The following is a 144,179-nucleotide window of genomic DNA, read 5'->3' on the forward strand; positions in this document are numbered from 1 at the left end:
TCTCCCTCTGAGAATGAGACACAATACATTTAATTTTCCGACATTATCTGGCAGGCTGTTCCTCCCAAAACACATGTATGTGTTCATGTCATTTTCATTCTCATTTGAATCCAATCAACGCATTCTTTTATATTTTATTTAATCTTTTATTATTTGTTAAGATGTGTTTCCTCACATTGCCAATAGAGTGAAAAGAGAGAGTGTACCTTTTTGTAATATCGTGATATAAACTGCAGGACATATCGCCCTGAGATCATTCCCATAAGAACAGAAATGTTTCATCACAGTATAAAAGGTGATCACTCAGAAGAACAGCATTGATTGGCAGTGACTTTTTTCCCCCTTTGGGACCCAAACTACATATTTCTCCACTTATTTGTAAAGGTTTTTCCTTTAATTTGTCTTTAATTAATTCACGTTCTCAAGTGCCTCGTCTCAGTGTGTCTCAACGCTCTGCTAACAGAGAGAGTCGACACACACACACACACACACACACAGCATCTACAGTACTGTCAAATTAAGTCTCAGTCTACACTGTACATGCACATGTGTAGCTGGGCTGGGCTGGGCTGGGTTTCCTGTAGTTTATTTGCCCATTTGCTAGCTGAGAGAGAGCTTATTAATTTCTTATATAGTTCCTTTATATAGCATCAAAGCCGGTCTCCTCTGTGTGACCATCATATAGGTTTCTCTCATTTGATGATTATGCTGCTTCAGATGTGGGAGAAAAAAAATAAAATATCCAGGTGCACAAGTCCTATTAGTGTCTCCATCTCACCCTTGATTAGTTGTCATTGCTTTGAAAAATAATGCCGACTTGTGCAAAGAGGAATGTGTGAAAATAGGTATTTCTGCAGCACCTTCAATAAACCAAACCGCATTGATTTCATCATCCAGATTACTGTAAACAAGACATAAGTACAAATATTGAGTCATGAAACTTTTATCTGTTTAGACTGCATTCGGCTCGGGTCATATAGATCTCAGGCGGCTGAGGAGAGAGCAAATAATACGATAACATAAGCAAACAACATTAGACTGCAGTAAACTCAACGATTCCTTTAATATTCCAACACCACAATGCAGTAATAAGAGGTTGCCTGTTTAATGGCTTGAATACAAGATTTTCTTTCACACTCTCTGGTGTGGATGAAAGGTGTGAAGACTGAAATGAGTCAAGGTTTTCCAATATTCTAATATTGATAGAGGTGACTCAAAAACATCCAAATATTGCGTACTGCAGCACACACACCAGCTGTTTCTGGGCGCTCTCGTATCCCTCCCCGCTGCTCAGGATCTCCGCCCCGGCCACTGCGAAAATGAGTTCATTCTTTTCAAGGAGGTCAATATGAAGACAATTTTAGCCAATGATATATCCTCAGCGGTGTAGCCCGGCATTTCTCAACTGTCATGACCAACCCGGCTCAATAACTTTGAGAGATTGTCCCGGACAAGGTCAGTCCTCAGTCACCGTGTCCCAGTAGTTTCTAGCCGATTTTACCGCAATCACGGGGAGCGGGAAGGAGCTAAGGAGGCTAAAATGATCTAACACGCTCAGCATTTTGTTGTAGAAGGCAAACTAGATCTGGATAAACAGAACAGTTCCCTGCAGCGTGTGGAGCGACAAAGACAAAGAGGAGGAAGAATAAGCAGAAGACAACGCGAGACATCTTGATATATTAGAATATGTTTTTTTAAAACCAACATTATTAATATGAAAAGTACATTAATACGACCATGTGGTGTTTTGTATTTTGATGTGACAAATAAGCTTTGAGGAAGAATATAAAACCACACCGACGATGTGCGGATTTCATTTCCCCTCTCCCTAAAAACATTATCTTTTCAAAGCCGTGTTTGTACGAGATGACAGGAAACTGCCAGCAAAGCACCTGAAATCTGGGATGTGTCCTTGAATAAATGTCCTGATAAATCCCAAACCGAAAAGAGTGATTCATGCTGGGGTTACATGCAGGAAACCCCACTGAGTTTCTGTTCTGAGCTGCGCTACTGTAACTCGGAGACGCTGTCAACAGTCTGATGTTTCAAAAGAGGGAAAATCTAAGTGACTACAGCAAACATTACCTAACTTCAGGCCTGTCATTTACTGGATGAGATCACTGCTCCAGAGGTCACTGAAGTGTAGCAGTGCAGCATTACAAACAAAACTCAAGAGAATATACTGGCAACTTTGCAAATCTCAACCATGCTGTGAAAGGTCTTGATGCGTTAAATACACGTTGTGTGGATGCGTCTGTGTGCTGAACCCAATTAAAACTAAAAGACAAAACATATTTAGATATTGTGCATTTTCTTCTTCTTTTCTTCATTCTTTTATATTTTGTCTTTTATATGTGGCAACTCTTAGTTGGTGGTGTTGCATGTAGAAATGAAACAAAGAGCCTGCAGTCATGTGGAGGTACTGGCAGGAAAATGCCTAAAAAACAGCCCTAAACCAAATAATATTAAACAGAAAAATTCTATATATATTTGCCTCTTTAGTGGATGATGAAACTGAAATATACATGTTTATACCACCTCTAAAGTCCCAAATGAAATATTACAAACTGAAGATGTATAGAGGGGTTCAGTTAAAGGTACAATATGTAAGAATGTTAGTTAAATTATAAACAGAATGTGAATAACAGTTCTGAGGTTATAACATCTGTGTATTATGTTGCAGAGATGTCGACTGACGCTAACCAGCTAGCCCAGCCCTGTCCTCGGTCCAAAACTAGCGTGCTAGCAGTGTAAACACCAACACTTCACTGCTAGCTACACGGCTAAGTGAGCTTAACAGCGAATGGCAGCTACATTTAGCAGCAGTTTGCGGGTACACTTGTGATATGCTGCCCCCCCATTCGTTTAAAATGGGGGGGGCAGCAAGGAAATCTCAACAGGGCCTAAACAGACTAGAGTTTCTACCTGACAATCTAATAAGATGAGGTCTGCAGTGTGTCGAGGGGAGAATGAGAATGAGACTGACCTGGGTGCCATTCCCCACCTCTCTTAAGCCCTCACAAAGGCCGTCGTCACACCCTGATTGGCTGTGAGGGGAATGCCCCGAGCTGCTCTCACTCATTAATTAGGAGCCAGTTGTCGAAAAAAGTCGAAATGTGAAATGTGCACCATCCATTGTATTTTCAGTTGCTGACCAATTCGGAAGCTGATTCGCCTTAGATGTAAAGTGAAATAGTTCATCCTGACATGGTTCTAGAGGAAAAGTCAGACAAGAACCAAAGACAAGTTAAGACAATCATCTGGGGACCATGAACGTCTATACAGAATTTCATGGCAATCCATCTGAAAGATCTTGAGATATTTCACTCTGTACCAGAGTGACACTGACATGGCTCTCTCTCTCTGAAGCTACGCTGCTAGCATGGCTAAAGGGACCATCATTTCTGCTTGCATCCCATTGGTGTGTTTTTCTTTGTATTTTCAGAAAACATCTTCTAAGAAAATCAGCCGATATGTTTTTCATTTTGGTTTGAATTGCCACAGTAACAGATGGTGAAAATGCCCTTCACACTGAAAAACAATTTCCACCACTGAGCCTCAAACACCTCAGGTACATGCCCTTGTCAACAAAGGTTTGAAGCTCAATTGCCAACATTCTCTTTTTTTTTCTTCCCTAAACAATATTAAAATCATTTACATTTTAAAAGACCATTGTGACAAAGTAGAGTAGAAATACCAGAGCACAGCATGAAAGAAGCACAAGGAAATGAGCTATTGTCGTCCATTATCGGGGGAATTTATTTTAATCCTACAGCGAAACACAAAACAGGCCTGTCAGTCCACTCTGATGTTCAAACATCGATTAGCTACAGCACAAAAGCAGGAAATGCACGGATTGAAAAAAAAATACACTTTTCATGACTGTGATTAAATCATTAGGACTTTAAACATGAATAGCACTCTATGCCTCCAGTACAAAGCAAAACCCTCAATTTGTCAGCCGTGGTTTGACATGACCGGTGTGCAGCGGTGACTGTGCTCAGGGCCAATAATGCTGCCTTTCACACTAACAGACAGAACAAAGGTCTGATACAGTGATTTTCTTCTGTATGGTCTGATTATATGCTGCAGATTATGTTTCAAAATGGTCATAGTCGGCCACAAACAGTCCTCAACTTCCCATAATTGCTGCAGCCGTACTGAAATAAACATGCGTTACCAATCCTGGTACTTGAATTATTGCTATTTGATCATTAATTGTTTTCATGCTGCGCCACAAGAACAGTGTTCAGACTGTATTGTAATTCATAAAATTCTAAAACATTTTGAGTTTGTGTTGTAGGTTAGCTTTAGAAATCAAATAAAATGTTTTCTTTTCCAACATACAGACCCGGAAGCACGTACGTACATGCACATGCCCTCTGAATACATCCTTCACTGAACCTTCTTCTTGTGATAAGGAATGCAGGCCTGTGATATTACACACCATTGTTGGGGTATTATTAGAAAAGACTTGTAAAGACGCCTGAGCACAGACATTTGAAGGAATGTTTCTAGCAAACATATGGTGCATTTAAAGTAGGTAAACTATAACTGTCCCCTGGCTAAACTGTCCATTGTTAAGTGATGGTAAACTTATAAAAGGATGAGTGAACTCATACTTGTCAACCCTCAGGATTTTCCAGGGAGACTCACATCTTTCATTGCCCTCTCCCTTTTTCCTTCCTGGGTCACAAATCTTGTGCATTTCACCTGATTTATGACACATTTTCACACCCTTTTCTCCTTTCAGCTAACCCGTTTGTGGCAGTGTGCAGCGTGAAGTCTACTGTATAGTTACGCCTCATCCCCCTCAGTGTGTGAGAGGAGCTCAGGGAAACAGAGAAGAGAAAGAAATACTCAGGTGAATTTAAGACGTCCTGGACAGAAGAATTCCCGTTTGTAACTTAAAGTTTTAAAGGAGACGTGCATGCGATTTGTAAACTCTGCGGCATCGATCACAGGGGTCGTACCGATGTCAAATTATCATTGAGAGGCTGACAGACAGGGTGGTGGTGTGCACAGACTCTAAAGGAGAGGGGCAAAAAATGGATGAGTGAATTAAAACTGATGATCTTTCCTGAGTTAAAACTAGAATTAGATATATTGTATATAAAAAAAGCTGTTGCATTTTGCTTATTATTGTGCGTTATCATTGTTTAAACCACCAGCCGTTGGAAACAACGTCTCTGAAACTCACACTTTTCTGGGAGAGGACTCCCAGACTCCTGCTTTGGTTTTAAAATCCAGGTTTTGCAAATATGAGTAAACCCTATGTTTTCCAGCCCAGTCGCCAGGATATAATGCTAGCAGTTAACTTGTCTGATAATCACAGACACACCAGAGAATATTTGTAAGGACACCTGGGGATATTTCCAACAGTTTATGTGGCCAAAACAGGTACTTTAAGCCAAACCATGATGTTTTCCTTACCCTAACCAAGTAGTTTTTTGTCCCCTAACCTAAGATTGTTACACACAAATAAACATGCAGGTTGACACAAGCTTTACTATTATCTTTCTATTTCCTTTCAGGGCCGAAAATATAGAATAACATTAAAAAAAAAGAAAAAAAAGTGTGGTACCAAATTACCATATTGTAGATCTCCCCTTACATTTCTGATTCGAGGCTTTCTGGGGAGCTCGTGCGTCTTTCAGAGGAGACGAGCTCTCCTGTAAGTCAAACCCTGAAAACATCAAGAGGAATGGCTGAGAAAATCCACAGAACGTGGCCTACTACATCACCGGTTTCTCAATGGACGTATAAGAAAGAGAAATGATCATTAGATATGAAATATGTGGAGTGTAAACCAGAGGAAATCCTTCATACAATGTGTGATTTAACGCTGCGTAATAAAACAAACCAAGCTTTATTTTGACTAATGTATTCGTCAGATTGTTATGAAAGATCTAAGAATTATTTTTCTACTATTAGTAGTAAAACCAGGGTGTATGATTACGTTAGACATGAGAGCAGTGATGTATGGATTTAAGGCTTCTATTAAGTCCAGTGACCTGGGTGTCCAGAGGACGTTAAACTGGACATGTTTGTCAATATACTTTTACTGTATTGTTCCAGCGTTTATTGCTGTGGGTGCGCCGCTGCGCGAGGTCTGGTCACCCTTTTGCAATCTATTCATCAATACTTAAAAGCTGCAATACAGAAATGGATTTTTTAAGCAGAAAAATGTTTACTAGACCAATACATCATTACAAATAACAGTGGTGTAGCGGCGCGATGAAAAATGCTGTTTTGACCGACAACTGCCCAGCTTGAATGTTAAACACAAACTGGTCGCCGCTCTATAAAGCACGAGCCTCCCTCCAGCGTATTGCCAGTCGTTTTTTTCCCCTGACATTGTGGGTAAAATGCAGGTGCATTCATTATCCCGTAATTACCCTGCTGTTAGTCTTCTGGTATATTATTCATTACATGCATTCTCCACACAGCGTTGTGACAGGAAAGGTAAAATGAATGAGCGCCATAGATAGGATCAACTACAGCAGCCTGCACTGCCATCATTAATACTGCTGCAGCCAGGAAGGAACCTGCTCTCAAGGCCACCGCTAAGTGACCGCTCTCTCTCTCACACACACACACACTCAGTAAACCTTGGCAATCTAATACTGGAGGCACATGAATGCTTGTCTAATATTGGTCTGTGATAAAAACAAATCTCTAAAATCTTTTCTTCACGTCACGCAGAGAAGATAAGATTTTGGTATATTACGGCGGGTACAGGTGGCACTCCATTCCTGGAAGTTGTCCATTCTGGTGCAGGAAAAAGCGCCAACAGCTGGAAAATGTAATGTTTCCGTAAATGATGCTCGGCGCTCGATGGTGAACGCGATGCCTGCAGACTGATAACGTTGAGAGGGGACCATCTTATAGAAGGATTTGAGAGGATGTAGGAGAAAGAGATGGGACAGTGAATCACTCTGTAGGGATCACTGCACAAGAGGAGCAGCTCACCTAAATGCAAGCAAAGCTGGGCAGGCGAGATCCCTGCGAGTGAGGCGAGCGTATACATCCACATCGTATCGATCCACTGGTGATCCCCGCGGTGAAACAAGCACCAAGAGAAGTCTCATGGAGGAGCGACACAACATTCTGCAGAAGAGGGGGAAAGGCAGATTAAGGGTCCAATTGGAAAGTGTGAAGAACCAGAGAGAATGTGATGTACAGCACATGTTACAACTGTTCTGTTCATATACATAGGCTATGTGTAATTAAGCGATAATAAACAGTGATTCTCATGAACCAGTCCTGATCAATAACAGAGTGTTGTGAAATCCAGATTTCAAAATCAAGTGAATAAAGATAGATGTAATCATTTCATTACTGTATTCTGCCTCAGTCCAGTCTTGTTGGTGTTTAGCTATTCAAAAAAACAGCTTTTTCACTGAGGTCACAGAACTGTCTGCTCTCCGGCTGGCTGCACACGGAGGCAAGTGCACACCTGCATTAACAGGACGGTCTAACAGCAATCTGACAGCAGCACTGTACATTATATCACTCAAAGGAAGCTGATTTAATCAAAAATAAGTCTAATTGGTTTAATCCGATGAATCATTTTATATACGTATGTTGGAAAATTCTTGCGAATGCAGTGTTGAAGTTCAAGTTTTCCGAAAATTGATTTATTCTCTAAATGTTACTTTAGCAGCTGGAAGGAATAGCCTAACAGGAGGTCAACGTCTACAGGCCAGCTGTGGTCCCTGATTTATTTTCATGAATAAAAGCGTCTCATTAAATGTAATTGTTAGCAGGATCTTACTGTAAGTAAACTTCACCAAGTGTTAAAGTTTCCTTGCCTGAATCCTTCATTCATTGATTCTTGTGCTGTAAACAACAGGGTAGGTAACAGTTTGGATTCATTACTACCAAACTACTGTATTTCTCATTAACTCATTGTTATTAATGCAGCTTTAATAATAATTAATTTGCCATCGCCACAATTTGTCCCAACCCAGCCCAGTCAGCCTGCCAGAATAAAATGCTGGCATTGCTTTTACAAATATGTAAAGTAATAAGTTGAATTTATACATTCCATGTATGTATCATATCAGCATTTTTACAATACGTGTAACATCAGACTCATGTGCATGAGTCCACTTTCATGTCAGAGGAGGGAGAGGCTGGTGACGATGTGACAGCTAGACAAGATGGCTTCCAAGTGAGCGTCTGTGTGAAGTGTGAAACCACAGCATGTCTTTAACAACATGTCAAAACATTTTCCAGTCGTATCGGTGGCGACAGAACCAGGTAAACAAAAACATGACCTTCTCCGAACCTTAAACGAGGTGCCTGAACCTAACACTGAGAATTACACATAAAGCTGCAACATAAGAAAAACCCATACAGTTTCAACATACCTGTGGTTTGCAGAAGCATACTTTGTCTGGTGATTGGGTTGCTTGAACATTAGAATATGTAATCCCAGGTTTTACAGAATCATCCGATGTCAAGGTTTCTGACGGGTGATAGAAATAGTACAATGTGAGAAAAGTAGTATTCTCAAAACCCTTGAGAAGCACAGACCACGGTGTCTTTCTTGTTCCTAGACTTAAGTGTTTTGATATCGTCTTTGTCAGGCGTGTGACCTTCTTTCATGGTTAGACTACACCAGCTACAACATTGAGTGGACCACTTTCCATGGCATGTCTTTGGTCTGACAAAGCAATCTTCTTTTTTCAATTTTCCAAACTTCACTAGTAATCTTTCCCCTAATTTAAGAGACTGTTATAATTAACAAGATCAAAGTTTTGGGTGTAAGCGCCTGTAGACAGCGGTCCACACAGAGAGCCTGTTTGCCCAGACAACATGTGCTCAGACTGCTCATCAGCAGCAGTAACAAAAATGATTACAACACATTTCAAATCATTCCTACGAAGTACTGCTGTGACTTTAATATCTCACTGGTGCATGTTGTTATCACTTACTCGGAATCTTTCGCATTTAAACATAATCCGAATGAGAAAAAATGTTTCACATAATGGCCAATTAAATGGCCGGCATTGTTTATCTGTTCCCCGTGTGTCTCGGGATGACATTCAAAATTGATTTCGCTGCAGGTGATCCAGAACTGTCCGAAGGAGTCCTCCGCCGTACGCTTTTCCTCCAGCCTTTAGTCCCACTTGAGATTTGGTTCTGGCCCTTGCCTTGTGCCTCGGTCTAGCAGAGTTTCTGCAACACAGCAACATTCATATTTCAACGGCTGAATATGAATTATGCACAATAAGCAGTGAGAAGGAATTTAATGATGCCTCGCTGGTACAGTCTGCCTCAACAAACGAAGAGTGATTCCTCCTGTCTTAGCTGCGGGGATGGAGGTGCTGATTTGAACAAATCTTTGACCTCATCCTTCTTGTTGCTTCAGGTTTGCAGTCAATGCACAGGTTTGGAGAGGGAGACGGGAAGAGGGTACCTCACCCTGTCAGAATATTGATCCCCGCTGACATCTAATGTAATGATTCTTTGTCAGTAAAGAAATGACTGGACAGGCTGAATTTGGGTCGTATCACCAGTGACTTTTAATTAAGACTCCCCTGCCATCTCCTTTTGACCTCGTCATCTACATTGCACCGCAGCCAATGAGAGTTGATTTTTTTTGTCATCCAAGCAGCGATCCCTTCTTCCACAGAAATTGGATGCGTTATCCTCTGTCGCTCAGGATAACCTTGTTTTGTGAGGCAGATAAATTCTCAAGCCTCGAAATCAAATATTATTTTGCAGCAGTATAAACACGTTCTAGTATGCGCGGGGCGTTTCGTCGGAGTCTTGAAACGCTCCGCACTTTACATCTCTGAGCCTCATAAACAACAGACGGGCTGTTTGAGCTTCCTGCACAAACATTTGATTTAAGCTGCAGGATAGATTTAAACATTTAAACCTCCACGTATGCTGACGCACACCTCCACCAGCAACATTTATCAAAGACACAGAGATGTTGTGCTTAAACAGATAAAACGATATCAAAGATACATCGTTGACGTATATATTTTATAATCAGATTAGTGAAGACAATATATAATATCTTTCCTTTTCTATTCCTCAGCTGTATTCCTTAATCAAAGTTTATTGTAAAAAAATAATTTAACATTTTGTATCAGTCCTCTGAAACCAGATGGGACTTTTCATTTTCATAGATGTACATTTATATTTGATTTAACATAGAATGTAATGGCTGCTCAGTCTCTCGGCTGTATGTGAGAGCATTTACTTTCCATCTATTAACAGTTTGACCCCTGTAACTCTCTGGCCAATATTTGTATGTATTACTGTGCGTTGGCAATACTTCAAGTACATTTTCTACATCTATCTCTCAAGAGTTGATTTGAGCCAAGACAGTCTGGTCACAAGTACACAAGCAATTCATTTACACATATTAAAAAAAATCAATATGAAATGTTATGTTGGAAAGAACAGCTGCCAGTAGCTGCTCAACAAGATCCAACCTCTAGTATTGAAATGTAACTAAGTACATTTACTTCAGTATGATTTTAAGGTACTAATGTTTTAAAGTGCTCCGCAGCCTTTTTCTTCACTTTACATAATGTTTCTCAACATAATGACTTATGAGACACACGAGGATAATTCACTGTAATTCTCCAAAATAAATTCTTTGAACGTTTTGAACATATTGGGTTTTCACTGGACAGCGTCAGTTTGTTGTGTAAACGGTCGGTCTGAGCCTCAGGTTTTGGCACCGCTGCAGATTATTTTCTCCACATTTATCAGATGAATATTTTTTAGACTGCATTTTTGGAATTCCTGAACCTTCATCAGCATAAAAAAATGATTTCTTCCATTCAGCTTGAAGAGAGGCCAAAAAACCACATCATGTATTCTCAGCTCATTTCTCTTCTTTAAGAATATTATTTAACATCAGTGAAAAACCTGTTTTTAACAACCAGATGATGGACTTCTACAAGTATACAGTACACTGAGATACACGCCTCGTTTTCATTTGAGTTATTGAATGTTACTATGTACAATTACTCAGGTACTGTACAATTCTGAGGTATTTCAAGTATTCCCAATTTCCTTCCACATTTTAGAGACAGAAATTGTACATTTTAATCCACTAAATTTTTTTGATAACTTTAGTTTAATTATTTTATCAGCAGTCACATTTTTTAAAAAACATACCTAGTATGTCCAGTGAGACGAAAATTTCTAAAGATCTGAATCCACTGGCCAGGCCATGTATACTGTACATGTGTGTGCATGATTTATTATTATTATTTTTTTTATTTTAATTGCCAGGAAGTTGATTCTTACTTTTAATATCATATATTTTAAGACTTTCCCTGAAGTATTGTTCGTATTTACCAAACTACTGTTATTTATTAACATGATATCTTTAATTACTCAAGTATGGCATTGGGTACTATTACAACACTGCCAACTTCACAAAGATATTTTATGTCAATAAGGCATGAAATGTCAAACAGTGTCAAAGTGCATTTATGAATCGATACATCGGGTAAACAGACCATTTATCGAACTGTGGCTGTTCACAGGTCAAATTATTTCTTCTTCTACTATTTGCTGATTTTTTCTCTGCTTATTCCTGAAGAGAAGTGAAGTGTTTCCTGCTGTGATGTGGGAATATGCAGTAACCCCCTGAGAGACTTCTTATGTTTGATTCGGGCTCTGCTGCCAACGCTGACAGTAAATCACACATTGATTAAACAAACTTCTCCTTATCAGTCATCAATTCGAGGTTAAGAGAAGGTGAGTTCAGCTGCTCAGAGGTGAACACGAGATCATTTCTGCACCAGCGGTTGTTGATATATAATTATGAACTCTGATGACTTGGACGAAAATATTTCGGAGCCGACGGCAGGAAGTGGCTGTCTGAAGGAGGATTCCCGGAGTTTGATTCTGAGCCAAATCAAACGCGTTTAAAATTAGACGCTGCTGCCGGGGAGTCTGTCCTGAAATAGAAAGGTGAAAGGCTGCATGTTGGCCTGGTGTCGTGTTTGGGGAGATGTGTTTGCTAACCTGTGGTGCCACACTGATACTGGTTATGTTCTGTATCATAACACACAGAGCTGTACTTATAATTATTACGCCCTACAGGGTGAATAAATTCATACACACTGATGTGTTTTCTCATTGATTTCTTTGTGTATGCACACATGACGTGACCTACAGAACACCACCGTCCCTCGTGTCGCTAGCCGCAGCCATCAAGCCGTTTTGTTTTGCTCAAATAGGCTGGAAAATAAAATGCATCTGAAGGTGTGATGTTGAGGGGTTCTTCATATTTTAGGAGCGGAAAATGGTTTTGGGAATGTTTTAGTTTGTGTGCGCGTGGCCTCGGGCTTCCATTTGATTCAAGTCACAACGCTGTGAATGCCTTTGGACGTTCGGTCATAGTGGCGAGCTATATTCAGCTCACTGCAGACTCACTTCCTCACAATGAATTTTGTCTCAATTTAGGGCCACATCCTCGGTGCTGTATGTCTGGTTTGCATATCACTGAAACAACTCTTTATGCTCAGAATGAGAATTTTTTAGTCTGGTAGCCTACGCATAGAAAATCTCTCCTCCTGAAACAGATCAATGACTCAGACACTGAAAGCTGTGCATCTAATTATGATCGGGAGGTATGCGTGCTGTAGTACTACTGTGAAAACACTCTGGCCGGTCTTTTCGAATATTTCTGTAACAAATGAATCTGCCTCAGTGGAGTTTCCACCAGCTATGGATCAAACAAACGTATTCCTCCACAATAAATCCTCACCTGCTCTGTCTTTCTATTAGACCTCCATGGGATGCAGTTATTTTGCTTTCTGCCTTACTATCTACTGTGATTCCATATGCTGTCAATTTCCCCTTCAATTAAATGATAAGCCTCCTTTTTTTTCACTATTCAAATGAAGGTAGAGTGTCGGAGCAATTTTCAGGAAGAGAGGTTATTCTACTACAATTTAAGGTCTTTTGTTCAAAAATATTTACCTTTGAACTCCAGAAGTTTCTCAGTCGCTCTCACCTGTAAAAGACTTCATGTCTGCTCTCTCAAGAAAAAGTATAATCAATATGTTTTGCAGAGTCTGTGTGCACCTCTGGTAATATGAATCCACTTCTTCTTTCCCGTTTGCAAACTAGGTCTTTGAGAGCTGGGTTTCTGCTCCACAAATTGGCATTTCCAGCAGACGGGAGATTGCCTTATTTGTTGGAGACATTAACATATCGCTTGTTGTTTGACAGCACGGACAGCAGGCTGGGAATACCTGCATACAGCAGTGTAATCCCAGGAAGGTTCATTACACTAAACCTGCTCAAACCTTATTCCCAAGAGGACTCGTCTAAGAAAAACACACATACACGCACGCACACACAGCTGCTCGATATCTGAAGCTGTATCGTCTTTATATTTCTTTTGTTTATAGGAGTTTTTTCTTTGTGTGAGTGTCTCTCTCTCACCTAACATCTGAACTGCAACATATAATGCTAAATAATAGAAATAATACCTTTAATATAAGCCACAATGTGTTTCAGAGACGTAGGAGTCCCAGTTGAGACTAATGATGTTTTCATCCACTGACCGTATTTTTCACTTTAGCACTGGTCGGCACTGTTTTGCTCAGGAGTTGGATCGCTTGAGGCGAAAGCCGGACATGGCTTTGAGTCCTGCATCATTTATGCATTGTCAGCATCAGGATGCAATGGTTGCAACAGACTCAGTCCAGTGAACAAACATATTGACGTGTTGCCACCCTCTAAAAGATTAAATCAGTGCAATTGTGTGTGCTCTGTATTGTTCCAATGAAAACAAATCTCATTTTTACTTAAAGCGCATTTCACACTGAAGTCTGTCTGAACTGAAAACAAAGAAATTAATTAAACGGGGAGAGGGTAGTGTTGTTAAAAAGGGCGGATGGAGGTAGAAGAAGGAACAGAAAAACAAATGCCAACTGCAAAAATAGATGCAAAAAATAAATGTTTGGGAACATTACGTCCTGCATAATGTGGAGTCGTACTTGTATGTTTGTGAGCGACAATTTGAGCTGCAGGCATCAAGATGAGAACTTTACTTTGTAAAGTGGAGTGATTATGGCAGGTACTTACTACTTCAAGAGGCTTTTCTGGGGTTGGGGCATCGGTTAGGGGTTGAGGATAGAATTGGAGTTTGGGAAAGGATTAAGTTAAAGGTTAGGCATGTAGTGCTGATTTTAAGTGCTTGAACTGTAATCCCCCTCTTCAATTTCCCCTGAAGTGACAGGAAAGTTTGCGAAACCATTTTCCACACTGTCACATTGTATTATCTTTATTTGGTTGGCTCTGGTGCTTTAGTTTTAGGAGTGTATACAGAAGGAAATTAATCATTAAAGGGCAACTCCACCAATTTTACACTTTAAAGTGTGCTTACAGGTCTTACTGTTTCACATGTGACAAAAAGTAGTATAAAGCCTTTTGTGGCTCCAGTGGAAGCTGCTTTCAATCTGATAAATTGCCTCCAGTGATGTCACTCACTAGCGAAGATGCATTGTGGGTAATGTAGGCAGCAGGTTTTGAGGAGCAGTCCATTGTTGTAGTATTACAACACATGATAAAAATCAAAACAGCAGAACCAGAGATCACCTTTTCCATTCTATGCATTCTTCTTCCCTTTCAAAAACCCGGAGCCTACATTACCCACAATGCAACTTATCCACTTAGTGACACCACTGGAGGCAATTCATCAGATTACATGCAGCTTCCTGTGGAGCCACAAAAGGCTTTATACTGCTTCTTCCACATATGCAGTAGTACTCCCCGAGGCCTGTAAACACACTTTAATGTGTAAAATTGGTGGAGTTACTCAAAGTTTAATGGAGTGAAACATTTGTTGTGGCTGAACCATTACATCAAATAGGAAACTGTTAAATGTGGCCTCATTTTACACAAATTAACTTGTAATTTAGCGCCTCCTCCTGCATTTGGTGTCTCTGAAAAACCTCCGAATATTGTCAAGAATTTAAATTAACGCTCTGTCTGTTTGCACAATACTTAGCCATTTATAATAATGAGTGAGTTCTCGATCAATGATTCGCCCTTATAGGAAACAGAAGAACAGTGATGTTTCTGTGCGTGTCACTTGAAGCTATGAGAGCTTTCCTTCATTTGTGAATTGTGCAGAATTAACTAAAGCCTTCACAAATGAAACTGTGAAAGAAGAGCAGTCGGAGGAAAAATTGGTAAGTACTGTAAGATGTCTAAATCTTAAACCAACAGACGAGAGCAGGTTTTTACTGTAGTCTTTGTGCATGCTATTTTTGTGAAACAACAGGACCCATACACAACAGATAATGTGGAAGAAACATCCTTGATCCTTTTGATGATCAAGTTAGCAAAATGGGGGGGAAAAAAAGGTTCAAGGAGTCTTTTGACTGACCTCTAACAAACTTAATATTTCAGACCAGAGAGCAGAATATTAGGTTTGGGTTGAACAAGCAGTTTAAATAATAGAAGGTGCAACCTAGTTTAAGACAGAGGAATACATTCAGTCTCAGGTCATCACTGCAACCGTCGGGTGTGAAGAATACTGCACATCAGATGTGCAGTTTATGCATCTCTCGCGGCCTAAAATCACGATCCGGGTCGTATTTGCATTCAGGTCCACAACGCTTTTCATCATCTGAAGATTTATGCCTGCCACATGTCGGGTCAAGTGTACTCCTTCAAACTTTATCTCCGGGCTGACAGAGGCAGTGCTGGTGCAGGAGGGGATAGTTTATCATTTAGTAACATTTAGGGGGAGAAATTTATGTTGATAGGAAATGTAAACCGTTGTCATGACCAGCCGGAAGAGTCGGCAATCAAACATGATGAAAAGATGCAGCTGTCAGCATTCCTGAGCAGCTTTGACTGAAGTTAGATTTAATACAGGGGAAATAATAAGAAGGCATATTTCATTCAAGTATTTACACAACTGTACTGTAGGCTGCTTTGTTTTGTACCCTGTACCTCGTCGTGTTATGTAACATAAGCAATATTGTTTTAAATAATGTCAGAGCACATGATGCCCTATAAAAACTATATCAAGATTCAGTCATACATTACCTTTATTTTAAGATAAAACTTAAAACTGGCCTCTGACAACTGACATTTTCCTGAATCCACACTTAATTCTCATAATGAACGACACTGCAGATGGAGACACAACGTTTTTTACACAAGGGAAGGAAAAACTTTATGCATAACAGTTGCCGAATTTACGAGACGGCTGAAATAATGAAGAATTTGTCATTTAAAGCATTTTTATAAGTTTGTTAGGTTTCTCCTCACTCAGCAACCCGCAAAACTGAACAATTTCATAAGGGAGTCTGGGGAATTTCTCGCACTTTTTATCTCTTGACTGTGTAGTTGCTGTGTTCAAGTTTGCTGTCTGCTGTTGTGCAAAACTTGTTTATTTTTTAAGAATAACTATTAGATAAAAGTTATCCGGGCTTATTAGATTAGTAGAAACAAAACTCGAATGTCACACATAATTTACGATGACATCATTGTAGAGACTAACCCCTGAGCACCCCTCACTGTAACTGACTTCCAGCGTACAAGTACCAAGTCTTTTCTCAAATATTTCATCTTTTACATTCCTGCATGTTTTAATGACAAAAGCTCAGTTTGGATAAAAGAACACGTAGACTTTTGACACTCTTCCCCCACACTTAATACCCTCATTAGTGCCAGACAATGGGCCACAGGGTGTTGATTCCCTGAAGTGTGAAACTTTCTGCCTGCCTTTAGTATTGCTGTAAAGCAACACGTTCATTTTCTTTCCTCTACCTACGCAAAGTATTCAGCCTCTTGAACACTGTCATCTGGTTCCTTTGAGCTATAAACTTAATTTTGAGACATACAGCAGCTTTCATCTCCGCAGAGCCTCCTGCAGGTTTTAAGCACAAAGATGACACTTATTATTTGGTGAAAAAACCCAGTTGCATGTAAAGATATGAAATTCACATGTGAAAAATGTACATTTTCCTAATTAATTAATTAATTTAGTAACATCTAATGATAACTATCATTAAAATATGGTGAATTTATAGTTGATTAAAAGTAAATAGTTATTCGACTGTTAATGACGACGTGCTTTAGTAATCATTTATCTGTTTTAAAGTTGCAACTGATGTTTATAAACCTTTACAATTCATTAACAAATGGTTAATAAAGCATTTCATTGTTAAAGGTGAACTAAAGTTTGATTAACAATACAATTAGCATTTTTATTGATGGTTATTACAAAGTGTTACTTTGCAGAATTGCAGGTAAAAATGTGTAATTTACATGTGAAGACGCACATTTCATGTGGCTTTATTGGCCATGATCTGATCCAAATGCGAAATAAAGCCAATCATAATGAATATAGTGTATGTAACTCACTTGTGAAAATGTAAATTTCACATGTGGACAAAGTCAATAACTTGTGAAAATGTCCACATTCATATCGTCTCACACCTTAACATTTGAGTTCACGTATGAAAACATAATATACAGTAAATATTCAATTCATATGTGAAAATTGTGAAATTGTGATTTTTACGTGTTATTTTCATAAGTGGACCGTAATCTTCCAGCATGTTGAATCCACCGGTGCTCACTAAACTTGACTGCAGCACATCAGGCCTCACCATTCTGAGCACATACACTTTATGTTCCTTTTTTCCAGTCGTCTTGTTCCTGTAAAACTCCCTGTTTGCTGGAGGATTTACTGGACTCCCGTTGTTGGTGTCTTTCAGAGCAGTCAGTAAAAATGAATGAGTGTGACACTCTGGTGTGGAAGCCTATAAAGTGAAGTGAGGCTCGTGTGAGGAGTGCTGAAACCAAAAACAGTGGATGTAAATCACAACATTATTGTGGTGTATCAGCCAAAAATTCAAAAGCAGGCTCAGGATACAAGGAACGATACACAGTACAAGACTGTGTTTACTTTGCCAAGAACATCTGAACATTAAAGAGTGAACTGAGTTGTCAGGGAGAGACTCGAGGAGCCGATGTGGACAGGAGAGTCACTTTAGTGACTCTGGCAACTGTAATTACTATCACTTTAAAAGTCAGTTGCAAGCTGGGCAGTGTGCTTATACAGACGTAGTGACAGGAAGTGCCAGTAATGGTGCAGTTTGACAGAACCTTGAATGTGGTTTTAAGAGTAAAGGATTCTTTATAGGATTACTGCTGGTGGTGACTTCTCACGGAAACACAAACTTTGATGTGACGTTTTTTTAAGTGTTGAAAGTGAGAGCTCGGTTAGTGATCGATGGGCCTCTAAAAAAAAATCCTTATCCCCCTTTAAAACTTCCTCTATGGCAGTTTCAGAAGATGACACAAGTGTTTGAAGGAGGTCCGAACAATGATTCTGATGGGGGAGAAAGGAATAATGCGGGAAGATAAAAGGAAATCATCATTAAGAAGCACAAAGCCGTTACTCTATACAGACCATATACACATATAGAAAATTCCTTAAAATATATGACAACCAATTAAGGGGAGACACTACAAGTGAAAAAGGACAAAAATCACCAACGGATATCACCATGAAACGTATGCAGTTGGTTACTTCCATCAAAAATATTGCTTTTTTTGTCTCAAAGCTTTGCTGAAGTGGAGATTTATGAGAAAAAAACCCTTCGACAGCCTTTAAAGATACAATATGGAGGAACCGGCCATGTGTCAAAATCAAATAAATAGGGGGGCAGCAGAAACCTCTACTTGCTGCTAGCTTTAGCTGCCCATAGCTAGTTAGCACAGCTAGTTATGCAGCTACCGTTTAGGACTGCGGGACCGAGGTAGTGTTAGTTTTAAACCGCTGGCACAGGAGCTTTAAACTAGGCCGAGTGCTTGCTGGTTAGCACGCTCACTTCAGAAGATCTCTACAATACAAAGACATCATAATGTCAAAACTGTTATCTGTTTATTTTAATACATTTTTTAACACATATCACCATGAAACTTCGCCAATTAAGACAATTATTTTTAGTAACTGAAATACATAAATATCTACTAATAAACTGAACTGTTTGAACACCTAAATTTGTTTTTAAGATGTTTTCTTTCCACTCGTCAGAAAGAAGACACACAGTAATATGGATTTTATTTAATAAAACTAGAAACAGTAGAGCGCATACCTTCACCCAAGGCCCAACAGTCCCCTTTTGTACTCACTCAAAGATAGCAGCCACCAAAAATATGCCTGATTTTTTTTTTTTTTTTATCAAGATCCATACGTTATTCCCTGAGAAATTCACAAAAATGTCAAAAACATCCTGTCCCACACTGTTAAAGAAAGTGAGAAAAACATTGCTGGATAAGTCCTTTCATCCGGATCCACACCAAAAGTTAATGGGGTCTATTCTGGGCCAAGACCCGTCCTCCGTCCAAGTTTCATGGAACTCCGTCAAGTAGTTTTTGTGTAATCCTGCTGACAAACCAACCAACCAGCCAACAAACACACACGGGCAAAGACATAACCTCCATGGTGGAGGTGAAATGCAACATAGCCAAAAATCTCAAAACTGACCAGTGCTTGAAAGTTTTTTTCCTTGTTTTTACTTGAAGTGTCTCCTCTTAAAACTTTGTAACCTTCAAACGATCAATACTAGTGTCAGTGCCGTTAGTGTCAGTAGATTTAGCCTGAGGCAGACTGGGAAACTGTGACCAGGTGCTGCTGTACAGTAAACCCTGATTGCCTGCCTCCAAAGTTATGAGTATTCAGAGCATGATAATTGTCCTTGTAATACATGCATGACTACACAAAACAACACAAATAATCTCTCGTGTCACTTCTGGGGCAAAACACACCTTGTGTGAGGTGAGGGATTAGAGCGGTTCCAGGGGTGTTGCTGGTTGTTTGGGGGGAGTGGATCAATTAATCGATCATCTGAGTGTAAGAAGTCAGCTGGACATCATGAAGGACCTCGAACGTCTGGAGCCTATTAATTGTTTTGTTTATGTAGCTCCAATCACAACATACCACACCTCTCCCACAGAAAATTAATGATTACTGGCAAAAGGTTAATATCCACTCAGCTGAAAATGAATCAACAGTGAATTAATGAGATCATTACCTGCATGGATTGATAACGAAATTAGTCTTCTTTCAAAGCAGGAACTTTGTGGGATGTGGAGGTATTGATTTGAAAAATAATGCATCTGTTGGCGAAGCCCTTGACCAGATGGCCTGTGCTGTGCGGTCCTGACTGTTGGAGGTTGCAGCCACTGAACGAACTGTTGGAGTGGGAGTGAAATGTCTTTTATACTTGGAAATTCTTGTCTGTTTTTAAGGTCTAATGCTCAATCCCATTTCCAATTTTTACCCCTTACCATTGTTGTCGAGTGCCCCTTCAAGACCCTCACACGTCATCCGTTAATGGCATTTAAATTTTGTTACGTTTTTTCGTTCAATTTAAATTCGTTGAGTCTCATTTCAAGGTCGTCAAACACTGACACACTGGGTTAGACTCGCGGGGCTGAATACCAACCCAAAGCATCGGCATTTGACGACCTGGGAATGACACTCAATAATCAGCTGCCTCTCTCCAGACTTGCCTTCTCTACCTTAAAGTCAACAGACGTGACCTGACATTTATAATATGGCTGGATGCTCACAATTGGTTCACAACTTCACGCTATCAATCAAGTCATCAAATAAAAAAGAAGTCTGCTTTATTACCTGGCCACTAGCTGCTCTATAGGCCACTAGGTGCTCTATAGGCTAACAATAGCAACCCTTGCTCCTACCCTGCCACTCTGCTCTGATATTAGAGGAGCGGAACCGGGTGCAGCAACTTCTCTGTTGGGCTTTAGTCCAATTTTCGGTGTCATGTCGCCCTGCCCCTTCGTCTCAACAGGAATCAGGACACCCTCCCGCTATCGGCATGAACATGTGAGTGGTAATGGGGGCAAGGGGCGTGTTGAGATTGATCTTAAGTTTCAGAAAAATGTTAAGAAATGGCTCTTTCTCCTAACAATGTAAAAGTCAGTCAACTATCAGACCGGCTTCAGAGACTCAAGGTTTTTCTTACACCGCCGTGTTTTTGCAGTCTCGAGGAGTGAAACTATCAGCAGGTCCCCACAGTGATTTCAAGAGTGATTCATACACATGAAATATGTCTCTGCAGAAAATTGTGCTGGGTTATTAATTGGCAGGGAGTCAGACAGTACTTAGAGAGGGCTCTAGAGATGGGTTGATTCATGTATCAATTCTTCATTTGAACAGCACTTCAAAGTTAACCAGTCAAACTGAATCTGCAGCAGAACTGGAATTTCAAATTAGCGCCGGCCTGTTAGCTGGAGTGTGCTGTGCAGTTCTTCACAAGAGTATAAACACAAACCAAATGTTTGCAAGAAAGAGAGAGCTTTCGTTTTCCCATTTTCCACCAACACCAAAATCACAAATGTCCAATTGGTCTGTCCTTTTTTAAATTTTGTAGGAATTTGTTTTTTGTTTGCAACCAGAATTCGTGTTAGTTACATTTAACAGTTTAAAATGTATAAAATAAAAGAGAAAAGTACGGTCAGCAGGGTGGTTTCATTATTAGACACACATTTGCTGAATTATTGATTATAAAAGGACAGGCTGCACGGGCTTTGGGTAACAGAATACCTGTGCATGTAAAGCTGCTAAAAATAGGTGTTCGACCTATATTCAATAAATTCAAAATACATTTAAGTTGTACGAGCTAAAAAGCTTTAACAACTTAAAATTATGAGTCTACATTACTTGGTCATTTTGAAGTAATCAGCTAACTCAAGTTTTTTTCACGTAAAGTCACTCTGTCAGATTTCACAGTGCTACTTGATGAGGTTATTAAATCATTTTTTGTATTTTGTGTATTGTAATATATTTTTAAAGTGAACACATCAGACAGCAGGACGACTGGTTGTGCTGAAGGCAAGCACAGGTCTACACTCCCCTCCGCCCGCTGCATCTCATCCCATTGTGTGCATTTATGTAAATGATGTAACAGCGCCGGCGGAGCAGCAGCTGAGCTGCGCCGACGCTTTGAGATGAGGAGCACACAGAGAGGAGTGAGGTGTGATGTGATCATAACAAAAAGCTTCCAAAGAAAGAAAAGCTAATGTGTTAAAAGGTGCCTCCATTTTGACAAAGTTCAGAACAAGGTTCTGCTTTCAAAAGCTGGAAACAGAGAAAAGGTGAAACCGAGGTTTGTTAAAGCTGCAGTGTGCGATTCAGACACTTTTTCATTTAGCTTGTTATTTTTTTTTTTTTAGTTGAACTGATCTCAAAACTGGATTATAGATATTTAAAAAATTACTGTTTTTGTAACACAAATTGCAGTCTAACTTTGTTGCATGAATCACCTACTATTTAAATATTTATCAGTTCCTACTCGTACTTAAATGTAGGTAAGGTGGAACATTAGGGGAAGAACAAGAGAGTAACAATTATTAGAGGAAAGGGGGAATAAACTATTTTTGTGCCTGGTGCCTGTAGGGTTCAGTAGAGTGAAACAAAACTGATGTTTGGGGAAAACGGTGTTATCAACACTGATGTTTTGTATTACATAACTGCCATTAGCAGAGGGAAAAGGCATTTGTTTGTACAGTAGTCAATACAAATACTATGAACTGGTTGGCTAAATGGTTAGTGTACCCCAGCATTGGTGATGATTTTGGGAATGTAACCCACATGTTTAATATGCTCTTCATCAACATATACGTTTGGAGAGATTTTACAAAAGCCCCTGTTGTCACCTCTCTGTACCCACATTATAATATTATAATGCTTTACTCCATAATTACTGAACAGGTTCTGCATAACATCAGCGTTGTTAACATCTTTTCTTTCACCAATACTTCTTTCCCAGTGCTTTATTGGTAGCTGATTCAAAGATGATAAAATAAACTGACACTGTAAATGTATTTTTAGCTATAAACAGCTTGTTGTATCTCTTTTGTTTTAGCCTATCCCATAATGCTGTATTTCTTCACTGTCTTAAGATACAATAAACAACCACTATACATTTATGTTTCTACACACATGCATATAAAAAAGCATTTTTAGTTGCACAATCATAATTAAAAGCTTTTGTTCCCCGTATACTTTTGTCCTGGATAAATTGTTTCTACAATTGCTTTGTGCCGTAGAAGCTCTAATCTTTGTCTGACACCCACATCTGGTTCAATTGAGGATTTATTTTGTTTCTCTTCACAACTCTGAATGATTCCATGAGCAATAATATCCAAGACATTTGGGCGACTAATCCTGTCCGAAAAGGGCTCAAAGGTTCACAAAGAACATGAAACAAACAAAAACAGCACGTATTAAATTCTCCGCGGCCGTCTGGTGCCAACAAGTTCACCAGAGTTTCTGCAGCGTGCTCGTCTTTTCTTGAAGACCTTGAAAAACTAGACTACTATGCTTGTGCTTCTCCTTCGCCTCAACTCAAGGTGACAGAGGACCACCTTGGAGGAGCTTTTTCTGCCAGTCGAGTGCTGAGCTTCATGTTTTGGCCTGCAGCCTAGACACTGAATTCTGCTCCTCGAGGGTTCATGTCCTTCAGGTTTTTGATCCTCCTTCTTGATAGTTATTGTGCCACACTTTGTGCCAAGTAGATTCAGATCCAGGTATGGCTTGTTAACTGTCAGGGTGGATCAAACATCTGCAGGACACTGGTCCCAGAGGATCAGATACATTTCTTTCTCTGCATGTCACTTAATCTCATTTGCTCTCCTTATTTTTATTCTTCCTCATGTATAGGGTGTAAAAGGTGTCCTATATGGTGACTGAAGAACTGATCATCTTGCCAGACGTGTGGTTTTCTTAAATTGTTAAAGAAAACTTCATGTGGTTTGATGAGGCCCTTCAAGGAAAATGTGTAACCTTCATCCGAACTAAGAAATGATATCAATACATAGACTTTTCCCCTCAAGTAATGTTGAAGACTTTTAATAACGTTTGATTTGATTAAAATATTTTTTTTTTATATTCAGAAGAAAGTTCTATGCCCTTGTTTGCAGTTTTATGTTATACTCAGAGTTTGATCATTTTATGCCTTCAATGAGACTGAAAATGTCCTTGGTGTTCACCTTATTTGAAGTTTTTAGTTGTAAATTATGCACCAAATTTGTTTTCAGGGGAAAGAAATTTTTAGATCAAACTGCAACTCACTGTTCTTAAAAGAACGATCGGCGCTGCCCCGGCACCTTACTGTGCAGCTGATGACCTGGATTTGTGTCGTCTCACAGCTGTTCAAGTCACATTTTTAACTTAATAGTTGAAATAAATGCAATAAATACGTTTTATTGTCTCACAGTCACTAGTAGTATTATAAACAAACAAGCAAACCAAAGACTGCACTGATCTGATTTGTATTCTTAAAGCGTTCCCACTGTTCAACCAGGAGGCTTTTTCATTTTTCACCAGGCTTCTTTATTAGAAACAGGCAGCAATAGTATATCTTTTGCGACACTAAATTTTGTACCTCGGTGCAATTTCTTTTTTTTTTTTACCATATTCTACATTCATATACTATGACTAAAGATTATACTTCCCATTACTGAGAAGTACAAACCAAGCCTAAAACTGGACTATTTGAACAATCTGTTACCGTGTGCACAATGTGATGTGGTTACATCAGTGTCTGCATAGTTTTCTGAAGAAGTACAAAGTACTTTTTAAAGCTGATCTTAAAGCCACCCCCTCCAGTTAAAAAATGTGTTTGTCTTCTTGTTTCTGGTTGAATGTTTGAGCTTCATTGTGTAGAATGATGTCTGTGCAGATTTTGACATTTCAAGGCTGTTTGAAAGATTTACTGCTGAAAGTGTAAATTTTCTCTGTATATTTACAAAAATAACATTTGCATCTTCATGAATTTTTATGAGGGAGAAGGAGTAGGTGCCATTAAATTGGTAATTATACTTATCTGAGACATCAACTCCATTGCCAGGATAAATGTTGGCAGTTTCTGCAAAACACAAATATTTGTGCAAACAACACAAACTTTACATGACTTTATGTTCAGTTTTATGTTCCGACAATGTTGTGCTTATGGCCTGGTTAGGTATAGGCCCAAAAAACACTTGATTAGAGTTATAGGAATGTTTTGTCGCCACAATCACAGCTGGAAACTGCCCTGAGGTGTCCCTAAAAATATCCAGTGGTGAACACTTACAAATGTTGAAACTGCAGTTACTGGCTTGGTAGCCTTGTCACCTCAACTGTATCTCCACCACCTTTTCCTCCACCTCCTGAAATTGGAGTCTGGTCATAAAACTGTAATGTGAACCTAACTATTGTAGAGATGTCAATATGGCAGCCTACGTATGACATGTACACATGTGAATGAATCAGTGGTTTGCAGAAATGTTTACTGCCAACATTTTATCCGGGGCAGCAGATGCACTTTAGTGAATGTTTTGTATGCCTTAACACACGTGTGTTACTATATCAGACTGACTGTGCTATATACTTGCGAGTGACTAGTGGGTCCATCACTCTGGTTGTTAAAAACAGGTTTTTCAGCGCTGTTACAAAATGTTTGTCAGAAGATAAACGAGCTAACGATGCATCATGTGTTTTTCCTTCATACGTTGTCGTCCCATAATTCCAGCTGAATGAAAGAAATCTCAGACTGACCTTTTTTTAAACACAAGAAGCAGATACTTACCAGAGAAAATCCAACATGTTCAAATTGGTAAAAGAATTGAATGTAAAAATCACCACAGTGTCACATTCAGCACATTCAGGGATCTACACTGAAATATCTTTGTGTCTCTGATCAGTCATTACGTTGAGAAACATTGTGTAAAGTCGAGGAAAAAGGCTGCAGAGCTCCTCAAATCTTTCATGTTCTCTTTTTCCTGGATGGGGAATGAAGACTGATTTCTTGGGGGAACATTTCAGGAGAAAAAGAGTATTGAAACCCTGCTTGTTGAGGCAGAATATAACACTCAGAGATTTCCAACCAACCATCTAGTTAACTGCAGTCACCTGGCTCTCTCTGATTAGGACAAAAACCAGCTGGGTCCTTCAGACAGGGCCTGAGTGTGGGAGCTTTAACCAGTCATGCAAGAGAATTGTCTAAAAGGCTGACTTACATCTTAAACTGAAAGCAGCTGAATCCCTTCCTGTGTTGTTGTTGTTGTTGTTGTTGTTGTGAACATTAATAAAGGAGGAGGGGTGCGGGGAGACTATACTGGGTTAATACTATTCAGTCGCAACTGGATTACTGCATAATATCATAGCACAGTTTGAGCAGCCAAAGTGATTTTCTGCTGATTTCATTAAACATACATTAATTATGTATGCCTAATTTATTGGTCTACATTATCAACAGGTTTATCTTTCAGTGATTACTGTTTAATTGGTGATTAGGTGATAGCTGTGAGCACCGCTGCTGAGTGGCATTTTTATTTTTTTTTGCTTTTGAAGTCATCATTGCTCGAGCGGACCTTTAAACATCCCACAATACCTGCGCTGAACGCACGGCGCCTCATTAATTAACAGGAGAGTGAAAACTGAATTAATAGTAAACAACACAAGGAGGGTAAAAATAGCACGGTAACAAATACTGAGTGTGCTGGACTCTTTCCATATCAGCTGCGATAAGGAGTTGACCTGTATTTTTGCAATCAAACTGACGCTTTGGTCATTTTTGAACAGCTTCTCTTCGTGTCTAACATCAACTCTAATTCAGAGAGGTATTTTAAAGCCTTCAGGCCATGGTAAGGCATTTGCAAGAAACACACAAGATTAAATTACATTTTTTGTCCCTGTGAAGGATTCATGCAGGCCTGTGTGTAGGCAGGCATCAGAGAGGATGGAGGGGGGGCTGCAGCACAGAGAGGTTTTCAGTCAAGATTTATAAGAGGATGGTTCTCCTCTCCTGAGGTGGTTGGAGAGGAAGTTCATGATTCAGGAAGCAGCAGCAGCAGATGTAATGAGAACTCCTGGTGCCGACTGTGGTCTGTGGACAGCGCAATCACCAGAATAAATGCTGGCAGGCTACATTTCTGCGAAACCAAGGATACATTGAAACTTTATATTCCTTAATGTTCACTTTTAAATTTTATTTAAAAGGTCCACTTGTAAGAGACTTGATATTTCAGAACAAACACGGCTGGAAATTGTCGGATTTGCATTTTAAATACCCACTTGTTCAAATTGTTTCGAGGTCTCGTGGTCTCTTGCAGCCATCTCACCCTTCTGTATGAATGTTGAATATTAAATATGTAAGAATTCTGCATTAAAATGTCTAAAAATAACAAGTCCTTTGATATATATATTTGTTGAGTTGTTTACTTGATCCCAAATAATTCCAACAATATTTGAACCCAGAGAAATCCTAAAGTTTACTCATGGCGCGTTTCATTTGATCGCCTGTCGCTACCTCAGGATAAGGAAGTTGGCGAAGGAGACTAAACCTAACATAAATAATAGTTTAAAACATTACCTCGGCTGTGAGTTTTTGTTCCTGAGTCACGTTAGATAGATTTTTTATCGGCAATAGTGTTGTATCATCGGCATATAGCCAAAATTTAGGTCGACTCTCACTCAATTCAGCACTCAGCAGATTCTCCGGTTCTCTCTGTTCTTGTTCCCCTCTCCTCCAGAGCTAGCCGGCTCTGAATAACAGCGGTGGCTATGCTCCACACTCCACCCCGCCCTCCCCGCACAACACTCTGCAAACATTTTTTTTGTATTTTGCTTTTGATAGAGAGCCCCCTAGCAGCAGGAATGACATATTGTGCATTTAACATATCTGTCTGCAGAAACTAACAATGCCATTGTTTTATTCTCGTGACTACACTGCTGTGGAAATGGCAGGATTTATAGATCTGAGGATATTGCGATGTAACTTAAGATATTTAAAAAAATATCTTTTGGACCATTTTATATCGTTTTTTTTGGTCTCCGTGTCAGCATTAGTTTCAGCTTGGAAATGGGGCAGAATATCATTCATACAAAGAGCAGGGCAGCACTTAAACACATTTAAGATTCATGGAACATTTTAGAGAATGTGTAAATGAGGAGTGTTGCTGAAGAAACAGAGGAGATGCATGTTTTATGTTTAGGCTGTGAATCTCAATATGTTCAGCCACCAATGTTCAGGTTGTCATTGGCAACCAGTGGATGCATTGTCCTCGTTTTTCTGACACGCCGTCACCCCTCCACACACCTGAAGACAAAGATATTGAAAAACAGAGAAACAAAGATGAGTCTAGAGAGTGACGCCGGGATTTTGCTTAATCCTTAATTTGGTGATCAATAGGATTCTGGTGCATGGGTAGCAGCTAAATTCAATGAATGACTAAGCCACCTTGGGAACATTTCCATGCAGATACAATTGCAGTATGGATAAATGAATGAATTTGTTTGGGGATAAAAAAAGATGAGCGCGTTGGGAGCGTGTATAGTTGCATCTCATTTTCAGCTTATTTATTTTTTGTGGATGTTTGTTTTGCAGTTATTCACAGCTGTTGAACAAACCTTCTCCGTATGCTAACGTTTGACAAATACACATTGTTTTCCTTATGGGATTTCAAACCTTTGCTACAACTGCACTTTATGCATTTGTCTTACTAGGAATTTGGATGTCATTAAAGGGACAGTTCACCACAAATTCAAAAGTACTTACTTGTCCTCTTTTCTGTAGTGGTATCTATCCATTTTTGGAGATACTGGCTCTATAAAAGTGTTTGCGTACTCTCAAATATAATGGAACTTGATGGCACTCGAAGCACCCAATTAATTCATTTGAAGAACTCAAATGCAACGTCTCTTTCCACAAATCATGACCCGGTTACTGAAGATAATCCACACACCGTGTTGTGAGCAGTTTGATATAGGCCTTATTTTCCTTTCCTATCACTATGCATTTACACACATCCTAGCTAACGTTACAGCCGAGGAGGACACAATTCATGTTTACATCCCACACAGTCAAGAGCACAAATCTCTCATCCATGAGTCGACACATGTTTCCTATTGCGCTGTGATACGGTGTTGTTTGGTTAAAAAGATTATCCCGAGTAACCGGGTCATGATTTCTGGAAAAAAGACGTTGCTGTTCCTTCTTTAAGCACCACAAGCCGAGTGCTGTCTAGTTCCACTTCATCTCCAGAGGCAAAATATATCAAAAACTCAGCAACTCACATCAAAACAATTGAGATGGATAAATAGCTCTACAGGTAGAGGGGAAAAAACAATGTACAGTCTTCTTGATTTTGGATGACCTGTCCCTTTAAACGAAAGACATTTAGAGAGGATCAGTGCAAAGTTAGTTCAGACACCATTGTGCCTTTTTGAGCAGATAGTAATCATTCACTCAAATGAAGTGAAAATCCAATTAGTTGGTAGTAATGGAGACTTCACTGAAGTTTTTTTTTTGCAAACATTCATTTCTCTACAGCACAAACTATTCACAGTGCTTTGTTTCAAACTGAGCCTGCAGTAAACCTTCATTATGCCCCTCAGCAGTAAAGCATATAATTATAGATCATAAAACAAAAAACTTTAAAGCACCTCTCATACACAGATTATAGCCCTTCAACCAAACATAAACACACAAGCAGAAAAACTGCAAATCACTTCATGCAGGTAGCTTTTTCACGCCACGAATTACCGTTTCAGCTCTCGCCAAATTGTCAGTAGTGACTGACAAATATGAATTTGTGCTTCATTTTGAAGTGACTGCACTTAAGCGGTGACAGTTTGATGAGCGGGCGACGCTCACTCATCGTAACAGTCTTCTTTAGTCGACGCTGGAAACGCCGATGAACCACGCAACGAGGATGACCCCCGCTGGGAGGAACACATGAAGGACATCTTAGCATGTCTTTCATGCGTCTTAATCCTCGCAGGATGTATCACAGTACTCTGCCTGTACCTGAGACAAGCAGGAGGTACAAGAGAAAAAGGTGTGCGTGTGTTTTGGTTAATGAGAGGTTGGATCCGAGTTTTGAGCTTTGGAGAGGAATTCCCTCATGCGTGTGATCCTGGAAATGCAAATGACAGCACACAAGTGCATATTCATAGATGGAAAATGGAGTCCTCATCTGTCCTGGTAACACTGTAGGGTGCCTTCTGTGGGTTTCTTTGAGCATCTCTACCCTGTGTAGGAGGGACTGTCTGGTTGGGAAGGTGGATTTTACGTGCTCCGGAGCTCGGGGGCAAAAACGTGAATTAATAAATAATGATAAAGGCTTTTTCTTAAATGTATGATTAGCATGTCTTGCTTGCAGTTATCTTTATCCAGAGCGCTGCACCTTTGTGAAACAGCTTCCTACAACAGCACATCAGCTCAGAGGAGTGTGAGGAGAGGAAGAGGGGAAGAGAGGGGAAGGTAAAAGTGCAGAGAGACAGAGAGAGATTGTCAAGAAAACACCGAGGGATGGCTGCACAGAAAAGCCTCAAAGTGGAAGTTGTGACTCTGGGATAGCGAGACTCAGGGGTAAGTGTTCAGGCTTGGCGCTACAAAGGGCAGTATAGTGCTTACTTTGATTGAATCAATTGCTCTGTGTAAGTAGCTGCTGGTGCCGGCCTCCCCAGGGTGACAGAGAGGTCTGCAGAGAGTGAACCAATCCAGCCATCCATGGCCGGAGAACAGGGAGGATTAACAGAGCAATGCATCATAGCTGTAGCAACCAGTGATGTGTAGCAGACTGTATTTATTGACTCATTGACTGTATTGATTGTCTCAATTGATGAAAAGTCCAGAGACAACAGACAGACGCACAGCGAGTTATGCAAAATAAAAAATAAAATAATGGAAGAAAAGATGATGGGTCATGTAAAGGAGCATTTCACAGCAAAAACCCTGTTATGTTCAACACAAGCATCCGCCTGGTTAGTCCTGCTGATCACAAGTGTTTGGTAGTAAACCTCTGGTTACAGCACATTTCCCTGGCACACATCATCACATTCAAGTTCAGCACACACAGTAATGGCTTGGTAATTTACCTGGGCATGTATGTAGCCTTTCCTTGACAGCAAATTCTCTCTGACATTGACATTGTTCCAGCGGCAGCGGTTTATTTAACACGCCATTAATCTCCAACGACAGAAGACCGCGCCGCAGCAGATGTTTGTTAACAAACTTCTGCTCCGGTCCTTCCGCTGTTGTTCTTCACCCTCATTGACATGTATTACTGTGACAAGAGGAGGGTCACGAGGAAGAAAAGAAAAAACAGGCCTGCTCTGCAAGAGTTAACTGATATATTTTTGGGTGCGTTTTGGCAACAGGAAATGTTTTTTTGTCAAGATGCAGAATAGTTTGATCCACGGCTCACCTCTGATATTTGTACTACACAGATTCATTAGTCAAATTATGCCAAAACCACTGATACTGCACCACATCTGAGTGTCTGGTCATCAGTATGCTAATGTTCAACTATGCAGTGAAACAATCCAATTATTGAATGATGGCCACTGTACATCAGCTCTCTTATTGAATGCGTGTGCAATTAATGAGTGCAGAGCAACTAGAATACTGACACTGAGTAAATGAACACTTTGGTAAACTTAGACTGACAAAAAAAAAAAGGATTGTCTCCACTCAGAATATGGACAACTGAAAGGATGAGCACATGTCAAAGGATTACTCTACTATACTGCATGTCTATCAGTTCATTTTCTCTTTTTGTCTCTCTTCTAAAGCAGCAGGACAGTGTGAAAAGACATAATACAGAGCACTGCATGGCCTCAGCCATTGAAATAGAATATCTTTTTGTTCTGGATGCTGGTGAGTGGGAGTGAGGGCAACAAACGGCAGGAAAGTAAAGGGAGAAGAAACAGGCAGAGTTTACCCTTAGGGCTCATGAGGTAAGGACACTTAACTCATCGCATGCATTGCCATAGTCAACATGATTTTATATCAGCTCTATGCTTTAAAAACAAAATGAATAAATCATCTCCTTTTCACAAATATAAATATATTTTATGTTTAGTATATACAATAATGATTTGCCATCATCAACAACATTAGTATTGAAGGGAGAGAAAAAGCATGTCAGTAAACTCTTGCTAATGGATACAGACACTGCAAAGACAGCCATGATTGATTGGCGTGCTCAAGCACTCTCTCTGAAGACGAAGCGGAGACAATAGTATTTTCATTGAGAAGGCTGGTGGTGTGGCTGCGCCGTGCCATGCCGCAGTCTTACTAGTCCTGAGAGCTACGAGTTACACTGTCCTCCTCCAGCTCCCATTCAAAGTTCTGGCCGGTCATTTGGTAGAACATCATGTTAAAGGGTTTGTAGAACTTGTGCAGCCGCCGAATCACGTCCGGGTCTATTTTAGGGTGAGTTCTCCCTTTAGACTTGCCGAGGCATCTGGGAGTGCTGCTGTCCTCGGGCTTCTTCAGACACGGAAATCCTTTAGTTTTGTTGAAGTAAAAGTGTTTGTCTGTGACGATCCGTTTGAGCCCCAAGAAGTCCTGCACTTTGGCCATCTCGCCCGCGGGATCCACGATGAGCCTCTCCCCACTGACAAAGTGCATTTGAGAAAGGGGGAAATACTGCATCCAGCTCTCCAGGTGGAGCGCATATATTCCGATACGCAACGCGCTCCACGAGGCGTCTATGAGCCCCAGCGTCCGGTTCTTAAAAGCCAGAACCTCAAAGGTGGGGATCTCAGGTTTCTTAGATAAAGTCTGTGTGTAGTCTGAAATGGCTCTGGTGACAGGATTACGCACCACAATAATAAGCTTGATGTCCCTGGCCATGGAGTGGATGCGCTTTGGGGCATGGTTAGTCACAAAGTAGCTGGGCGTCTTCTCCATGGTGATCTGCCCCTCCAGCGTCGAAGGCATCAGGTCTCTGGGAACACAAACAGGAGGGGAGAAAAAAAAAGCGGCTTAGCTCGGTATTATCCTCAACACCTCTCGCAGTGCAAATGAAATACCCAAGGACGCGGTGCAAGCAAATTTGGTACATTTATTAAGCAGTACATTATTTGAAATTACAAGTGAAAATAACTGTTATTATCACTGGACATTATGTTGCGAGGAGAAACATACAGCTAATTACATCCATGGAGTAATATGCGAGAGATAAAAGAAAGGAGATGAAACGGCAGGCAAGCAAGTATGCTCATTGCTTAATTGACTCCATCTGTGTTACTCCAGGAGCTGTTTTGGAACTTTAATAATGAGTTCGCTGCATATCATTAATACTGGGGTGCCTGGGGTATTGTTTTGTCATACATTTATTATGCATGCAAGGCTCACACTCTGTGCAGGCAGTTTTATTTCTGAGGCACATGCACTTCCAGTGCGATGGGCGCGGGCAGCTCTTTTCTTCTCCTCTCTGTATGTTTAAGGTTAGGGGGCCGTTCATTGAAGGCAGCAGTGATTAATTATGAGATTCAAGGTGATAATTTGTAGTACAATAGAAATGTCCCCGACTTGAGAAATTTATCCCGAGAATAGCGGGAAGCCATTTGCCACTGCCATGAATATTATGTTCAACTTGGTGTGTGAGAATGAGTTGTGGGATGTGACAGTGCCGAGGCAAGTACATCATACGCACAGGAGCGAGTCTTGTTTCTACGGTTGCTATTTTTGTATCAATAATAAAGCATAGCATTCGCCTCAAGCAAATCCTTATCAAATGTTTACACTGATGTTCACTCCAATCCGTGCTGTTTTCTTTGTTTGTAGGCTATGTGATTCAGTGCTAAATTGGTACATTAAATCCTCTGTGAGACACGCCGTTTATTTAACTACTAACAAATACGAGCACAGCAGCCCCACAATATGAGGCAGAATCCAAGCATGCACGCTGTTTTTGCCTCCCCAAATTAAGCAATATTTACTTGGAAATTAATGTATAAACAGCCCGACCCAAAATCCAGCTGATTCCAACCGGAGACTGGGGGAGTTAGTGCAGACAGATTCTCCATACATTCTGGGATAAAAGCCATTTCCTCCTCCCTGCAAGATTTTTTTTTTTTTTTTCCATTAGGCTGCCCTGCACCCCCCAAACCTACAGTTGTAACGATATAGTCACATCAATCATTTGCATCTTGGACATATTCTAAATTAACTGTTCTCCTGCAAAGAATCCAATTTACTCTGCAAAACATAAGAGCTGTTATGCACATATCGACCAGCCTCACACACACATGCACCCATGGATACTGGGCTGAAAGTCTCACAAGTGGCCTGGTAATTGCATCTCAGTAACAGTATTGCCTTCCTGATGGGTAATTTCCCTCCGGATTATGTTTGTCTCTTGACAGTATAGAACTGTGGTTACTTCTGGGCCTGTAATGGGATATTAAACATATCTTCAGATAGCATGGTGACGAGACAGAGTATTAGTTTTCATTATTTTCCATCACTTTTCCACACTTCCTCCCTTACAGTAATGAATGGCTAAAGATTTTTGTAACCTTTCAAGGACTTCAGCGCTGTCTGCCATTTAACTCAACTCCAAAGTGCGGTAGGTGGTCTGAGGGTGCGGCATCAACCACGTACGGCGCTCAGATATACCACAAAAAATCACCTTGAAACATCCGGCATCCTACTGTATAGACACGAGCTCCGGTGTCTCACCGGTAATGTGCTGTGCATCTTTGGAGCATGTCCAATTGACAGGACAGATGTGCAGCGTCCAAGGTTACCTTTTTGAAGGTGTGCACATAACAGGCTATTGTCCTCATCGGGCTCAACGCTAATCATCATACATTTAATTATAAAACAATGAAAACTGCACAAGCCAAATACTTTACTGTGTTACCGCCGCTCCGTTTTGATTGGGAATCAGTCATGGATCATGTAGCCTACGTCTAAAATGTCAGCGGGACGGCGAGGCGGGACGGAAATCAAAATGCTGATAAACAAGCTAATTTCTCTGTGCATGGCAAATGACTCCTCTGGCCTTGCAATCTAGTGGAACCAGAGTAAACATGAGCAAACTGTTAACTCTTTCTTTCTTTCTTTCTTTCTTTCTTTCTTTCTTTCTTTCTTTCTTTCTTTCTTTCTTTCTCTCTCCACATCAGCTGCATAGCTCAGTGCAGGTCATTCAGGTGGGTAGGTAAATAAAATCCATAGCGCTAAAGAGGCCCTGCCAACCATCTGCTGTTTACTTCCTCACACTGAGGACATACCACATAACATTCACTTATTTCCTCGCTTTTTTCAGCACATGTCCACAAAAGAAAGCAGAAGCGTGCCTCGCACTTGGAGCACGGAATAACTTTGAATGATTCCTGCTATGAGAGGAAAGTTTCCGCATGCCTACAGGAGTGTTACCTTTGTTCCAATGAGAGTGTAAATAATACAGACGGATTAATAGCAGCTCGAGCAGAATGTGACTCTGTGATACTTCATTGAGCAGAAACTAGTTGAGGTCCATTAAATGTCCCTAGAAAAAACGTCTGAACGCAGCCTCATTACTGTTCTGTAATTCGGAAAAATGCTGACAGAATCCCCTCGCAAGCAGATCCGCTAAATGTCGCTAAAACAATATCAAAGTCAGGCGAATAAATGATAAAGCAGAAAATCAACATTTCAAAACGACATTTCTCCAGTTTTATTGAGGTCGTGTTCTATAACTTTGGGAGGAAAATCCATTTCACGCCAACTCCACATGAAATTCCAGCTCCGGAGCTTGTCCAGACGTCTCATCATTCAGTACGCGCAGTATACAGAATCACATCAAAAGCGTTGTGTTGTCAAGACACAAAGTAATCTTCGCAGATAATCACAACTCTTCATGCCTAAACGCCCACCGCGGAGGTGCTCTGGAACATGCCCAAGCGTTTCATTACGTTCTGTCAAATTAGTGCACGGGGAATATTTTGAGGCGTGATGAGGTGAGGGATCGCGCTAATTTACATTCCCAGTTACTAATAGTTCCAAGCTGTTTCTGGAGCAAAACGCTTTCTCCGGAGAAGCTAAGTCGTTCCTAATAAAGTCTGGCAGAGGAATAAAAGCTCCCACACACTCTCATTTGGATTGATCACGGCCCCGCTGCGGAGTATCAATCCACCGAGCTTCCTCCATGTCATGTCAAATACAATCAATTATTCTAAAGGAGTCCACTCATAATAAGCTCCCGAGTCCTCGGAAGGCACATTCTGGAGACGGTGGCGACGATGTGGGCGGACTACTGTAATCCTCAAAATAATACCTAAAAAAAAGAATATGATTATACCGAGGTAGAAATATAGAATGAAAAGAAAGTAATTTAAATGTCAATTTTGGGGGGTTTTCTGTCATAATAGGCCACCAGACTAATCCTGTAAGGAAGGTGTAGGAAGGAGCATATTTTATTTTGAGCCAAGTCACCAGAATAAAATGTCAGTTTATCTATCGGCAAACCAAGAATATGTTCAAATATGTATGTGTCACACGTAGCATACTGACATTTCTACAATATGTGCTATGTTCACATCACCTGTATGTACATGGGCCGTTGCGTTTCATGTTAAGAGCTGGAGTGGCTGGTGGTAGCATTTAAGCTAGCCGAGACAGCTGCCAAGCCAGAGACCACTGTTCGAGACTGCGTTTCAACATTCAGTATTTCAATTACATTTTCCATCTTATTCTGTTACACAAGCTCCACGTAAGGTTTCACGTTTAATGTAGTTTTTCTATCATGTTGTGTCAATGTGTATTCATTTAAAAACGTAGTCTGATTTAATCGAATTGATGCAGAATTATAGTAAACGTTATGTGTTTAATGAATTATTAAGGTTAAGGAGAACTTCTACATAAACATAATGTGGTTTACAAGTGTCTATTACTAAGTTATTAATAATATAATTTGATGTCAACTCATATTATTCTGTCTCCTGTGATAAATCCAATACTTTCTATCAGAAAGTTCTCTTAAGGAATGAAAATCCAGATGAGCCGAAACATGATGTTTTCCGAACCATCCAAGGGCTTCCTGTATACCTAAAACACAAATAAATGTAAAGTCGCAACATAAAGACGTCAAGTGTCAACATATTCATGGTCTGCAGATCGGTACATTGCCAATATTTATTCTGGAGATGGGGTTGTTGATTTATTTTAAGTGTGAGGCATTTTCTGGCCTCAACTGTCAGTGCAGACAGACAATAGAAAAAGTAAAACAAAAGGTAATTGTACGGCGGTGCAACTCTGAGTCCGATCGCAAATATCAATCGAGGGTGTGAGCGGCTATTCATCAACAACAGTCAGTCAGGACATTTGAAGTGAGAGATACTGCGGTCAGTTTGCAATGAATAATCCCATTATTACACCCCGAGTGACATGTTTGTGATTACAGCAGCACAAAGAACAAACGCACTGGTTTACTGAGAATAGGAGAGAAAGAGAGCGAGAAAAAAAAACAAAAAACCTTTGGTCAAATGAGTCATTCCTCACTCTGCCCTCAACAAGTGGATGCGTACATGTTTGGCACACATAGAAAACAAGCCCACAGGCCACAGCAAAGGGTCTTAGCGGGTCTGTTATGGAGTGGGAGGTATTGTTTTGTCACGGTTAAGGTGCAACTTTCAGGAGGAAAACAAATAGAGAGGATGCTGCCATTCTCAGTGATCAGATCAGGCTCAGTAATGGTGGAGGGTTTCTTTTGTTTTTGTTTTTCTCAACCTGGAGTCTGACCTCCACAACCGAGCACACAGAGCGCTTTGCTTTGATGCTATACCGGATCTAATTATGTAACATACACAGACTTATTCTCCATTAAATTATGATTTTTTTGGACTTTTTCTAATGTGTAATGTGTAACTTTAAAGGCGACGCTGCAGCAGCACTTCTGTCCTCACAATCTCATATTTATACGTCGCACCTGTAACGAAGCTCTAGCGGAAATCCATCCATAAAGGCCACCTCACCCTGACACTTCTCACTCAGACTTCTCCAATTAGTTTACTTCACATTCATCACACATTTATTCCCAAACCAGTCAGTCCATTTCTTTGCTTTCCGTGCTTCCTGCTGAATTATTTATCCACTATTTCCTCCACAGTCCTCTAAACTAAATGGCAAAATACTTTCTGCTGCCAGTTTATTAGACACACATACTGTATAGCTGAAACTAGTGCAGCCTGGTAGTTCAGTTTTTGTTGAAACCTGTCCAGATGGATCAGTGTTAGGGTACTTTTGACAGTTCTGTTGCATCATGCTGAGGTGTTTCTGATATTTTGTCCACAACAGCAATCACAGTTTTTCCATATGTATATAATCATATTGATGTGATCATAATCATAAACTATCTTAACAGATTGTCCGTTTTACTGCGGTTCTGTGTGTGGTTTGTCCAAGTGGTGTTGCCATACCTAACTGTCTAAAATGGCCAACCCATTGACACATGCTGGGCGGCTCAGATCGGGTAGTAACAAGGTTTATTGACAGTGGGCAGGTGTTCTTGTTTCCGGGTCGAGACTTCTATTTAGCCCTGTGGATAGCCTGTACCAGCAACCTTTGGCAAAACTATGCTGTACGGATTTCCTTGTTTGTCTGTTGAGGACGCTTTTAACTTACATGTCCTTTCCATCATATGTGCTCATCACTGCTGTCCCTCTGTGTACCTACAGGTGTCTTGGACCTTTGTCAATCACTGACTTCACATCGCAGAGTCGTCCCACCTACTCACACTAACCTACAGATCTGTCATCAGTAAAATACAACATGTCTGAGCCTGATGAAGGGTTTTATTCCATCCTGTCATAAATAATGTCAGTAATCAACATTATTATTTTTGGTCTCTGCTGAGTACATTTAGTTTCAGTGACAGGTAAATCACGTCTGTTGAATGCAAAAAGCACAACACAGTGAGACTAATTAAACCATAACACAGCCTCCTCACTTTAAATCAGCCCATTATTACGTGTACTTCTGCAGGACTGTGGGCTTCAACAGAATAGTTGAGGACAGAAGTGACAGCTGGTCCTGATCAAAACCTTATTCCCCGCTCTCTTCCCGCGATCCCCTGAAGACCATCCCACTTCCAACAGTGGGCGAGCCAGGTACTTCTCTCCCCACATCGCCAGACTGCAGCGCTGAGATCTGAAGCTGTGTTCAGATGCCCTTTGGACATAAAACATCATGAAATAAAGCGTGGCGATGAGGGAAACTATGAGGATGTTTGGAATCCTGCATCATTAGTCCACAACAGTGCATATAAGCCGGGAAATTAGTCTATTTTTAACTGGTTTAAAGTCCGGGGAGAATATGGAGGCAATCTTATCTCAAATCAGAGACTCAAAGGAGGATATTGCTTTTTTCAACTTCAGTGTCTCGTTTTAACTTTACTGGCTATAAAAAGGCACTGATTTCTCTTCACAAACCTGGAAATAAATATATAGTACAAACCTTAGAACCCAAAATAAAAGTCTTACATAATGGCTCATCTGTGATTCAATAGAAAACAACAGCAGTCTGCCACTCCTCTGAAAGATGATTTTATTCTCTTATTGTTCTTTTCTTGTTTGTTTATTTGCCTTTCGATGAGCTGATGAGAGCACTTCAGGCCACACTCATTCAATTTGATCACAATTGCCCTCAATATTCTGTCACTGATGTTGCCACAACAAACACAAGCAGCAGTCGTGATGTGCTGGTCCCCGCCACGAAGCAGCAGCGAACACATCATCGAAAGAATGAGCCCTCAACGATGTTAGTGTCAGCTATTGACTCAAACAGAAAGTACGTACATGACACGGCAGGCGAGAGGCAAACCCCTGTGAAGCTAAATATCATGTCAGCTGTGAGTTAAAGGTTCAACTTTAGTCTATGTTGAACAAAATATGATTATGCAGTCTTATCTGCGTTGAAGTCAATCAGCAATTATTACATGATCAAATGTTATTTTCAAAATAAGAGCATTCCTGGCATCTGGCAAAAATGGAAAATCACATTTTGAATATTTTCACATGTAAACACAAATTTTATCATGTGAAGAGAAAATGATGCCACATTTGAACACGTAATTGGCATTTTTGAATTAAATTGTCCTCATGTGAAGTTATGATTTTCACATGTCTGCTACATTCATTCATACGTGATTTTCTTCTTTTCACATGTGGACTCGACTTTCAACATGTGGACACAAAACATGGCACATTGAATCATGTGAACTTTGCTTCGTCACGTGTGAATTCCACATTTTCACATGTAATTTGGCTACTTTCAATCGTGAATTGATATTTTAACATGTGGAACTAAAATAATGTCACATGTGAACTGGACATTTTCACAAGCGATTGGCTAGTTTGACATGTGAGTGAAAATTCGTCATGCGAAATTGACATTTTCACATGCGTATCCATATGGTATCGGCTTCTTTCACACATGTGGATAAAAATTTCCACATTTGTAAAAAAAATGACACTTGAAATCAAGTGAACTTTGCTCCTCCACATGTGAATCTCACATTTTCACATTTGATTGCCAATTGTCACATGTGAATTGAAATTTTAACATGTGAAAATGGAATAATGTCACATGCGAACTGACAATAAGTTATTAACTTTTCACATGTGAATGAAATTACCACATGTAAAGTCATATTTCCACATGTGAATGACACGTGTCCACATGTGATTGGATGCCTTTGTGTATAGAGTTCCCACATATGGACACATGGAGCTAAAACACTCTCAGAATGTGCATTAGCTCAAAGTAAAGCACAAAAACCGCTAGCTGTAATTGGAAGTCACACCTGAATACGTCAGAGTCAAAGGCTAAAATTTACATCCTGGTAATGTTGCAGATCTGGCTCAGTTAAGCAGAACCAATTAACATGACAGTCTGAACATGATAGATTTCCTTGCCTGAGAAAAATGGCCGACACTTCAGGATCTCACTGAAGTTCGTCACAGACAGAACTCGGCACCGTCCGACCACAACACATGGAGCGACTTTTCACATGAGTTCTCCGTCAGCGGTCATTCACGCTCATTCGTTACATGACATATTCATGATAAAGCATTCAAGAGGTCATATGAGGCAGCTGAAGTCAGACAGTATTTTTTAAAATGATCAGATGTAATCTCCAAAATGAGAGCATTTTTCTGGCATCTGGCATTTTTTGATTTGCAAGGACACACTGTGCACCAAGCCTGCAGTGATACAGCATCTGACAAGATGACAAGATTGAAGGGCATAAACAAGAGGCTACAGAAGATATAAACTGTTTTCCATCAGAGCAAAGCCATATGGCTGAAACCATCATCAGAAACAAATGGAATAAAACCGGTCATTAAAGACACCAAATTAAGCAGCATCTGTGTCTGATTTCATTCTCTGCAACAGAGTGCAACAATTGTTTACTTTGAATATGAGCTGTAACAATACCTGCCTCTTCCTCTGCGTTGCCTCGGGGTATGTTGATTTTCCTGGACAGAAATCTTACAGGAAAAAGACCTGACTGTCTTTTTCTTATATCCACGAGGTTATTTTCTGGCAGCACTATCAGTTAAACACCTGAACATGAACCTTTCAAGGAAATTACCTATCACAGTCACTTTTTCCTCCATTTTTTCCAATTCATTATGAAGCTGTAGGTCAGTGTGACACCACAGAGGAGGAGGCTGCACAAACTCTTTCCACTCTCCGTGCGAGACATTAGTGCAGTAATATGGACAGAAACTTGATTCAGAGAAATTCACCCTTTGTAGAAATTTAAGGTAACTCACAAAATGTCAGGATGAATATCAGGGCAAAATTACGGCCGGTAAATGTGCTATATGCTTTTGCCATTTGTCATATCGCGAAAAAATTGGTAATATATGTCATAAAACTATTGGGAAATGTCAGCGTCAGACTCTGTCTGCACAGAGAACAGGAATGCTACTGCTGGGTCTACATATTTTATCAACCTTTAGCACTTTATATCAGGGTATTTGTTCCTTGAATAGATTTGTTAGCATACTAACAATATTTAAAGCTGTGTTAAGAGAAATACATACACATTAACAATGTAAAATGTAGCCGCAAGCTCCTGTAAACACACCATCCCTGTGAATTTCCACTATATGTGACACGGATATAAAACTATACCAAAAAGCCATAAAATGGTCCACAGCCAGTTTTGGATAACGCAAGATGCTTTGGGGGAGTTTATTAGCAAAATGATAACAGGGAGTTCAAGTCTAGTTCATCCTCAGTTTGCTGTCGACTCAAGTTTGTCTCAATGCTGCCATCAGAAGCTAAACAGTGTTGTACAGTGCGTGGAAGAGCATGAACCTCCATCGTCTGTTGGCAAAACAAGGCTCCACACAGAGCAAACCACTTTCCTCAAACTGCACACTGAACTTGAAAAATCAGCGCAAATTATTTGGTAATAAGCTGTTTTTATTCTAATGCAAGACGACTGTCGTGAAAGCAACACATGGTGACTTATAAAAGGCCAGCTTTTTAGTCTGAGAGTCAAAGCGAAGAGATTTATCATGTTTAACAAAACCAACGAGTCAAATTTGATTGTTAAAAAATAGAGTTTTTGCCGCATTTTGCTCTCTATCACAGGCAATTTCCAAGCTCAGCTGGAATTTCACAGGGATAAATGGTGTGTGTCTCATTCTTTTGTAATGAATGAAAATCAGAAAGAAAATGAAGATGACAAAGAATAAGTTTGGATTCCAACTAATATGTAATACATTATTATTCAGGAGTGTCTGTCTGAATGCAGCTTTCGTTTTAAAATACCTCAGTGGACTATGGACTGTAACGCTCTTTATTCCTGGGGCAGTGACAGTGGCACTCCCAAAGGGGGGGCCAGCGGGACCAAAAAAATTGTTGGCCACCCCACTCACAAGTGTATTTATATACTGTTAATCAATAGTGGAATTAAGATGAAAATAAGAAATGTATAGCCAGCCAGTCACTTTGGATCGGTGGCCACCCCAAGATTTTTAGTGGCCCCCTCTGGCCCCCCCATGACAAAATTCTTAGGGCGCCCCTGGGCAGTAACAAAGAGGTCAGATCCGTTTGGATCAGATGCAGCAACTTGGCAGATTCTTTAATGACGTGTGTGTTACCACGTTGTTATGCATCCATTAGGATAATTAACACTGCAGGCTCATATCTGCCGCGTCTCTTCCTGCTCTTTTCCGATGCCAAGATGTTCCATTTTTTCTATTATAATTATTTTTAAATTGAATTTCTAAATTGAATCATTGGGGTGATTTAATGAAGAACAGTAGTGGAGTAATAACTGAATGAAAATGTAATTGAATTGAAATCCCTCTGAATGTCCGCTGCAGTATCGCCTCCATCACCAGGAGCGCTACAAAACGCCTTGTGACTCCTGTTTGACCCCTCGTTGTAATGGCCGTGTGTGCAGCAGCACACTGACAAAGGAATATTGGTGGAAACGCGTATTGATCCTGCTATTTAAAAAAAGCTAAATGTTTGCTCAGCAATTTACAGTTGCATCTGGTCAGCAACTAAATGTGACAAGCGGAGATGACTTTCTTCTTGTCTCTATTCTAGTAGGAACCTGCTGGTGTGTGTGATTTCAGACGATCCACCATCATATTTATGATCCTGTACTTCATGTTGAACACGGTGTGATGTCAGTGTACAGCATGTTGAAACTGTCAGTAAATTATCAGACTGTTATTCCTGCTAATATCCTCACTGAGCACTGCAGGTATGTGCTAATCCATTTAATTATTATTGAAGCTCCAGGTAATTTAAATATAGCTCTAGACTACCAGGGATATGTATGCTTGGGAATGTGTTTGGTCTTTGCATTTGGAAAACCTCCAAGACAGACAAAAGGGGGGAGGGAGGGTGGAGATACATCTATTACATTTTGCATGAGGGATTTATTCTTCACCAAAAGATCTCTGACGGATGTTTAATACACACTACATGCACAATGGTGTGCGGCGTGCTGCAAAGGCACCTTAAATACCAATCAAACTCTGTGGCACAAGTTAAATTCTTTTCAGCTGCTGTGGCAGGTCATCTGGGCAGGTTGGCCCAGCCCGGTGCTCACTGTAAAATATTAATGTGGTCTGTAGCCAAAGAGGAGAGAAAAGGATGGAAATGGCTCCTCGGTAGGGATGAGGAAAAGCTGAAACGTGGTGAATCTGACATCGGCAGGAACATAGATATAGATCTACGTCTAATTTTAGAAATCCCCAGGAGCTTCTTGAATTCAGGATCAGTGAATGTTTCTAAACACCGCGACGGATCATCTGATCATTTGGTTTATTTTATTTTTGTTGTGTTTTGTTAAATTAGTTTGACATGAAACTCATCTGAGACAACATTAAATATTTAAGCGTTTAAGCTTCAGACAGTGATGAACCTCTTTCCCGAGGTTTGAAAATAACAAGTCGAAACTAAAATAGTTACTGAGCCGTACTGATCAGATTGATATTCAGTTTGATTCCAAAGTCATTCTGAAAATGAAGTATGTCACCCTCAGAAAAAAGAAATTGGGACCTTCATCAGACACCCTATAAAATGTATTCCTTATATGGTCTAATGGTGATAACACTTAATGTATAATGGCACCAGAACTGAAGAAACCTCCATAAATCAGACACCACAGGCAGATAGCGTGGCCCCCACCTTTTACAAAACAACAGTAACAAAAGTCTTTGTTTCAAAAACTGCAAAGAAATGAGAAAGATACAGATGATCCTGATTAGCTCCTGCAGGATAACCCAGCGTTCCGAGTCCCAAAAAAGTACATTGTGCATCCGACAGCACGATATTTATCTCATTGCTTCCTCGATGTTGTGCATTCATAAAGCTGTGGGCTGCCCTGCAGCTATCTGCTGGAGAAGTGTTGCTGCCTGCGTGAGCCGCTCATAAACTTTCTCTTTAATGTTTGAAACTTGTAAATATAATGTGTTTGTTAAAGCACTTTTCAGTAATAAATGAACTCAGAAACAAAAAGTTGGTTGATTCATTTGCTAATGTGAAGAGGAGGCATTGATGAAAATACCTTATAGTAGACATTTTCATTTTGTGATAACTTCTGCTTTAATAGCGATAGGTAAAGATAAATATAAGTAACACTTCTGCATTAAAATGTCTGAAAAAAGACTAGAATGTTATTATGTTTTGTTGAGTTGTGTACTTACATTATCCTAAATGTTTCCAATAATGTTCAAACCCAGAGAAATCTGTAACTTTGTACAAGGTAACTGTGTTTCATTTGCTCGTCTGTCACTATGACATCTAGGGGAGAGTCAGATAGTGAAGGGGGAAGTCGTCAGTGTGATTAAATGTAACATAAAAGGTGCTGTGAGTTCAAATAAGTGTTAAATATCTATAAATTCTTCTCCACCTGCTCATGCCAAGACAGAGAACTCCTTAAAGAGGCGGTCCTGTCTGCTCGTGAACGTGCAGAGAGCAGGATCCTCCTGTGGCGATTACCGCTCTGCGTTCATGTGTTGGCGTAGAGAGGAGGGAGGCGATCGCTAACTGCAGAATGGACAGGAAGTTATCGAAACATTAACCTGTCCGTAAACATTTCTGCTTGAGTCAAGAAGACATGTTTAACAATGAAGACATCTCCCATGATTCCACACTGCCTGAGTCAGTTGTTTTGTTTTGATGAAGAGACCCCTTGTGGCAGAAATTGACTTAGTGTGTGTTTAAAGGTCCAGTTTGTAGGATTTAGAGGTACGTATCTGTGGGTAGAAACAGAATATAATACTGAAACTATGTTAACAACAGTGTAGAATTACCTATTACTAAGAATCATTGTGTTTTTGTTACCTGTGAATGAGCATTCAGTCCGCCATGTTGCACCGCCATGTTCTATGGTAGCCCAGAACAGACAAACCAAACACTGGCTTTAAAGAGAGTCAGATTTCTTAATGTTTTTATTGGCCACCACAGGGAGGATGAGACTCGGGGTATTCTCTCAGTTGCACTGAACCACACTGTTACGCTGCTAAATCCTGCACACTGGACCTTTACAGTGTCTTCAGTTAGGAGATAAAACATGCGATGATGAGAAAAGGCCGGGAGACCTCTCAAGCCAGACTGCACTTTGACAATGACTGTACCACACATGGTGCGCATTCACACTGTCATTTGCAAGAAAAAAAAAACAATTGATTTTTCTGGTAATCTCCTTTTCAACTCATTTCCATCATTGACAACACCACTTATGAACCGTTAAAACCTTTAACCTCGTCTTGGCCTGTTGTACCTGCTCATTGATTGTGCTGAGAAAGCTGCTGAGAATCACTACGTATTATTATTAACAATACACCCTTGAATCCTCAGCGTAGGTGAGTGCACTGAGGTTTAAACACACACACACACACACACACACACACACACACACACACACACACACCAGTATCTGCGAGCTGAGGGACAATTCACTTTAGCATCACAGTGTTTCATCACAACAGCTGGAGAAGTCTACAGGGAGCTCTAATTTAAAGCGCAGCCACAAAGTGAACAGTTGGAAATAAATTACAAGGGAAAATATATTTATAATCAAGAATTTATGGCAATTTAAAAGCAACGTGTGTACAAAATGACTGAACTGCTAAATATCAATTAAGTGAGAGAGATTTTTCATGCCAGAAGTGTCACAGCTGAAAAGTGTATTTAAAGCAGCTAAAGTGTTGACAAAGCCGACATTGCGATGCTTTGATTCCCGCAGAACAGAAGAAACGGCAAAAGCATGTCCGAGATAATAACTTTTACGATAAATTAAACGTGGAAAATGAATGAGAAATGACTGTTGAAGTCTTTTACAGCTACAGAAGATGATTTAGACATTTTTTGGAAACTGCAGCACAGCTCCAATTAGGTAACTTGTCAAAACGGTGTCTTATACGCCGGGATATTTTTAATGTGCATCATTTTGTGTCCCTGTGATCTATATTTTGCACCGGGCTTAAAAGCGAGGCAGAGATGTGTGTACTGTAACATCTGGATGCATCGAAATAGGCTGCAAAGAATGTTATAATCATGCAGACAAGGCCTAAGCTGCTCCATTACGGGCTAAGCTGACCTATCAGTGGGGCTTTTGCTAATCCAAATTGTGCTTTAGCTGGCAGAGATTGCTCAATTCAGACAGTCTGCTGGGAGGGAGAGAGAAAAAAATAGTTCACCTGCCATGTGAGCTGCTATCATTTATAAGATATTTATCACTCTGGTATCATATGTGCGGAAAAGCTGAGCTATTTTTACATTTAGAAAAGCTCATATTCATGCTGGATATTCTATTTGCTTACCATATAAATGCCAGATATGACCAGTTCCGAGTGCCTTAAGCACGCTTTTATTTGACACGGGCTTAATAGCCTCGGCTGCCATACTCGCATCACGCTCAGACGTGCTGAGTGACAGTTATATTTACGACTGCAGACAGCAGAATGCACAGAAAAGGTTTTTTCATGTGAGATTTACATGGAAGCACATATGAATGTTTCTCTTGTAGGGTGGTTCTGTTTTTTCGGGGAATGCTCACACAAAGTTTGGCATCTTTTAATTCTTGTTTGTATTTTTAATGTGACTTCTGTACGGAGGCCAGCCACCGGGCTTGCTGTTTTATTTTTCCAAAGCTGCTACGACGGCAGCTAATATCAGCAGCTCACAGTTGGCTCCACAGATCCACTGTGTAAGCCAGGCTGACATGACACTGGGGAAATTAATTTGCTACAGTCATATAATGGTTGGTTATTTAATCACTGTTAGATTTAATCTAACACCTTAATCTCAATGGGTTGCTCCTCCTCTTGGAGATTCATACCTGTAAAAGACTGAAGGGATTAAAGACAGAGTCCAGTGAAGAGGACCTAACTGTGCAGTGTGAGGGCTGCCACAGAGCAAATGGCATTAAAGATCTTTTTTCCCATTTAATAATTATTAGGATGAAAGACGTTTCGTCTTTCACTCACAATATCGGGCGAGCACCAGAAAGCCTCTGCAGGACCTCCAGCCTGTTTTATTAAGGCTGTTCCGCATTATGTCTGCTGGTTACAGCCCCAAACCAACAGGGAGATATTCTTTATCGTCGAGAACATGGACAGACAAACACCTCGGCTGTGAAATGGCTGTTGCAAGTCATTGAACATCTCGCTGGTTTTCAATACTCAAGATGGGAGATATGAGGATGTAATCCTTGAATGGATCTTGGTATAGCCCTCAGCCGTTTGAGCAGCTTGTTTGAGGACTTCCAGTAAACCCCTGTACACACCCTTAATCTCCCCGGCAGAGGTAGTTTGACACAGTGAGTGAATCTGCCATAAACACGCATCGCAAATGCAGGATAATGTTTTAGAGATAACTTGTGTAATCCAGGCTGCCAAAGGCAGAGCTTAAAGAGAAATGTGTCAAATGTTTATAGATAGAATAAAACCAAATATTAAACCTTAATCTCCAAAGGCTTTTTTCTATTGTTGTCCTCACATGTTCTGCTCTATTCTGAGAGTATAGGGAACATCAGTTACAATTCAATTACATAGCAATGATGTAAGTAACCTAAATAAAGCATTCTTTAAACCAAATCATGGTTTTGGGAATATTCCAGTTTAAATCAGCACACGAGACAAAATACTTCTTTGAATAAATGTCAACGATTAAAGAAAATCCAGGGACTAAAACAAAATGTGAATAATGTGAAGTCATCTACATCCAAATGGCTTCCCAAGTAATTTCAGGGAATGACTGAGTGCCTTCGTGTCACACAGCAATTTGCAATTAATTTAGAAGACAAGGGTGTTAAAGAAAAAAAAAAAAAAAGATGTCCGCTGGCCTAAACATAAACAGGAGTTAGTCTGTTGGGAGATGTGCAGCCACTTTAAATATCCTCTGATGTTGTTTTTATTATAAGTGGAAAACAATGTCCGTTATTTAAATGTTTAATGTGCATTTCTGGGATTCAGCATTCATAATAACACGCTTTTATGAGTACAAGGCTTGATGCTTTGGTATTCTGCATAGGCCATTTGGGAGAGAGCAAAATAAAGCAAATGATTAACTCCTTAGCCGGAGCAGTCACACTTGATCGCTCCCACAAACTGCTTTGAGCGTCACGAGGTCACATTTTGTCTGACAGCAAGTCAGAGAAATGAAAGTGAGGCAGCGCTGTGTTTCTTGTGCTGTTTTTGTCTGAATGATAGCTGAGAACAGACACAATTCTGGTCCAAATGATAACAGTTACTTTGTGCCACACGATGGCTTAGAAGTGACATGGCTTAACACTTTAGAGCCATCAGTACCTTTTATAGTCAAAGTGAGGGCTGGACAATTTATCGATATCAGTGTAAGTGTTGTCTTTTCCTGGATTTACAGGCTGCATTACAGTAAATTGATGTCATTTTCTGAACTTATTCTACTTGTTCTACTACTTACCTTAACCCTCTTTATAACCACTATACTGATGATATTTATCAAACATCTCATTGTGTTAATATTTTGTGAAAGTACTAATAATCATGCCATCATATCAATTATGAGCTATTTATTTAAATATATTGTGACATCTGATTTTGTCGACCAGTCTTAGTCTTTATGAAGAACAAAAAAAAATACTGAGATATATATTGTATTGCCTAAACCCAGCAATAAAGCCTTAGTCAGAGGCATTGGACAGCATCAAAGCAGGCAGCCCAGATAAGAACTAACAGCTGAGGGCCGTACAGTATATGGTGTGTGGCTACAGCACCAGGGGACCCATTTGCTTTAAGGTAACATATGGTTGATGCTTTGGAAGCCATGCAGCCTGCAGCAGCAGCACCACTCACACCTGAGGGAGGTGAGTGTGTAGCCAGAGCCTCCATCCTGTACCTCAACCTGCTTGCTCAACAATGCGACTGGATGCTGACCAGTTTCCTCCGGTTAGAAGATGAAATGTAATTCTGAAGAAAGCCACATCAGACCGTTTCGGGAGTTATTCGCTACAGGTGTTGCAGGTTCGACTGCGAACGTGGCGTCATTCCCCATCAAATGGATGCTGCGAGCTTGGCTGTTTATTTTGCCTACATCTCTGCCAAAGAAAACTTGCTGACTGGATAATGCACTAAGAGACACGCTGTGTACCACACTGTCCCCATGCACATACTTGTTAACTGATAGATTCATATGGTAACACTTCATTATACAGGTCCGCACATTTCATGGTAAGTAGGTGGTAAGTACCAGGCTACATATTTTGAAATTTACTTGGAATTACCCTCAAATAACCACAATAAGGACCTCATTGAAAGCAGTTAAAAATAGCTTGTCATTTCTTTAATGCATTATCAGGAAACGTATGACTGTTTTCTGCTTAACTTCTGCTGATCACGCCACTTTAATTTCAATTTCTGTTTAACGTCCCCTCAGCAGGCCAATAAACTGCAGAGAGTAGTTGCAGCCTATTTTCCAACAAGTCTCCGACCGGACCTGAACTTTTTTTTTATTTATTTTTTTTTTTTTACCATTTACATTCTCACCAGTTTCTTCTCCAGCAGGTCAGAGCGACTTTGAACAATTTTCTTAAACTTTCCTTACTTGATTCTTTATTATATAAAAAAAAGACCACTATGAGAAAAGATTGTTCCAAAGTCAGACTGACCTGCTGGAATAGAAAAATGGTGGAATGTACTTCAATTTCCTGACCTGCAGACACTAGTTAGAGATTAAAAATGGCATGGTCAGCAGACATTAAGCTTGTTGGAAGTTTCCTGAATATGTTTTAAAGAAGTTAGCCACTTATTTCCTACTTGGAATAGCAGAGTATTATTATTCAATCATGTTTTTCATTAAATTTTGGGGTCATTTTTGTGGTAACTGTGGGAGGAGCTATACATTTTTATCATTCATACTTGCATAGCAATGTGTGGACTGCAGTTATGTTGTCCTTGTACCATGTTTGCAATTATCTACTGTGTTAAAAATGTAAATTACTTAAATTCCTTCTGCACGTCTGCTACCAAACACATTCCTGTACGTCGACTGTACATGTGAATTTTTCTTTCAGCCAGAGGCGGGTGTCTCTGATTAAATTTTCTGATTGATCCCGAAGTCTCCCTGATTAAAAATCTGCTAAGTTATGAAGCTGAATAATAACTTCATTAGAGTTCTATATGTTGACAGGTGTGCGTTCGTTTTCAGAGATGCAAACATATTGCTGACCACGAAAATCCCTTATCAATAAACCAACGCTTAAATCAGGTACACTTCCAGCACATAAATGAGTTAAAGCAAATTATCCATATGGGCCGAGTAGCATGCTTTAATTACTTGTGAAACCTGCTCTGCTATCTCGAGCTGTCTGCATTTCACATCAGTATTCAATTAAGCACTGTGATCAGATGATTTGGCAGAACAAAACTGCATTGCGGCTTTTTGGTGCTGTAACGCGAGAGATTCCTGCACCGAAGGTATATTACAAAGACGGCGTTTTCTCTAATGGATACGGTCGTTGTGTGGATACTTGTCTGTCATTCTCACACACAACACACAGCGCATTTGGAGTTTGCTGTTAGTCACTTTAATTCCCGTTCTACCTTTAAACTGTTGTCTCTGCTAAGTGTCCAAGGGTCCCTTCAGTCAGGCAGTGAGCTGTGTGTGACTGTACATCATTAACCACTGTAGCTCTTTACTGATTTATAATCCGCTGTGTGTACCCCAGTGAAGCCAACGACTTCTTGAACTCTACATGTTCCGCTGCAGTGAATGCCGACCCTCCCCTTATATGAAAGAAATGCCCCGGCCGTTTGAAGAATATGAATTTAATATCAATCCACTCCTCTCGTAAATTGAATTGGACACTGGGGTGTGTTAAGTTATACAATAAATTAATTGCCTAATGAGTCTTGCACATACAAGCAATATATCCTCATGATAGCAGTGATAGAATAGAGGGCTTCTGAAAGGCTTATGCTTCAGTCGAGAGCTTACAAAGGCAACGAACGAGAGCTTGTTGCGGCCTCCTTTTTTGCAGACGCGCCTCGTAATCTTGTAATGGTATTTCAGATATCGTTCGCAACACAATGCGAGTGCATGTTTTCGGCAATAAGGCTCTGTTTAGGGGATAGATGCGGAAGGGGAAACTCAAAAACAACTTTGCCAATCAGCTCATTCGGATAAATGTTAAAGGAAAACAGCATGCCTCTCGCAGTGATGTATGATTATCTCCACCAGTCAGATATTTTGTTGAAAATGAGGCTCCGGAGTGAAGTAGAAGAATATTAAGCTGCCGTTTCACTAAAGTGTAAAGTGTTCAAACTAGTTTGTCTCAGAAAACTGTTAGGGAGGGAGTTGTTTTGATTTATGTTTCAGAATTTTAAGAAAAGTGGAACTTTATTTGTAGACTTTCATGGTTTTGGCCATTTTGCTCCAATTACCAGAAATTGTGACACCACAGCATATAATTGCATTTTATTGTTATTAACATTAATATGGTTGGTTTACCCTAAATTAAAAGCTTCGGTCAAAAATAAAGGTCTTTAAATTTAGACCTTTTTTAATACCAAAGGATGCTGTTCTAAGATCAGAGAGGAGGCCTCACCAGATTTCTTGAAAGAAATATAAGAAACATTAAGAAGAAAGGCGGTGGAAGACCTATGATGAAATGAATGAAATGAAAGGCAGTGATGTTGTAAGGGATCAGGGCTTCCCGCCAACTTCACAATTCCCTCATGCACACCAGGACCATCACGATGTCTTCTCTATGTTTTGGTGAGCCAGAACACCTCCTGGATGATCCCCTTGTCGCCCAACATCATGCTCTGGTGGCTGATTGGAAGCAAGCCAGCTTTGTTTGTTTGTTTTTTTACGTGACATCGGTACAATCTGCAGTCAAAAAGTGGGTGTTTCTGAGGCGTCAGGACAATTTAAACCTGTTTGTGGCAACAGAACTAAGTTAAGATTTGTGGAGGCTGTTATAATAGCAGAACAAATGGGTGTAATGTCCATGTGTCCACATACTTTTGGCCTTGTATCCTTAAAATATAAGCAATACTTGGACCGTGTATCATTATGCAGAACATGATGTGGTTGTTTTTTTGCTCCGTTTTAGGCGGACTGGATTCACGGTGCATTCATTTCTGTCAGTTCCTGCAGTTTCTGCGAGCAGATGTTGTTGTAATTAATATTACACACCACAGTCATCGCTCACACAACCAGGATTTATGCTTCATGCTTTAAACTGGAACTGTTTGGAAACCGTTGGCCTCTCCCACCACTTGTGTCTTAAAGAAATTATGAAACTGAGAGCTGTTTGAACGGGGATAATCTCAGATGAAGTGAAATGTGTACGGAGTTATTAATGCCTTTAATGGACAGTTTTTATATCGGAGCACAGCAGTTAAAAGCCTGTCGGAAAGAATTTTCCCCTCAATTAATCCTCTGCTTAGTTGTTCACATGATCACATTTCAAATGTACGTTTTCAAGTCAACAGGCACTACTAATCTTTACAAGCCCGGCTGAACGTCGTGTGCAGAACCTTCGGCAATTTGCATGACTCGTGTTAATATTCACACGGTGTAGAAGACACGTCATGTGTTGCCGGGTCTGTCCAGTTGTTACAAGCTCAGGACGAGTTCTGCCGCTCGTCGGGAGGGGAAGGGGTTTGAGAGCCAGGAGAATTTCAGGGCATATTATGAGAAACAATATTATCACGAGGTCCACCTGATGATTGGCTCATTATAAATGGTCTGCACATTGACTTTTACCTCAGCAAGACAGAAGGCTATTAAAAGATGCTTTATTCTCCTTCTGGATATTCATTATTTCTCACAGCTGAGGACGCTGACATCTCAAACAAAAACCCTGAAGTGACCAGCCACAGGCCTGTCAGAGGGAGTTGAGATAAGCCTCATATGTATGCAGTTTTTTTCCTCCTGTTAATATTTTGTTTACATGACCAAGAATGATGAGGTACCATCATGATAACGACAGTTTTGCATATTTCTTTTACCCACTGCATTTTTTAAAACGGATCTGTGTCCAACCTGGGAGCAAAGAAGAGGAAACGATTGTCTCTGTATGCCCGCTGAAGACATTTCTGGGACAGAGTGATGAAGTCTGAGAGAAAGACTTATATTATTGAAAAAGATACGGTACAAGTCCCGTTTGGACAGCTCTGTATTCATGATGACTTAATGTGCAGCCTGTGACAAGCACAGCCAATCTCATGACCGCGTTGTCAGACGTTCCCAGTAAAGCCTGTAATTATTCATGTTGCTTAAGTGCTCAAAGCTGAAAAAGTGTTGGGTTGGACTTACTTTACTAACAGAGGAAGCTTGCTGGAAAGAAGCTTGTTTTCTGGCTCACGCAGCTGGAAACCCAAGAGTTCTTTAAAGGGACGAGGTGTTGACGTGGAGCAACTTCCGGTTTACGACACCATCTAATTGCTCCCAGCTAATTAAAATGTCAAACAAGTGTGGTTGCATACCTTAAAGGTTAATTTTGTTATCTAGACTGTGCCTTTTGATGTCCCTGACATACCGGTAATCAAATCAGACACTTATTATGTTGATTTGATTAGTATTTAGCAACACAGTGCACCCATGATATTTGGCTGTTATTCTCAGAACAGATGTTCAGCGCAACGTGATGGAGCACCGCAGGCATGTAAAAAAAGAAAAGCTGTTAAAACAAATATTAAGGGGCTATTACATATACGCTGCATATGTACTGATTGAATATTCAGATACGTTGAGTATGATTAAAATAAATGAGCTCAAAAAGAGCTAATCTAAATAAAGAGGCAGACTAATTGCCGTAATAGCCCTTTCTCTATGTGCAGTGTGCTTAATTACAATTTCATCCCAACACATACAGTAGAAGACAACATGATATTTAGTGTATCCCTGTAAAATTAAAGCTGTAAGTATCCTACACAACTGACCATTAACAGCCCCCCTTATTCCAAAGCTTGTGTATTACAACAGCTGGTGTTTTTTAGGTTTTCTTAATTTTTACAAGACAAATGTATATGAGGATGAGGAACAGCTGATGAGTTTGACAGATGTAAAAATAAAGGCAGAGCTGCTATTATTAGGCTTCTCTGAACTCTGATATTGTTGCATAGTGCATCGATCGCGGATGGTATCGTTCTCTCGGACAGATACATAAAAAAGTAGCTTATAAAATGCTAAAATGGGTTGAAAAATACTTAGGCGGCAGTTAATGTACCTGGGCGGACTGCCCAAGTAAGATATATGTGTGGGAAACACTGCGTATCACAATGTTAACCGTGTGACAACGAAGGTCCGGTATGCCTGTTGCTGGTACTCCTCAATATTCATATATGTCACTTTGGTAGTATTAACAAACACTATTCTGACCCTTCCTTAACCCTCGAGCTGTCTTAACTAACTTTAATCCATCATTTCACACAAGGCACTCCATCAAAGTTAGATGTTTCAAGGCTTCTTTGAAAACATCACTTTCGCTTGCAGCGAGAGTGGTTTGTGATGTTTTGACGATATGACACTCTCTCGTCGTGTTTTCAAATGCGTGTTTCTTGGCCCCAGACTACCCTCCACCTCCGCTGCGAGCTGAGTGACGGAGGGTCCCGTCTGGCTGTCATCCGGCCTGACCAGAAACACGTGGCTTTGGGTTGCATACGCGCTCCGAATCTGCCTATGACACTGACACTCTGTCTCAGCTGGAATGAGCCGTGTTCAGACCCCGAAAGCCAATGTTACAGTCTGTAATAGAGGAAAGTTTGAGGACGCTCTGAATACCTGTCAAGACACATCATTGTTGTTCCTTTTGGCAATTTTAACTTAAGCAGCAACAAAAGAAACACAATGGAAGCTCACACAGCCCAGGGAGGACCCTCTGCCCCACAGCTGACAGACTCATCAGCTGGTTGTTTGGTGGATTTTGTCATGCAGGAGCAGCAATCATCCTCCATCCAATATATTCATATCTCCATGGTAGAGTATAATCCCCAATATCCTACAATGTCGCCAATTCTCTGATAATTAAACTTGCTTTATTTTACATTAAACTTAAATTCAATCATCTTCCACTGGACTTCAGTGTAAGAACAAACCAGTGTTTGCTAACTGCATGTTAACATTAATGAAATTGTTCTCGTGACCTCTGAATTTGAATTCAATACATCTTTTGCCAAAGCACTCACCACACCGTTTTTGGCAGTAAAGTAGAACCGAGTTAGTCGTCGCTGTTTTGTTTCAATTAACATGCGCTGTTCTAAATATGCTGAACACTGGTCTTCTTCAATACCACCCCAGGGGCAATGCCTTAGAGAGCAAAATAATTAACAGCTGTGCTGACACTTAAATCTGTGGTGTTTTACTGTTTTCATTATGTGTGTCAGAATCATTTAGCTGTGTCATCTCCGCCGAGAACAAACAGGAAATTGTCGAGCCATTTTGAAATGGCATACGTTGACTTCAAAGGGTTTATACTCGATACCAAGTGAGCTGAACAATGACATCGCAGCATGATCATATGGTCGGACATGGGCAGAAAAGAAAATACCCTCAACACCCATGGGGACACATGAGATGACACAATGCAGTCGTTCTGTGGCAACATCTGTCACAAACAATAAACCCAGATGGTTAAATTGTGCAACAACAGTTCAACATTTCAGGAAACACGCTGATTATTTTTCTTGTGGAGAGGCTGATGAGGAGCTGTGATGAGAGTCTTATCAGTCCTTTCATCTAAATTTGGGCAATAAATCAAATATTTCAACAACTGAGGACTAATAAAGTTCACAAAAGATGGCTCACAAAACAAAAACTGATAAATCCTCTGGAAACATTTACAATCCTTTTACTGAAGAGACATACTGGATTTTAGTTCAGCCTTTATCCTGAGTCATGTGTGATAAGAAACCTAAAGTTTGAACTTATCTTTAGTTTTGCAGAAACAACATTGCTAACGTATTCTGGCCATTGTTTGAGCCCCTCATCACTAGAAAACTACCATCAACTGATCTGGGAGGGGCCCCGGCTCATAAGGAGTTAGAAAATCTTTAATGAGGCCTGGTCATGTAAATCATTGACTGTCAACATATGAAATTAAAAATCTATCAAGAGAAAACCAATACCAGGGAGGCCATGATCGAGTTTTCTTGAACCGGTTATGATCCTGGCAGCAGCATTTTGAACAAGTTGAAGATGATGGAGGGAAGCCTGCATAACACCAGTGTGGAGGGCATTACAGAAATCAACATGAGAAAAATAGAAGCATGGATAACCCTGTGAAAGTCCTCAAAAGGATTTTAGGATCTAATTTTTTAAATGAACTTAACACTGTGTCCTAATCACATGCGACACTAGCGAGTGTCAGCCACAGAAATCAGCTCGATTTCATTGTTTTTGCCATTTTGAGCCAGACGCCCTGTTTCGGTTTCCGTTTCTGTCGAAAAGCACGACATGGACTAGGAACGATGGGCCCATAAAGTTAAAATGAATCAATACAATACACTTTTTACATGACGTAACAGAACGCATATTCAACGGATTCAGTGTGGACAGCGAGGGTCCCGCATTACGTTGCACTGGACGCCCGATGCAGTCAGGACTGGAAATATGACCGAATGGAATAAAGCTCACACATTTCTTGCAGTCGGCTAAATATTTTGTGATAGGTCTCCCAGATCGCAGAGGAATCCACCAACTAATCAAGACTAATCTGACCACACTAATAACCGGACTGAGATGACTAAATCAACCAACGGCCTCTCACAGAGTTATTCTTCTCTCGTAGGTGAAGCTCGCTGTGCCAAAGCTAAAAATTGTGCAAATTGCCTTTCTTCCTACACCTAGTTATTTCAGTGGATTGATGTCAAGAGTCTCATCGTCATTAGAACAATAGTCAGCAGAAACTGATTAACAGCAGGGTTTCTATAGGGAATAGCACTCCTTCACATAAAGAGACGAAACAGCCTTTTTTTGTCTGCATTACTGTACAATCACACATCCGAGAGTATTTTTAAATCTGTCAAAGCGCGGCGAGAAAGAAAAGATCATTGCTTTTGTCTCTTAAATGTATTGTCACTCTGCGTCTCTCGTACATGTGATTGCCGCAGAGGAAATAAATCTGACTTTTCTGTCTTTATTTTCTCGAAGGTTACCCTGCGTTTCCGCTCTTCCCTCCACATGCATGAACCACTTGTTGTGCTTTAACCTTAGAATAAATCTTGTCTAAATGGCTGTCATTCCTACACAGTAGAGCTATTTCAAAGGTTACACAAAGGAGATGGCGAGGCTATTACCGGCAGAGGCATGAGTGTTTTGATAGCTGTCTTGATAGGACGGTCTCGTGAAATCTTGTGAATAAAAAGTATGAAGAAAATGTCAGTCAAAGCAGTTAAATGTCATTTAAAATACAGCGCGGATCAGGGCCTAAAAACTTCATCGCAGCCAATTAAAGATAAATATGCCACTGACTGATACAAGAGACGTTAGGTTATCAGGTCACTTCCATTTCATAGCAATTAGGCTGCTGTAGAGTCAAAGTTCTTGTGAAGGCTGAGCTGCTCAGCGCGGTGCGAGTAGCTCTGCAGACCCGGCACATGACATCAGTTAGCTCGAATCAAAGTCTCTGACCTTTGCTGCCTCAAACATTGTCGAGTTTGCTACGTTTGTAGCGTGTGCGTATCACGGCGAGGGCAGATCCCATAACCTCTCGGCCACTTTTTACCCCTCGCTTTGTTGATGCACACAACACATGGCCTTCATAATGCAGAAAAATAAAGAAAAACCTTTGATGACCTTTTTGAAACTTTTACCACTACTAAAATTGGCCTGTGCTTCCAATTATTTGGCTCCCTTGTCTTCGATTGTCTTCACAATCAACTGCAGAAAAACAAACAGTTTAAGGCCATGAGTATAACATAATATTAATTTTGTCAATTACTGCATAATAGCAGCAGCATCATTAGCACAGTGGTTGATTCACTGACCTCTTAATACACTGTTTCTTTGACTTGAGCAGAAATATGATGTGTTGTTGTCAAAGATCAACATGCAGGCCAGGCAGGTCGTTCTGTTTCACCGCGCGCTAGTTCTGTCCTCTGCGCTCCATTAACCTTTGCTCAGGTTAAAAAGCAATCCTAAAATTGCTAAAATAGACACAGCAATGGTGACTGAAATCTGCACAGTTGTGTGTCGAGGCCTTTGCAGCATGTACCCTCTGTTCTTCTCCTGTGCCGCTCTGAAATAATGAGTGCCACAGAAGTGATCACATTTAGACTTCTGTGACATTATTACATTAGTGGCAAAGAGTCTTTGCTAATTTCATCAGGAGGGACTAATTGGAAGAAGCTTTATTGAATAAAACCATTTGAAACTTGGGCTTCGACGGCGCTCGAAGCTTTCGGGGAGAAGAGCGAAAAGCAGCGACCGGAGTGAGGGCGACAAACAGCTGATGGAAATAAAAATCGGTTTGTCATTAATTCCCCCGGCAGTGGTGAAAGGAGCCAAACCGACTGGATGCTGCCTTGTTGAGATTGAAACTGATTTGATAACGAGTAGCAAAAGCATGGTAAGAGGCGTTAAAGAAGAAAACCTTGATTGATTGCGTGGGAGGGGATGTGTATTTAAATGAAGTGTTCTTATTGATTGGATTCATTTGACAGTTCTGCTGAAATGCACTAACACACGCACTGTATCTGTGCCTGATTGCTTTGCTATCTTAGCATTATTGTAGTAAATTATAAATGCTGGGAACGCCTGAATATTTTGCACTTGACGGTGTTTGTATTGACTCCAGATCCTCCAGAGGCTGTTTTGTCATAAACCCTGTGCAATATCAGAGTTTATGTAGTGTAGTAGCTATGGCTAAACAAACAATGCAACATTAATCTCCAGCCTGTAGCGTTCAGCACAGCGGATACTGAATTATTGATGCCTTTTGTTAGTGTTGTGGGGCAGTCAAACCACTCTGCCTGGAGTTTAACAGGTTAATCACTCAGCCAACGATGACGATTTTCAAAGATTGACGAAACAGTTTAGTTTGGATGATCTGACGCTGTACATACAACACACGAGCAAGGATAGAGAAAAAAAGAGAAAGAAACAATATCATTAAATATGGATGTTTGTCTTGTCTTGGAAAACAGCGCATTTGACCAAGTAATGGATTGTTCACATAGCGATTGAGACACAGACATAGGCTATTCAAGCAAAACAATCGGGCCCTTTGAGAGGATATGATCGCTGTAAAAAAAAATATCTTAAACATTGCGGTGGAGCAGTGGGAGGATGCTGTAGTGAGAAACTGCACACACACTCGCAGGGCTTTGCTCGTCTACAGCTGTTAGATTTTAACTTGTGATGAAAACTGATTTCTTTGATGTCGTATTCTGACGTCCGATCCTCATCCAAGTCTGCTGAAATCATCTTTTAAAGTTCTCGAGCTGCACTCCATTAGGTGCCTGAAGGGCCTCCTCCATTTCCCTCTTCTTCCACTAATTGGTGTGAGTGGGTAATCCAATGCACCAATGACACTAATAGACGTGAAGTTATCGATTTCTCAGTTACTGCGATGACAGCCAAAGGTGCGGATGTCTGCAGCAGATCTGCTGACTTGATTGAAAAGCAAAAATGACAACATATTGAATATGTGCCTCTAATTAATCAGGTTTCCTTTGCATCGGTGTCACAACTGAGCCGTCCTTCAGTTCACTTAAGGCGAGCGCTTTAGAGTGTGAGAGCAACAGGGTCAAAGGTCAGTGACCTCAATATAGATTTATCTACCATCAGTTACTGCCACCATCTTTCTTGTTTATGAGATGTGTTATTTGTCCTCCATGTTGCAATTTAATGTATGTTAACAATTCAGCTGTCAAGATTATCTACAAATATTCTTACTCTTATATCATCACTTATCATTAGAGGAAGAAAACATCCTGGGACCTATATTTATATTTTTTGGTAAGTAAATGATTCATACTTACTAAAAAATGTTTCGTATCTGTCCGGTAGATCAGGCTGCAATGGCTGCAATGGCTGCAATGGCGGCAATGTAACCCTTTGGGGCAACTCCAAAGTCGCGTCTGCTAAAAGTGCTTGTTTTTGCAGCTGGCAGGCTGAGGTTGTTATCAAGTTTAATTTAAATTTCAGTTTTCAGTTTCAGTATCAGTCAACAAAAAGGTCTCTCTCTGTAGGGATTGTTTCTGTAATGTTGTCAGGCACTTACAATAACAACCTCAGCCTGCAGTGTACATACTTTGTTTAGTTTCTGTTGTTGCCTGTCTTTTTTTGGACTTCTGCTTGCTTTGTTGTCTTGCATTTGGGTCCTTTTTGACAGTCAGTGGCAAAAACAAGCACTGAAAGTAACTTTTACAGTCAAAGTTGCCCCAAAGGATCACATCGCAGCCAATACAACCACAGCTGCAGCAGTGGTGATGTACTGGACTGATTCTAAAACGTTGTAATAACGTGTAATTACAGGGCTCAGGTTTAAAGATACTTTATTTTCATGAGCAATAATGGAGGTTTTAGGTAATATTTCTCTGCAGATATATAACCAGAAGATGTAACCTCTGGTCAGTTTTACTTTGAGTCTCCATCTGGAGTGTGTGAAGCCACAAAGCTTATTTGCTTCCCCTTGTCCATCATCCATGTGTCAAAGGCACTTTTAAACTCTTATCCCGCCATCTATGGACGGAGAAATTAAATGGCGTGGCGAAATGAAAAATGCACATAACAATGGCGGCCATGATAAAAGGCATGTGAAGGCAGAGACATGTCTACTGACAAGGGTGACCGTGTTATAAGAACGACGGCAATATATGTACATATCCGGTGTGTATATATAAGCCTGTTCCAGTCTCATATCCACAAAGACCGGGGCGAGGGATAAGTTTGCACCTGCACGGCGTGGTTACCGTGGTAACAATAAGAAAGGATCATACCAGGGCCATCTGTTTATTGAAGAAGAAAAAAATATGAAGAGAGGGAAAGAAACCAAAAAAAACAAACAGATTTAAATATACCTGCGTGTGTGTTTATGGCTGTGAACGTAAGGCCAAAACTGATTTCAAAATAAAATGTGTTAAAATAAAATACATGCTTAAATAATGAATAATTTAAATATTAGACCTTCTATTAATTTTGCATCTATGATATGCAGTAATTAATTTTTCAATAGTAGTGGTGCCCTCATTATAAAGTGTACCTGTACCTTGCATCATATGTAGATATGTCTTATTAAGTACACATATACGAGCCTGAACAGGAATTTTCAGTCAGCTTTTTGTCTCATGAGACTGTCAGCTGAGGCCGACCTTCATATTGAGATACGGTGTATGAAATAACCTCCAATGGGATCATGAGGTGGTGTTAAAACGTGACCCTCAACAGTAAAAAGTGCACACCCTTGAGCTAGCTTTCCTGTCACGAACTCAGCTGTAGTGCACACAGATTTTACTGGAGCATGTGTCTCTTTTCAATCGTTCCTTTCTCAGTTTGGAGCCTCAACACAGAACAAATGCAAATCAGAGAGAAAAACAGTGATTTAATTACTGATACACATACACAACAAATTAGCCCAGTGAAATGAGAGAATATTACAGCTGTTTTGGGAAAAGAGCTGCTGTTTCATATGCTGTAATAGAGATGGCAGTAATGACCCACCGCACCTGAGCAACAGCAGACAGTAATAATTCACAAAACTATTAAATTCAGGGAGGAAACGATGCCTCTTCTCTCGGTTATCTAAGTCAACAGACTTCTGGAACTAGTTTGATGCACACAATACTTCAAACTTGCAGTTATTTCTGTTATTAAGAAGCTCTGATCAATATGATCGATTGTTTATGTAGATAGCAGCACAAACAAAGAATATCCATTGATTGGACTCACGCCACATATCATAGCATTTATGCCTGAGGCTAATTTGCAGTGCCTGTCCCGACATTGCCCTTAATTGCTAACTGCTGCTTAAATGCTAACACTATGAATTTTTCAGCAGCCATTAATGAGCAACAGCTTAGAGAAGGCATTTAATGGATCATCGCTGAATTATAAACCTTCATGAGTTTATGTATGAGTGTGGCTGTGATGGGTATAAAGTACATCGAGTATTATATGAAATGTATTTACATTTTCTCAGGGAGTGGTTTTATTGTGACGGCCAAAAGGGAAACACTATCATTTCCCTCTAAACTCAAATTATTATGGAAGTAATCTTGAATATGTCATCCAGCTGAGTCATGCAATGATGGCTGACCCTTTAAGGCCAAAATCACCGCTTACTGTGAGTGTTATGTGTTATTTTTTGTCCAGAAAGATAGCAGAAGACATTACAAACACTGACTCTTCTCGACTGCTTTACAACACGGTTTGTTCGACAGTTACTTGTTATATTTTCAAAACACTGCTGAACATGTTTTTGGGAGTTTTAATGCACAACCTGAATGGATTAACAGACATTCAAAAAATGGCTACAGCTTTAAAAAAAAGGGCTTGTAAATATCAATCATTACAAAATCTGGAAATTTTGGAGCAGCACTGAGCTGTGTGCTCGCTGGTAATCCTTTAAAACCCAACAAATTCAGGGAGTTTGGGAAACTAATGCCATGCTTGACCGCTCGGATGTGCCTATGCTGCTTTAGCACAGCAGTGTGTAGTGAGCCTAGCCGGTTTTGACATCTAAATCACAGTTTGTCAGCACACGTGTGGGGAGACAGTTATAATGTGCAGCTACAGCAGCCCGTTGGAAAAAATTAGAGGAGATCGGATGCGATCGTCGGTTTGTGCCGCGTAAGCCGTAATTGTTTGATTTGAGAATGAAGCAGACAATAATCATTATTAAAATGAATGACAGCAAAAACAGACAAACTAATTGAGCGTGTTAAGTGTCCTCAAACCAAATGAGGTATGACTAAATGCATCCTCGGAAATATGAAGCTGCATTAGGTTCTGGAAAACAAAGAGTCACTGCATTCCTTACCAAACCCGGCAGCGTGCAGAGGCATATGGTTTCGTGCCAGACACATAAAATCCGCAATCAGCAGAAACGTGCGTGCCAAACAACAACCCCATGATTTCTAAATGTGCTGTGACTATGATGGAAATCCTAAATAAGCTGTGTGCTATGTCGGCCTGTCTCTTCCATTAAACTGTGATGTGCTGTCTGTTGAGCTTCAAACCAGCGCTGAAGGCAGCAAGACAGGAAAAAAACAGATGAAAATACGATCACTAATTTACAGCGCTGATGTCAAACATCCAAGATAAGCCCGAGATACTTTTTTTTTTTTCCTCCGGATTTCCATACTGCAAAATACTGGTCTCTTTATGTGTTCTATTAGTTTTACGTCTTGGTGACAATGAAAGACTGTAAAAATAGACGCACTGATCAAAGGCACACGTGGGACCGGTGAGAAGAAAAAGAATTCATCAGCAGCGAGTGGCAGTCAGAAAGTGGGTCTCCTGCTCACGTCTGTCTAAAAGCAAACCGCGGAGAGGCGCCGTGTGCAACGTCTCCTCTGAGAGCCAGGTGCTCAAACTCACCTGAGGTCAACCGACGCTCCTCCCACGTGGGGCCTCCGCGCCCTCAGCAGCCGCTATCAATGTTTAAAAGCTTTATAAGCGGCGAGAGTGAGAGGCAGCAGAGGGGTTTGTCATATAAAGCTATAAAAGCAAGAGAAAAACTGTTCGAGAGAGAGAGGATCAAGGGAAGAAAAGAAAAGCTCTGGGAATAGTGAAGAGGTCGTCATTTTTGTTCACTTTTCCACCTACAGCATGTCTTTAAAACCAGTTATTCCTGAAACCATAGGCGTAAATTCCAGGGGGGCCGGGGGGACATGGCCCCTGCATGATGAAGTTAAAGGGGCAGAAGCAAACCCAGAATTTTCATATTTACAGTTGTTGAGGTAATTATACAAACTCAAAAACATTTATTTTTCCCATGACTGAATAAACAAGAGGAAAATAAGGTCCCCAGAACACCGTTTGAAGCTAGAAAGGTGGCAGGGTCCGCCAAAAAGTAAGACAGTATGAGATTGTGTTGCCGTCTAAGGTCAGTTTGTTTATTCAGTTTATTCAGATGTGAAAACAAAACAAGTTTGTTTCTTTGGTTTGTTTAGACATTAAAAAAAAATCAGTCCATGAAGATCTTTTGATTAAAGATGTCTTCCCCTTTAAAACAAAAGATGTGTCTTTACTTCCCCCACGGAATACAAGAAAACACATTTATTATTGTCACAAATCTTCAATCTTCAACTGCACTGAATTACAGAAAAAAAGTATCTGCTAAACACGGTCCAATCATTGTATTTAAACATCTATTTAGCCAAAAGGAACAGTGCCTCTCGATGTACAGGTGATTTCAGTAAATACTCACTTCATATGCAGCAGGTTTAAATGCTCCCCAAAGCTATGAGAGCAACTCGTGTTATGTTTGGGTGATGTAGCACTTTTGAGCATGACGCTCAAGCTTTGTTACCGGGCACAGTCACCAAGTAACACAGTGCAGTGTTATGTGCGTGCTTCATACAGAGTCACTTTTAGCAGAACTGAGATCCAAAAAACCTGCGGCGTAAATTACAACCACCACGGCCGTCAGGTAGAAACTGGTTGGGTGAGAAAGCCATTACTGGAGATGCTACAATCCATTACTAAGTGCCAGGGTATTCTTGGTAGTGAGCAGCATGTGTGTAAATAAGTGCTTCTGATTTGGAAAAGCAACATGGAGACATGTGATGAGAGGGCTGGAGCTCGCTCTGCGCTTTTTTATTTATTTTTTTTGACAGAGTGTGAATCACGGCTTTGCTTCCACAAATAGAGTTTGATACACTGAGAAGACCTTTTTACCTCTGATGTCCATTCCTCAGATGTAAGTGTCAAGGAAATACTTGACAATATTTTGATCCGGCCTGAAGTCGGAATATCAAACAGTCGCTGAGATTCGGAGCTGATGAACTTTTGTCCCGACGTGTGACATTACAGAACACTCCCCAGACACACTTGACATGGCATCCAGCATCACTGAACACTGTGTCGAGTGTTGTTTGATATTCTTCAAGGACAGCTGCCCTCCTCGACCCTCTGTTTGACTTTAAGGGAGGGTCTGAGAGTTTTCCCTCCACCCAAAGCCAGGGTGAAGTACCTCAATGTGAACTGCTCTCATAAAAGTCTTCTTTTAGCCCGGCATCGACCAGATTGATTCGGTCATTTTTGATTTTCAAAGGGCGCAGAGCAAAAATATCTGATGCAGTTTGACAGATGTGTGACGTAGTGCTGAGCGACACGTGCGAGTTGGAGCAGTGCTTTGTCTATGTGGGAAAGACCCTATAAAGAAGGCCTCGGCAAACCAGGGCCAACGCTACGGTGGATGAGGAAGACAATAGACAAGATAAGATAATAAATAAATTGAAAATATTATTAAAGGAAGCAATTTTATCAACTATGAAGCAAAGAAATAATGACGACTCTAGTTTGCTTGTTTGAGCCCCAACTAGATTGGCACAATCTTAAAGAAAGTGATAATAAAATCCTGGATCTGTCCCTTTATCTGTATCCTCACCACATGGTAATTGGGTCCTTTCTAGGCCGAGATCTATCCTCCATTCGAGTTTCATGAAAATCTGTCTGGTAGTTTTTGTGTAATTATGCTGACAAACAACCAACAAGCAGACAGTGGGAGAATAGATGCAAATAAAAGGTGGCTTAGAGAAACTATGTTAGCCTAACTACTAAACTTATACATATTGATATTGTAAGCTATTTTATTGAGTGGTCCATTTGTAAAATGGTCTGAGTGAATTTAAGTTCCTCCCTGATAAGCAGTTAAGCAGCGTGTACTGATATGTCTAGGACTCTTATTGTGAAAGGTAGAAAAACAGAAGGAATCTGTCTGCATGCACCGAGCAGAACAAAGTTTGCCGTCTTGGTTCAGAACTACGGGGACTCTTGTAGTTGTTGTCTATTCAGTGAACATATTTGGGATTTCAACTTCCTTCACGCTCGTGCTGCGGCTGCATCTGGACATACTTGATCTGTTTGGAGCAAAATCTAAAAATAACAGTGCTGACATCCACGCTGCTGTAGGTTTAGCTCTGAAAGCTGCGTGTTGAGAAGCTCGTAAGCTTCATCATTTCTGTACCAGCTCTCTGCATATTGTATGAACTGCATGTGGACATTAAATTGTGCGTCATCAAACTCTGCCTCATCAACAGCAGCATCATTAGGCTGAGAGCTTTGGGAGCAGGACTCAGCCGTGTGACAACATTGTCAGAAATGTGAGGTGCGACCGCGATTAGTGAAAAAAAAAAAAAAAAATCTGCATCTCAAAACGAATGTTTCTCTGGCAGGCAGGATGGAACGCCGGCTCTCGCTGCGTTTTATGTACATTTCAAGTTGTCAGTGTTACCCACGTCACATTACTGGCCATTGCACTGTGAAAGAAACCCGCTGTGCTGTAAACGAGATGAGATGAGTCCTGTTGAGAGGTGGCTGCACAATCTGTCTCTTTTTGTGTGCCTCTGACCTTCTAATGATCGAGTCGTGGGCACGGGATGGCAACCTTGTCTGAAACTGCAACTCAAGCCAGAGTCTGAGGAGGGAGATATGAGCGGTTAAGACTATGGCGCGCAGAGACTCATTTCATAGCACCTCGCAAAGCTGATAACGAAAATCCCTCTGACATTAGGGAGGTAGCTGCCCTCTTATTTTAATTACCTGGGAAACTGCAAGCCAAACAGTGTTACCATAGCCTGCAGATTGTTTGATGGCATTTGTCATTTTAGAGAGATAGGAAAAAACTGTCAAGTAGGGCTAACCCCTCTCCAAACTGGCGCATAGATTTCCAGCTAATCCGGGTGGGAGAGGGAGACTGAATGGATAAACACTGAATAGAACTGAGCAAGCAAACAATTTTAGCTGAAAGCGTATCTTAAAGTAAGCGCCCCCGTCAAAGAAACGTTCCTAAATTGTCATACCTCGAAACAGTGGATGTACTACAGGGTTTTTACTTCCAACTGGGGGGTAAACTGCAAACCAGTCTTGGCTTTATTTATTTATTGCGCTGCTTTAGTTCAGGGAACATTTTTACAGAAGACTCTTCTTCTCAGAGCGGCTGAAAATATCCCTTGAATAAGAGCCGGACTGAAAAAACAGAAATAGTGTGTTCTGACATTGTGAGCAACATGCCCGGGGTGAAAAGGCGCTAAAAGCTGAGGTCTGTTCAGAACTCCTGTCTGATCCAGAGTATGCTTAATGGCATGAAAACACTTAAGGTCAGGACTGGTGTTTCTTTATGTTTGTCTTGTTAATGGCGGAGCATCTCTACTTATATGTGCCTGAGTAATTAATGAGGTCATCGGATCAAAGTGCTTTTACAGGTTTTCAGATTTCAAAATAAAGGGAAATGGTGTCTTCTTACATCATACAGCACCACATGTCTTCAGACTGTTTATGGGTCCAAATATGTTCAAAAGCTGGCAAAATCCTGGCAACTATCTATATTTGGCTTTTTTTAAATAATCCCCTACATATAATATTGGAAAAACATGACTGCATAAAAATATTGATTTAAAAAAAATAATACCAGACACCTACTTAATCCTGTTTTTTGTTTTTTTTCATCAAGAATTTTCCCTGAGAAATTAACGATAATGTCGAAAAAGCGCAATGTTCTGTGATCCATCCCTTTACTGGTATCTGCACCAAAAGTTACAGGGGTCTATTCTAGGCACAGACAAATCCTCCACCCATGTTTTGAGGAGATAAGTTCAGTAGTTTTTGTGAAATCCTGCTGACAAACCAACAAGCAAACTAGCGGACACATGGGTGGAAATCTGACCTTCTTGGTGAAGCTAATTAAATAACAAGCTTTTATCTAATATAATACACGTTTTGATATAATTCCTTGGAAGGTCCCCTCCACACGATGAATAAAGGCATACATAAAAATTCTCTTAAATGCATCTGACAACAACGAGAACATTACACATTCACTGAAAATGAAACCTTCCTTCTAGTGTCATAGTTCTGCACATACGTCATTCTACACAGAGGAGCTCGAACAGTCAACCGCAGGATCAAGAACAAAAACATATTGTTGCCTGGAGGTCGACTTTGAGCTTTATTGTTAGGTTCAGACTTTACAGCACTGTCTGGGATGCACACAACAGCTGAAATGAAACAAATTATGGATACAAAACATTTTTGACAATTTGTATTTGGCTGATTATATTTTTGGTGTTTTCTTATTCATTTTCAATAAGTAAGACTTCATTCGTGACAAGATTCAATCCAAAGGTCATCATCTTGTCAGTTAAATGCCTGACGATGAACAATAGCAAACGATATTTTGTTGTTTTCTGAGGAATTTCATCTCAGCAAGCTGACATTGTGGCTTTATTCTTGTTTTTATTTGAAAGACACAGCAAAGACACAGACAGACAACAGGGGATGTGGGTGTAGGACATGCAACGAAGGTGTGAGGACGCTCTGTGATACTGGATTGTTAGCGGAAGAGCAGCCTCTTTGCACAAAATGCAGTAAGTGTCTTTTATTAATTCTGATTACTTCAGACTTCACTGTGCTTTACTGGAGAAATTAGAGAGATTTGAAGATGGATAAAATCATTTAATTATTCTGGTTTCGTAGAGGAAACACTGGTATTCATTTCCTTTATGGCCGTCTGCACTTTAAGTAGCACAGCGAGGTGATGATGAATAACTCTGAAGGAGGATCCTATTTTTCTCCTTGATCAATGTTATCTCTCCCTTTTCCTGCGATGTTTTCGGCACTCCGTTCTTGTCCACTTGCAGTAAGTCTCACTTGAGATAGTGTCAGAGGAAGGGTATGCTGAGCACTTTAACATCCCCTCTGTTCTTGAGACACTCTTTGTCTCTCATCAAGTACTCAACCAGACACGGACAAGCACGCTCAAAGGTTATCTTTGGACATCACGTTAACGATAACACCCCGCGCACACTGCCACGATTTGAACATCGCTAGCTGGGCGACAGGCCGGTGCTTTCACCAAATACAAAGCAAAAATATAAACCCATCTCGTCGCAAAATGCAGCTTAAAAAGTGTGTCTTTGTTTCACAACAGATTTCCACCCAAGCCGTGTTTTCTACTGGAGTAAACAACACCCTCAAACCCTGACTAAACTGTGTGATTTTCAGAAAACTGAAACAAAATATGTCTCAGGAGAGGAGAGAAAGAGAAGTGTGCTCATTTGATTTACTGCAGAGACTGCAGAGAGGCAAACTTGAAAGACACAGGTTTACTAGAGTGAAGCAAGGCTTCCCCCGGCACACACCAAATTATCTTTTTCACTTTGAAAGTTAGAAGCAGAACTAGAACTAGGAAAACAGCCTTTGGGGGAAAAGATGGACATCTGTTAAGAGTGATATATTTCTGGTAGAAGAAAAGTGTGTGTGTCTACATGTGGAATAGTCCTTGGGTTTTACTTTGTACTGTATGTCTGTCAAATTCCTACAAAAAAATAGGCTCTAACTTTTAATTTTTGACATAAACACCGTCTTCAGCTGTTGATCTCGCTATTTTTTATTCATGCGCTTATGTCGAAAATGTTTCTCAAGATTTGGGACTATATTTCACATGGACTGCTGCACTTTTTTAGTGACATTTTGGGAGTTCAAAAAGCTCAGTGCTATTTTCCACAGGCCTGCCATTACATCCAGCGAGAAACACTCGAGTAAAGGCTCTGTGACTAAATTGTGCACTGAGCGGTGCCATTTGTGCTCAAATGCTAGCACTTACAATTTACTTGTAGAGTATTTAAACCTCCTGGTTACCAATTTGAACAGCACAAATACAGAACACAGTGAGTGACATTGATGACATTGAACATTTTATCTACTCCGAGAGACAAGAAGATTTATATTCTCCCTACATTTCTAGTTACGAAGTACCAGTGCTTTAATACCCCTTCAGTGGCTGATAAAGAGGTGAAAGGGCTTTTCCTGCGATGAATTAAGATTCCTCTCTCCGCTCCCGACATGTGGTGATGTGGCAAACCTTCTCTACGTTTAGCACTTTACACGGACTGTGGTCTCCAATAGGTTCAGCTAGGAGTAAGAGGCATTTAAAATAAGGAGCGAGAAAAAGGAAAACCAGCCAAGCATTTGCCATGTAGAGCAAATGTCTTTATCCCTCACGACAGCAGCGAATGTATGTATGTAGAGAGTGACAGGATAAGTCAGTGAAGGCTTCGTTTTGTTCCATCTCAGACTGATTCAAACTGAATTTATCCTTCAAAAGGAGACTAATATGGTAAGTTTTAATCTTAATTAGTTTTATCTGTCACAGAGCAGCTCTATATCCTCGCTGCGTCGATCAGCTGGTCCAAAAAAAGGTCCCCGCCCTTTCGTTGCCACAGTTTTTAGCCACGGGTATCATTATCTTGTGACCCAATAGCAACCCCAAATTTTATCTACATGGCTGAAACACTGAAGCCTATGGCAGAAATAAATTCATCAGCACTGGAGAAGAAAGTTCAGGTTTTGGATTAAAAGCAGCAAACTTTGAGACAACTGCTGCCCGCAACATCTTCCAGCCATCTAACCTATCCAGCTGGACCGCCGAGGGACGGAGTAGAGGAAGAGAGCCGAGCTATGAGCCATGCTAGAAGAAAATGGGACTAAGGCTGGCCAAACAACGGGATATCTGTTGTGCCTGCATCTTTACAGAGACCTGTCTCCAACACAACATCTTGGATCGAGCCGTTGCATTAGACGGATGGACCGTATTCCAAGCCGAAACAGCACATCAGGAGAAGAGGTGGACTCTGTGTTTACATGATTGATGGTTTGTGCGTACACGCAGACAAAGTGGGTGGACAGTGTTTCGGTTAGAAATAGAGTACTTATTAATCCACAGTATATCTGACAGCTGAGTAAGACAGGGTTAAATATTAAATCAGTAGTTCCCACCATTTTGACCTGAGACCTCTTATAACAAAGTGTTACATTTGAAGTTCCTTCAAAAATGTCATAAAAACAAGTTTCATAAAGTTACATTCGATTAATTGCTTGAAAAAAGTAAAATTATCAAGTATTTTGCACAAAACACAGATAAGAAAAAATAATATAAATGTTGATTTTTATTCTTTCCTCTCCCGTTAATCATCTCACGACCCCCCACATTTATCTTGCGACCCTTTGTATGGGCCTCGATCCCGATGTAACAGCTGTAGCAGCTGTAAAACGCTGCTTACAAACTGATGTATCAATTAATAATCAGTCACAGTGGACAATTAACTGCAGAAGTACTCTTACTTTTTATAGTTTACATGTATTTTTCTGATAATACTTTAACCGGGATTTCACACGCAGGACTGGTTTTGGTAGTTTAACTCAAAAAGTAAAAGACGTTGGTACTTCTTCCATCACTGCTGCTCTCCAGACTTTTCCAATGTGCTCGTTGATTTAATGAGCAGCATGCGCATATAATTACTAATTGATAAGATGTTTTGACAAGATTTAATTGGATGCAATTCAACATAAATATTCAGTAAATGTTAATGTGCCTCCACAAACTAATTAAATGACTGCAGTGGGTTCTACTGGGTACAAATTGGGGTTCACTGCCCAGACTGTAAAAATAGAGCCCACACAGATAATGAACAAGGATGCTGAGGAGAAAATCAATTCTCAGGGTCCATTTTTATAAAGTAGTTGTCTTTTGACCAGCAAAGAAAAGGAGAATCACATCAGCTGATGTTGTTTGCTGTAATTATGGTCGGCTAAGAGCAAGCGAGGCTCCAAAGAACAATGATCCTGAGCAGCGGCCTACTTCTCCTATCGGACGCTTTAGTGGTTTTTTAAGGCTCTTGGTCATTCGGAGGAGAAAGCAGAGCTGGTTAATTTTTAACATATCTCTTCATTTATTTATTTTCTGCATGCACGGTCCCTTTGTGCCGTCCATCCCGGCTTGAAAGGGGCTCTCTTGGGCACCGCAATAGGGAGCCAGTCATGCAGTGTAATGTCAGAGCATGCAGCGAGTGCAGGCTCTTGTGACACAATAACATGTTCAGGAATAAGATACTACACTGTGTCCTCGCTGAGACACAGGACATCTGGTTTAACAAATGTAAGTTTTTATGTAAAGCAGAATAAGACTTTTTAATGTCAACCTTTACTAAATGGTAGTTATGGTTAAATTATCTTTACTTAAGGGTTTTCTCACTGAATAAGCAATGAAATTCTTGATAAACCATTTATCAAGCAAGTGTTTATTGTAAAGTTGCAACTGATGTTCATTAACCTTTTCATTTCTTATTCTAGATAGTTTTGCACCAATTATACAAATGTAACCATCATTTGTTGTTTGGGATCCTTTGGATCTGGATCATAATTCAAAATAAGCACATAAGCTGAGGAGGCTGATAAATGATTCACAAGGCATTGCATCATTGTTGACAGTGAAATAACCATGAACTAAAGTTTAATTATCTATAAATTTAGTTAGTTATTATAAAGTGTTTCCATGCTTTGAACAGTATGTAAGTTGGTGCTGTATGTGTTTATGGTATATGCAGCAGGTGAGGCACATCCCTTCTTGTTAGCAAAAAGACCAAAATGCGTCCTCCTTGTTAACCTGCCATCCCTCTCAATCCCCCTGACATCACTAACAGGTGGTCTGCTGTCCAGGTCCGGGCCCAGATGTTACCCCGTACGGACCTTGACCCATAACTGTCAAAATGTAATAAGTTTCAATAATTAATAAGAGCGTTTCAATTGAAACATTCACAGCTTTCCTGGCCTTTTACGGGACCAGTGGTCCAGGAAACTCACAAATCAATTGCATGCGTTATAAACCCCTCACGTCAAGTCAGACCCACACACACACACAGAGGAGGGAAACAACAGCAACAGAAAAAGACAGCAAAAACAGAGCTCTTATCAAGAATGGTCTCTTAAATGTTCATTCTTCCCACGGGCAGTTCAAAATTAGCATGACTCATGTCTGAATCCATAACAATTATTCTAAGCGGCAATGTGAAGTGGCCCTATTAGACAGAGCACAGAGCATGTTCTGAGCAAATCCAAACTGAAGGCAGAGGAAATGAAATATTTCATATCACGCAAGTTAGAAATTGTGAGGTTCTGAATCTCCGCTGGAGGAAATTTTTGGGTAATTTGACCTGAATTTGAGTCGCATGCCCCCCGTTAAAATTTGACAACTGGGTATACATGTATGTGTGTATACTGTATGTGTCTGTATACACATGGATGTTTCTGTCTGTAAGCACTTTTTTTGCTGTTATTTAGTCTTTATACAAACCACTTTTTACTGCTGTTGTATGAAATGGTGATATGCAAATACAATTTGAATTTGACATTATCTACTTTATTTTTTTTCACCACACAACAGATGCCCATAACTTAAACTATTAGTTAAATCAGGCTAAGAGCCCATGTTCAGCCCCGGATCCTACATATTTTACGGATGTGAAGAATCCATCTCAATGACTGTAACTGCATTTGAAAAGAGCCTGTCAGGGAGGTAAAAGGATGATAATTGTTAATAATTCTCGCAACTTGACACATCATAATGAAGAGATAATACTAATAAGCGCAAGCTAATTGTGAGCTACAGAAATGAGTAGTCTCGTGTCACCACGCCATCACAACTTGATGTTTATTTGTCTTTAGTTAATCACCTCTTCATTTGACGTTTTATCTAATACGTCTGCAGACGTCGTGTCATTCTAGGCCGCAGAAACTGCAGCATTAGTGCGGCCATTCAAAACAGGAAAAGCGTGAGAGGGAGAGAGAGGACGTGCAAACGGCATAAAAATGCATCGAAAACAGCTCATCTTGCTGTTATGAGGCAATATATTAGGCTGCATGCTGTGTACGGCTGTAATGAATTGTCACAGAATACCAACTTGTGTGCCTTCGACACAGGAAGAGAACAGAAGACAAAGGGATAACAGAGCTAGTTGTCTCCGATATTGGATATTACACACCATGCCCGCAGAATCGCTAATGAACTTCATCCAGTTTCATGCTAATGGTTATCAGGGTGATTTCATTCCCTCGGCCTTTGTGTGTAATTATTGATTGTCCCAAGAAAGGTGGGTCGTACAAAGCCCAGTAAACAGCAGGTGATTAGTATTTTAGACCTTTGGCAGGATAATGTCCCGCGTTTCTATTATTTGCATGCATGAAAGCAGAGAATGTAAGAATTCCTTTCACACACAAGCTCACAAGCTGCTGCTGCCTGGAGATTCATTGTATCTATTCCTCTAAACATGTTAACAATTAGAAACTAGTATTGGAAAAAAATCAAGTTTTCATTGAGCGGCAGTAAGATTAATAATCTGCTAAGAATCAGAGTTCTCCCTTTCGAGCCTTATTGTGCGTGAGAAGGAATACAATTACATGTTATTCCAACATTATTCTCCTTATCATGATTTATCTGAAGCCCTTTAAGGAAATACATTGTGTGAATCGTCCATCCCCCCTCCCCAAGAGGATAAATAGCACAAATTAAGTATCATCTGGAGGGCGGGCTTTCGTATTCATGTGGTGTCTCAGCTCGAGGACCCAGCGGTGGCTCGTGGAATAAGAGGTGCAGGAGATTGCCTCAGGCAGCGGTGCATGGGGAAGTGGGGGTTCATGCAGGAGGTGAAAAAATGGTTCTCCTCAGAGTCATAACTCAGTCAAATCTGAATACACAGACACGATTCACATAATCCTGTAGTCAGCCGCACAGACTTAGTGGTATCTCTGGTGTCCATTGTGTGTAAACATCCATCAATCCATTTACAAATCAGGAAAAAAAGAAACTTGAGATGTTGACTCATCATCATCATGGTGAGTCGTTTTCTTCAGTCTGTTGTACGGAGTATTTTCATTATTGATGAGTAATTTTGTCCGTAAAAAGTCTAAAATTGTCTTGTTTTGTTTGACTAATAGTCCAAATGGTTCACTTTACTCTATGAGACGAAGAATTGATTGAAATCTGAATCACACAATTGATTCACAAAATAGTTGCTGATTAGTTTTCTACATCCACGCAACAGTTCAACACCTGCTGAGGGAACCAATCACAATGTCTGTTTAGAAAAACTTCTGGGTAGGAAACCCCTGCCTCGCGTACCAGCTTACATACTATTTTATTTTCCTTTTTTATGATTTTATTTTAAATTGCACATCTCGTTCATCCAAACATCTCACTAACATTCAGGGAGAAGACCTAATTTACCTGTTGGGCCACAGACAGAAAATAACAGTTTGTCCAAAACTAGCTGAAGCAGTAAGTCTGACCGGTGATGAGATGTTGCTGTAGGGTAGGTTTGACTTATCAAAGAGGTTAACAGAGCAGCATGTACAATCAGCAGAACAGAAATGTCAAATAGATCGGACCACCGTGTTGGACTAATCTTTAAACGTTACAGTTACAGCTGAAAATGACGATAGATTTTTTATTTTTTTGCCAATGTTGTCAATGTAATCAGCCGCCAGTTGTCTACAGTGTAAGTGACTGTTGTTGTCAGTCATGTTGATTTGGTCTACAGTTAATGCAGCATGACTTTCCACATTGCATATTTGTCAAACAAATATAGGCTTGAAACAATGGGGTCAAAATGGGAGTTTGTCCGGAGAACAAAAACATCTGGAACAACACTGTGAGAACCACTCAGGCTTTTCCACTGTAGCACCTTCTGCCAAGGCAAGTCAAACCATACGCACTTATTTGTGCCCAACCACCTCCTAGCAGGCTGCGGTGACATCTCATGACCACGGCCAACCGGTGACAACTCCCCTACTCCCATCAAACGAGCCTTTGTTGCGATGTGCGAGACTCATGTTTGTGCAGGAGACCAGAGAGAAAGATGATTTTTAAAAGTCTCTGTTCAGCTCTAAGTACGTTTGTTGCTGCTATTTGAATCTCTTTAGTTTATCTCCTGCATCCCTATTTGTACACCTTATCCAGGCACCCCTGTTGAAGCAGCAATGCAAATCCCTGCCGTGCTGGGAGTCAAGCTGAGTCTGGCCAAGCCAGCACAGCACTGTGCAATAACATGTGGGAGATTTGAAAGAAAACATGGCAGATTTGGAGAAATTAGCCTCAGGACAAGCGCTTTGAATTGATGACTAAAACTTAAACAACAATTTTCTCATTCTGTCTGCTTGTATAAAGCTTTTGCAGCCCTAAAGCAGTTAAGGTCTAACTTTCTCTAAGCAAGTCTTAAAATGTCCTTTTCTTGATGGAGGGAGCACAACAACGTCTCGTTTCATATTCTTTGTAATGGCTCCCATTCCTTCGATCCTAAACGCTGATTACCAAACACTCTGCAGGTGGGATGCACAGTGTCAACTTGGCACCAGCGGAGGATTACTTCACAATCATGGCAACGTGAGACTACGGCCATGTGGCTGTTTCTCATGGAAGTGGAAGCATTATTTGTATTTCCATCATGGAAGCAGCCACTTACAAAGCGGAGACTATTTTTCAGACGGTGTCTTTCATGCAGAGTGAAATGGAAAGCTGATTTGTGCAGCTTGGTGAAGCATCACCTCTGCTGGCATGGACGGGCTGACCTGTGCCGGGCTAGAGGAATACAACAGACTTGCATGAAACACAACACACCATTAATGGACATTTGTTGTGGATCACTCACTCCAAAATGTCAACGCGGTTACGGGCTGCCACTTTTTTTCCCCCCCCTTTCCAGCCCTGGGAGCGAGGCGACGCAGGGTCACTATTAGAAAGCCCCTGCAGCTCTACATGTGCATGCATCATTCATGGGCTGGCAGCAACACACACACTGTGAAAATGATGCCAGGAAAACAGGAAAATTATAGCAGGTTGTGAAAAGATGATTGTGTGTTTAAAATTTAAGCAACTCTCTGTTAAAGTAGTATTTTGATCCGACAGCCCTGCGTTACAGTCTGTCCTGGACCTTCTATGTAGGCGCTGTTCCTAAACCCAAGAAAACTTTGGCTGTCTAAAGTTTGGGGAACCGAGTGCCAGTTTTCAGAGGAAATGTGCACAAACACCCACTCGAGTCAAACCTCTTTTTGTCGACACAGGTGGTAGAAATTCATGCAGACAAAGTTTCGAAGGACTTTTCTCTATTAAAGGCAACATCCTAACCACACAAAGACAAGCACAGGTGATGTGTTGGACTTTTTGTTGAACAAACTGATTACTTGCATATTTTATAAAGCTCCAGTTGTCAGTGGATGGAAAGAAACCGACTCAGACGAATGGGATTCCAAAATCGAGTGTGTCCTTTTTCAGTTTTTGGAAATATCTATCTTGAATGTATTCCAACATGGCAGGGATACAGAATCAGAAAAGCATAAAAACAAATATTATTTTATTGCCTGTGTTTATTTCCTCAGCTGCGGCTACAAGATGTTGGTACGTGTTTATTCAATACGGACAAAAACAAGAGAAAATTTTAATGGATTTTTGGTTTTTATAGTCTTGCCGTTGGGTGGGTTCATAACAAACACCACCTGCAATGGCATATGTTGTCCTCCTGCTAGAATAAATCAAGTGCGATGATCTCAAAATAAACCCAAAATGAGTGCACAACTTTCACTGCACTTCCTCTATAAACCCAACCAGAAACTGCTGCATGGTTATAGCTTCTATGGGAATAACCACTGCAGAGGAAATGTGGGTTCATCCTTTATTTTTAATTCAGATTTTGAACTATTAATGCTCTTTAATAGCACCCCATTGGATAGAAACCTCTTCATAAACTGATACAACTGATGTCTGCAGGAGTTTGCTGTGAAGGAGACTAAAACAGTTTTGATGTAAACTGTTAAATCTTTAAGGGATATTTGCAAAACGTCTGAGTGGGAGCACAAGAACCTCCTCTGCTCGGTGTACCTGCTGCATTATTAAACCACCTTCTAATGACACTAAGTGGTCTGAAAATTGAATAAACTTCAAGGATGCACCAACTAATTAAAACACACTTTTAATGTATGCACATGTATGGAGGTACACAGCAGAGGTATAGCTGTCCCCGTGCCCCGGGATGTCTGCCACGCTCCCTGATGGACAGACAGCCTGTGGGCTTGGCTGTCTTCCCCTGACACCTGATGACCTGATTGATTACGGCTACTGCCAGTCTTCCTGAGAACTGCCAATATTCGATGTCTCGCCAAAATAAAGGCATCAAGTGCGTATCTACGGTTACAAGGATAAGACGCCGTGCCTGCAGACTCATCCCCACCTGACGCCCTGATATTTCATACGCTCATGCAGGCTCCATCTTTCTCCTGAATTTGCGCCTCGTTTCGGGAAGATTAAAGTCATCAACAGCTTGATGCTGCTTTTGGTGAAGTTGAAAGAGAGCGAGATAAGCTGGAAACACGGCGATAAGGAGCTATCCATAAAACGCAACAAGAAAAAAATCTTTTCAGCTCAAGAAGGTATAGGATAATTACTCCACAGTTTTTTTTTTCTCTCCTTCCTTTTATCCACTGGGGTGTTAGATGTTGCCTCTGACAGAATATGGAGCCCGATGCATCATGAAAGGAAAAGTAGAAGTCTTACCTGTGCCCCTTAACAACTTTGAGTGTTATATGGAGGTGCAAAACAGACTTCATTAAAAAGACAAATGTGAGGAGTGGTGAAATGTGAACAAAGAACATTGGTGTGTACCGAGACAACACACCTCTTTCGTCAATTAATTCTGCCACACGGCTCTCGCTATAGCATCTCGGATTACACAAAGCAAATTGCAACGTAATTACATGCTAAAAGTTAGACAATTACAGCTGTGCTCCCTTTCCTACAGTAACAGCTGCATAATCGCATGTAAATTAGTTCTGGGCGCTGTTATCACTTACCTATGTGAATGACATGCTGAAATCACTGAGGGGCAATCTTACTCTCAAGTCACTTATTGTGCCATTAGGAATAACAAAGACTCGTGTTCAGAGAATGATAAAGAGTTGGTTTTAAATGCACCAAACGCCTCTTAAGGTTAAGAAAACGTCTGGGGTGTGATTACACCGACGGTAACATCATGTTCTCTAAATAATGATAATGTAATAGTTTCGTGATTTGGTTATTTGCTTAGTGAAGTTCCCTGGACGTCTCGCAGCGGAGAATATGGCAAGAAGCCGAGGGGCAATCATTTTTTTTTTCTTTTAAAGGGATGGGACACTGAGAGCTCGCCTGGCAAATTCAGGCAAGACTTCTTTTTCAGTTTCTCCACTGCGGTACCTCCTGGCGATCACTTATCAGCAGGCAAATCAGCTTAGTCATTGACCTTGTGGCCTCTGGCACTCATTAGTGCAGCGTGTGACAGTGATGGAAGGGTGGGCTTGTCCTGGAGTACGCTGCTCACGCAGGGAATACATAGGTCACAAATAGTGGGTGGTCAGATTAGTGTGTACCAGAGAGAGCTCTCTGGTGTGCTCTGCCCCGGGCGAGCTTCTGCCTCGCCTGCCTCCCAAACTCTTATTCCACCTTTTTTTTTTCTTCTCTTCTTCCACTTATTCTCTTCTTGTTACCCTGGATATCGGAGGAGAAAGTAGAATTGCAGAGTGGCTGAGCTGAGTGATGCCATGTAGCTCAGGCAAGCACTCAAGGCATTATGGGCCCAACGTGCTGAGTGCACCGAAATGAGAAAGGATCAGCTGCAGCTTTCTAGCTCCTTCTGTAGCATCACGGGCCGTGAACAGCGTGGCATCTTCACTGAACCCCTGGGGTCACTGTGGCAGAGCATATGTGGCGTGCTGATTCGTGACTAAAGCCAAGGTAATAGGACAGTGTACCTCAAAGGACACAGTGACAGCAGCAGCTTTAAATATGAAATCCAGTACAACATCCCATTTGTAAAGCCTTGAATGTCATGTGTGTCAAACTCATGTGACTTTGTGTTGTTGTACAGCATTATTGCTCAATATTGTAAAGAATTGCTGTTCAGAAATCAGAGAAAGATGCTTCTCATAACTTTAGATTATGAATCCATAATCATAGACATGAGACTTCATCTTGGGTTTGTTGCACTGCTGATTTTTTTGTATTTTTATCGATGTATTATTTTGTCTATAAAATGTCAGAAAATGGTGAAAAAAAATACCCATTATATTTTCTAGAAAGTCTACAATTGTCTTGTTTTATTTAACCAGCAATCAAAACCAAGGAATGACAGTTTTGCTATTATGACGTCTAAATATCATTCTGCAGTGTTTAGCATGCTAGCCAGCTAGCCCCTGCCCGTCTAGGTTCAAAGCTCCTGTGCTAGCGGTGTAAACACTAACACTTCCCCGGTGCTCCAAGCTCCGAGCCCACACAACTAGCTGCACAGCTAACTGAGCTAATTCGCTACCAGCAGCTACAGTTAGCAGCAGTTAGCAGTTGCTGCAGCAAAGTAATATTTTTACACAATATCTTCACTTTTACTCAAGTATGACTTTTGGGTACATTTTACAATGTAAATAGTAAATGTTTTGGGTAGTCACCAATATTTCCTCCCTCCTCCGACATGATAATCACGTCATAAACATGTAATGTGAACGCGATATGATGCGCAATGTACAAATGTTTAAATAACATGTATGACACGTACACATTTTGACATTTCAGAGGTTTGCACAATCTTATAATGCCAATAGAAGTAGTAGCATAATAATATTTTTATAATAGTTACGCCTTATAGAGCACAAGTTAAAATAGGGAAGTATTTACTGCAGGTCTGGCGTTGTATCGCAAACAATTATGTAATTGCGAGCGAAAAAGTGCTTTCATATGTTTACTGCTATTATGCACTTCAATGGTTACAGCAGCCTTTTCACTTGCTTTAAAAATCAGTTCATCACTAACATCAGTCCTGAAAAACGCTGGACAAATATAAATCCTCTGTCGCACACACTCAAGATAAAAGTCAAACACGCTGAAGTGAGCCCTTCACATTTGTTCAGTCTGTCTTTTTACTCATCAGGGGATTTATTTTCAGATCCGCACATCCCCTCCCACTTTCCCTCGGTTTCACCTGGGGACCGGCTTTTTTAGAGCCGATACTAAAGGTGGCACATTTCTGTGATTCTTCCTGTGTAGCTTTAGGTGTCGATTGGCTTTGCTTCTGCATTGCGACTGACATACAGTAATTACTGTAAGAATGAAAATACATAAAGAAATTGCAGAGAAAGAAAAGACTCGAGTATGTGGGATGTGTGGCTAATTTCATTCTTTGGTATAGGTGGGTGTGAACACTATGGAATAGTGTTCACCCACATACTGTATTGTCCAGATTAAGCTGGCTGGAAAGGAGCTCCCATGGTATTTAATCAGCTTCCCCAGGCCATTACCCCAGTATGGGGGAGTGCAAACACCCAGTATTGTCTTTTCTCTAATTCTATGCTATCTCTTATTAAACCAGCATGACAAGAGCGGACGTGGCTGCAGCAGTGTGTGTTAGACTGTGCGTGTGTGTGTGTGTGTGTGTAAAGCTTTAAGGAGTGACAAGAGCAAAGAAAGTCCACAGAGAGAAGGTAAATAAAGGAATATCTCAACCTCTAACAAGGATTTTAATTGGCTATTCAACAATATAATTACACAGACTTCGAGTAACAATTACTCCAACTACATGACCTTCAGTGCCGTTAACAGTAACCAAATTGGCATTGCAACTCTATGGCAGTGGTGTCCTCAGAAATAAATGATTCAATAATGAAATTATACTCCATTTAAAATGATAAAGGGCAGAGTGTGAAGATGAAGGAAAAGGGATTTTTGCTTTTCAATTTGCACCTCTTTGACTTTGATTTCAGTGACGCCGATATCGTAACCTTGGTGGACTGGTTTTCCTCAAAGAAGGTTTTTGAGTTATCTTTTTGTTGTATTGTACCTTGAGATAGATCTCCGGCTTATGAGTTCAAAAAGAAAGAGAAGTAAGCAACGTTTGTGAAGTTTTGGTACGGAGTGAGCCGCTGCTCTGAAACGGAGATGACTAACTACAACACTTGGCACAAATTCTTACTGAAAGTGCATTAATATCATTAAGTGCCACTTGTTAGGAACGGATGTGAATTGAGGCGCGTACGGAGGTTCAAATGTTAACATTTAAGCTTTCAGTACATTTGAAAGTGACAACTTTGCTCAGATGATGTGTGTATCAGTGCATTTTACAGAGACTTGAAGGAGACATAGTCTGCTCATTTTCAGGTTCTGTTCATTTGGGTTACTACTAGAACAGGTTTACATGCTTTAGTGCTCAAAAAACACATCAATTTCCTCATACTGTCCAGTAGCCCCTATCCCATATAATTCTCATAGTGATGAACATTAGCAGAGATTGACTGTTTATCTTTCAGTGGCAGTTATAACCCAATTCTTTTCACTTTTCCTTTGTTCCTCTTCAAAACAAGCACAGAGCCGAGCTACAGAGCAGTCAAAGGCATTTACGTTCTGGCAGAACTCGCTCAACAGATCAAAGTGTGAAGCTTTGTCCGGTTTTTAAGATCAGCCTGTGGAAATGGGACCGAGGACTGGCAGACTCAGCGCTTTCCCTCAGTATTGGGTTAATGCAGTTGTGCCACTAAACCTGTCAGAGCCTGTAGCAGCGGGGCAGATGTACAGCTGCGGGCCTAAAAAATGCTATTACTGGTGCTACAGTCAACAGCAATGTCGCTGCGAATGTCATAAACCTGAAGTGTTTAAAGGAATCCAATTAACATTAAAACCATTATTCATTCTGGACAAGTCTTTTTAATAGCCTGTTAATGGAAAATGTTGAAATCTGTCAATATTTACTTTATCAATTTACACCTTGCAGAGAATTAATGACGTGATAATCACACATGTAACATCCGGACAGGCCGAGCCGCCGTAACATAAAGGATGTCAGCTTTACCACAGACTGCAGACTTCTGTGTTGCCTTCATGATGTGTCTTTGTTCTGAAGATGAGAAGATTTGAAAGCCATGTCACGCTTTCATCTCAAACTCACTGACTTCACAGGCCGGTCTCCACGAGCACAGCTACCATTTAAATCGAGTGTTTCAGTGCACAGATACGTCCTCATGTCCAAAACAAGGACACACTAAGATAACATTATAATGCAGACAGAAGAGGACAACATACCCGAGAGCATTTCTTCCCCCCCAAAACCATTTCTTTTTGTATCCATTATGTTTCTGATTCAGAGGCCCGCAGAGGGAGAGACAAAGAAGATTTACTTTGTTCAATACAATGTAGGCCATGAGCCTTAAAGCAAGGGTCAAGCCCCACAGAGTATTCACAGACGAAAACCACCAAACCCAGAGTCTTACGCTGGGGTTTGTTCACGCTCTGTTGAGTTATTACAAGCAATAGTAAAACAAACAAAACCATGAAGACAAATTATTACATTTTTGCTGTTATGTAAGAGATGATTTTTTCTTTTTGGTCTCTCTTTTCTGTGATCTGAAGTCAGTAGTCTCATTTCTTTTCCTCAATACAATAAAACCTTTTAAGTTATTTAAGTGCTATTGAGCTTTTTCTCTCCAGTAGCTCTGGGTTAAGCCCTGATTAAACAATTTAAACCACCACTACATTTTATAACGCCTTATTAGATGCTAATCATAATCAGAAAGCCATAATTTACATAAGGTTTAGGCGCTGTTTAACACATAAAGGATCATTTTGAGGACAGATATTAAAAACTAATAATCACTCAGACAAAAAAACGAAGTGCTTCAAATTTAAAAGTAATGAGCTATATAATAGCACCTGCCTCGGGTAGTTGCAGCATTTCTATAAAACCCTCAAAAATGCCCTGCTGTCTTAATCAACATGTTAATTAATCTAACATGTTAATCAACATTGTTCACACTTACATATCAGTGCAATTATTATTTATTGTGAAAGCCTCATTAAATAAACTGAGCATAACCTGGAAATAAACCTGAGCACCAGTCTTTTCTTCAGATTTCTTGTAATGTTTGAGAGGCATTTATTTTTATGTTCCCATGAAACTAAAAAGAAAACGTAGTGTAAGACATTAAAACACAACATGTGGATCTCTGAGCTACCTCACCGTTACTGTGAATATTATTTGCAGGAAATGTTGACTCTCACAATGAGTCTGCTACACAGCTGCTGCCTGACATCTTGTCTCCACACACAGCTTAATAAGTGTAAACGTGTTTCCTGCATTATCTTTAGCGCCGGAGCTCGGTGCTTTAAAATAAGAAAAATCTGATTTATTCTCCGCTTTCAGTTCGAGGTTCATCTCTCAAGGTTCTTTACTTGTCACAAACACAGACCTTACAATACCACGTGCAGTGAAATGCAATATGCAGTAGGCATTTAAAGACGAGCTTGTAGCTGGTGAGATCAAACGAAAAACAGTTATACGCTAAAGAGATGAAAAGGAGATCAGAGATGAAGGTTAAAATGTTATATTCTGTATACATGTACTCATTATATTATATAAATGACATAACACTGCTAATTTAAACACAACAAGACTGTAAAGAAATATTTATAGTAAAAGGGCTGACAGTATGAAGGTGCAGACAGGAATATAAGGGAGCAAACGTTAAGTGTTGGTAAAATGGTACTAGGATCCAAAGTACCATCGACTGACTGACTTCCAGCGCAAAGTGTCACTCTGCCTGCCACGCACAGATTATTACAAACATTTAAAGGTGTCAATGATAACGTTCAGCCACTCAGTCTGACGTTCCATCTCCTCCCTACCATTGAATATACGTCACAACACCGCTGTCTGAAGCATCTGCCCCCTCAAGTGGTTGCCATTTTTTTGCGGTTTCGTTGTGTAAAAATCAGTTCAGGAATCAGCAGCACGAATGACCGATGTTGAGTGAAAGGTCCAATTTGTCCCAACTCAACGCTTTGGGACGGTAGGTCGGGCCGGCCGCCAACCCAAAGCATCGGTACATGACGAGTCGGGGATGAGACTCGACAATCAGCTATCTCACAAATTGAGCTTTCACAATGTTGGGTTGTTGATTTTCATCTGTGCCCCCAAAGACTCGTGTTAATGTCTTCCCAGTTGAGAGTACAATTGAAGAGATTCCTGGGATTTTCAGCACATTTTGCATTCACACGCCGCCCTATTTACCCTCCATCACAGGGAGGCAAATTACATGAGCATTTTCCAGCTGAATAATGGAGCAAGCAGTGAGATTCATTACTCTCCTTGATTCAAAGGTAGTTCTTTTACTCGTCTGTTGTGCCGTGTCAAGAGCTGATTTTGATTAGCTGGCAAGCGGAGTGAGAAAGTCGGTTTACCGTTGCCATGGAAAAGTGTGTTTCACGCATTGATCATCTCACCATTTCAAAAGAGGATTTTACTCAAGTAAAGTTCTAATAGTGCTGAATCAAAGTAAACACAATGATCAAAACATTTATAAAACACAGGCCCCTGTGTGAGAAGAGGAACAAGGAACATGCGTGCTAACACTTGGCTTTGTGAGTAATGGTCTCGCTGTGTTCATTAAGATTTAACAGCCAAACGATACATAACGGTTGAGAATCATGTCGTGAAGCGCTGTGATCTAAGTGCTCTTCCCACTCAAAAGGTAATCTTTTTAAAAATTCATCAGCGATCCATAATTCCACTTCATTTTCAACATACAACAAACAAGGCTTGCTCTGTTTAAACATGCGGTTCGTGGTGTTGTTATATGGATTTGCATAATATTGTAAATTATTACTGTCATTTTGCACTCATCACATGTTTAAGTTTAAAAAGGACTTCATTGCTGGGCTATTATATTATGTTACAATTAACAATACTGTAATTTTTCATTGCAAAGCTTTCTTGCAGTGCTATTAGGTAATTTACTGTGTATAGAGGTGAAGGACAGCAAAACCTCTTCATGAAGATCACTTACAGTTTGCCGTCTGTCTTTTTACTCATCAGGAGATTTCATTTTAGATCCGACCATCCCCTCCCACTTTCTCACAGTACAACCTGGGGACTGTTTTATCAGAGCTGATACTATAGGCAACACATTTGTGGGATTCTTCCAGGAGATTAAGATGCCTATAGCCTGCGCATCCCTTAATAACACACAGTGTGATATTAACACGTAAAGCTCTCTGCATGTAATTTAATTAGCGTACAACCAACTGTAGGAAATTGCACATAGCTACTTGTGTCATGGAAATCAAGGTTTAAATGAACAATAGAAAAGACATGTTGTACCTGTTAGTGCACATTTTAATTTGCAAGTGAAGATACACCTTGATTTATACTAATATCAGCAATGCACTTTGATTAAAGGAGACCTATTGTGCTTTTTTCCCTTTCCTTCAGTGCTTCATACAGGTTCATGTGCATGTAAAAGATCTTGAAAGTTAAAAAAGTGAAAGTCTGCAACAGCAGAAGCTCCTCTCTCCCACACAAAACTGCTCCTGAAACGCCTCGTCAGTAGTCCCGCCTTTAATTCCGTGGCTTTGTGACATCACACTACGTCACAGTCACACATTTGCATAATTTAAGCCTAGTGGCTAGCAAGAATTGATTTAGCACAGCTACTCTGTTGTTGTAAGAGGTGCTGGGTCAGGCATGTGTGAGCTGACCAATCAGAGGAGACTGGGTATGGGGGGGCTTAAAGGGACAGGAACTAAAACAGAGCAATGCTGTAGCACTGTATGAGACAACTGATGTGTTTTTTGAGCATTAAAGTATGTAAACATATTCTAGTAGTAACTCAAAATAAAATTAGGAACCCTGAAAATGAGCATAATGTGTGCCCTTTAAACATTGGTAGTGTTTAGTTTGTGCTGGGTCTATAATAACTGACTCTTTGACTTGATATTTGCTGGTTACTTAATGAGTGAATGAATTCTATTTATCCTTTATTTAGCCAGGAGGGTACGATCGAGATACAAGTAAATTAGTAAAAGAAAAGATGCATACATAACCATACTATCACGCATTCAAGTCGAGGGTTATGTAAAACAGCAACACATTTTTCAGGGCCATTTGCAAAAGACCTTGGAAAGGTGTTAAAAGTAGAGAGTGCTTCTTAGGTAATGGTATTTGCGTAAAAGGAGAAAGCAGTTTTACCGATGCACACTGATATGTGTTGCAGGAAAGTGGAAACCAGTGAGATATGTGAAGGGTTAAGTGCACCCGCCTCTGGCTCTGCCCTGACAGCATTACTGTTAACAGTGACCGGACAGGCCGGCCTCTATCAGGAGGGATGCAGCGGGCATTAGCGCGGACAGGTATCACTACAGCCAGGATGCATGAGGACAAGAATGAAGGTGGATATTAACATATCCTCTCATTACCATATTAACAGTGTGCATGAAAATGTGGCCCAAGCACTTACCTCAATTAAACTACAGTTGAATCCCAAGGTCACTGCTACATTAACTCTGATCCTTTGCAGAGTCGAAATAAATCAGTTTTTCAAAGCGCAACATGTGATATATATTCAGTCTGAAAAAGCAGGGTCAACAATGCGAGGGTGTTATTTTATCAGCTAAGTAAGTGAGTGTTTTTGTGTGAGAGTGAGGGCGTGTTGTATTTTATAATTATTTTCCTCATGCTTTGCTGAGAGCAGAGATCACTCTGCTCAGATGGCTTAAATCGTAGAGTGAAAGTCTTGTGAAATACTCACAAAAATAAGAAATAGCAGAATAATATCTCCAAAACGATAAAGGTGTTGGCGGCACAGAGAGGGTGTCATATTATTTGGGATGTAACGTTTAAGACAGCTGAAGTTTCAGTCAGTGTCAAGGGCGGATTTGTCCCCTTCGCTGTTTTGAACAGCAGAGCCTGACAGATGGGGAGGACTGAACTGAGCGTAGGTTAACATACGCTAAGGCAGGATGCTAATTCCCATATCTGTACAGAAGCACGCTGTTTACATAATATTCTAAGGGGAGTTGTGAACCTCATACTGCATGCTTTTTAATATCATACACTCCACAATTTCCACGTTACCGAGCTTGCAAACAGCTCGCCTTAATCAGTGAGTCACACAGTATATAAATAGAGCATGAATGTAAAGCACACAGGCGGGGTTAAAAGGTTCAGCTCGCGCTCATCGAAACGCCTGAAAAGACGGGACGTGTGATTGCAACTTTTAACAGCTGATCACCAGGGATTTTTGGCACGCTGCAGTGTTTATATTTGACTCAGAATGCCGCGGTGCACTTAAACAAACATGCAGTCAGGGCAGCGTGATGAATGAAATGGTGCATGGACAGTTTTCTTAGCACAGTTGGGGTTCCCTAGCGTCGGCTGGAGATCCGAACACCACAGCTTGCATGAGATTGTTGCTATGAGAGAGCAAAAGCTGAATTTTATTTGTGTGACAGACGAGACAATAAAACACTGAAGGATTTATAAAAGCTAAAATTGTAAGGGACATACATAAGAAGGAAGGGAAGAATGCCATCGCAGACTCTTTGTCTAATTGTTGCATGCAAATACCTCTTGCGACGCATCTGATTTGTTTCAAATATTCATTGAAATTGCACATTTGGTGTTGTGTCGCCACGACAGGCTGTCAGTTTGGGGAATGGTTCGTCATACTCATGCCCATGGGCAGTGTGGATTGAGTTGCACAGCTGGAGTTATGTTAAACGTAAGGCGAAGTGACAGAAATGCTAATCAAGTATCAAAACTGACACTGCATTCCCATCGATGCACATCAGACCCTCAATGATTTATTAGTCAAAGTGAAAGCATGTGTCACTGTGTTGAGTGCTCATGGGTAAACACGGCTCTCGCCAAGGTGTACCACTTAGCGGCTCCCCCCTCCGCTTCCCGTCGAGCATGAACAGCACTCTGCGCGAGGGCCCGCCGATAGCGCGGCTGAAGAGTAACTTTCAAAACAGGTAAGCCACACGCGATATATCGAAGCAAGTCACTTAAGAGTGTACTAAAGGGCTATTATAAGAGCAGGAGGTAGAAGGGTGGATGTGTGTCCCTACTTCAAATGGCTTCTTCTGCTGAGTAAGCCCCGCCGCCCTCCCTTTCTCCCGACTCTTATTCCCTCCCTGTCCCCAGATCAGAGAGAGGACGGAGCGCTGCAGCAGACCCCAATTACCAGACCGTCATTCACCATCCTTCATTTACCTCCTCAATTGCTGCTCACCACTGCATTCATTTTCAGTAAGGATATTCCTGCCAGAGCCTTTTGGGAACCGCGGGTGGAGAGGTTAAAGACTCCACAGAGCAACTGAGTTTTGGCTTAAGAACCGAGGGGACGACACATAAAAAGACAGCGAGCTCCTCTCCTTTCCCCCATGCTGGATGTAATTTGCATCATGGACAGAGGAAGAAAGTTGTCTGTTTGCTGTGTCTCCACTTTGGTGTTGCCAATTAATTCAGAATTTCTTTGTGAGTGGATTGCTGGAACAGGGCCTGGTTTGATGGATAAACAATGCTCCAGTGCATAATTTAGTTGAGCATGGAAGTGAAAACATAAGATCCATTCACTCTCACTCCCTCAGTTGTATTCTTAGCATCCACTTAAGCTGACTGCAGCGTTGTAATGAGATTATTGTGGGTGAACGACTCAAAAAAACAGATAATTGGACCCTTTTATTCGTCACTCGAAGGTGTGCAACATCAGTTATGATTAACTGTATATTCTAAATACCCCCCCTCCTTTTCCCCCTTATGCAATAAAGAATATCACATATAGTGATAAATATTAGAAAAGCTGCTTTCTGCATTATTCATACATCTTAACATCTGAGAGAATGCCCGCCCCCGCCAAGACATTTCATTGGCTGCCATGCAAATCAAGAAGAAGTCCCTGCTGCCAAGTTTTGCAGCTATAGTGGGTTTGTTCATTTTTAATAGCAGTGGGAGAAAAAATAGAATGGTTAATGATGTTGATTATTCACTTGGGCAGACCAACGTGTTTGGTTTTTTTCCTTGACAAAAGCATGAATCATCCCAGAATGGTGGACTTCCCATATAGAGGATACTGTCCTCGTGCCATCACACACACACACACACACACACACACACACGTTCATAATTATTTTTCCAAGGATCATATCTGCATTAAGTTCCTTCAGTAACTTTTAATGGTGTTTATCACCGATAACAAGATCCCTGTGTTTGTCCATATAATTAATGCAGAGTCTTTGATTACCTCAGAAGTGAAGAGGTGCAAATTCTCCTCCAGGCAAAATTTATTCACACAAAATCATAATTTTGTATAATAAAAGCCCTCCAGCCATGAACAGTGGTGTCCTATGCATTTTTTTCCCTCACTCTGGGGGAGCGGTTATGTGAATATGATGCCTGCTTTTCTCTCTTACTGCACGGACGAGCTGTTGTTGCATGAGAGTAGCCAGGAGCAATTTATGCTTTCATGTGAAAAGTGAAGGGGAGAATGTTGTAGGAGATTAATGGTACATAAACAATATAAATGACTGTGTAAGCACAGAACCACTGTCCCGTGCATGCTGCTTTTTTTCTTTTCTTTTTTTAATCTTTATGCATTTATTTATTCATTTAGTGGAGAAGATATTTGGCATAATTCAAAGTTTAATCTCAAAAGACACGCGAGGCACATTTGCACTTGAATGAAACGAAAAGGTGCTTGCTGGGTAAGGTTGATTATACGCGTCCAAATCAAGATAAACACATGCTGACAACAATAATAATTCTTCTGTCCGACCACATCCGTATCATCGGGTGATGAAACGAAATCTGATATGTATGTGCAGAAAACAGGCTGCTGCAAAGGCGAATCTCTGGCAACGTGCTGCTCACTGAGAGTGACTCATTTTACCCTTTGTTTCATTTCAAACAGGTTCAGATCTGAATGGCACACAGTAGTCTTCAAAGTGGTAGTAAATTTACTACAATATTAGTTTATTTTATAGGCCAAAGCTTTCATGGTGCGCACAAGTGACTGCGCTCTTTTGTGATAAATCTTAAAAGGCAGAAAAGCACTTTAATTTTTTAAGGAAAGTATCATTTGTCAAAGAGTTTGCCGACTGAGTGAGCATTAAATGGTCTTATGAATCTTCCGCAAATCAATTTGAGGCCCTCAGAGGATTTCTAATGCAGTGCAAATGATAGTAACCCACAGGGAATAGCACCTTTAATTAATCTGGACATGGACCACACGTTCAGGACTTGCAATTGAGGTGTAAACAGATGTTTGGCAATATACCTCCTCTGCAATAAAGATGTCCCCATCGCACTCCCAAATAGCCGCAATATGCAAGTGAGGAAATTCAGCGTGCCCTGATTTATTTGCTGTTATTAATGGGGCGGTGTTGAAGGAAGTGGTCTGTGGCTGCCAGCACAATATCTGACCTCTGAGAGTGCATTAAATCAAGGCATTAGGGAATGCAGTAATAAAGAGGCCAGCTAAGGCACTGAACCTGCTCCAAAACAAACAAACCACAACACTGGCATAGAAGAGGCTGAGATCACACCCAGAGGACTCACGCATACAGAGGAGGCCGACATGAAGTCCACCATCATCTCTTAGTACAACGGCGTCAGCAGCCCATTCTCAAATGTTAAAAGGTCAGGCATCATGTAGTCTTGCATAGCCACACCTGCAGGAGGAAGTCTGGCTGCATCATTTCTCATTCTGGGAGAAAAACACTCTGGCTTGTTTTTATTTCTTGTAACCATTCATTCGTTCTGGCATGAAAATAAATGGTGACATCCCCCCAAAAAAGGGAGGAGCTGCTAGATTGTTTATGTTGGTACCTTTCACTACCCGATCTGAGCAGCTCATTCCAACTCATGGCAAAATGTTCATATTGCTGTTTTAATCTACTGTACAACATTTTTTATTTTATGCTTTGGCAAAATTGTTCCTCCAATGTCCATGCTATTTAAACCCCTTTGAATTTAACTGAATTGATAAAAGCATGCTTGGCTACAACAGTAGCAAATGTATCTATTCACACACGCGTTTTATTTATTCTGTTTTTATTTCTCTTAATTTGATCTTACTCGTTAATGTTGCTCCGTGTTCATATAAAGTAATTTGATCTTTCATTTTATCTGTCTTGGCTGGTTTTGTTTTCCTTTATAAAGCACTTTGTAACATTGTTAAGGAAAGCGCTGTATAGATGAAGTCTACTATTATTATTGACTATTAAATGGAAACACTATTGGCTACAGAAAGTTGGACTGTTGGTTATTCAGGCATTGAAAGTGAAACTGTGTCACTGTGTGGAGCATCTACTCCGTCTGAAATATTGTGCTTGTTAAGACGGTTGCAAAGTTTTATTCTGGTAGCAGAGGCGGCAATTTCTCAGAGGTAAAATCACACCAATTACAGTTCACTGTAACAAGGAAGAAAACTCTTCAGAGCATCCTAACAATGTAAAAATCTCATGATCTCAGATGACAAAATCTGGCAACCCTATTAAGTTAACATAACTGTATTTTCAAAACAAACTCCCAAACACATTCCCCTGAAGATCACAAAAATGCCTCCAGATTAATTCTTCACTTGTTAAGATTTTACAGTGACGTTGTGCTCATTTGGTCAAATGCCAACAGTAGTGCGCACACACCCGACAACCATCTGCTCCACAACTTTTCCTCTCACAGACTTAGTAGTCATTCTGGCCAAGACTGTGCGTCACCTCACATCCTGTGCTTCCCCAGTGTCGTGGTTTTATCCAAACAAGAGTCTTAAGATGCAGCCCCCACATCACCAAACGGTCTCCTGACTCCTACTCACATTTACTTGATCTATCTGTCAACTAACAATGTTTGCATGAGCCTTCACACTTAAATTAACTCACACGCTCTGCCAACGCCGTACAAAGCTCATATATACACTGTGTGCTCAGTGCATTTGAGTTAATATGCTTCAGCAGTAATTGTCTCAGCTACTTGTAACAGTGACACCAATTTTCCTTCCGTGAACGGTGGATTTATGCTGCCCTGCCATTGGCCTCTCTGAGCATCCAAAATATACACTGTGTGATGCATGTTGTAGGAAATTCAGATAAATCATATGTATACTTCAGGAATCATTTTCCGAATCATAACACGTTTTAAGGATGTCGTTGCCAGAACTTTTTGGTCCATGACGGTCAAACACTGACTTTCCTGAAATTCTATGTAGAAGCTGTGTGGTATGCAGAACATTTCCAACTTGTTGTCACAACTCGTCAAATACAGCAGCTTGGTAGGTGCCCTTAACCTGGTTAGGTTCAGGCACCAAGACTACTTGGTTAGGTTTAGGCACCAGGACTACTTGGTCAGGTTTAGGCACCAAGACTACCTGGTTAGGTTTAGGCACCAAGACTACTTGGTTGGGTTTAGGCACCAAGACTACCTGGTTAGGTTTAGGCACCAAGACTACTTGGTTAGGTTTAGGCACCAAGACTACCTGGTTAGGTTTAGGCACCAGGACAACCTGGTCAGGTTTAGGCACCAGGACAACCTGGTTAGGTTTAGGCACCAAGACTACCTGGTTAGGTTTAGGCACCAAGACTACCTGGTTAGGTTTAGGCACCAAGACTACCTGGTTAGGTTTAGGCACCAGGACAACCTGGTCAGGTTTAGGCACCAGGACAACCTGGTCAGGTTTAGGCACCAAGACTACTTGGTCAGGTTTAGGCACCAAGACTACTTGGTTAGGTTTAGGCACCAGGACTACTTGGTCAGGTTTAGGCTCCAAGACTACTTGGTTAGGTTTAGGCACCAGGACTACTTGGTTACATTCAGTCATGACACTTATGTAAGCAAGTTATATAAATTATGTTGCATAACATAACATAACTTAAAATTAAATCAGTCTTCATAAATGGGAGTCAAACCCCAGTCTCCTGGGGGAAAGTCATGTGTGTGAGACATCCAACCAGCCCCCGACTCAGATTTGTCTCGCTCTTTACACTTCTGCACTAGAGGGGAAACTACAGCCACAAACTTGAAAGGGAAGTGGCAAAGGGCCACTGATCAGACTGCTGTATTTGACACGTTGGAAGCGAGAACAGGCTTACATTTTATAGAGATTCAATCAAATTTAGCTGGAAAAATGGTGAGAAATTAGTTTTGCACTTGAGTGTCACATGATGTCAAACAAAATATTTCCATTGAAGTGTTAAGAGGCAGTTAGCCTTGTGTCTACATTCACATTTAATACATAAGCTATCAGCACATTTATCTGCCAAAAGTAAAAAAGAATGAAGGTCGATCATCTCACGATCCACCATGACATTCATCTGCCACATGCAGTTTGTGTCTTTCAACTGTGTAGTATACAGAACAGTGAGGTTTCATACTACTGTGAACTTCACTCCATGATATATGAATATAGCAAATACTTTTTCCCCTCCAGATATACCATATACTGTACTGTAGTTAGTGGTGATGGATCTTTCCCTTTTTTACATGCTCATAACTTCAAGACCTGACGTTCTTTTTTGTGAGTGCGTCAAATCAATGGGAGGTTGGATGATTACATTAATTTTCACTGCACGATTTTTCAGAAATTGACAGAACGTGCAGTGGACATTGTTGTGCTATTCAGATTTTGAGCTTTTTAGAAATGAGAAAAAAAAAAACGAGACAGGAAACAAAAAGCAATGAAGTCATGGAGGAAAAGAGCCATGTTTGACTCTGTGGGTTAGCACTTATCCAGGGCAGGGGGCATAGCCTCTCTGATGTCAAAGTGTCTGAGCAACCCACCATCTCATTATAAACCAGAATAATTTGCCAGCGCACCTCTGCTGACATTCCTCTGTGAACTAAAGAATGGCAAGCCTCAGAAAGGATTGAAAAAGTATGTATTCTTCATTGACATTTTTCTGGCTGCTTTTATGAACAAATTACAACTAAAAGGTTCTTAAAAGAAATACAACTTTTGCTGAATTGCCGGAGAGCAATTAGAGCAGATTAGGTTGGAACCAGATGAATCTTTAAGGCAATGGTTCTTGAATCTGAGCCCTCTGGACCTACACGCCTGCTGGTTTTCAACATGTAATCAGGAAGTGGTTTACACCTGGGATGCCAGGTGAAGGCAATTACTTGCAATCAACTGCCTGGAAAGATGGAGGGAAGCAGTACCCTGGGTCCTAAAGTAAAGCAGCAAATGGTTTAACTATGAAAATAAAGGTGTGTTGAACATCTTGTTATGGTGGTTTATAATGTCACATTTTTACATCACGCATCAGGCATTAGATTACAAAAGGATACATGAGGATACTCTACAATCTAATATCGTAGATACCATGTTGTTCCTGGAACTCCAGGACGATCATTGAAACTGACAAATCATGTTTTGTTAGTGTCGTAGCTTGACGCATGGAATAAGACCGGAAAAAATACACACATGAGAGAAGTCATCCTTTTAAAACCTGTTTAACCTTGTGAAATGGTCCATTTTAACCCAAACCATGTTTTCCTGAACCTACCCAAATATTTTAGTTCCCTAAACCTAATCAAACACTGTCAGAAAATTAAAAAGAAACCTGAAATAATAAGTAAACATTACAATTGTATGTTTCAAACCAAGTGAAACATACTATTCATAACTAATGTTGTTCCAGGACAGTCCCAGTCCCTGTCCTGGAACAACATTAGTTATGATTTAATTGGCGCAACACTAACGCTGCAATATCAGACACACCTACAAAGATCCTATAAAAAATCCAAAACACATATTTTTCCTTACCCATTGTACAATTTACCCATCTAGAAGTGAGGAAGGACGGGTGCATCTACTCAAAGACAAGAGACTTGTGCTCATGTAAACGTTATTGCCGTTCTCTCCAGCTGAACTGCATCATTAGCTACTTAAGTTAGCTTAGTTAATGAGCCTCTCATCCATGAGTGCAGTAGATGCTCGCTTGCGGTGATACCGTTTGAGGGAGGTCTGTGAATTTCCCGAAAAACTGGGTCATGATTTCTGGAAAGAGACATTGCTGTTGAGTTTTTAAAATATATTTAGTGATGCTCTGAACGCCACAAGCCAAGTGCCAGCTAGTTCCTTTATATTCAAGAGGAGGCAGACATCTCCCCAAATCACACCAAAACAATCTAGACAGATAAATAGCACTACAGTTAGGAGGGAAAATATGTATTTTTGATTTTGGGGTAAATATCCTCATAAATAAATGTGTTTGGAAATAGTTGGCACTTTGTCAGTATGTGATGATCCATCTGCTCAGAAGTGATGATATAACAGCAGGACCATGAAATAACATGAAGAAACATATGCACATTACAACCAAGGCAAATGATGCTATTTATTATTAAACCCAAGGTGTGAAATTCCTTCCTGTGGCGTTCCTTAACTAATTATCATGGCACATTAATTTTCAAAACCCCGAAGCCTTTGTTGAGTTTACCCAATGTGCACAGCGTACATGTTTATTCCTGTAAAAATGAGGTGTACTACAAAACAAACTTAAGAGAAAGCTATTTGCTCTGAGCTGAGACAACACGGAGCCGGCAGCCGCTGGGACGACTTCATTTGTATTCCACAGATCGTATCAGAAATTTGGAAAATGTTAATTGGAGACAATGTGTTAAGAGGCAGATATGGTCTGACATGTAGCCAACATAATAGTATTAAGGATGAATTAATTATCACAATATGCTGAGGGTGAAAAATGAATGTCATTCTCCATCCATAGAAATACATAATAGATGAAAAAGATAGCAGTGAATGCTAAACATTTTGCTTGGACGCGAGCGCCCGAGTGCCTTTCGGCTGACACGTGGATATCAAAAGACACTGCTCCCCTGCATCCAACAGTGGACATGTTGACAAAGCCTTCATTTATTACAGATTCCCAGGCCGGCAAGCGTAGCCCCAGCGTGACGCTGATTAGAAGGCTTGTACGAAATAAGCTTGAGAGCCCCATTTCACCACAAACCTATATTCATTTAGTTCTGCAGATTTATACATCCAGCTATCTGGGCACAAAAATCCAGCATGACATGAGAGTGTATTCTGCCCTTTCGAAAAAAAGGGGGTTAATCTCTCTTTCTTTCATGAAGAAGCCTCAATCTTACAGTGACCAGCATGTCTCATATGATGCAGCGGCTGAAGCAATAAATTGAATTAAATAAACCCATTAGTTACAGCAGCTACCTACTCACCTCGGCCCAGATACACTTTCATGGTAAGTTGGTCCTTTATAGAGACCAGAGGACACAGCTTAAGGCTGTGATGGCAGAGCGACCTTGAGTCAAAAGACAGAGAGCACGTCCTTGTTCATTACTCAAATCAATTAAGACAGCCCTGTTTGCTGCACAGCACAGTCCCAGTGTGTTCCGCGGGTGTTTAAAAAGTAAATGTATGCTCATTCAAAAATCAATTCATACTTAGGATTCTGCCTCCTCCTGTCTTGTAGACATGAAACAAACTAGAGGTCGATTAGAGTAGAGAGCGACTATTGGGAGATTCACCATGGGCATACTTAAAATGCATGGAATGACTAACTGAGTGCAGTTCACATCAGCTTCTCTATGAAAAAAGAGCCAGAAAGAAGTCAAGGATCCTAATCTACAGCAGCTTGAAAGCAAACTGGAATGTTTTTACAGTTTTGTCCCTGACAGACTCTGCAAATAAAAGACTGCTGAATTTAGGCCCGTGGTTTTTATACCAATAGTGATGAAGCTGTTGCTTATAGACGGAGGTTAAAGGCAATCTAAAGACAGAGAAGGTTTAAAGACTTTTTGGGTCTTTTTCCTACTGAGAGCGAATACATCATATTAAGCAAATAGTGAAGAAGTAAAGAAGGCATGTGCGTGCATTAAAATGAGTAAAGCAGATTTAGGGAGGGCCCATTCACTGGACCTGTTCAGGGGCTCGATGACACAATGGTTAACATCCCTTGCAGGTACAAAGGGCATGAAAATGGCAGCCTTTGGATATTCCAAGTAGTTATCTGAAACTTTCACCGACTCAAAGAATATTTGCCGACCTGGGAATGAGACTAAACATCAACTCTTCAGGATTTCTTACCGCGCCTTCCCGAAGGCCCTCTGTTGAAGCTGTTAGCATTATATAAAAAACATATTTTATGAGAACAGAATGAACAGTCTGAGAAGGCAGCGCTAAATCTCTCCCCATTAGCACTAACTATTATTAGCACCATTTCCAGTAAAAGTGTTCCCATTTCGTCTCTTTGTCTCAATCGCAAGTCATTTTGGATTTTGTTGTGTGTGGTTGTGCTCTGCTTTATACATAGAAGACGATATATCACCCGTGTCAAGGGCCCCACAAGGGAATCGGTGGCTTCATGGTTGAGGGCAGGTAACACTCGTTATTAGAAAGGCAGAACACGTCAACTCTCTCCTAAATCTCTAATGCCAATAATCCAAATTATCCAGGGAAAACAATCACCTCCTGATACAGCCATTAGCAATTAGCATAATCCCTAAAAGCGCCCTTTTGAATTTCACTGGCTTAATCCAGGTCTCGGTGGAGTTTGGCACATGCCATGGCTTGTGTTAATGACTTCCAACATACCGACACACAGAGTGCTGCTGGTGGCAGAGACGTCAGCAGCGCTGTTTGTTATGAAATCAGATTTTTTTACCGATCGGAAATTTTCCTCTTCAAAAAAGTGCCGCTCGATCCGGCTCGGCAGCGTCTCTACTGTATGTGAGAAGCGTGTCGAGTGCAGTTTACACATCTAATACCCAGCTCATACATTGTTTCACACTGTGCTAAAATTATTCTAACGGAATACCCCATGGTGATTTGAGGGAGAGAAAGAGCATGAATAAGTAAACAACATAAAGCGATGAGAAACTTCAAAGGCGATGGGACAATCACAGCAAACAAGATCCTGGAAGCCAATGAATGTGTTTGTCTTTGTTTGTGACAGTGACTCAGGGGTGTAAACAGAGGAATTAGCTCGCACCTCCGGAGTCTCAACACATCACACAGCCATAATTGAATTAAGTCTGTCAGGTTGTTGCTGAAACTGTAGATGGTGTGAGGAGCACGAGATGCATTCGGCTTCAAAGATCACCTCAATAAGTGAACTTTATGTTTCCATCGAATCTTTGAAGAAGACATCTCAAGCGCCAGAATGTGGATATGTTTATGTTTCTTCATGACTTTATCTTTACTTCTGTTCTGGGTAGGTTTAGGCACAAAAACCACTTGGTTAGGATTTGGAAAACATCATGCTTTAGCTTACCAGGCTCTGTCGCTACAAACATGGCTGGAATTTGTCCTGATGTCTCCCTAAAAAATATCTGGTTTTGTTAACAAGGTTGGAAAATGCGCGAAAATCTCTTTAAAAATATCCAGTATGTTGCCACGAAATGTCCCAGCATCTTGTTAAAAATGCACTACACAGTGATTTCGCGCTTACAAATGTTGAACCATCGTCCTGAACAGTGGTCTCTGGCTTGGCAGCCATCTTGCCTTTTAGCTGTCATGCCATCACCATCCTGTCCTTCTCCGGACATGAAAGTCAGCTCAAATGTGAATATGATATGACACGTATTGTAGAAGCTCTGATACAATATGTATGAAACATACAAATGTAGTATATATCAGTGATTTGCAGAAATGTACAATGCTAGCATTGTATTCTGGTGACTGGGCTGAAAATAAAAAGGTAATGAGATTATTGAAAAATGTCTGAAATGGTATCTATATTTAGCAGCCAGCCCTTTGATGCTAATTTGTTTGTTTTCACAAAAATTGCCAAGCTCTTCTTGATGGAAAAAACTGCCATACGCTGCATATTGCTGCATATGTCTACTGTGTAATGGTCATATGATAATGCTGCCTATACTACTGGGAGAAGCCAACATTTTCATTCCCCCTCCATCCCTCAGCATAACACACTACAGAGGCACCTATCAGCTCACGGACACACATTTGAAACATACTCCCAGCAGTCCCCGTATCTTGGCTTCATGACCATTCCTGTCAGGGTTTTCCCTTTGACTGAACAAATGCATCAGCTCGTGTCATGAGACCACATCCCTCGCAGCCAATAAGGAGCATGAGCGGCGCAAGTGCTCCAGGAGATGTGGAAGGAAAATTGGAATCTTGACAAGTATGATTGACATGCGTATTTGTCCCAAGGTAGTCTTATTTGCAGAGATTTAAAGACGTTTGTAAACCGGCATTTCTGCAGAGCACAATCATTGTTCCTCCAGACTAGAGGCACATCACGGCAATTCTGTTGCATGCAAATAATCTTTTGGGAGAGAGGAATCCCTTTGAGCATAAAATGACTTCAGCTTATACTTTATTTTGGGTCCAAAATAAATAATTTAGCAGATGAAGCTGTGTCTTTCATTTTCAGACAATCTGTCCATGTCGTGGAACAAAAACACAAGCCTAAGTCCTCCCTTCTATTTCAGCGACGACGCAGGAGAAGGCTGCTCTGAATTTATCCGCCTCTTTTTGATGGACACAAAAATAAAGTGGATATGAGCCTTGATGGTGAACCATAACCCACGGCCACTTCATAGCAATGGAAGGGGAAAAAAACGGCGAATTAAATTCTAACCATAAGTAAAATAGACTTCCACTTGAAAGCATCGGAGTGTAGCTACAGCAGAGCAAGAGAAAGAGATGGATGTGTGTGTGAGAGAGAGAGAGGAGGAACGCACATGAATTCTGAACAGGACCAAAGGCAGGATGAAATTGGCTATACCCATTAACTGCTCAAGAGGGGTTTTTTTTTCTCCATATGCAAAAAGGATGAAGCGACGTTACTTCTTCCATAATTCCCATGTTACAATAGAGATCGCGAGAATAAGATCAAACCAATCTGAAATCCTGGAACGAAATGAAAAAAGAGCCGCTATTCAGCCAAAACAAAACACAGCAGAAAGGGAAAAGCTCCTGAAAGGTAATTCAGCACTGTGCTCTGTACAGTATGTGTTGATCCACAGTGTTGGGATATCTGCTGCAGGAAATGTAAGAACCTGGAGAATGGTGTTGTAATGGTTGTACTAATTAGCTGTGCTGAAACAGTTGCAGCTTTTCGTGGCTGTACTTGTTGAAATTCAAATGTGCAGTGTTTTACAAAAGGAAAATTTCACCTGAGATTTCAATTATTCAAAACCAGATGATGCAAATGCATTCTGTAAAAAATCTGCAGACAATGTTATTTAACTGGGGGAAGAGCTTCTAGTGCAACCCTGTCTCAGCAAATACATTTATGTGGTGCCGAATGGCCCTTTTCATATTTGGGTTAATGTTTTGATGGTTTAAGTGGCAAAATGTTCATATTGTGATGTCATTTACCTCCAATATCCATCACAGCATGACTTATATTTGTGGTTTTGCTTTGATTTTAGAAGGCAACACTGAATTAAATCACAAGTTCTGAGCCAAAACAGTCTTTAGCCATTTCCCTAGCTTACAGGTTAGCCTCTCCCTAACTAGCTTAGGGAAAGCCTAACTAACATTTTTCAAAATATGCTTACATGCATCTTCTCTGCGAGTTGGATGAGATGGTTCACAACACTCATGTGTCTGTACGCTTAATATTTAGCTGGAATGAGGTGCTACTAAGCTCAGCACAAAGGCTAAAAACAAGGTGTAACAGTTAGCCTGTTTCTGTCAAAACATCATGAAATTCAGCCATCTGCACCTGTGAAGCTCACTAATTAACACATTGCATCTCACTTCTTCATCATCCAGAAACCAAGGACAGCTCGACACATAACCTCCTGTAAAATGGGGATTTGCTGTGTTTACACAGGTGTCCGTGTGTATTAACACAACGAGATGCAACGAGTAACGTGGTGAGCTTTATAGGTTATTAGGTTAGTAGACTGCTTCCAGTCATTGTGCTAAGCTAAGCTAACTGGCTGCTGACGGTAGGCTTTACATATATTAAGCTTACAGACATCAGAGTGATATTCAGTTTTCTCATTTAACTCTTGGCAGGGAAGCAAATAAGCATTTTCAGCGTAATGTTGCCTTCACTGCCCCAAAGTGTAGGTTAGAAATGATATCTGCGCAGGGGTTAGGATCGGTCATGTCAGTTGACATGGTGCGTTCAAGTTCTCCAGTGTAAACAAAAGGGATGAGTAGTTACTGCCTGGATGTGACTTCAGTTCTGTACACGTAAGTGTATGTGTAACCATATGAATATAATTTAACTTTATATCCATGTGTGTGGAGCAATATCTTTTCAAGGCCACCTACACTGTACATTTCTGTAATCAGGGTAAACAGGTAAGCTGTAACCATAGTAACAGCTGTGTGACGCAGAAGCTCAGTGCAAAGGTAATTCTGGAGAAAGAGTTTATTGTTGAGTCTCATTCCCAGGTTGTAGAAAACCGACGCTGTGGGTAAGTATTCAGCCTGGAGGCGTCGTATTAAATGACCTGGGAATGAAAGTCAACAATAAACTATGTTTGAAAAAAGAGAAGAAGGCTGGTTGCTCTATGTAACATACGTAGGCAAACACTGTGTCAGGTGCTCTTGGAAAATGTGAGAAAGGGAATACGAAGGCAGTCTAGGCACTCCAAAAAAAAGAAAATATCAAGAAATAAGGAAGGAAATACTAAAAAGCCTACATTCTCACAGCTAAAAGATTAAAAGGGCAAACATTACAAAAGCCAACATGTTTTGAGCATCAGGTCCAAGCGTCTTTTTGGGGTGCCTGGATTGCCTTTGTAATCAATCAACTATATTTCTCCAGAATAACCGTCCTTACCTTTAACTGTGCCGGGCTCGAGTCAGGTTCAGATGTAAAAAAACAATGTTTGGTTCGGTTTTATATTATATTCCAAAGCGTATCCTAAATGTGACTGAAACCAAGATCAGACATCAGAAGGGCCGGTGTGCATGTCAAGATACGATTTGACAGACTATAGTCTGATGGCATAACACTGAGCAGAAGAAGTAAAGTTGCATAAAGTTTCATTTAAAATAAAATACTTTTAAATTATTTTGAGTCTTATGAAATATAATTAAAGATGAACCCTCTCAGGGCTTCTGATGGATGTGCAGAAACAGCCCTGAACATGAAAGACATTGCACTTGCACTGAATCCATAACACGTGGATACACATACATCATGCATGCGGGGCATTAATGATTGATGTAAATTGACACAGTCATGTATACATTTGGCCGTGCAAGGCACCATTGACAATGTAAAATATGTGGATAGGCAGTTTTCAGCTCTGAGATCACAGACACTCAGTGGTACTCCATCGTTACACTCGACAATCAGCCGCACATCTGATCATCACTGAGGAGAGCCTTCTTACAGGAAGAAGTCACTTCTTACTCACGGAGAAGATGATTTCATCATAACATTGATTCCACAGTTGGCTTACTGTTCAATAGATTGATTTATAAAGTGCTGTGTACGAGCTAAAGCAGATGAAATAGGCTGCCCTTTCTAGCTGTAGGATATAATGAGTAATTTTCTTGTGCTATGCTGCATCTAAAGAGATGCTCAAACAAGAAATAAACATGATTGCTCCTGTGGTAACTGGAACCTCAGAGCTCCATGATGCTTGGGAGTTTAATCAAGTGGAAAGAGGGTGGGCAATGAGAAAGTCTGTACTGAAGCGGTCCACTCTCTTGACAGCGCATGGGGTATGCTGCTAATTAAAAAGTTTAATTCCACAACTGCAGCACTGGCATCAGAGCACTCAGAGGTGCGTCCTTGTGAGTCTTGGCGCCGTCTTATCAGGCGTAGGCAGATTCTGCCATGTTGGGGAAGGCGCAGGACAGGGAGGCACTGCAGCGGCACACAGGCCCAGCTGGAAGGGATGGCAGCGTGCCTACTCGGGGATCTGGCCCACCTTGCTCTTTCCCATCTCCCCACTGAGTGGAGTCACGGGCTCCCAGTCAGGTGGCAAGAGTCAGGCGCTAAGCTGCCCATGGAGCAGCTGAGAAACGGAAAGCAGGGCTAAACAAGGGATAAACGCTGGATTTAGACTTTCTGGTTCTGGCCCCGGCACTGGATCCATGTCTCCATTACACACCTCTGTCACCGGGTCCTGTCGCACGACCAGAGGTTGCAGGTACAGCAAAGCCTGAGCTGCAGCACACACTGTTCCTTCAAAGCCCCACAGAGGCTGATTCAGATGTGATACACACTGCATCCATGAATAGACTTTAATATTTCATAAAAAAAAGAAGTTGTGAATTCTTTATAATACAGTGCAAAGACAGGATCTGTTTCTTTGATAAGGTGAGGAATGAGTGCGCTCCATTGTGTGACTTTGACTGAGCTAAAAGTTTTAAATCTGTGTGGGATCTATTGATTAGAGCACATTACAACACACACAAAGGGAAAAGGCCTTGGATATGACAACGCTCATTGTGCGACATGCTTTTAAAAAGGCCACATCGCACGAAGCAACAGGAAAAGATGATTGAAAAAAGTCGGCAACAAAAGCGAAATCGTTTCAGAGCAGGCTGGAATAACAACAGTGCGTACTGGGACTAATCACCACGGAGCTGGAAGCCATCGCCGACTCGTTTCTCAGCAGCACGGGGCCGCAGCCCTGAAAGAATAAGAATACGACTCTAAAGATTTATAGGCGCTCCCTCTCAAATTTTATTGCATAGGGGTTAAAGTGTCATTTTAATAACACAGAGATATTAGAGCTTGCAAACCTCAGTAAAACTTTTGTTCTTGTTCTCAGCTAGCTGATTTATCAATGTATAAATACTTTACAGAGGAGACAAAGGATACACAGGGCACATTATGATTTTTCTCACATGTTGACCATAGATACTGCAGTTTCATCTTCTTGGATTTTACACCAGTTTTTTAAAAATCTCGTATGAATTAAAGCTGGTAAATCAGCACAGTGCCATGAAAGTCATGAAACTCCTCCAACACAAAGTTGTTTAGATTACGACCTGCTGTTGCTTTCGTCTTTTTTCTCCTTAAAATATGCTTTTAATTCAGCCCTGCCAAGTCCCGACTGTGGCGCTATGAGTTTGATAGATGATGTATTCGCCTCATAAACAGGTGAGCTTGGCAATAAATCCTTTAACACTGGGTCAGATCCATAGAGTGGTGAAACTGTGGTGTTTCAGGAGGTGGCGGCTGAAGTGTGTTAGCAGTGGGCTGACAGAGCGATAAGTTATTCAGGATATGCAGGACACACTCCTGTTACCGAGTATTGTCTTTTCTTCTGGCTCTAACAGTACAGTCTTAGTGGCAGTTATTTGATGAAGTACAGTATATAAATCAGTTTTATACCCTGTTAAGTCTTATACTGAGAAACTTTACGAGAGAAGTCTAATTTACGGCTTTTGGCCAATTATTGTGAGACGTGGATGTGAGTGTAAAACTCTGTTCATACACAGATTAAATGGACGGACAATTCATTTTAGTGGATTGTATTTCAGCTCAAAAAGCAGTAAGGCTGTTGAATTGCAAATTGTGCATTTCTTTCCACAGTTTATGTGGAGTAGATGTTAAGGGTGTGTGTGTAACCGTCTTCCATACTTCAATTTGTGTTCTTGCAATTGACTCTGAAGTAATCCCGAGTATTTATCGGACACCTGGGTGGACACGGCAATATTCGCCCCTCGTCATGAGGCACAGCGAAGTCGTCTCCTGGCAATGTGAAAGATGTCAATCGTTCATCCTGCATTTAAAAAAAATATATATATACGCGCTAGTGTTGGTGCAAAAGTAGTATTAGCTACCGTGAGTAACGTTAGCTGTAACGTTAGCATTCTGGCTTTAATTCTCAAAAAAAACGTTGGTTAATAGATTATTATTTGAGTCTTTTACTTCCCCTTTTTCTTCTTCTCTTTCTTTTCTGACATTAATATTTGAGTGCTAGTAGCTAGTAGCCTAGCGAGCTCGTAGTTAATTAAGATCAAATGATGAAACGGGTCACATTTTACTAATGCAACAATAAATCAAACTGAAACTTGAATTCTTGATGTTTTAACAGGTAATGCTCATTAATTTGGTTCAAGATAAAATGCTTAATTTAGGATGAACATGATTATTGCTAGTCTCCACGGGTGCAGCTAGCATTTGGGACCCTTTTCCCCCCTTATGGGCAGCACTGTCTACTCAATACAAATACATTCACTGTGATTCAACAGGATTGCATCAGGTAATTTCGAAGCCAAAACGGTAGCACTGTCATATTTTACATTATCGTTGAATGTTTTGTGTAACGCGGTTCTTTTGTTGAGATTTCAGGCGGTGTTGTGCAAAGAGGAGTCAGACTTTCTTCCATGTAGCATCGTTTTCAGGAAGTAGATGTCTCACAGTAGGTTCTGAATATTACAAGGCATCCAAGCAGAAGTAGGGTGGGTTACACACACACACACACACACACACACACACACACACACACACACACACACACATGCACTAGAAGCACAAGGGCACATAGACAGAGTTACTTGAAATTTTAAGATCTGTGTTTCAGGGTCGTATTGATTTTTGATGAATTTCACACATAATTCATTTCAGATCTATGGTTGTGTGTTGATAAAGCTTTATTTATGACTCCTGTAATGATTTTCCGGGAAAGTATCAGTTCGAGTTTGCACCTCCAGAAGACACTGATACCGATCATACCAGAGCCTAAAGTCAGAATACAAACACATATAGCATGATATGCACTTTTTGTTCCCTTGAACCTTTCAGATCAGAAACTATTAACACAACGGCTCCATGGCAGGTTCTCTCAGTGTGAAGAAAGCCGTTCCTCCTCCTTGTGAAGGGACTGTTCCCACTCTGCTGACTGTCCAGTTCGCACATCAATGCAGAGCAGAATCCCATCGAGCCTCAGTAGATGAGAAAGCTTGTGCCTTCTGCTGTATTATTTGATCCGGCCACACATGCTTTTCAGCTGGAATTAATCTAAATCGGACAATCTGACACTCCTCAAAATGCTTTTTACAACGAGAAAAGCGGCTGAAACTGCCACTGTTAATCTGTGAGTTAGCTGAAATGTCAAGGGCTTTAGGCGTTTTATGTGTGATGCACCAAATTTGAACAATTTTGGAAAAATAACTGCTCTGTCAACAAGATTTCACTGTAATTGATCACGCCATGTTTTTTTCTTCCTCAGCCAGCAACATTTTGTGATTATTTTTCTGTTCTTTTTCGGATTTTTTCTTCTCTGGCAGTTGCTCCTCTCCAACCCTATTCATTAGCATTAATGTAAACGCTATTTGTTTGGCATTTTGCAAAAAAATTCCAAGTGTAAAACCTCACTAATAAGCCCTCATTAGGCCGGTCCCTAACAAGTGTGAATTCCTGCTGAGAAAGCTCGCCCACAGCACACATAAATCTTCATGTATGATCGATAATCAATGGCGTTATTTAGCACAATTCATGAGGCACATTATGATTCCACTAAAGTATACAAATACTGGCAGGGAGCTGGGGTAACATTTGCTGGATTGGTCATCATGCATCAAACGTTTCCTATTCCAGGTTGAGGCATGCTCAAGAGAACAGATAAGTTAAATCCTTGCGGTGGCTCATCCTCTTTACTCAGAAATAGAGGCAACATTAGAAGCGCCAATTGGCTGTTGAAAGTCCTCTGTGTACGGTAATGATGGCTCTACATTGCTAATTGCTTGTTCAAGTAAGCCCAAAACACACTGGAGAAACTGTCCAAGAGCACTAAAAACAGGAAAGCAGGACCAATCACCAATCTGGGCCCGTCGATGGAGGTTCATACCAGACCCGCAATAATAAACAAGAATCCTGATGTGAATATTAGATATGTGCTGAGTTTATACAGGAGGCTAAAACCATCTTTGTGCCACATTCTGAAGTGTTCATGATGGAAGAATTACTCTACAAAATAAATTAAAAAACAGAAACAAAGCATTGTTTTCCCTCCGCCTCCACAATTGGAGTTAATCCCTAATCCGGTAACGTGTCAGTAACGGGTCAGATGCTTAATATTGCGTTAAACAGAAAAATGTGCAAGTAAAACAACAGCAACAGAACAACACAGTTGTATTAGACGTGTTGAAAATCAATGATTCTTAGATGCATTGTGATGCCGATGTGGAGGATTCTGCACCGATGCAGCGACGGAGCATAATCAGGAGTTTGAAGCCATCTGAGAGAGGAGCATGCAGCAGAGTCATGTGTCAGGAAGTACCCCGGTCTTAGAGGTGCAATGTGAAAATGTATTTTTTTGTAGATTGAAGCGCACTTGTAATTAGCGTTGTCAAAGAGATCAAAATATCGACAGTTTCAGGCCTCATTCTTCACAGTATTGACACACCAGCACTAGCTGCATTATTTCACTCTCTTTACCAACAGCGAGATGCCACATCGCTCCACCTCCATAATCAATTCATTTAGATGCTTTTGCTAGTAACACACAGTACACAAGCCTTGTTGTATTTATCTTTAGATAAAAATCACAGTTGTATGCCCTTTGTGTCATGTCAGTTTTTACCCATGTTGTTAAACATGGTATTGAACATCGATATTTTCAAGGCAGTGTATAGAAGCTAGAAATCCCAGTATTGTGACAACACTACAGTACTTGTGAAGCTCTTGGAGAAAGATTTATATTATGTGTATGTACTGAGGTGGGTCACACAGATACTGGTATTGAAACGATGCATCTTTACATATTGTATACTGGCTTTCTAAATGAAAAGGGAGTTTAGATTAACCGGAGTTCTTGTATTAATTGATGAAAAGGCAACATGTGCAGTAACATGTGCATTATTAAGATACATCAATGGGAGCACAGCAATGAAATGAGAACTGTTGTGCATTCAAATAATTGACAGGGGAATCGTAATCGAAATTGTGAGGATTCACATGACATTAAGTTAGGTGTTGCACGATGGAAACGTTGGATTCAATGCTAATTTTTTAAAAAGAAATTCACTGTTCGGTGTAAAGCGGTTGCAAAAAGGTTTCTGGAAGCATTTTTATGAACACATGGATCAAAAAACCATCTCTAACTACTGATAACATGGACTGATGCCATAAAAAAAAAAAAATCATGTGATGCGTTTCATTTGTAATTTTAACAGATACATTGAAACACTAACGAGCATAAATCACACAAGCACGATTCAGATCCAACCGCTACTGGAGACGCATGTGTCAAAATGTCATTTGAGTCCCCAGCCTATAAATAAAAGTGAATCTGAGTGCAACAACTGTGATTTAGTCTATATAATATACTAATTTAGTGAATCCTCTCACACAACAACAACACAAAGACTCAAAGCTCCAAGAAAACGCTTCAGTTGCAAAATAAATGGCCAGTTACCTTTTTTAAAATGAATGTAATTATTTCAAATAACTTCAGAATTGATGAAGTGCCGTTTTTAAGATTCCTGTCGACAACACATGTACTGTACATGCAGCCTCTACACAACACAAGCTGACAAGTTGTACTGCCTGCCTTCACTTCAGCAGGAGAACACAGTGACTGTGGAATAGGAGGGGGCGTTCGCTGCTGCCTACATAAAAGAGCACATATTTCCTTTTATTCCACCACTGTCACTGAGGTTTGACCATGTCAAACATTTGCCAAGATAATGATAACATCCTTGGAGGAGCTGATTCTTCATGATACTTTACCCAAGTCAGAGGAAAGTGGCAAAAAAAGCCTTTACTGGACAGATGCATTTTTTCTAAATGAGGTGTCTGAAGCTGAATGTTCAAGTAGCACAAACACATGTTCACAATCTCATTCAGCTGGACTATAACCCTACTGTGCAACCAGCCGAGTCGCCAGGATGAAATGTTGGCTGTTAACATTTCTGCAAACCACTGATGTTCACTATTCTATTTGTAAAAAGCTACATAGCACAGGGACGTTTCTACAACAGGTGTCACAATACATTCACGTTACATTTATGACCTGAGGAGGTGGTGTAGGTAACAGATGAGAAGGCTGCCAAGCCAGTGGCCACAGTTTGAGACTGCGTTTCAACATTTGCAAGCATGACACCACTGGATACCTTAAAGAAAACCTCGGGACAATTTCCAGTCATGTTTGTGGCGACCAAAACAGGTACTTTAAGCAAAACATGAACATTTCCTCACCCTAACTCAGTGGATTTTGTTGCCTAAACCTAAAAAGACCATAAGCAGAGTCTTGTCACAACATAAAATAGAAAATTGAACCCAAGGAAATCTAAAGTATCACCATGGTTTTCAGAAATGTACATTTATCCAGGGGATTGGGTTTGACTATAACCCCAGCTGTACTGCAGTGGCAAAGGCTCCAGGCTTGCCTGAATGAACCCACCATGTTTCCTCACCTCGTGGCAGGTTCTTTAATTCACAGCACAAAAACTCGATGGAACTTCCCTTCATCCTCTTTTCTTTCCTCCAGAGCTCAAATCACACACGATCGCACAAGATCACATAAAGCCACAGGAAAGTATTCCCCTAAGCACACACAAACAGCTCAAACACACAACCCCGTACTGAAGATCACTGCACCTGAATATGTGTAGGATAAACTGTAACTGAAAAATATCACCAGTCGATACAAGCTCCTGCAGATATCGTTGGATTCACCGAGACTGAGTGAGCATTTGAGTACATGTAAGCTCTGATGAGACGCCTTAGGATTACATCTCCCCATAGTTTGTCGTTCACATCCATCAACATGTGGAGCAGGTGTTACTGAGACAGGCCTGAATTTATGAATCACATTTTATGAGATTACTGGTCTCGTTCTACTACACCAATGTCAAATGCTTGCAAACATCTGTAACTGATCATAATTTCACTTCCATTAAGTGCACATTAGCCAGAGGAGAGCGATGCAGTAAAAGGCATTGTGTAGAAACAAACAAACGTGGCCTGAATGGATTTTTTTTTGCCTCAGCGTGGCTCAATTCGTCATTATTTTTTACCCATTAAACCATCAACTTTATACCCACTGGTGTAAAAATGTGGCCTGTGTGTTCACTGGCTCCCTGAATGCACCATTCAGAGGTGAACGTTCCTCACAGGACAGCGTCGGATACAAAATTAAGGCTCCTGTGGGGATTTTTTCGGCTCTGGGGCCCTAAAACACACGAGCACACTTATTATTATTTATGTAAGCATGTCATCCTCCTGTCTAATGAGCCTTTCACCGGAAGCGTAATGAAACAGCTTGCATTAACACAGGCTAAATGAACAGCCGAGAGCTCCCATGTCTATGCAGCAAGATGAAAGCAGATGCTCCACAACCCAAACACCGGCGTAACAGACCCGGGTTTCTCCGGAGGAACAGAAGGGACCTTGAGTCAGCGTCATTCTCGTCAGCTCATTGACTCCGTTAGAAAGTCTTGAATTCCCTCGGTCAAACATCATTATGCGAGAGGAACGCCAAGCGGAGCCATGACCAACTGACCATGAGTGAACCCTCAAATTGATTTTTTTTCTCACATAAACACGGGAATGATAAACAGGCAGCTCACTGGCTAATAAAGCTGGACTGAATGTCAGCCAGACACTAACTAACAATTCAAGATCAAAAAAATGCAAGACTCTCACGTGTTGTGCAATTCATGCAAAGGAGGTGCTCTGCTAAATGATGGGTTGAGTAGGAGGAGAAAATACTGACAGACTTTAAGATGAAAGCGGAGTCAAGCGAGAAAAAAAAAACTAGTTCACCTTTAAATACTTGCAGTCTGATACGTATCACATGAAAATGTGTTCCTATAAAAGAACTCTTTAAATCTGTGTGCATGACTATGCATGTGTGCAACTAAAACTGAGGAAAAATGAACTGAATAATGAGCCAATTCCTCTTGATTAGTGTAAGAAAATAATATGAGAACACATGGACACTGTGTTTTCCATCACGTGTTTCATGTTCACCAGCTGATACAGGAAGCAGACTGAAGCAGACGATGCCCGACCCCCCCCCAAAAAAAATAAAACGTGATGTTGAACAGAATCCTGGCCCGTGGCCCTCATCTGTGTGTGTCTGTCTGCCACCATGCTTGGTGAAGTGTGATTCTGCTGTTTAAGACCACCCTGGATCTGCAACAATGGAGTTCACTACAGCCTGTAATGACACACACATCATGGTTCAGAAGCAGAGTGGAAACTCTCCTGTGAGCAGTATAAATATATACTCTCAACACAAGATTACAGACCTCACCTCTCTCAGGTGCTCTTACACACTCTGTTAAAGGACCATTTTACCAATTTATACAAATCATACCAACCACTTTACAAACCACTTTTTTCCCCTGCATTTCCAGGCAGCCTTTGCTTTGTATTGGTGTCACTCAAAATGCAAGGATGTGAAACTTGCTGGAGTGAGATAATCCAATCCACAGGCTTTATTTATTATCAGAACCACAAAAAAAAATTAGCTTGTGTAGCTGATGTGCAGAGATGAAAAGTTTGAGAAATGATTTATCCTCTGTGTCTGATCTCCTGCAGGTTTTGAGTCTTTCAAATTAAATACGAATGAAAAAAAAAAAAGATTTATTGGAATTGGAAAACAGCAAGGAGGAGGCTGGAGTGTGCATGATTAGCAATGGATCTGGCTCAAACAGAAACACTGGGGCTAGATCACACTGAGACTGTAACTCACCGGTACCAGTCCAGCCCCTTCTCGTAGTTCCTGTCAAAGAAATGTGGCTCATTCCCAACGGCTCTGACGTCCGGGTGCACCCTGAGCGCCTCCAGCAGGGCTCTGGTCCCCCCTTTCTTCACCCCGATGATGATGGCTTGGGGAAGTTTCTTCTCTCCGTAATCCATGGTGCAGTTCACCCTGAGATCGCTGTCCGTGGTGCTGAATTCCTGGTGCTCCCTCTCCAGCGCGGTGGTGCGATACGCCGCCGCCGATTTGGTCGGAGCCGCCTGCGTCCTAATCCACTCCACCGTCCTCTGCTCGGCCTCGGCATGATCCTTCACGGTGGAGACCGCGGTGGTCCTCTCGGCCTCGGTGAATTCGCTGAAGCCCTGGGAAGCGGAGTAAAGTTTCTCCCTCAATGTCACAAAAGTTGTCTCCTCCGTCACCAGCCTCCCTTGATACGCGTAGTTCTCTTGCAGGGGGAACTGCAGCGAGTTGTAGCAGCTCATCAAGCTATAGAACAAGTATGTGACAGAGAGGGAGAGGGTGAACATGAATAAGATTTTCCGGGGCACTTTAGAGGTGAAAACCGAAGTGCTGGACCAAAATGCCATCTCTGATAGCAGTGATCCTCTCAAAGAAGTGGCCAGACATGTTTCCACCCCGAGTCTTGCATGGACAAAAAATCAACAGCAATAATCAGTCACTATCAGCGCTGCTCCAGCTGGAAAAGCGTGAAGCTGGACCAAACCAACCTTATCCAACCTGACCGCATATTTATATATAAAAAAAAGGATAGCCGGGGAAATAGCTCGTTAAGATTCCGGGAGAATATCGCGTCCCTTCTCCTCTTGAGTGTCGATTTCTTTTTTATTCCAAGGCTGACAGACAATGTCACAATTTATTGGACTGAACTTGCAGATTTGAGAGGCTGGAGGTCTGGCGTCCTTCCAGATGAGCAGCCTGGCTTGAACTGGACTGAGTGTGATGAGCGAAATGTAGGCATTTTATGAAGAAGGAGGGAAATAAAGAGAGGAAAGAAAATGAGCAGCAGTGTTTAAAGTGGGATTCTTCCTCCTCTTCTTCCTCTTCTTCTCCTCCTCCTCCTCACCAGCCCGAAGTCCAGTCCAGTCTGCGATACAAGAGTGGATTCACATCCATCCGGGCGAGAGCAAATCCACTGAATCTTTCCCAACAGGAGACGAACGGGCGCACAATCCCCCTCCGCTTCTCTCTGCCTCTGACTTTTGTAGTAGAAAGTGGGCAGCCTGCTGCACAAAGGCATCCACTCTCCTCACTGAGGCTGCTGCTCGCCGTCCCTGCCGCCTTGCGCCTTCTCACGTTGGTAGGATCCTACGATGTGCGCATCGGCTGGGTGAGCTCATCTCAAGTGAAGCGCCGTGGAGCCACACAGCACAACTAGTGTGTACACCCACTTTTTTTTTTTTTCCTCCTCTATCCGTGCACAAGTAGGGCTCTGAACGTCAGATATCCTCATCTGAAACACGCGTATGGACAAAGCCACACGTCCCCTACCCTTCACATGGACACTCACAGAGGACTGAATTACAGAGCAGGAATATGCGGGGATGTCATTACAGTGTGTGTCACCTCGTACTGTACAAAGTTACCCAAACTCCATCTCCAAATAATAATTGCGATGGAGATTACATTTTTACAGAAAGCTCATGTCTGCACCCTGCTGGTTTTTCTGTGGAGCGTTGCGTTAAGTTAATTAACAACAAAAGACACAAAGAGAAGTTTATCCTGCCAAATGTGAGCGCATGTTATACGACTCAAAGTGGATAATGAGCAACAGTGTGTCCTGAATGTAAATGATGAGTCACTGGGGAGGGAGGGGGGGTGTAGTGGCTCTTAAATGCAGGGCAGCACATGCAGGAAACAATCCTGTGTTCTGCATTATACACTGGATTTATTACACACGGGCGCAGGCTGTAATTACTGATGAGAATATTCACCAGACCTTAACTTGTACACTTTGTTGCCGCAATATGAGGATTTAAAATTGCATGCCACTGAAACGTCTCCCTGTATTAGAGGATCTCATTCATCACGCACCTCCAACACACCGGCGGAGCCAGCGTCACACTCTGTACTGGGTCACAAATAATTTGCAATGCCTGGATCTCAGAACAGAACAGAACAGAACAGAACAGCAAGCCACTGTTATATTTAAAGTTCTGGTGTTGGGGGGGAGGGGGAAATATTCATATGTGTGTGTTGGCTTTACTAAACTGTGTCTCCTCTAACTGCCTCAGCATGCAAACCAGGGGTGACACAAAGTCATTTTAGTAAAGTGTTGTATAAAGTGGCGCAGTGGTACTAAAGGACAACAACATCGCAAGGGAGCTCTTTAAATTTGCATTCAGCCCGATGCGTTTCCACCAAATCACAAAATCTGTCATCCAACCAGCGCTACAAGCACAGGTGGGAAATATATCTCTTCACATTGCTGAGTCCCCTAACACATAGTCAAGATTCTCAAAACTCAGTGGAGATAACTGCTTAAATATCAATGTTTTTACAATGACAGAGTAGCAAATGATGATGTGAAACAGGTGAGAAGAGACAAGTGGCCAGAATAAAATGTTGGTGCTCATTTCTGCTAACCACAGATATGTTCAATTTGCAAGTTTCAATGCGTGTCATATGAACATTTCTACAATACCTGTCACTTTTACATCCTGGGAGGAGGGGATGGTGGTGGCGTGCCAGCTAGGTAAGGCGGCCAAGTGTCTGAGACAGCGTTTCATCTGTACAGTAAGTGCAAAATTTAGCCAGTCGCTAGGATAAAATGGCTACGTACCAGCTTGTTATTCTGCATAACGTGTCATATCACGTTCGTGTTACATGTTTATGACCTGACTTCGATATCGTGAGGTGGATGCTTGTGGAGATACAGGTGAGAAGGGCGCCAAGCCAGAGACAGGGTTTCAACATTTGTAAGAGTCTCATCACTGGGTATATTTAGGGACAATTTCCAGCCATGTTAGAGAGCCATTTTTTCTGGCAACTGGGTGGGCTAGCTGGTGAACAAAGTGAAGCATTGAGCTGCTAAAGAAGTCAGGTATTTTCCTCAGGAGTTGGTAGACATTAAAAAAAGCCAGTGAAGGTTGGATTTACATTCATCAGGTGGATGAAACACGACTGCAAAGGAGTAACAGCTGAATGTAAGTGTCTGTTTGCAAATTTCAACTTTAAAAGTGACAATATATCAACGTTGTGTTTACAACTTGTTTTTCGCTGCCCCCTGGTGGCCAAAAAATACATAGTCAATCTGATTGACCCGAAACGGATCTTGATCTTATGGCTTGTACATTGTTGCTGTGATTTTATGCAGTGGTGCTCTTTCTAAGTCATACACATAAGTCAGTAATTTATATGTTTACGGCTAAATGTGAGGTACCTTACATCTGTGTGAGATTCAGTTGTGTCTAATAAACAGCATCACGAGCTGCCATGTAGCCGTCTGTGTATCCTCTTTGGTGAAATCTTGATCCCAAACACTGTTGCCGGATTCTTGTTCTGATTTTACTTCCCATTTCATGTCCTCACCAAGATGAAACCGCAAGTTATTTACAAACTAGAGCTATCCATAAGCAATGCAGGTGATTGGGTGAGGGGGAGGGAAGCGTGAACGAGTGTTTGGAGCACAATGGTTACTGGGTGTTTGGCAGTCAAGAGAGCGTAGGAGAGCTCAATGAGTTTGCTGAAAATGTTGTATTCGTAAATTGCCACTTGGAGAAGCAGAGAGCTCTCTAGCACGAACTGCCCTGTTTGTAAATTCCCACTGTTATCAGACTTCCTGTCACCCTGTCAGAGAGTTCGGAGCATGCTCAGACACTTCGGGACGTTTCAGGTTTAACAACAACAAGTGAAGTGGTATCAAGATGGCTGCCGCCACTTAATGCTGATGATAAATTATTATCACAGCGCCAGAGAAAATATATTGACCCACTTTATCTTCCCTTTGTTGTGTCTGTTATCTGAGCCATTCATAAAATCACTCAGACACTGTCTGTCCCTGTGGAGGCAGAGTGCTCAGATTGTCTCTATTTGCATTTACAAACAAGTAGTCACTCAGGAAAAATGGAGTTTCTTGACTTTTGTGCGAGTCCAGACAGCTGCTTTAAGAGGAGGATTTAGTGTTAGTGTCACAAGACCAACAACAAATGAACATTTTCTACCTTACCTACGGGCAACAGGTTTTTAACAAGATTTAAGTGAAGATAAGGGTTTTACAAACATCACCAACCAACAATTTGCTCAGTCAAGGTAAAACATAACATATTGTTTCATATAAATACAACACAAGCTACCCTCAGTCTGTCAGCACACACTCATCACAACGAGACTGTGAGGCACACAGAGCACAGCGGCCCTCAGCTCGCATTAACATTCACCTCATGTCTAGATTGTATTCAGATATGAATTATCCATATTACATTTATACCTGGAATTAAAAATGGGCCTCAGCTATCCAATGTGTCTGCAGTTCCACTGCAATTATGGTTTTCAATCCTGCCAATATCCACTCACAGTTAATGCAAAATTATTCATCTGACTCGTTATAAATATCATCTCACAGGCTTCAGAGGAGGCTGGAGCCGACTTTATTCTAGTGCGGTACATGTGTATCTCTTTCAGTGCCACCTTTTTTTTCTTTTTTTCTCTGTGTTTGAATATTTATACATCACAAAGAAAAGACAAATTCAGTCCAAAGTATTTAATGGTGCGACAGCTGAACAGACAATATTAAAACTGCTTATCTTTAGTATAATATAAAGGCATCTTTCATAAGATGTGGTGTATATCATCAAGTGCAGGTAAGGAGAGTTTTCAGGTCTTCTAGCATTTCAAACAGACGGCTTTACATCAGTATGTGACAGTCAGTGCATTGTTCTCTGTGTAGGTGTGCTGGAGATGCAGCCTGGCGGCAGTTAGCACAGATTTCTTTAAGGTGTTATTGATAACGTTCCATCTCCGCCTTTCATTGCATTCACGTCGCAACACCGCTGTTACGAATCATCTGCCCCCTCAACTGGATGCCAGTTTGTTGCACGAGCTAACGTTGCTAATGCTAGCTAGCTGACCTGATGCTGACGAAACACAGACACAGCGTGATGCCAACACCATTATACCATTGGCTCACAAACCTTGGTAGGAGCTGGAACCGATTGTCAGAATTCTTACAAAATTTTCGAAAATCATTAATTTACAATCAATAATGTTTTCAAGAAAAAGAGTTACTTTTATTCTGCACTTTTCTGCAAGCTCTGTAGATGTATTATTTAAAGAAATGATTTCTCCACATAAATATGTTATTAATACGACCTTTAAGTATTAAACTGCGTCTGCCATCGCTTCTATAATTAACTGATGTGGCGACAGAGCTCCTTCAGCGTCTGATTACCATCAAAAGGTGTAACACAAAGGACTCTAGAGGCTCGTTTTAAGCTGGAAATCCAAAAGACTCAAATTTTCAAGATGCACCAAGGTGGAGGTTCCTGTGCTGTCAATGCAAAATACATCAGGGCCGCTGGCACTTTCTCAATATAGCTACAGATCAGGAGCTGGTGCAGCACCTTGAGATTTGAGTCTTCTAATGTTAAATGACCTGATTCTGAACTCTGCCACAGTCTGAGCCTGTCTGCTGGAGCCGAGATGAACGGCCATTGTGGGGAGATTTTGGCAGGTCCGAGCTGCTACAGTGCTCAGTGTAAATTAAGTCAGAGTGCTGTGGCCAGTACCGCGCCCCGTTGTTCCACTGTGGATGACAGCAGAGATGGTTTTTGGCTGCAATTAGACAGAAGATGACAGACTGGAGACAAGTGACCGTCCCTGCATCAGTTCAAATGTACTGTTAAGTGACAAAAGAGTCAGTACGAAATACCATGAGAGGACTTCCTTAGGCTCCAAATGCAGTAAAATCCACACATGAGAAATACATAAAGTAAAAGATACAACTTGGGTACATGAACCTGCGGTGCTCTGCACTGTGCGCTGCTGGCCCAGGTTCAGTAGAGTCTACAGTCTCGTTGTCGGCATTTAATGAAGATAACAAAATTCATGAGGAAAATGCCTCCGAGTGACACTTGAAGGCATTTTTCCTCATGAATTTCTATAAAGAGTTTCTTATACAGAAGCAGAGGCACTGTTAAAAGCTGTGATATGATTTTCTTAAACAACCGTGTGGTGCTCATCACATCAAACTTCTGAACAGAAGAACACATTTCTATGGAAATACTGACAGGAATAGAACTTTTTTTTTTTTTTTTGCAACAAACCACCTTTATATTCTGCTGCCCAATTAGGGATGTGAGAATCTCATGCTTTATATCTGGGCCTGGAAAATGCATTTGGATCAGTATCACACAGACCTCTGAGGAAAAGCATGTGGTTTTCTGTTCGCACACCAAATATAATCAGAAATCTGGTTAATGCTTGTGCGAAGGCAAGCTGTGCTGCAAAATGGCAACCTAAAGCCTGGGGCCGTGCACATAAACCTAAACAGGGACATATAAACGCAAGCACAATGTGCAAATGTGTGTTCCACCTCACAGCTGTGCATCCTGGGTATGTACTGCACTTTAAAATGGGAATTTGAGTGTGTTGGGAAATGCCTTAAAGTGGGTATGCTAACATGCTGAAATTGAGTTTTTTGGGGTGTTTAAATAGTTATGCAGTCACTCGGTAAAAAGTGAAAGAGTCTTTGTGTATAAATATAGTATTTTGTGTTTGTATTTTACTTTGCTTGGACAAATTGGTAGAAAATAATAGAGCTGCAGACTCCTACAGATGAGTCCATTCTGAATTGGTTTTTCACAGATTTGGGATTGAAGTGTGGTGATGATGTCCAAGCCAGTTATTGTGTAGTCATTGATCATTTAACAAATGTACAGGGGTGCTTGGATTGTTGTTGAACAGCGCAGTGAGTAATGCACAATGACTTTGAGGAAACGGGAACAAAATGGAGGCAGACTGGAGCTACACTCAGTGGTTTGAGCCCATAACTCCAAGATTTCAACCCCCGGATTGAGCAGCCTGCTGAGGTCATCACCCTGTAGGAACAGAAGATCACGACCTGGTCTGAAGGTCCCTGAAGTCTTCTCCTTTTTTTCCTTCCTGAAGTGGTTTGGTTGCACCTTATTTTAATTGGCTGATTTTTAAAGTTTTAATTCAAAGTGAGAATTTTCAGGAGAAGAAAATGGAATAAAACTAAACAAGACAATCGTTTACATAACTCTTGAGACGTCCTGGATGTCTCTGTTTGTGTGTTGCATGGCTGCACATGCATTAATCCAAGCTGCAATAAGTTATGGCTGGTTTTTACCACAATAATAAATAGCAACTGACTGGTACAATAACTGGCTCTCTTAAAACAATGGCAGAGTTTGGCAAGGATTTAGATTTAGACAAAATGTTGATGTTTTTTGCTCTTGGTCTAACAGATCTAATTTTGCAGCCTTCAACAAAAAATGTTTTGCTTTGACAAATTTCAGACACATCACAGCAAATTAATATGCTGAAAAATTAATATTCTCTTTTGTGAGGACCCGAATCTAACCCACATCATGTTGTGCTTCACAGTCAGGAAAGGCTTGAATATTTAGGACCGAGTTATGCACATTTTGTTGAGGTGAGAGAGAAACTGAATGCCGAACAGAGAGAAACTGTGGCTTTTAAAATAATAACAAATTATGGCTAATTGTAAGAGCTGACAGCTATTGATTTAGTTAGCTATTAAGCGTGTCCCTGCACAATGTACAATCTAACATGATTGTGATTTATAGCAACAATCACTTGTACTGATGACATAATTTCGTAAATTAAGAAAAAGTGTCTGATGTGAGCGCCGGACCTCATTGGTCATTCTTCACAAACATTCACACCCTCACAAATCCTCTGATCCTGCAATAAATACAAACTGTTTTCAGCACAGTTTTGCAGAACATGCACATATTCAGCACTCACGCCGGATAGTTACTCTGTCCACTGTCCTCTTGTTGTGATTCTTGCATAGCTGCAAAAAAACTAAATTCCTGAGTGGGCTGTTTGAAACTAGATAAGTTATCTGTCACTTTAGCCTATTATTGTTGCTAGAAAGCTGTTTTTGAAGTGCTGAACTTGCTTGCACAACTCAGCAGGGTCAACTGTCAGAATGACTAATTGATTCAGGGATTGACACTATTGATTTGTTTGTTTGAACATTACAGACCTCAGCGGGGACGTCTGTAGCCGTGCGCTAATTCAGGAGCTGCCAGCATCGAAATTCGCGATTCCAAAATCAAATGCATCATACCCCGTCGACAAGGCCTGTCCAATTTCAAAGGCTGCTCCAAACGTGGCGGAGAAATGCAGCCTTGTTCGGCTGGATTTGAAGGACACGTCTTTTCAGTATGCAGCGATCCATTGCAGCTCAGCCAGCTGTTTCCCAGTGCACCAAGGCGGTTCTTCTACAGTCAGGAAATTATAAGTCGACATGTCCTATTTACCAGGTATTTGGTTGAAAACCTTCAGTCTTCTAAAGGATACACCTGTGTTGGCCTACAGACCAGCACACAGCAAAACATTCATGATAACTTGACCATTCACCCATTTCCTGTTTCATCTTGTCCCATCCTCATCAGAAAAAAACGAAGACATCGGTTGACTATGAAAGCAGCTTATTGACGACCCATGTTTATGCTTATACAGTCGACATCGGGTGGAGGTGGGTGGTTGGATTAAACAGGATTCTTTCCTCTCCCGCTTCCTCAACAATCACCTTGTTTACCCTCTCTCAGTTTCACCAACCAGATTATGCCTCGATCTTCTTTAGCCAGTCATATTCTCCTCTCTGCTGCTGTCAGGTGTCATTTAAGTGCAAATTGTTGAAACCTGCCCCCCAGCCCATTCACCTCCAGCGCCCACTCCTCTTCACATCCATCCAGATCTCGGCAGTTCTCTTGATCCAGTCACCATCACCACTGTCAAGACTCAATCAGAGTGGTATCTTGCACCGCGCACAGCTTCATTGTTTTGACAATGGTGATGTGTCGTTGTTGGAGTCAATGGCACTTGACCTTTTCGGTCGTTTAGGTATGAGGATGTGTTGCATGGAATCATGCACACTTACCTTATAGATCACATGTATTGTGTAAAATGAATTTCCCACTATAGTAGTAGGGCCGCAATGAACAATTATTTTCTTCTTTGATTGATCTGTTGATTATTTTCTCGATTAATTCATATGTTGTTTGAGCTATAAAATGTCAGAACATGTTTCGGTTTTCCCAAGATGAAGCACAAATGTCTTGTTTTGTTGCCAACCCAAAGATATTCAGTTTACTGTCATAAAGGAGTAAAGAAACAAGAACATATTCACAGTTAGAATATTTGCCGTTTACTTTAATTGTTGAAAACTAATCCCACGATCATCATTTTGTAGTCCATCTAAAAAAAAATATATAAAAAAAAAGTTTTTTGTTTCCAGGTATTTTGAGCTGTTAATAATCGGCACATGACAATTTTTAATCTCATGGGGTTGCTACCATAAATGTGTCCGTCTGTTTAATATAGAATAATGAAAAGTCTCTTATTTATGGGTGTAATAAAATATATATTTCTTCTCCGCAAAAAAAGATTAGTAATAAATATCAGCAAGAATTTTAATGTTTAACTATGATCCATATGAATTATGAGTTGGCCCCACTGAAGATTGAATGCACTCAAAGTGATATTACTTCTCTGTACAGCACACAGGAACTGTTTTACGTCCTGTAATTATCAAGAACTACAGTGTTTTATTTCACATGATGATTTTGAATACAATTTGATATTTTACTTGTAGTTCCTGTGTTTATTTTTTTAAATAGTTGTTGCACTGCAGTACAACGAGTCTATTAGTCGATGGGCTCACGGAGGAGAGCAAGCGAATGGCCCCCTGTTTTGAATGGCGTTCATGATTCTCATCGCACTTGGCTGCGGTTATATTGTCTTCCCTGTCTTCAGATGGCTGCAGTGTCGATGCTGAGGTGAAATGATAGATACTATCCTTTACCTGATCAATAATTCTGCTTCCCTCCAATGTTGTCCAGGCTGCCACACTGTGGACTAATTAGATGATAAAAAGTGATGGATGTGTATGAAATTCTGCTGGCCCTTAAGAGAACTCCTTTGGGCTTTCTCCCATTTCCAGCTGACCTTTTGGATCCTAACTTTATTGTACGTGGACACAGTAACGTCAATTTGTTGGATGTTTGCGATGCAGCAATTGGCTTTTGTTGCATTGATTCACTCACACACATACACATACACACAAAGAAAGAAGAAAAAGATATGTTTTTAGATACATAGATAAAGAAGTCTGACATAAAGGGTTTATTGATCCTCATTCCAACACACGAGATAATGAGATTTCACAAATTTTCTCCCAGATAAGTCACAGTGGCTTTGCAAGAAAGAGGGACAAATTATTCCTACTGGAGTTTGTTGTGCCAGAGAATCCAATAACCTCTATGAATAGGTCAAATGTTCAATAGCCTCCTTTGAGGATATGAGGACCAGGTGACCATTACTGGAGCGAAAATGAAGAAATCAAGGCGGCTCAGAGCTTACATGGATCAGATATTCCCAACAGGATCAGTGAGAGGCCACTAGAGCGACCTGAATATTTTAATATGACCTATTTTAGCATCAAGGTGTGAAAGTTTCAAGTAAAATATATCTTTGGGCAAAAAATGTTTATATGTCACAGGTGCAAAAGGCAAGATTTCTTTTGCCAACAGCACAAAATGAAAAAAAAAAACAAATTTCAAGAGTTGCCCAATCTCCTCCTCTCATCTCCTGCACATCCTCAGCTGCTGAGAGACAACAGCTAAAACACCTCGTTCTAAAGCAACAGAGGTGATCCCAAAATAATTCTGACATTGCAGTATTCTTCAAAGATAATGAGCTCCGTTAGTGGGTTTCCCCCCTTAAATCTCAAGATACCAAATATTTTTAATTTGACCTTGGATGTTTACTAAGAGATAAGAGATTTCATAGATGTTGTCAGTGTTTGTGAAGATGGTTTCCATGTCTTCCTTTGTGATGCCTAATCAAACAGTTTGCAGAGGATTTGGTGTTTTTCTCCCTTTTCCTCACATTATTTGCTCATGCGTTTTGATCACATTTTCCCCTCTACTCATCCTCCCATTGTGCTGCCTGTACTATCTTTGGGGTGTTGATGTTAGACTGATGCAACACTTGGCCTGCTGTGCTTCTCTCTTCTAACATGTCAGCACACAGCCAAATAATAGGGTACAATTAGAGCAGTGGTGAAAATGTTCTCTTGGAAGCATCATCATAGAAAAAGCAACGTCTTGAATGAGTTTCTTTTGGAGCTGGCCTAAAAATCACTTTCCTCTAATGACCTATCAGTGGAAAATGTCCTGAATTGATGACATCCATTTGCCCTTTCCACAAATTGTGCTTTGGAAGTCACTCCCTGCTATAATGTCCTCTATGGAGTTTCTGTAAAGGCTCACTTTTTCCCAAGGCGTTACAGTGACTCAGGACTGGAGCTGCTTGGAGCGAGCTGCGGGTGGACCGCAGGCCCTCTCTGGAGCCGTTGTTCCTGAGTTAGCAAGACGTCCCCCGGTGCCTCCCAGGTGTGGCTCCCTCAGCATAATTAAGGTGGGATCTGCCAGGGCTTCTGGGCCAGGGTCATTCATCAACTGGATCACCCGCAAGATTAATGTGCACTTGCTGCAGCGCTCCAATGGATTGCTGCCACTTGCTGAGATCATTAGCGTTGGCCTCCGTATGACTGCAGAGGGCTCCGCTCAGTGGATGGGGAGATTTGCAGCTTTGCATACTAAATGAATAGTCCATCATTGCCTAATTAAGGGATTATTGGAGACACTTGTGTCCAGTCCCCCGGACAGTAAACCATAACTGAAGGGCAAACTAGATAGATTAGCTCCACCTGCTTAGTAGCAAAGTGCAAAGTAATGAAACTGCTGACAAAAGTAAGCTCAAAGGAGAACGAGGAGGGAGTGCGTCATTACACAGCATGTAAATCCCAAAGGGACTCAGATCCACTGTTTAATGACTCACGGTTTTTTACAGCGGAAGGAGTCGAGATTGCAACATTTCACCATTCAGACAGTTTTGAAAAAGTTGCTGATAAGAATCGCACAGCAAAAAACCACAGAGTTTGACGTGGGGGTCATAGCAGAGAGTTACTGAAGAAGGCAATAACACTATTTGCACTTTATTCACTGACAGACAGTTCAGACTGCCTCAGCGTTTCAATTTTCTAATCAGATACTAACAGAAAGAAGGGCGTCCACTAACTTGGTCCAACAAGAAGACACTTTGGTGCTGTGATCTCCTGTTTAAACCTGCGATAAAAGATTTTTCCTCCACTTGAGAGCAGCAAAAAAAAGTTTTAAACACAACATTGACATCACATTTTATTTTGTTGTGACATACTTGTTAGCAAACAGTTGCTAGGCGGCCATGTTAGATTCCCCCTGATGAATGTAAGTCAAATATCCACTTGCTTTTAGCACTGCCTTTGGTCTTTACCAACCAGAGGGAAATGTCTGAGTCTGTAGCCTCTAAACGCTCCATGTTAACCAGCTTGTGGCTAACATTTTCTGTCTGCCATTTGGTGCTCAGGGGTGTCCCCCATGAGATCATTTCCTAACCGAATAGTTTTGCAGACATTTTCCATTTCAAGCGGGGAATCATGTTGTAGGCTTGTCTTGTAGCTGTGTGTCTGCAGATAGTTTATCAGATATCACCATGTTGGTGTTGTGCCTTGAACATTATAATTGATGTTGTTCCAGGACGATCATTTTCAAACTAACCATACTGTTCAGTCACAATACAAGTCTGCTTCTGGAGCAAGCTATGGTGGCTGAATGGCTGAAGTATAGGACTCTCACCCAGGAAACCAAAGTTCCTCTCCTCTTTGGAACATATTACTAAACTTCATTTGTTAGTTTTTTGTCCAGATTTCTGCCACAGCTTGGTTAGTTTTAGGATACAAAAATACTTAGGTTAGGTTAAAGCATGGAAAATAATTGGTTTGGTTCAGGCAGCAAACTTATTTGGTTGGGTTTCTGCATTGAAAAAACTTGGTTAGGTATAGGATACAAAATTACTTCATTATCTTTAGGCTACAAAAAATACTTGGTTAGGTTTAGAAGAAGATTATTTTGGGTAAAATACACGTCACAACATTACCTATGTATTATAAAGGGATAACTTCTCCCATGGACATATTTTCTGGACATTTTCCGAGTTGCAAAGCAATAATATTACAAGTTAAATGCTTGAAGAATTCGAAGAACAGAATTGTTCCAGGAACAACACCTAACACGGCAATATCAGATTGTGAGTCTGCAGATAGACCTGCTTGGCTCAGCGGGTAGTGCACAAGACAACAATGAGCTGAAATGAGCTCACTATAAGGCTCCGTAAAGCTGCTGCGAAGCTGCGGGTTTGAATGATTATTCTATTTAGCTTCATCACTAAGCGCCAACAACTCAATCTATTATCTCTAATTTGGTCTCTTTCAGCTGCTAAAGAAAATATCTGGATGTTTTGCTTGCTAGATTTCTACTTTTCTTCACCGGCCATTTATTTACCTCTCTATACCTCTGTGGTATCATGCAGGGCAACACCAGAATGTTTGATTTGGTGTGCTGGAAACAGCTGCCTTTGGCTTTATGTTGGGGGTTTAACGAGAGTGTGGAGACTCAGTGCCATCTATGTGCGAACTTGGAAGCCAAAACATTAAAAGCATATCTATTAAAAAACCTGCACAGTGCTGCTGGGTTATAATGCTTAAAAAGGTTAAAATTGCAGTGCATGACATTTATTTAGCAGATGCTTTGATCTCACAATGACTGCATTCAACCTCCTCAGCAACAGTCAGATGTCATCAGGATATAAAATGATTATTTTTTTCCACAAAAACACAAATTGAAATGTGTCAAAATGAGCAAAGAGGAGAGGAGCCTCCACTTGTTGTGTAAACCATTATACAGTTTCACACTGTGAGGAGAGGGGAGGGCTGAGCGCGGCTTTTCTGGCTGTAAGCCTCCCTGTATATGAGGCTTGTTTTTCATTGACTGTGTCAGGAATCAAGAGGGCTAATCCCTCAGAGACTTCAGATGAAAGTTTCAAAAGAAATAATGAAAGGCATACTGCCTGAGGGTGCATATCGGGGTGAACGTACAGCAAGCTGGAGAGAACAGCAGCGGCGCACGACAAGCAGCAAAGGAAGAACATAACAGCTTCCCTTGCTGCCACCCCCACCAGTCTAACTATAAATCACATATTCTGTCTCCGAGACATAAACAAATACGCAGCAGAGCACATCAGAAACTTGGCACAGCATGAATACTTTTAAAACGTAACATTTTGCAGCTTGTACTTTTAAAATATCTGAATGATCCGTAAAAATGACTAGAGACTTTATAAAAGGGAACAAGAGAGCACCGTTTTTTTCTGCTGGCTTTGAATCAAAATGTCTTCTTTCTTACAGTATTAAGAAATCTTTCAACGTGAAGCTTTTGCACGTTTTGTGACTACGATATATGTAATTAAAAGGATGTGCTCTATATGACACAAAGCCATTGAATCAGATCCTGGCAGAAATGTTTGGAAAAGGTCCTTTCTGTGTGGTTGTGTGTTTCTGTGTGATTTTGTGTATGTGTGTGTGTGTTTGCATTTATTTTTCTTTGCCTGTGTGGGTGCATGGGTGAGTGCCATGTGGAATATGTCCACATTGTTAGGTAGGTAGATATAAAATTCAAAGACACTTGGCTTCACACGTTGGGAAAAAAAAAATAAAATAAAACGATGTACAGAAATGTAACAGGATTATACCTGATGCATAATTTCCTGTTAAAACATCAAAGCTTTCTGTTAGATAATAATAATAAGAGTGGCTAAAAAAAGCTGGGTAAATAGGTGGATGTGGTGGACAAACTTGGGCTGCATGTGATTCTTGACTAAATCGACCCTTGCAGCCCAGCCACCAGGGTAAAAGGGTTTCTGCGAACCACGGCGGTATATGCCATAGGCTTCGTACCACATTGACGTGTCATATCACATTTACAGTACATGTTTATTACTTTCATGTCGGGAGACAGAGGAAATGGCTATGGAGTTAGAGGGGACAAGGCCGCCAAGCCAGTGACCACTGTTCAAGTCTGTGTTTCAATGTTTTGTAATATTTTAAAAAAGGAGACCACGGGACGATTTCCCACCGTGTTTATGGCAACCAAAACAGGTAGCTTAAGCCAAAACAGGCTGGTGGACTCATGTTTGAACAAAATGCGTGATAGTGCCCTAGGGTGCCCGTCCAGTGAACAAAGCTTGGTGCCCTCTCTTCACTGACTTTCTGTGTGCTGGTGCCCCACCCCATAGAGCAGGTGCCCTTACTTATATTTTTTGCCCGATGTGTTCCAAACCCTTTTGTGCCTCAACCCAACCAGAGCATAAACACAGAGTCGTGAAATGTAAAGTTTTTACTTATCTGTGTTTCTGCAGCAACATAGTTTGCCAACAATTATTCTGGATTGACCCTTGCTTCAATTTTAGGTTCCAGCAATTGGCAATGACACCAAATGTTTCTATCCTTCCTTTGAGATGAGAGATAAATCAGCCCACCAAGAGATACCAATTTCCCTTCTCCATTACTTCCAGTTGCTTTTATGGTTTCTCAAACAAATCAGTCTCATGCCCTCAACTCCTGCGGCAGATGAGACATGTAGACTCTGACCCGGGGGCTTGAGCTGCATAGACTGCGCACCATACCTCTAAAGTGACCAAATTAGAATGCCATACTGTTCGCGAACCGTGTGCAGTGAATGGAGAACACCCCTAATAGTGCTGGCAGAGAAATGCATCTGCATTCTGCTGGTCATGCATATGTAGATGTCTCCCCCCCCCCCACCTATTCACATAGTGATGATTTGTAGGTAGGGCCAGGCGACTTGGCCAGTAACCCTCGCAATTATTAATGTGCAAATAAGATTTTTTGAAAGATGCTGTAAAGTCAAATATCTTTACACAGTCAGATCAGTCTGGCTGTGGTCGGTATCACTGCTGCCAGACGCAGGCAGCGCAGGCCCGCCAGAGTTTCATAGAAGCTTAAAGCACTGCTTATAGTCGACCTTATTATAAAACATCCACTCAGCTTGGTTCAGATTACTGTGTCCACAATAATTAAAAAATAATTTAATGAGGGGTAAAGCCTCTGCCCAGTTACTCCCAGTTGCAACCAATTTCGACTTATAGCTCTGTTTTTTATGGCAACAGAGATGAACACTGTGCATTCTGCTCACTCCATATAATTTACCTCCTCGCCCAGAACTCAGCACACAGCCAGCTTGTAAAGTACGACAGTAATATGCTTTCTGCTGGGAACAGGTGTAGTGTGACTGCTCCAATCAGCTGCTTCCAAAAAAGCGAATACTTTAAGCATAGCAGACTATAGAGCTTTATGAATACTCATTCCCCGAAAATGGTTTTGGTGTAAGGACTCTTAACCTTAGGATGATCATTTTCTTAACTACCGAGCACCCCACTGCTGTCACAGTTTAACACCCAGCAGGATAGAATACATTAGATATAAGAGGCTGTTTATAGATAGTATACAATTTTAGCTGGTGACCTAAAGATGCTCTAAAGATATTTTGAGCTGTATGCTGTGGCTCTAAGACTAGCAGTGTCTGCCTGCTGGTCTGTCAGTTGGTCAGTTGGTCCACCAGACAGAATTATCTCAACAGCTATTGGATGGATTTCAACTAAATTCACTGCAAATTTTCATGGTGGTCAGAGGGTGAATCCAAATGATCCCCACAGCAGTGAAATATCTCTACATCTACTTGATGGATTGGCACAATACTTACTGCAGACATTCATGGTTCTGAGACAATAGATCCTAATGACTTTGGTGATCAACTCTTCCTCGAGCGCAGGTTGAGTTTGGCAGTCCATCCAACGTTTGGTTCCAAGCGTTGGATAAGCTGATAAAACATTTAGTACAGACATTTGTCTTCCCCACTGCGTTAAATCTAATTACTTTGGTCATCCCCTGATTTTTCATCTAGCACTGCAATCTCGTTCCAAATACTTTGGATTGTGACTAGAAAGCTGCAAAACTAATGACATCCCCTTTTCTCCGCTTTAGATTGCATGCAGTGGTAATTAGCAAATAATAGCGTTCTACTCCAAAACGAACATAGTAGACGTTTCAGCTAAATATTAGAAATATATGCAGATGTTTCCAGTGTTTTGGCAGCTGAAATATTATCTTTTTAATTCATAAACATCATATGTGTGATTGATGGCACGATTCAAACGGGATCAGATGAAGACTTTAACAGTCTTCTATTAGCCTTTTTTGATCTTATGCTATCTTAGTTAGTTGTTCAATTTATTTACTTTTCAAATGAAATATTGAGAAACAATAAACAAACATAAATCATATTAATAATACACAGTTTAACATCTGTTTACACAGTTCAATCAGAAAACCAGGCTGCAGCTGTCACAGAAATCACACATCTCCCGAATAAATCTGTCTAAACGTCGGCATGACAGTGTTTTCTGATAGACGGAGGCCCAGATCATCTGTGAGGAGGGCTGCACATTTTCATGCACAGAAAGAATAGTCAAGGCAGCTGTCTCTGATTCTCCACCTGATTTACCAATAACTGACATGCAGAGCCGGTTTCCACAATCGTTCTGCTCTGCTGGGCTGGGATTTAGTTTCACACGTTGCATCAGATGTCAGAAAAAACAAGAGGGTCAGTGTTTATTGCTGGCATCAGAAGAAAATTCAGACTCAAGTCTCCCCTCGGGTGCCTCCATCGCCAAAACCGAATCTCGTCTTCCTCAACACCTCCTCTTCCTTTCCGCTTTATAAAATAGTGTTTTGGGACATGAGCTACACAGAGCCAAGCCATACTTCCTCTGGAACGACTCTCCTCTATGTTCACATCTGACCCACTTAAACACACGTTAATTAGGGTTGAAAGTTCAAACCTGTGCGCTCTGAACTGCACTGGTTCAGACTGACAGGGGATGAAGCTTTAACTCTGGCAGCATTGAGACTGTAAAGCCGTCCCCAAAGTATCAGACCAGCCAATGGTTAAACTGTTCCTAAAACCTATTGTAATTCATTAGGTTTTCACCTTGTCTGACATGTTCTTTTTTCCTTTTTAAGCTTTTAACCACATGAGTTTTAAGCCTCGTGTCTTAATTACGCTGTTGGCATTTGAAATCCAGTTTCCTCTCTTCCGGATAGTGACTTTAAAGTAGACATTTTCTTGATTTGAGTGCCTCATTATAAGATCTAAATTTTTAATTTTGGTGAAATGATTTTTGGGGTAATTAAATGAGACTCTTAAGATGCACATTGCTGTTTCGGAGGCATGTTGTAGGAGAACTGTGAGCCGGAACGGTATGTTTCTCCCTGTGAGCAAGCATGGAGTAATTTAAAGGATTTATTATAGGCAAGGCATGCCGGGTGCAAAGGGAACATTTGTCCAGAGAGATTCAGGATATACAGTAGCTCTCCATTCAGAGAAGACCAGAGGGTAAATGTTCACATGGACAAGAAATATGTTCCTGCTCACTGGGGTTTGATAACACCCAGACAGAGGTTAAGTTTATCCACTATGTCGAGAGATAAAGATTCTGGTTAGGTTTTTCCATTTCTTCCAGGATATACCGAGTTCTTATCACCAAGTGTGACATGGTGGAAAAACAGAAAGACGACAGCTGTCGGTTGTTGCACTCTAAAGGCAGAGCAGTCGTGACTACATGTTGTGACTGTTGTTATTCCACTATGGTTCGTCTACAGTTGGTATTCTATAGGATAAAAAATGTGAATGCATGATGTCTACATTTTTGCCAAAATCTGATAAATACTATTTTTCAAGGTCATTTTGGGAAACTTGGAGACAATTTTCATTTTATGTCATTATCCCCTTTAATTGTAAAACGTGTCTGCACTCACTGAAGGTCATGAGCACAAACTGCTGTAAAGAAATATGTAAGACCTTTATTTATTTGCATGATATTGAAAAAGTTGGCATGTTGAGCCTTACAAGTTCCCCAAGATACAAACAGTCATCCAGGTGCCTTAACTAAAAACATATTTTGATATGTTATATAAACATTTAATTTTCTTTTTTTTTATCATCACAAAAGGTTTTAGAGATGCACAGGTAGTTAACAACTCCAAATGATCTAGTAATTAGATTATTAGAGCACCGGTTTATGTTTGGATTTGCTCTCATTAACTATTGGCCTTTGGAAAATCTATTTGGATGAGGTCTGCAGTGTGTCAGGGACAGAATCAGAATGAGAATGACCAGGGTGTCATTCCCCACCTCTCTTAAGCCCTCACAAAAGGGTGTCGTCACACCCTGATTGGCTGGGAGGGGAATGCCCCGAGCTGCTCTCACTCATTAATTAGGAGCCAGACTCTGCACCCTGCACACAGGTGATCTGAATCCACTGAAATCAGTCCAGAGGGGTTTTAAAATTCAGCCAAAATAAAAAAAAGATAGCAAGGCCCAACAGTCCCCTTTAATTCAATCAAGCCTAATTTCAATATCAAATAAAACATATTAAAATCCCCTAGATCCAGATTTTTATTCAGATCGGCATCATATTATACTCACTTATAGATACCAGAAACCTAAATATACCCGTTTTTTTTGGGGTTTTTTTTTTGCGTAATCCAGCTGACAAACCAACCAACAAATGGACACGGGCGAAAAAAATATCCTTCTTGGCAGAGGTGAATAAACTAAATAAAAATGAAACACATGCTTACACAGCTCTTTATTTTCTGGCATAATATAGAGCACCTGATGAGATAAACATTTGGCTTTGTCTGTCAAATCAGTTTGTAAACTGCTTTATTATTATCATTATCATTATGTAATATGTAGTATTATTAGTAGTAGTAGTCTTTTGAAAAACCCAATAGCAAAAGCCAACCAAACACAACTGAATTTCTCTCTATAAAAACATTATCACTTAGTCATGCTCCCATATAATATTAGAAAATATAATATTCTTCCACTCTCTCAATATTTTCTCCTTCCATGTGTGACTGAAGTGAACTGAACAGTTTCTGAATGGCCGACAAATTAAAAGGAACCAGAAGAAGCAAAATAAAAACATTATTCTGCGGCTCGCTGAAGGTCACGGGCAGCTCGCACAAGCTGCAGAGGGACCTTTACCGATTCATGCCACGTTTTGAATGAAAAGCAACTCAAGCCATACCATCAATTCATGAGACTCAGCTGTCCAATTAGTCTTATCTGTGCTTTGCAAGAACAAAAATGTGTCACTTAATAGAAAAATGTGATAGAAATGTTTGAATGTAACTGTCCAAAGAATCAAGAACAGAATATATCACCGGTTTAATACCTAATTATATGATCATTTCAAAGCTCGGCTGGTGTCAGTGCCTGTTTTGTGGGGTGCCACGGGTGATTGTACCGAAAATGACAAACGAAGATTTCAATTAAAGATGGCTTTGAAGAAGGAAAATTATACTGGTCTGTCTTATAGACAGTGTTTCACAGCCAGTAGGTGTGTTATCTAATCCTTAATGGCGCATCAAACTGCAGGAGAAAGTCGTATGAGTGAAATGCGGCGATGAATCAACCTCCTAATGGGCAGCACAACAATTTAGAGAGGAGGACTGAGGAGGGTTTTTTAGTTTGACTGATTTTCTTCTTCCTAGTTCAACCACAGCAGAAACTCACAGCACTGTAATTCCTGCCTTCTCTGTGCCAGCAGAGCTGTACAAGGTCCCTCTGAACTTTTCCACATATTCAGTTTGCTGTCATGTTTTCATGAGAGTGATGGCACTGTGACTGCAATAAAAAGTGACTGAAGTGTACAGTCTGAATGAATGAACAGTTGTAAATAGGACAGCTTCTTTATCAGATGATAGACGTGTCTGAAATGCATCCCCGGGAAATGTTTGCACAGTTTTCCAGCTGTTGAATTTCAGACATCAAACGGTGTCATTACGTCTGCTGGCATCAAGGACACCTCTCGCTTGAAACAATTCTGCACTCCTCCGCGGGCAAGTTGTTACTTCTCGGCAGGTGCCTGTTGCGATTGGAAGTGTATAAATCATCGAGCGGGAAGGCTGTCAGCCATGATGACACTCCTCATAAACACTGCTGACCGCTGGCCATGGCATTGTACTTCTTCATCAGCTCTCCTCATCACAGACGAGTGCTGAGGGCGCCGTCCGCATCCTCACTTGAGGGGAGCACCAAACTCTCCGGCTGACAGAAAACAGCCCTATTCTCTGGAGTGCAGAGCTTTCAATTGTTGTGATGTTTCCTTGGCAAAATTTAGGTCCAAGTGCCCGCGGCGGCGTTGATGTAGGAAAAACAAATTTTGATTGCAGCGAGTTTACATCACACTGCAATGTGGCACAGGCTTTTATCAACATAAGCAGGCTGGGCCACTATGATTGGATGTTTGGTTCACATTAATATTTCTCTCAAGGCTATTATATTAATGAATATGGAAGAAAAACACAGAGCGTACTGTATGTAGTTTTACACAGTTAATGCAGGCTGACGATAATTCAGCGAGACAGCAGCAATTTGACATAATGGTGTTCAGAGATGTTCTCCTGCACTCCATGATGCACTGAAGGTTTACTCACATGCTTTGGGTTATTTATTTCTTCTTACAATGAAATGTGTGTTTATTCAGATAAAGTGCGGTAATAACAGCAGCAGTAAAATATAGTGAAAATAACATCATTTCTCAGGAGAGATGTTGTGAGAACCTGTAATGTCAGAAGCAGATGCTGAGTATGATGTTACCTGCGTGTATGGATTCATGTTTCTGTTCAAATTATTCTGTGTTTGCCCACTGTTAATCCACGCTGATTCCAACTAGTGCCACCATTTTTAGTGAAATATCTCAACAACTACTGGATGAATGTCCATGTAGGCTAATTTGATTCACGAATTCCTCTCCTGTCCCTTTCATGACTCGGCCCCCAAGACATTGTGTTGATATGCCGCTATTACGTTTAGTAGGAACAATTTTAAAGGTTAATCAGTCAATGAACAATCTGCTGATACGTTCAGGATGAACAGTTTGTGTAAACTGGCAGATGTGTTAATTAACATAATTTTGCCATCGTTGATGGGAAACATAGCTAATCTGTCTGGCACGACATATTTCCTCATAATGTATGTGCCTATGCAAATTAGCAGCATGTACACATAATTTCTTGGAGACAGGGTTGTCATGTGGTGTTATCAGGTGTTAAAAAATCCTCTGAATCTTCTTGATGGATTGGGACGATATTTGTCACTTCTGGTTCCAAGACGATGAGTCCTAATGACCTTGGTGATCAGCCAACAACCGCACCACCATTAGGTCGACATTTTTGTTTCAGATTGTAACGTCTTGACTGGATGGATTGTGGTGAAGTCTGGTTCCGATGGACTCAGAGGTTTTATTTTTGTAAAAGTTGACTTGAGCCAAGGAAAGCAACTTAAAAATCTGTGACTTCATCGCAATGTAAAGTCAATGTGCTGAGCAGAAACTCGCATATATTCAGCAGACCGCATAACCAGGAAGTAAACCGGAAGCTAAAAGCTTTTTCTGAATATGCCAGAGGAGTGACTCACATTGGATTGAACTGTCAAGTCAAGTCTGTTTATATCGCCCATAATCATGAATCACATTGCTTCCTTGAGCTTTACAATGAGTGATGAATTGGCGCCATCTTTGCATCCAGTTGTTCTTTTATGAATCTATGACAGACGAGCTGAGCTGCTAGCATGGCTGCAAACACGTAATGAGAGACTCATAATAGCATCTGTGTCAATAGATGATCCATTCATATCATCATGTTTTAACACAGAGGTTTGACTGCCATGTTTTCCTTTGCTGCCTTTGGTACATTTCAAGAATGGACCAGAAGTCCTCGTCTGAACCGACTGTATGGATGAAACTGTTTTCTGTAAAGCTTTCACAGTAAAATAGGTGACCAAATACTTTTTTTTTATTATGTCCGTAGGTTAGTAGTAAATCTCTGTTTTCTGATTGAAAGCCTTTCTCTCTGATACGGAGGCTATGACATTCATTATTTTCATGTTTTCCTCCTCGCACCAACAGCTTGATTTCAAGTGTATTCTTTAATAACTTTCCATAAAATAAATGAGATGTGGATTGTGTTAGCAGTAGCCGCCTTTTCCTCAGGGTATCAGGGACAAAATGGTCCCGATTAATAATTCATGTGATCTGTTTGATCCCCATCATCGTAGAAATAGTTTCCTCCAGCTTAATGCCCATCAGTCCGAAATTAAATAATTTTATGAATCAAATGACTGCAGTCTCTGGAGGACAGCACACCTTGCCTCTCCTCTAATGTCTCTGATGCACTCACTGCTTTGATATGTGCTGCATTTCTAAAGACCATGTGTTGTTAGTTGGAGGAGGGAATATCATTTCAGGGCAGACCTCAAGTAGCTGGATTAGATTTTAGCTGGCAGGGTTGTTAACAGAAGTACCCTTCTGGAGGCACAGAAAGGAACTGACTGCAAAATGAACGCGAGCCTAACCAGGTTTCTGCACGACATTTATTCACTCTGGGGGAACATTTCATCTAGCGCACCTCGAGGACCCGGGACATTGTGGAGGGGTGAAGATGAAATGGACTGTAGAATGAAAAGTAAAGTTTCATTATGAGGTGTGAGCATCATGTTGCAGCCCGCCTTTTATGCCAGATACTGCTGTTCCTATTAGATCATCACTTCTATTCCTGTCTCCGTGCTATTGTGAGAGAATCAATCTTTTTATCTCGCTGAAAAGATAGCTTCATTATTTCATGTTAATCAATTCAGTGCTATTTATTTATGCAGTAAAAGTCGTGACACATGCCAGTTCTTGATATTGAACTGCTGCAAGCTTAATGTCCACGTTCCTCAGGCTTAATGGAAAGGCATTAGGCAAAGGCGGCGATACGGGATTAAAACAAATAGGCGCATTTATAAAACAGTCCAAATAAGGTCTGCAGCATATTGGTCATCTGGTAATAATTTCAAGCCTGCGTCTATAAACAAGAGAGGAAATTATGTGTCAGATTTGGTGATCTCAATTTTTAAAACGGCAAAGCGTGACCATATTGATTGGTGTTCTGTACACTTAATCAGAGCACAAAGGAATTTAAGCCGTCTGGCAACATGTTTAATAGCATGCAGTATGTCCTATATGTGCATCTATAAGGAGGTCTGGTAAGTAGAGAGCTGCGCTAATCAATGTCCATTAATATTCTTACGGCTGAATATTGTTCAGCTCTTTATATTACATATTCCAATATATCTTTGACCTTGTAATGGATGAGGATTTAATGCAGCTCAGAAGATATTTGTTTATCGTAGCCAGTAAGGTATCTTTTTGATTGCGATAGTTTGCACCATATGAAATAGAAGATGAAATATGAAAAGTGGCACTAAAAAGCCCAGAGGCTTCTTGTGTAGCTCCCTCAAAACAATATAAAATCCGATCATCACAACAGCATTATATTTCAGGAACAAAAAACAGTGAGCAATCAGTCGCTTATCTCCACAAAAACCAGTATGTAATTTTGTTCAAAATATGGAAATGCACTAACAGTGGACGATAAAGCTCGAAAAGCTGAGCTCACCCTGACCCTGTGTTCATCCTACGAAATAAAATCCTAACAAATCTCATCTGTAGTTAGTAAATATTTATGAAAGAAGACCTAATCTGCTTTTTATTTTTATTTCCTTTCCTTCAGTGTTTTATAAAAGTCAAAAGTCAGAAGCTCTTCTCTCCCACAGAAAACACTGCTCCTGCAACGCCTCATCAGTAGTCTCGCCTTTAACTCCGTGACTTTGTGACATCACATTGGCTCACTGTCACACATTTGCATAATTTATGCATAGCGGCTAGTTTAGCACGTAAGAATTGATTTAGCACAGCTGCTTGGTTGTTGTTGCTAGTGAAGCTGGGTCAGGCATGTGTGAGCTGGCCAATCAGAGGAGACTTTTGTTTCTTAAAGAGACAGGAGCGTTTCAGACAGAGGCGGAATAAAGTGCTGTAGGTAAACCTATTCTTGTAATAACCCAAAGTAAAATTATAAACCTGAAAATGAGCATAACATGTCTCCTTTAATTACTTTATTAGAAGGATTCCCATTAGCTGGTCCAAACTCCGGTAAATTATATTTATAATATGTATCATAACATTTGTCTAACATCAAGAATTGGTCACTAAAAATTAATTCCAATGTACATTCATTTCTAATTCTGCTTACCTGGTGAATGGGAGAATTGGCCTCGGGGCAATCTGAGATTACCCAGGAACAAGAACAAGAGACTCCACATGACACTAGACTATTGATCAGCTGCGAAGTAATGCATTAAATGGTATTTAATGAGGATTTGCTACTGTATTAGATTCACGTGTAAAGAGGGGGCAGATATTCCAATAATAACTCTTTCATAACTGTCTCTACTTTGTGCACTCACCTCAGCTTTAGTGCAGGACTCGTGTGGGTGAACATGTATTATGTATGTGTATGTATCATGTTCAGTAGCCCTTATGTTATACATTATTTTAGGTCAGATCATATTTATATGTGATTTTTGTATAGATTTACCAATTTCTTACTATCTTGATGTCATTTAGATGTAAGATATATTACATGTGTAAATTCTAATCCACATGGAAAAAAAGCCAATCACATATATTTGTAATTCTAATGTGAAAATGTAAATTCCTTATTTGGAAATTTTCATTCATATTTGAAAAAAAGCCAATCACTTGTGAAAATGTCCAGTTCACATGTGACGTTTTTAGATATTCACATATTAAGTATATAGTTTATGTATGAAAATAGCCAATCACATGTAAAAAGTCATATATATATTCATCGGTCATTATTCAAGATGGCAGTCAGATTATTGATGTTACGGTTAAATTTAAATTCATTTTCACAACAATACATGGTGCGAAAATAAATGCTATACTGAGTCACCAATAAGATTAATAAACGTGTGAAATGCAACACATTGACTCAATTCTTTCATTTTGGACGTGCAGAATTTTGTGAAGAAGAATTATGTTCAAGTGACTAAAATACGAAACAGTATCTAATCCTGTCGCAGTATAAAGAATAGCACTGTGAGTTTTAGATGTTAAGGTCAAAGAAACAGCCACGTACATGAGAGTGCGACATACTGAATAAAGTTTTGCTGTTTCCCAGGATTATCAATCGCTGCTTCGCCTTAAAAACACCCTGAACTCTCTGATTGAGGTCAACACCTTCACTGATGAGGACGCATGAAATTATATAACCGTTGTAAACACAATTATTGTCCAGCCATCAGTCTTTGAGCGCAGTAAATAGTCTGCACTCGCTGACTGACCTAAAGTATGTTTAGTGTCTAACTGTTTATGTTTTTCATTAAAATGTTTTCAAAAGGTTTGCAGCTTGAATGCAACACAAGTGCATCTCTCATGTTCCAAAGGATCATAGGAAAGGTCATCACGCTGCATACGGTGAAATGAAATTATGAATCTGGGAATCTCCAGCAGTTACTGATTTATTTAATCGTTTAGAAGATAATAAACATTGGATTTGTTGGGTGACTCAGTCCTTTAGAGAAGTATCAGCACGATTCTGTGATTTCCTTTTGCTTAATATCTGCAATTGCAACTCTTGTACTGAACCACGGTGTGATTGAATGGCTTATCCTTCATAAAAATGACTCAACCAACAGCCACCTACACATCCAATCGAGTGCAAACATAAGCCTGTGTCACTAATGGGGGAAAAATATCCCCTGATGTTGTAATCTAGGTCAAACAGAAATGACTTCCAAGTGGTTGTTAGCCTGAATGAAGTTATCGTTTTGGCTTTAATGCCATAAGAACACCGCAGAGTAAGACAGTGTCGGTCTATTTCAGGCGAGATTAATAGCAGAGTCCTCTGAGCAGTCAAGCTGATTGGGGATTTAAACTCAGGCATATATAATCTCCTATAGTAAGATAAAGATTGCCGAGTTACACAGTAGGCACTGCATAAATAAGGCTGTAGATTTGCAGGAACTTCAAGGTATTTATATAAGTACTTTCGAGTGTTAAAAGCCTGCGCATTGGAAGCAGTCCCTTACCATATATACATTACATTAGCAGGCAGACAGTGATGCTGGTATTGCTATGGCTACAGTGCTGGGGTTGCGAAGGCTCCTGATCCTCTGTGTATGGATTCTGCAGGGACTGGATGCAGTTGAGCAGCAGAGAGGAGCTGACATGCACCTTTATCACATGGCTTAAGGAGACTGAGGCTGAGGAGAAGACAGGGCTGGTGATGAATGGGCTGCAGGCCTTGCCTTCCCGTCTTCCTTTGACAGAGCTGCTGTAATCTGTTACAGAGCCACCGTTGCCTCTATTAACTTCTGACACATGCACACCTGCACACTCACTACCACTGACCTTCCACTCCTCCGCATTCAATCCAATTCTTTCTGACTCCGAGGCGAGCGAACGAGACGGAGCAAAGCTAAATATTTGAATGTGTTTACTGTAGGATCGCTTTTCGTGCCGGCAACCACAGACGTTGAACCGGATTTTTTCTCTCCAACAAAATCATTCCATTGTTCTTGTCAGGGCTGTTTAAGAATGCACTTTCACTACAAGGTGGTGTTTACTTGTAAATCTCAGAAAGTCAGATGACATCATTTCAGTCTGATTAAACCGCAGGGTTAAAGACCTGAAAACTGCAAGATGTCTGTTTCTACAATCAAGGCTGAACAGTATTGTACACTCAGGGGAGACTGCCATTGTTTTTTTCCTTATTTTTCTCCTCAAGTTTTTTGGTGTCTGAAAATAATGTGTCGATATCTCCTTCAGCAAATACGTCAGCGTACTATGGTATGTGCCCAAGCATAGAAAAAGAATTATTAACAACTTCGAAGCAACATTAATCTGCTGGGGGAAATTTGAAAAAGAAATGTAATAAAGTAACAACATTGTTGATGGTGGAGCACAGTGTGTATTTTCTCATTGTTAACTGAGTCTATTTTAGAGGTTTCAAAGGGAAAAACAAACAATCACCTCCTGGCTCTTTTTTGGGATCCATAAAAAAGGCTTTATCAGTGCATCCCACTTCCCTTTTGACTTCTATAATAAGACAAAACAAAGTATTTTTCTTTTTTCTTGTGTATCAGTGGGGGATTTTTCTGACCTCCAACTGAAGCCAGATAATCTCTCAGGGAACCATCTATTCCTTCGTCCATCCTATAATGATCCAGTAAAGACATTCATTTGTTTAGTCATGAATCTTTTGATATAATTGTTCAAGAAGAAATATTGAAAAATGGCCTCTTCTTTTTTACTGTAAACAAGTAACTTTCATTTTTTGCAATCATTAAATGCATTTTAAATGATAAAAATACAAAAAGACAAAATACATTCCAGATTCAAATTATGAAGTACTTACTGCCTATTAAAAGTCTTTTAATCTTTCCTCTTCCGTTAGTGCGCCGGGCGTGTAGCTACCTTACAATAAGTGGAGTAGAGGATTAAAATCTGATAGCAGTCGACACTCAGTGGCCTTTAAGTACCTTATCTTCCGTCTTAATGGGATTGAGAGCGTATCCATTACTCATATAGAATTGTGAAAGGGTCAAGGAGACAACTATCAAAAAGATCTATGTAATGAATCTACAGAAACCACAAAATTATTGTGCAGTGGTGCACTTTTACTCAGACATTCACCTTCACTGCCTTCACTGTGCGATACAGTGTAATACTGATTTATTATAAAGCATTGTTAGGTTGTACTGTGTGGACTCTGATCCCTCAAAAAGAACTGGCAGATTTCTGAGGCTTCAAGCTAAACGCTCTTTGTAAAACTTTACTACCAGGAATAAACTACTACTGCAAGACATAACCATCGAACCAAAAATGCTAATGTTTTTATACTGAGAACGCTATTGGTTAAGAATAAATGCTGCATGTGAAAAAAAAAATAGTATAAAGCCTTTGAAGAAGCTGCATGTCATCCGATTACCTCCAATGATGTCATTCAGTGCCTGAGTTGCATTGTGGGTAATATAGAGTAGATGTGTCCACTGGTCTTGCATTTGACACGTAACACTGATGGGTTTAATGTGGAAAATTTAAAAACAAATAATGATAATCAATACAACATAATCAAAGATATCACATTTTGTATTCTATGCATTCTTCTTCCTTTTCAAAACCTGACACATACATTACCCATAATGCCACTCTGGAGCCACAAAAGGCTTCAAACTACTTGTGTCACATATGCAGCAGTACTCCCAAAGACCTGTAAACACACTACAATCTGTAAAATTAGTGGATTTACCCTTTAAAAGCATATTTACAACCCTTTGATTCTTGTGTTGTTTAGTATTGTATCTGTATTATGTCATTTTATGGGTGCAATCATCCTGTGCAGTTGTCTTCTTGGTCAATATCTGTAAGTGAACGGTGAATAGAATGTGGTCATGTTTTTATTACTTTATTCTTGCTTTGTCTAGCTTGTCATTGTCTTCTCCTCTGCTCGTGACTCTTGAGCTGCTGTAACAAGTGAATTGCCCCTGCTGAGGGAACTATAAAGTCTTATCTCGTCAGTGATTTCAAATGAATGTTAGTTGTTTTTAAAAAAACTCAACCAGGGTCATTTTGACCGCGATATGAGGTTATCAAAATAAACCCACAGTCATTTAAACATACTTTTTAATCCGTGCCCATCTCTTTTGAAATGACTGAATGGTTGTATAGTACAAATACATATACTGATCTAAGGTTTACATTGAAATCATCACCACTAAAATGGCACATGTATTGTATTCTAGATAGATATTCTGAGATGGTTGTTGTGGTTTGGTGGGCAGAAAAAGTAATTTGGCAGAACAAAACAGGATGTGACAGTAGGGCTGCTGGAGAGAAAAGAAGTCAGGTCATTTAATTGCTGCATAAAATTATGACAACATTGAGGTGTTGAATAAATTGAGCTGTGATGTTCACCCCGTAATTACACCACTAAAGTGCACAGTAGCAGCTCGACTACCGGGTCAACCTAATCCCCAAAGCCTACAGAGGAAGTCAATCATAGTGAGTAGGTGCAGCAGCTGCAGGTTACAGAGGCGACTACCTGCATTTATTTACAGACGCAGACATAATTAACCTGAATATGAACCAGGGTTATTGAACGCATTCAGTCTCAGACGGTGCTGAGACAAGCTCAGGCCAACTCGCTGATAGAAATCAGTCACAGAATTTAATCTGAAAATCTGGATGGAAGTATCGACACATTAAGCCCCGTGTTGACCTTTCAATAACTTGGAAATTGTTGACCATAAGTCACATAAGCCTTGCATCTGTCGCATCAGAAAATACAACGAATCAATGTCGAGGCAAAATGTAGCCCAGGTACAAACACAAATTTTGAAGGAGGTTTATTATAACTTATTTTTTATAGGTTTGGACATGATTTCTAGCAGTTATTATACTATTAGCAGCTATTGGGAGCATTGATGTAACTGAATAACTGATTACATATAGTTTCAAACATACAGTACGCATAATTAGCATTACTTAATTTATGTCAACAATGTCTTAATTTTTTGTTTAGATGAAGAAATAACACTGCACATTACACAACAGCAAGTCCACGTAACATGAATGTCTAAAAAACGACTACACCTACGTATATTATACATTTTGTTGTGCTGTGTTCTGATATTATCCTTAATGTTTGCAACAATGTTCAAACTCAGATAAATCTGCAATTGTATTCAGTTTAACAGTGAGTTTCATTTGATTTTGTCAGAGCTGTCATATCAGCTTTCATCCAGTTAGCTGCTTTGATTGTAATAAATAACACACTTTAATCACCAAAACAGCAACAACAGACTGAAGATAA

At 40.6% G+C, this 144,179-nt stretch overlaps 1 protein-coding gene across 1 annotated transcript; it reads right to left on the reverse strand.

Moving 5' to 3' along the window:
* Positions 1–32,120: 32,120 nt before the first annotated feature.
* On the reverse strand, positions 32,121–113,787 carry LOC141019814 (heparan sulfate glucosamine 3-O-sulfotransferase 4-like). Its single transcript, XM_073494831.1, has 2 exons — positions 113,192–113,787; positions 32,121–32,775 (listed from the first exon to the last, which is right to left on the reverse strand). Exons 1-2 carry the CDS (start codon positions 113,785–113,787, stop codon positions 32,121–32,123), a joined length of 1,251 nt encoding a protein of 416 aa, XP_073350932.1.
* Positions 113,788–144,179: the final 30,392 nt, after the last annotated feature.

The sequence above is a fragment of the Pagrus major genome, chromosome 23 (assembly GCF_040436345.1).
Source record: "Pagrus major chromosome 23, Pma_NU_1.0".
NCBI lineage: Eukaryota > Metazoa > Chordata > Actinopteri > Spariformes > Sparidae > Pagrus > Pagrus major.

Excerpts from the sequence above, each read along its gene's own strand:
- LOC141019814 (XM_073494831.1), bottom strand. The coding sequence starts at position 113,787 with ATGGCATTTTGGTCCAGCACTTCGGTTTTCACCTCTAAAGTGCCCCGG. Across the intron at positions 32,776-113,191 it reads AAGGGGCTGGACTGGTACCG|AGACCTGATGCCTTCGACGC; the intron begins GTGAGTTACAGT and ends TTGTGTTCCCAG.